The sequence below is a fragment of the Salmo salar genome, chromosome 25 (genome assembly GCF_965601325.2).
Source record: "Salmo salar chromosome 25, fSalSal1, whole genome shotgun sequence".
Classification (NCBI taxonomy): Eukaryota; Metazoa; Chordata; class Actinopteri; order Salmoniformes; family Salmonidae; genus Salmo; species Salmo salar.
Window position 1 is genome coordinate 24169509 of NC_138315.1, and position 144179 is coordinate 24313687.

Sequence of the window (144179 nt, forward strand, 5' to 3'; positions counted from 1 at the left end):
ATAGTTTTGATGTCTTCACTATTATTCTACAATGTAAAACAAATTGAAGAAATAAAGAAAAACCCTTGAATGAGTAGGTATGTCCAAACTTTTGACTGGTACTGTATATTTACATTGTGCATTCGCAAAGTATTCAGACCCCTTGACTTTTACCACATTTTGTTACATTACTGCCTTATTCTAAAATACACTTCCCTCATCACTCTACACACAATACCCCATAATGACAAAGCAAAAACTGTTTTTTAAAATTTTTTAGCAAATTATAAAAACTAAAAAAACTAATATCACAGCCTTGTGTCTTCTTGGGTATGACGCTACAAGCTTGGCACACCTGTATTTAGGGAATTTCTCCCATTATTCTCTGCAGATACTCTCAAGCTCTGTCAGGTTGGATTGGGAGCGTTGCTGCACAGCTATTTTCAGGTATCGCCAGAGATATTTGATCAGGTTCAAGTCCGGGCTCTGGCTGGGCCACTCAAGTACTTTCAGAGACTACTACGTTGCCTTGGCTGTGTGCTTAGGGTTGTGGTCCTGTTGGAAGGTGAACCTTCGCCCCAGTCTGAGGTCCTGAGCATTCTGGAGCAGGTTTTCATCAATGATCTCTCTGTACTTTGCTCCATTCCTCTTTCCCTCGATCCTGACTACCCACCCAGTTCCTGCCACTAAAAAACATCCCCACAGCATGATGCTGCCACCACCATGCTTCACCGTAGGGATGGTGCCAGGTTTCCTCCAGACGTGACACTTGGCATTCAGGCCAAAGAGTTCCCTCTTGGTTTCATCATACCAGAGAATCTTGTTTCTCATGGTCTGAGAGTCCTTTAGGTGCCTTTTGGCAAACTCCAAGTAGGCTGTCATGTACCTTTTATTGAGTCACATGTGCCTTTTTCAAATCGATTTCTCAGTTTGGCTGGGTGGACAGCTCTAGGAAGAGTCTTGGTGGTTCCAAACTTATTTCATTTAAGAATGATGGAGGCCATTGTGTTCTTGGGGACCTTCAATGCTGCAGAAATGTTTTGGTACCCTTTCCCAGATCTGTGCCTCAACATAATCCTGTCTCGGAGCTCTACGGACAATTCCTTCGACCTCATGGCTTGTTTTTTGCTCTGACATGCACTGTCAACTGTGGGACCTTATATAAATCATGTCCAATCAATTTAATTTACCACAGGTGGACTCCAATCAAGTTATATAAACATCTCAAGGATGATCAATGGAAACAGGATGCACCTGAGCTCAATTTCAAGTCTCATGGCAAAGGGTCTGAATACTTCTGTAAATAAGATATTTCTGTTTTTTTTATTTTTAAATCATATTTATTTTAAAAACCTGTTTTCGCTTGGTCATTATGGGGTATCGTGTGGAAATGTTTTTATTGAATCCATTTTAGAATAAGGCTGTAACGTAACAAAATGTGAAAAAGTCAAGGGGACTTATTACTAACCAAATGCATTGCATATATATATTCTATCCATTTATATCTATAAATACACTGCTCAAAAAAATAAAGGGAACACTTAAACAACACAATGTAACTCCAAGTCAATCACACTTCTGTGGAATCAAACTGTCCACTTAGGAAGCAACACTGATTGACAATACATTTCACATGCTGTTGTGCAAATGGAATAGACAACAGGTGGAAATTATAGGCAATTACCAAGACACCCCCTATAAAGGAGTGGTACGGCAGGTGGTGACCACAGACCACTTCTCAGTTCTTATGCTTCCTGGCTGATGTTTTGGTCACTTTTGAATGCTGGCGGTGCTTTCACTCTAGTGGTAGCATGAGACGGCGTCTACAACCCACACAAGTGGCTCAGGTAGTGCAGATCATCCAGGATGGCACATCAATGCGAGCTGTGGCAAGAAGGTTTGCTGTGTCTGTCAGCGTAGTATCCAGAGCATGGAGGCGCTACCAGGAGACTGGCCAGTACATCAGGAGACGTGGAGGAGGCCGTAGGCCCAGCAGCAGGACCGCTACCTCCGCCTTTGTGCAAGGAGGAGCAGGAGGAGCACTGCCAGAGCCCTGCAAAATGACCTCCAGCAGGCCACAAATGTGCATGTGTCTGCTCAAACGGTCAGAAACAGACTCCATGAGGGTGGTATGAGGGCCCGACGTCCACAGGTGGGGGTTGTGCTTACAGCCCAACACCGTGCAGGACGTTTGGCATTTGCCAGAGAACACCAAGATTGGCAAATTCGCCACTGGCGTCCTGTGCTCTTCACAGATGAAAGCAGGTTCACACTGAGCACGTGACATACGTGACAGAGTCTGGAGACGCCGTGGAGAACATTCTGCTGCCTGCAACATCCTCCAGCATGACCGGTTTGGTGGTGGGTCAGTCATGGTGTGGGGTGGCATTTCTTTGGGGGGCCGCACAGCCCTCCATGTGCTCGCTAGAGGTAGCCTGACTGCCATTAGGTACCGAGATGAGATCCCCAGACCCCTTGTGAGACCATATGCTGGTGCGGTTGGCCCTGGGTTCCTCCTAATGCAAGACAATGCTAGACCTCATGTGGCTGGAGTGTGTCAGCAGTTCCTGCAAGAGGAAGGCATTGATGCTATGGACTGGCCCGCCCGTTCCCCAGACCTGAATCCAATTGAGCACATCTGGGACATCATGTTTCGCTCCATCCACCAACGCCACGTTGCACCACAGACTGTCCAGGAGTTGGCGGATGCTTTAGTCCAGGTCTGGGAGGAGATCCCTCAGGAGACCATCCGCCACCTCATCAGGAGCATGCCCAGGCGTTGTAGGGAGGTCATACAGGCACGTGGAGGCCACACACACTACTGAGCCTCATTTTGACTTGTTTTAAGGACATTACATCAAAGTTGGATCAGCCTGTAGTGTGGTTTTCCACTTTAATTTTGAGTGTGACTCCAAATCCAGACTTCCATGGGTTGATAAATTGGATTTCCATTGATTATTTTTGTGTGATTTTGTTGTCAGCACATTCAACTATGTAAAGAAAAAAGTCTTTAATAAGATTATTTCATTCATTCAGATCTTGGATGTGTTATTTTAGTGTTCCCTTTATTTTTTTGAGCAGTATATATAGATAGCCAACAGATCAAACATTGTGTGGGACATTGTTCTTAGGCTTATCATTGTCTCTTTCAACAACAAATGGAGTACTCCTGGTGGATTTATTTGTATTATGGTGAGGTATTTAACTCACTCCGCCCCACAAGCAATGATCTATTGTTTACACCCGACTGAGTTCAGTTTAACTGCTTAGTAACGTGATTCCCTTATACCATTAGAAAGTGGGAGGATTTTGAGAGCTGATGAAAATTGCTTACTATTAAAGCAGTGGATCTTGACATGTGAGAGGATGAGGATAGGAAGAGGTGCTTACTTAGTGGACTTTTGCCAGCAACATAAATCACTAAGGACACTTATGCACAAAGGGAAACGTCTTGAGATAAAAAAATAAAAAAGTGAGATCTCTGAACCTAGTGCGAATTGTAATGTCTGGTGGCATTGTTTCATGCATTCCCTCAGCAGCTAAAAGCCCTGCCCTCCCTCCCCTCTCTTTTTCTCTCCTTCCTCCAGCTGCCCAGAGTCTACCAACTAGGGGACAGCTGAGTGGAGAGGGGTTATGGATAGAGAGAGAGAGGGACAGAGAAAGTCAGAGATCACAGCCCCCTCACTCCCTGTTCTTAGAAAACTGCATCTCTGTGTGGAATCACTGGAACCATGGGACCAAGCAGCATGGAGTACACTATTCTAGAATGTGATGCTCTGAGACTGCATGCCAGGCCAGGCAGGCCATCTCTTTGGATCTTCAGTTCTCCCTCTCTCTGAGTCTTGTATCACCTCGTTTGTGTTCTTGTCTAATTAGTTAGTGCCTTGTCCATTACTGATCATCTTGGCTCCCGTGTTAACATCTTGTTCTCTGAGATCCCTTCTTACCCCGGGCTATTTTGCTCCCTTCTTTTCTCTGAGAGAATAAGGAATTCCAGTGGCAAGAGCAATCAGTGACAAACATCAAAAGGATCCTCAGCAGAGTTCCGCTGCCTGTCAGAGTAAAATCATTTGTTCCCCCTTTCTTTACACTTTCTCCACGCGTCATCCCTTTTACAGCCCCCTCTCTCTGGCTCTCCTTCAACACACACTCTTTTTCCCCTCCCTCTTTTTCCTTCTCCCTTTATTTCTGTCTGTCTTTCTTTTTATCTTTCTCCACTGGTGCATTTTATGTGATTCCTGAAAAACCTTTCCTCAGAGCCCGCCTGCCACTGTCGATTTTGGACAACATGCCAGCTAACTTTAGAAACGGCTCTTTATGTGTTTTGTGTTTTCGGAGGATCCTTTTTCGTCTGGGTTTTCAGAGGTAGAATATTTGCCCTCGCCAACGTTGTAAAAAAAAAAAAAACTGTAAAAGCCTCACAAGATACATACCTATGGAGCCTGTTTAAGTAAATATGTTTTGTGAATGTATGAAAGAGAAGGGATCAAAGAGAAAAAGTTTGCCCAACATTATTTACTAGTAACTTATTATGTTGTTATATTTTTCTTTTTAACCACCACTCACCTTCATCTATGATAAAATTACCCTTCAAAACGTGAACTAAGTGAACATTAGGCATCGTTTACCGATAAGCATCAAATGCTGTAGCTAGATGATATTTTTCCAACAGCAAATGCATATTTTTTTTACATCAGCTAACACAAAAATTAGCTATAAACAGTAAAAAGTTTGTGGGTATAAATGACCAGGAAAAAATGATGTATGATATGAAACGTATGGGCAGTGTTAATAAGAGGGTAGAATCATAAAGATCCTATGCAATTCTATGGGTAGGATCCCCTCAACGTGTTGAACAGGTGAACTCTGCTCTCTTCACGGTGTAAACATGATGTAGGAAAAAAATATTACAAATATAATCTCCGACACGTCCAGTGTATTTTTGATCAAGATGAATTCTTTGACATGAGGATGGTTTTCATGGTGTCTAGAATTCATTAGGGTGTGTGCAGAAGAGTTTGAATAACGATTCTTTGCTTTCATGTGTCCCAGAGGGACGAGACCATGTGATTTCAAAGGAGACACGACACAGCACTTTGGTTGAAACAGAAAAAACTGAGATACTGTATTTGAAATGTACAAAAGCTATATACAACACACACACACACACACACACACACACACACACACACACACACACACACACACACACACACACACACACACACACACACACACCACACACACACACACACACACACACACACAGCATAGTAAAATGGATGGGCAGCATACCTGTACATACGTTAAGGCTACTTTAATTCCAGCAAGCAAACTAAAATAAAAACTGAGGAGGTTGCGGTGTTTCATTGTTCTTGATATGATTTGTAATCAAAGTAATTCATCCCTTATTTGATTCTCCATATAGTCCATGTCTAGCTCAGTGAGTAGGGAGGGGTAATGAATCCACAAATTAGTGTGTAATCATGTCCACCGAGTACACATGGAGTACTAGCATATTCCTTCAGAGATCTGATACGTCCTAGACAGGCACAGGGTTTGTGTGTACAGCCTGGTCTAATAGACTAGACGTAACATAGTAAATGTAAATCAGGGATACTCAAATTAGGATATGTTTAGTTTGGATTGGTTACATAAGAGAGAAGGTTACTTAAGGCAAAAATTGAAGTAGGGTGTTTGGTCAGGGTGGATGGGTAGGCATATAACACAAACGTTTAGAAACCTAAAGGTTGAGTGTTCGAATCTCACAACTTTAGCATTTTGGCAACTTTGCAACTACCTACTACTTTTAGCTACTTTGCAACTACTTAGCATGTTAGCTAAACCTTCCCCTAATCCTAATCCTTTAATCCAACTGCTAACCTTAACCCCTAGTCTAGCTAACATTGGCCACCCAGCTAATGTTAGCATTAGCCACCTTACCACCTAGCTAAGCCCAACAAATTGGAATTTGTAACATATCATATGTTTTGCAAATTAGTAACATATTGAACGAATTGCAATTCGTTAAATATTGTAAGAATTGCAATTCATAACATACCATCCGAAATGGATGATGGGCATCCACAAATTAATACATAACATACGAAACGTAACATATCATACTAATAGGAGTGTCCCGTATTTAAATGTACTATGCTACGTCTACCCCTGAGTCCAGGTTAGCGTGTCTCCACAGACTGATTTACACTGAGGCAGATCTCTGTCCTTTTTTTTATCATACAGTCAGTCTCACAAAGAGGAGGGTCCTTAGAGGGTTACTGTACAGCTTCTGGAGGGCACTTGGAAGATATTTTATACAGTATGACAAGTGGCCATCTCCTGCACACTAGGGGCTGGTTTCACATACACAGATTAAGTATAGTCCTGGACTAAAAATCACTTTCAATTGAGAATCTCCACTCAGCATGTTTTTTAGTCCTTCATTAGGCTTAATCTGGGTCCACGAAAACCGTCTCTAGCTTTGCATGGGATTCTGTTCCACTGCAAGCTCCTCTATACATGGATGGATGTTAACAATGTAGCATCACAATGTTCTATAGTTGCATCATATTATACTTAGCTTGCAATAATCAAGTCTCTTTAACATAATTTAAAGCACGTACCATACAGTATATCTATAAACATGATCAAAGGTCGTAATGAGAAAATTATTCTAATATTTCCATATGCCTTTTTACCTGGCAACATCGTTACATGTATGTATGTTTCATGAATTCACATATTCCTCAAACATGATCTATTTAGCAAGGCACTTCGTGAACTGCTTTCAGTGCACTGCTTTTTAAAGAGTAACAAACATCAACAAATACGGAGCAATGGACACATATTTGCTGATGTATTTTTATACCCTGGTCTATTCTTATTCGTAGATACAAAGTATGGCTTTTCAAAACAGTGATAATGCTCCTTATGTCTTTAAAATGTTCCTTATGTCTTTACTATACTTACTTTCTCAACACAAACACTACTTAAAATGTACTTGAGCAAATATGACATATTACTGGATAAGCAAAGTCTCTATACAGGCCAGCGGAGATCGACATGCTCCTGAAGAGTAACTATTTCCATAAGGTATTGTTACATATAATCAGTGCTTTTATAGTACATTTTTCATTGAAATGGTCTGAATACACAATGGGGCATCCCAATAATCTTTCTTTCCTTCCGAAGTGTGCACTCTTTCCCTACTCCCCACAAAATTAAAAGCATTGGATTGGTGGGGCATGGGCTAGGCTAGAGGGAGTTTCTGTACATTTTCTTTCAAATCCAAGAAGGGAAGTTAACAAGTGCACAGTTCGGGAGAAAGGAGAGATTATTGTGACACAGCCAAGGCCTTAGCTCATCATGTTGAGGAACTTGCTCTCCTCAGCCAGGGTGGTCAACATGGAGCTCATGTCTCCGATGGCCATATTACCGATTCCTGCTGGCACAGAGGCCAGGGTCACAGAGTTACGGGGGGTGGTAAGCCTCGAGGAATTCTGGGACAGGCTGGTGAGGAGTCCGGGGCTGAGGGTCCCTGACATCAGGCTGGAGTGGTCTCCATCATCCAACATGGCGTCAAAGTCGATCTGGGCATGCTCCACGCCAGAGATCGATCCAGAGGAGCCGGATGAGTCAACGGTGCTGGTGACCTGGTTGACCCCTGGAGATGCCATGGTAACAGTGGTGCCTCCCGGAGTCTGGCCCATGAAGGGGGACATGGGGGAGTTGAAGCTCACATTGTGGTTGTTATTGGGTTCAAACATCTGGATCTGGCCAGCATAAAACATTGAAGCATTGGAGTTTGAGTCTCTGTTATGTCCGCCGGTATGTGCTGCGGTGCCACCCGGCCTCTTTGGACTGGCCTCATTGGTGTTGTGATGTAAGTCAGACTGAGGGAAACGGTTCTGCTGCATCATACTTCTGGACCCTGAGTGTTGTCTACTGCTCATAGACTTGGGCTCCATGGGAGGCCTGGGCTGCATCCCAACTCTGTTCCCAGTATTGACGTCTTGCTGCTGAGAAGAAATACTGTAGTTCTGCTGGTCAACCTGAATCATGTGGGGGACATAGCTTTCAACCTGAGTCCTTGACCTGTAGATCTGAGTATCAGGATTGTTGTGTGTAGCCATCACCCTGCTGTTGGGCAGTGCCATGCCATTAAAGTTGGGTCGTAGGCTGCCATTCCCAGATCCAGAGTTAGGGACAGGGATGATTTCTTGGCCATATCCTTGCTGGGGACTCATCTGCTCAGGATAGTTCATGCTGCATGGCTGCCTTTGTTGCTGTTGGACAGAGTTGATCCACTGGGAGTTGCTTCTCTGGGTGTAGCCTTGTAGCGCCATATTCTGGTTCATGGGCATCACCTGCTGGTTACTGTTACTACCCATTCTACCCTGGAAATGCCCAAAGTTCTGTCTCTGCTGGACCATGGCCAGGTTGTTGTTTCTGAGGAGGTTCTGCTTGGTGAGTCTGGAGGTGGCTGTAGCATCCACAGTCCCTGAGCTGACCTCGTTCCACTGGACTGGCATGTTGTTCTTGTTGTTCATACTGTGAGAGGCTGGGTACTGCTGCTGCTGGGAGCCAGACCCAGGGCTCATCTCGTAGGGGGGTAGGGGAGCCTGGCCTGACCCAGACAGGGGCATGTTGGCATCCACCATTGCCATCCTCCTCTGCCCATAGAACTGCTGTTGGGAGGAGGTCATATTCCCCTGGACCTGAAATCCGCCTTGTGATTGGCTGTTGGCGTAGTCGGCGGGGCCTGCTGATTGGCCGGGGCCAGTGTTCTGAGACCTGAGGTACTGTATGACATCATCAGGCAGCACCATGTCCTCATCTCCTGCATGGTCCAGCCCGTCCACGGCCATGGTCTCCATCACCACGTTCTCTGAGATGCTGGGGGGCCGTGGGGCGAAGGGGTGGTGGTGCAGGCTTCCGTCGGATCGCGTGTAGCTCTGCATGGCCAGGCCCCGGCGGTCGGCAGAGGGAGGAGGCATCACACTGTTGGGGTTCATACTGTTCATGCTGTTGTAGCGTTGGACTCGTGGAAGGGACAGTGGGTCTAGGGTAGGTCTGCGGACGGGGTCGCTGGCTCGCCGGGGAAGGTTCCCAGGGACCTCGTGGGGCATCATGCTATAGCTACTGTAGCCGATGTCGCTGCAGCGTCTGGGAACTGCTGCGGTAGGTGGGTGGAACAGTTGACAGTGGGATAAGCTCTCTCTTTCTTGGGAGTGGTCACCATACAGGGCCATCCTGGTCCTGAGGCTCATACGCTCCATGTTGGGCAGAGGTGTAGGTGGAGCTCCCCCGATTGCAGCAGCATACTTGGCCTTGAGATGGTAGTGCTGGGCAGGGGTGAGGCTGAGCAAACTAGAGAGGTTTCCACCTCCACACTGGCTGGCCTCGCTGGATCTACGGGACAGGTCTGTGGAGATGGGGTCGTAGGAGTCGGCTGAGCTGATGTTGTTGTGGCGGTTGCTGAACTGCGAGGCTTCGGAGGAACGGCGGCTGGAGTAGCAGGGGGAGATGCCAGAGGAGCGCCGACTGATGTAGGCTGAGCTGGCAGTGCTGGTGTTGCTGTCCCGGCGGCCCTGTTCGTTTAGCTGGTTCAGCATGGTCACCTCACATGACGACAGGTCACCAAGACGCTGACCAGGGTAGGGCCCGGGTGGAGCGATCATATTAGAGTTTTCCAGAAGGGAACCTGAGGAACCAACAAAAGGAGCCACATTATAACATATACAGTGCCTTGCAAAAGTATTCATCCCCCTTGGCATTTTTCCTATTTTGTTGCATTACAACCTGTAATTTAAATCGATTTTTATTTGGATTTCATGTAATGGACATACACAAAATAGTCCAAATTGGTGAAGTGAAATGAAAAAAATGACTTGTTTCAAAAAATTCTAAAAAATAAAAAACTGAAAAGTGGTGCGTGCATATGTATTCACCCTCTTTGCTGTGAAGCCCCTCAATAAGAGCTGGTGCAACCAATTACCTTCATAAGTCACATAATTAGTTAAATGAAGTCCACCTGTGTGCAATCTAAGTGTCACATGATCTGTCACATGATCTCGGTATATATACACCTGTTCTGAAAGGCCCCAGAGTCTGCAACACCACTAAGCAAAGGGCACCACCAAGCAAGCGGCACCGTGAAGACCAAGAAGCTCTCCAAACAGGTCAGGGACAAAGTTGTGGAGAATTACAGATCAGGGTTGGGTTATAAAAAAAATATCCAAAACTTTGAACATCCCACAGAGCACCTTTAAATACAATATTAAAAAATGGAAAGAATATGGCACCACAACAAACCTGCCAAGATTGGGCCACCCACCAAAACTCACAGACCAGGCAAGGAGGGCATTAATCAGAGAGGCAACAAAGAGACCAAAGATAACCCTGAAGGAGCTACAAAGCTTCACAGCGGAGTTTGGAGTATCTGTCCATAGGACCACTTTAAGCCGTACATTCCACAGAGCTGGGCTTTATGGAAGAGTGGCCGGAAAAAAGCCATTGCTTAAAGAAAATAAATAAGCAATCACGTTTGGTGTTTGCCAAAAGGCATGTGGGAGACTCCCCAAACATATGGAAGAAGGTGCTCTGGTCAGATGAGACTAAAATGTAGCTTTTTGGCCATCAAGGAAAACGCTATGTCTGGCGCAAACCCAACACCTCTCATCACCCCGAGAACACCATCCCCACAGTGAAGCATGGTGGTGGCAGCATCATGCTGTGGGGATGTTTTTCATCGGCAGGGACTGGGAAACTGGTCAGAATTGAAGGAATGATGGATGGCGCTAAATATAGGGAAATTCTTGAGGGAAACCTGTTTCAGTCTTCCAGAATTTTTGAGACTGGGACGGAGGTTCACCTTCCAGCAGGACAATGACCCCAAGCATACTGCTAAAGCAACACTTGAGTGGTTAAGGGGAAACATTTAAATGTCTTGGAATGGCCTAGTCAAAGCCCAGACCTCAATCCAATTGAGAATCTGTGGTATGACTTAAAGATTGCTGTAAACCAGCGGAACGTATCCAACTTGAAGGAGCTGGAGAAGTTTTGCCTTGAATCATGGGCAAAATCCCAGTGGCTAGATGTGCCAAGCTTATAGAGACATACCCCAAGAGACTTGCAGCTGTAATTGCTGCAAAAGGTAGCTTCACAATAAACAATATTTTGCATCTTCAAAGTGGTAGGCATGTTGTGTTAGTCAAATGATACAAACCCCCCAAAAATCTATTTTAATTCCAGGTTGTAAGGCAACAAAATAGGAAAAATTCCAAGGGGGGGGAATACTTTCGCAAGCCACTGTAGGGCAAACCCCCTTTCTAGGTGTCTAAGGCTTCTTCACATATTCCTCTCAACTCAATCTCTCCTATTATGGATGTGCAATATTTTTTACACAATATTTTTTTTCTTCCTTATTATCATTTACTAATCCTTCAGCATTATTGCAGGTTCTTAAAAACAGTTGTTATCAAAAACTATATTGTTCCAGTATAGAACTTCACACTTACCAACAGCAGGAATGGGAGGCAGCTTGGTGTTTCGGACCTGAGGTGCCTGAGGACCAGAGTTGGCCCAGGGACAAGAGTCCCTCACATTCTTCAGCCTCTCCTTCTTGATGTTCTCCAGCTTGATGGTGACTCCTCCCCCTTTATGAAGCCCAAGACCCACCCCCACCGAGTTGCGGGGGGAGAGGGTGGAGGAGTCCACCATGGGAGGGTCATCCAGTGCACTCAGGTCCCCAAAGCTGCCCCCACTGTGCAGGGCCATCTCTACTCCACTGTCATTGTTGTGGGCACTGCCAAGTGGCGACGGCTCACTGCTACATGACGAGTGACCGCCCGGGCTGGATTGGTACGTCTGGAGAGGGGGACAGGATAGGTGGTTCAGGTTAGACACCAAATCAAGCCTATTAAGGGCTTTTCACATTACTCTAGTCGATTTGGTTCGGATTGGCATGATAGTGTGAAACGGGTATCACTGTCAGACAGGGCATTGTTATTATAAAAAATATGCTTCAAGATGAAATACTGGAATACAGTTGCAAAATTCTGATTAATAAATTAGGTAAACTTTGCAAAACCACAAATTAAATGAATTATTTAGCCTAGCCATAGTTTCATAATCTTATTTATCATAGAATTGTTCGATTTTTTTCTAAAGGAAACATGTCTAGTGGAGGGACGGGGGATACTGTGATTCTCATCATAGTCAAGTGTTGACAGTGGTTATTTCTGACACAAACTGAACTAGAAAGAGTCTTGATCACAGCTTGATTGCTGGAACTATTTGTTCGGCGCACATGCTGAACAGTCAACGGGAATGTTTGAATATTAATTTGATAATTACTTTTATCATGGCCTGATAGACATTACTGTCAGATCTCTAGGCCACAGAAGAATATAACTGAATAAAGTGTGTGTGTGTGTGTGTGTGTGTGTGTGTGTGTGTGTACAAAGGGGTCCTTAAAGTATATAAACCCTGGAATTCTGATGCCATGTATTGGCCAATGAGAGGGTTTGAAGCCACCTGTTGGCCATATTGGCACTCCCCAGGAGAGCAGTCCTCCCTAGGAATGAATGGAATTCCACAGTATTTCAATTAAATGTTTTATGGACAAATGTACATGAATTTAAGTATTGTTCTGTTGTAGTGGGGGCAGTAACACTAGTACTTTCAAAGAAATTCTACTTTAAGAAAAATGTTTTATATATTTTTCAATGTTTTATTTGTATGTTTAGCTCACATAACATAATTTAAAAGTAAGCATTAAGGTGTGTGCAATAGAATAAACGTGGATTTTTTTGTTGTTGACATTAAGAAACGCATTTCTATAGCTTCTAAAATATTTCTTACAACGTTGAGGGAGTGCCAAGATGGAGGCACAGTGGCTTCAAAACTATTTGGACCTCTTGACATTTTCCACATTTTGTTACGTTACAGCCTTATTCTAAAATTGATTAAATAGTTTTTTTCCCCTCAACAATCTAAACACAATACCCCATAATGACAAAGCAAAAACTGTTTTTTTAGAAATGTTTGCTAATTTATAATTGAAAAAAAAGAAATATCACATTTATATAAGTATTCAGACCCTTTACTCAATACTTTGTTGAAGCACCTTTGGCAGCGATTACAGCCTCGAGTCTTCTTGGGTATGACGCTACAAGCTTGGCAAACCTGTATTTGTGGAGTTTCTCCCTTTGTCCTCTGCAGATACTCTCAAGCTGTGTCAGGTTGGGATGCGGAGCGTTGCTGCACAGCTATTTTCAGGTATCGCCAGAGATTTTCGATAGGGTTCAAGTCTGGGCTCTGGCTGGGCCACTCAAGGACATTCAGAGACTTGTCCCGAAGCCACTCTTGCGTTGTCTTGGCTGTGTGCTTAGGGTTGTTGTCCTGTTGGAAGGTGAACCTTCGCCCCAGTCTGAGGTCCTGAGCACTCTGGAGCAGGTTTTCATTAAGGATATCTCTGTACTTTTCTCTGTTCATCTTTGCCTCGATTCTGACTAGTCTCCCAGTCCCTGCCGCTGAAAATATCCCCACAGCATGATACTGCCACCACCATGCTTCACCGTAGGGATGGTGCCAGGTTTCTTCAAGACAGGATACTTGGCATTCAGGACAAAGAGTTCAATCTTGGTTTCATCAGACCAGATAATCTTGTTTCTCATGGTCTGAGAGCCTTTAGGTACCTTTTGGCAAACTCCAAGTGGGCTGTCGTGTGCCTTTTACTGAGGAGTGTCTTCCATCTGACCACTCTACCATAAAGCCCTGATTGGTGGTGTGCTGCACAGATGGTTGTCCTTCTGGAAGGTTCTCCCATCTCCACAGAGGAACTCTAGAGCTCTGTCAGAGTGACCATCGGGTTCTTGGTCACATCCCTGACCAAAGCCCTTCTCCCCCAATTGCTCAGTTTGGCCGGGCGGCCAGCTCTAGGAAGAATCTTGGTGGTTCCAAACTTCTTCCATTTAAGAATTATGACGGCCACTGTGTTCTTCGGGACCTTCAATGCTGCAAACATTTTTTGGTACCCTTCCCCAGATCTGTGCCTTGACACAGTCCTGTCTTGGAGCTCTACGGACAATTCCTTCGGCTTGGTTTTCGCTTTGACAAGAAGACAGCATCGATTACTGCCTCGAGTCTTCTTGGGTATGACGCTACAAGCTTGCTGAGGATTTATATATTTTTTTTACCCATTTTAGAATAAGGCTGTAATGTAACAAATTGTGGAAAAAGTCAAGGGGTCTGAATACTTTCCAAAGGCACTGTATAACTCATTGGGTAGATTTCACAGTACATCACAACATCTAACTGTTGCTAGTGTACACTTTAAAACCAGAAGCTCTTGGAAAGTCCTCTGTTCTTCATACATGGAGGAACAGAGTAGTGAATTTCAAATATATTGACTGTTGACTCAGGCTTGACATGCAGTGTTAAAAAGCATTGAAAGAAATAGAAACAGTGGTGGTGCTCACCTCAGTGAAGCCTGTCCAATAGGGAAAGTGTTAAGGAAAGAGAAGCACATTCAAGCAGTGACCAGAGAGGTGAGTTAGGTTAAGAAGAGGATAGACCATCAGCAGTTGTATCACAGATCAGTTCATGTGAAAGGTGATGTGATAAATGGTGAAAGGCTTGCATTTGCGTCACAAGACTCAAATAACATAGAACATGTATGAATGATAATGTTAAGATTAGCATTTGTAGTATTAAGTCGTTAGTAGTAGATGATAGGATTTTGACAATAGTCAAAGTCAATGCTTTGTTAAAAGCATCTGTTATGACACAATAAAATGTCACATCCAGTCTTACTATTGAGTTCTCAGTCTTGATTGACTTGACCTGCAGGCAGTCCTCTGCTCCTCTAATGGTGCTGTTGGCCACCATTTTTCCATCCATCCCTCTACCACTCTGTTTGGCGTTTGCCTCGTTCTCTCCATTCCCCTTAGGAGGACCCCTGGGGGGCACATCGCCACGTTGTTTCTTCGTGACGTGGGCCTCAGGTCCGTGGACCGTCTTCACATGCTTCCTGAGAGAGCTGGGGTCTGTGTAGCGCTTAGTGCACCCAGGGATCTTACAGATGTAGGGTTTCTGGGAAGAATAATTTGACATAATATCTTATTATCTGATGTTAAAGTTGATTACTGTTTTCATCCATTGTCTTCTGAAAATACATTATGCAAAAACACAAATAAAACAGAGAATAAGTTGACTGCATATTGAACATAAAAATCCTTGAAAAGTGTAAACACAATGAACTTAAATGTGCATTAGTTGATTTAAATAATGGCAGTGGGTAAATACATAGATGTAGTTCACAGTATGTCTCTCATTTGATTGGCTATGGTTGGGTGTCTACAGAAGCCTTACCTCATTGGAGTGAGTTCTGTTCTGGTGCTTGGCTCTGTCTGAGGCGTTGGAGAAGGCTTTGTTGCAGCCCTCGTGTTCACAGACGTAAGGCTTCTCCCCTGTGTGAGACCTCAGATGGGTCTTCAGGTTCTCCAGGCGAGAGTAGGCCTTACAGCATCCTTCAAACTAGAGAGAGAGAGAGAGGAGGGATGGATGGAAAAATTGATTGATGGAAAGGGGGAGGGAGAGAGAAGAGAGAGACAGACAACGGTCTGCGTTAGCAATAGCCTCAGAGACTCTGACATGCATCACACAAAAGTATTTGCTCTTTGAGAAAATGACTATTAAAAGAGACTGACATATACCACAAAAATGATTTGCTCTTTGAGAAAAAATTACTATTAGAACTATTTAAGCAAAGCGCCAGACATCATGGAACACTTTGTTGAAACAAAGCAGCTGAGCAGTTCTGTGTTTAGCTTTGGTATGCTATGCATTGTTATGTGGTAGGATTTGGTATTCCTTCAGAGTGTGCTGTACTGTGCACTGTGGGTAATTGACAGAGAGTGTGAGATGGGATCAAACTAGATTAGCTCAAATGTGGACATAAAAGAGCTGAGATCTTCCCTTTCAAAAACACAAGACTTGGTAGGGAGGGAGATAGCTAGGGTGAATGAGATGCATGTGGGATTTAGCAACTAAACTATACAGTAGAGTAGATCTTAATAAGGACCCATGGACCCCTAGTCCTCTCTTTACACTTGAATAACAAACATCCTCCTCTCATGTCAATCAGCCTTGTGAAGTCTTCTCTTCTCAGAAGTTCTCTTTTAATGGACTCACAAGCCCTCATTATTGAGCTTTGAAGCTGAGGAAACTACACACAAAAATGTTATCATGAGTGAATCAGTGCAACAGATGAATCCCTTAGTAAAGACCCAGAAGACTGTTCTATGTGGAGTGGATGGATTTCTACTGGTGAGAAGCTAAAGTACCATTTTAAGGCTATGGTCTATAGTTATTAAAGTGCATAAAGCAGAATCATAACCAGAGGTAGGACTTATGTGTGTGATACAAGCAGAGATAGTTAAGTGAGTGGCTTATCCGTGACCTATTATAGAAGACTCTGGACTTATTGGGAGAATGTGTACATTCCCAGGTGCATGTTGGGAGTTGGAGTTCTTACCGTGCATTTGTGTGGCTTCTCTCCAGTGTGTCTCCTCATATGGACCACCAGCATGTACTGAGCCTTGAAGGGCTTCTGTTCCCGCGAGCACTCATCCCAGCGACACACAAATTCCTTCTTCTCCCCATGGATGTGGTCATTGTTGATATGCTGCAGAGAGAACAGGGGAACATGGGGTTACATGGGAATAAAACACTTGGAAGTAAAACAGAGCAGGCATATCCATGTATCTCAACCTGTCTGGGAGATAGACATGAACCTCATCTGTTTCACGATCTGATATTCTCAATCAACAAGTTGTCAGATTTGTTTATGTCTTTAAAAATGTCCCCTTCCTGCTCATTTGAGGTGGGATGGTGTGTGTGTCGTTGTTGTTGTGTGTGTGGAGGAGACGTTGAGTCAGCAAATAGCTTGTGAGAGCAGACCTCCCAACCATCCCTCTCGGAGTTCCCACCAGAGTGGAACAACCTTCTTCCCTTCCCCACGCCAGACCACGAGTGACAACACCATCCATCAAGGCTGACAGTAAGTTTCCATTCGTCACGTTGTAGACAAAGGGTTGTGATGTGTTATTGGTGGGACTGTTTTGTCAGGCCCTGCGTCTCACACACACACACACACACACACACACACACACACACACCACACACACACACACACACACACACACACACACACACACACACACACACACACACACACACACACACACACACACACACACACACACACCTAACCTTGTGGGGACACACAATTCAGTTCCATTCAAAATCCTATTTTAATCTAACACCTAACCCTGAACCTAACCCGTACTCTTACCCTAACCCAAAAACCTAAAACTAAACCTAGCCCCCAACCCTAACTCTAACGTAATTCTAACATTTGACCTTTTGGGGACTAACAAAATGTCCCCAGTTGGTCAAATCTTTGTTTGTTTACTATTCAAGAATAGTTAAACACACACGCACACACACACAATCCTGACTTGTCTTCCTGACACCTGAGATTTACACACATCTCCTTCTCTCTCTCGCTTTGATCAGGAAACCAATGGTGTGTAACATACCGTGTGTACACTACACTGAGATGTCCATGCTTGAATGGTTGATTTTATTTTCTACCTAGAGATGTCTGTCTGTCTGTCTGTCTGTCTGTCTGTCTGTCTGTCTGTCTGTCTGTCTGTCTGTCTGTCTGTCTGTCTGTCTGTCTGTACTATCTGTCTGTACTATCTGTCTGTACTATCTGTCTGTACTGTACAAACTGAACTAGAGTTGGTATTTTAAAATGTTAGTCGTCACAGACATGGTTGAAAGATCGTCAAAGGACCTTGGAGACATGCATCCATTTCTGCGTGAGCGTTTCAAAAACATGACAGTGATTGGACAGAAATGTCTAGAGTTACATTTCATTAAATTACAGAAAACGAACTGAGAATCAAACACAAAGTTTTTGTTTCAGACGAACTGCCTGTCTTTCATGTAAGTGTGTGTGGTCAGGAGGGCAGGAAGACTCATTCTGCTGTATTGTCTAGGCATGCAAGGCCACTTGGCAAGATTACCCTGCTTAGTGCCTATCCCTCCATTTCCACTGAGCCACACGCACGCACACACACACACAAACAACCACATGGAAAATATTCACACAGCCAGACAAACCACTTTGTTTCCTTGGGACCTTTACCCTCACTATACTCTACTAATGTGGCCACTTTGTCACAAGCCGGGGCCCTGGTCAAAAATAGTGCACTATATAGGGAATAGGGTGCCATTTGGGATGTAGCCATCCACCCACTGACTGGGTTAGTGGTTGACAGTCCTGATCCTGCCCAGTTCCTTTTCAGAGGAAAAGTGGATGAACAAGTGAAGTGTGTGGCCTGCAGCAGGCTTCCATTTTCAGCCATGTACTCTTCATACCATACTGAAACCATAATTTGGGGCTATTGGGGAAGGATTACTTTGGGTAAATAGAACTTAGAAGTTCTACGCCATAATTGAGTGTATTTTTTGTCAAGGTGAGTGATTTCACTTGTATGACTGGTGAGAACATTGTGTGAAACCTTGGAACTACAGTACAGGGGGTGTGTACTGTAGATGGAGGGATAAAGTCCTATCAAATACTTGGCAGCAGACTCTCAGTTATTACATCTACAGATGCCTACATCTACGTTGGTATGTAATTAGAAGTTACTGTAACAAGAGACTCATTCACACACATGGACATTTACTGTTCATTTTTCTATTTTCCTTCCTTGCTGCCTTTCCCTTATTCCAGTGAGTTGTGGTATGTGTTCTGCTTCACCATGTCCATCCACACCCCACACCACCAGGCCCTAGCTTTGTTCCCTAATCCCCTCAATCCCTGACAGAGATGCAGTGTAGGGGGAATGGATCCTGGAACTTACTGGGGCTGGTCTGGACATGCCCTCTGTCAGGACGACTGGGGCCGGGGGGCTGGGTGGCAGGACGAGGGGGAGAAGTGATAGGGTGGGGGAGGAGAGGGGAGCAAAGGGGGGAAAGAGGGGTTCTAAGGTGGCTCAACTCCTGGACTTTCTTTGTCAAGACAGACTGGAGGGTGGAAAGGGGTCGAGAAAGGGGCTCCAAGGTGAATCCACTCCTGACCCGTAACACTGGGAGTTAGAGACTTCAGAACATTCCAGACTCAGCTCAGAGACTCCCAGTCTGGGTACTGGACTGACAATCCCAGTTAATCATAGCCTATTCGAGTAGAGTAGAGAGCGCTGCATCAGGGGTTCCTTAGAGAGGAAAGGAATAGAACAGAGTTCCAGAGCTCTGAGTATGACGATGGATTTACTGCCATGCCTCTATGGTTCAGAGGTCAGAGGTGGCTGAGAGCCAGGGGTTGGAGGTCACATCTGCAGGGGCGTTAGAGTAGCTCCGTCTCCTCAGTCGGAATCAACAGGCCTCATTAACCCTGCGCGTGTCCGCCACAGGAAAGGATCAGTTACTATTGCCTTGACTGGTTAAATCTTAAACCTGACTGGACTGACGCTTTAATGAGGAGCAGAGGAGGCCATTTTGAACATTAAAAAAAGGGGGAAATGGGAGGGTGTCTTTCAGACTTCTTCCTGTGTCTGTGTGCCTCTCTCTTGCCTTACGTTTTTGTCTACTGAAAGTCACAGGCATACCCCCTGACTGTAGAGGCACCAGCAGGCCCCTACTCACAGATGTCCTAACTCTATGTGGTTACTAAAGATCACTTAATAATTACTCACATGAACGAGCTGGTCCTGGGTGTCGTACTCCTTGCTGCAGCCGACCCAGTGACAGTTGGTCTCGTAGACAGCCTCTGGCTCCTGCTTACACTCATCTTTGTCCAGCTCCTCACTCAGGTCCAGGACATGCTCCTGTGGACGAGAGGACTCAGTCAGAGAGGGGTTCATGACTGTCTTATGTGCATGCAAGCACACAGTTTGTGTGTGTGTTGACTGTGTATATAACCAACTATACTGTACTATTCTGCATTTGCTTATCTGCATCTTAATGATCTAAGATTGCTTTTGCACATCTCACTGTAAAGATAAGGGAAGCAAAAAATAGGTTGTGGGATCCCATACCTGAAAGCATGGTGATATGGGCCGGGGTCCTTCTGCTTCTGTCTTGACCTTGTGCCTCTTGGTGATCATGGGGTTGACTGTGCTGCTCACCGCCGGGTCCCCACCAGCATTCTGCAGGAGAGAGAAGGAGGTAGACGTTAGAGACACAGACTATACCAGCCTTCTGAAGGACATACTGTAGAGAGAGCAGTAGAGGTTAGATAGAGTGGTCCTTAATGGCTCAGTTGGTAAGAGTGTCAAGTTCAATTCACACAGGGATTATACACTAAATGTATGCACTCACTAGATAAAAGTGTCTGCTAAGTGGCTAAACAGAAGAAGGAGTCAGAGATGCAGTGCTCTGGAGTGTGTAGAGACAGAGGCAGAGTTAAGATAACTCAGAGCAAAGTCAGAGCGACATCACAGTATTGTTCTTGGCGCTGGCTGACTGGCTCTGTTCTATGGTAACGTGATGATGTGAGGGTTGGTTGGTTTCAGAGTCAACCAGAGCCAGCCAAGCACCAGGCTCAGGGCCCATAACTCGTATAGCGACCCGACACAGAGACTAAACAGTTTAGACTGCTTTATGAGAGTCAGCCAGGGGAAATATGAAAAGAGAGAAATTATTATCCACACTGCAACGCTCAGAGCTTTGATCCTCCAACCAACTCTCAACATAACAGACAGACAGGCCTTTTTACGCCTCAGTCACAGGCTCTGTGGAGGAGACGCTCAGTGTGAGTGTGTGTGTGTGTTTAAGCATCATAAAAAAGGATATGAAGTGAGGGTTGGGGGTCAGTGAGGAGGGGTCTCTCTAGTCTCCAAATCCCACCCAGCCACTACAGTACAGTACGGCGCTGACTGTGCTTCAGGGGCCCCATGTTCTCACTAACACTAACTTCAATGGCTGGAAACCAAGGGAAATGTGGTTCTGATCAATGTCAGTGAGGGGGGGGGGGGGGGGATTTAGCTCAGTGTGTGTGTGTGTGTGTGTGTGTGTGTGTGTGTGTGTGTGTGTGTGTACATTGGTATACTAAAATTGACATAGTGATGGAATTTATGGGTGTCTCTGTGTGTACATTGGTATGCTAAAATTGACATAGTGATGGAATTTATGGGTGTGTGTGTGAGGGGTTGACGGTAGATGAGGGGGAAGTTTACATTCATAGAGACCATGTATACAATAGGTTGATAAAGGAGACAGAGTAACAACGTCTATGAACTGAGACAGATAAAAACTGCTGCTAATGGGAGGGAGTCATCCTCCAGCTCGTAGCTGAGCGAACCCTAGCCAAAAACACTGGCAGTTTATGGCACTCTTGGGCTGGATTCATTTAGCATGCCAGAATTTTATCCAGAATTTACGTAGTATAATTTGGACAATATACAGTCTACATTCCATTCAGGTTAGAGATCTTTGGTTTCTGTGTTATAGCTGAATGGAATTCATCCGTATCCCTCTCTGTGTATTCACAACTCCATTCATAGAATTGCATATAAAACATGAATTATAGGATCTCTAGGACTACATCGTCATGCGCGTCACAATTAAACCAGTGTTTGTGAGATATCAGACATATAAGTGCAGATATCTGACGTAAGACAATGCTGCTCACCTGGTTGGACTCAGAGCTGGAGGTGTTGTGGGTGGTGTTGAGGGTGGAGGCTGCCAGGGCGTGGGCATGCTGGCGGGCAGCGAAGGAGGGCGAGGGCTGGATAAGGGGAGGAGTATGGCCGAACGCACTCAGGCCTCTCTGCTGGTTGAGCAGCTGCTGGTAGGCCATGGGGTTGATGGGGTGGGGAAAGGTGAACGACGGACTGAGAGATGAAAGGACAGGTCAGTTATTAGCGGATGCACCCCATTTTAAGTACAACAGCAAATAAAATAACTGTAATCACTTAGTTATAGAGATAAGACCACTTTTAAAACTGTGCAGCTATTCTATGATTGATTGGTGTATGTGGAGCCCTATGTGTAGATTGTTGAAAGTAATACATAAGTTCTAGAGGTGTATATGTGTAGAATAGTTGTTGTGTACTGTATATGTGTGCACTACATGTACACTATATACAAAAGTATGTGGGCACCCCTTCAAATTAGTGCATTCGTCTATTTCAGCCACATCCATTGCTGATAGGTGTATAAAACCGAGCACACAGCCATGCAATATCCATGAACAAACATTAGTTTGTAGAATGCCTTACTGAAGATCTCAGTGACTTTCAACGTGGCACCGTCATAGGATGCCACCTTTCCAACAACTCAGTTTGTCAAATTTCTGCCCTGCTAGAGCTGCCCTGATCAACTGTAAGTGCTGTTATTGTGAAGTGGAAACATCAGCTGTGAAGTGGTAGGCCACACAAGCTCACAGAACAGGACCGCCGGGGGCTGAAGTGCGTAAAAATCATCTGTCCTGTTGCAAGACTCACTTCTGAGTTGCAAACTGCCTCTGGAAGCCTTTCATCGGGAGCTTCATGAAATGGGTTTCCATGGCCAAGCAGCCGCACACAAGCCTAAGACCACCATGCTCGCCGCCATTGGACTCTGCAGCAGTGGAAACATGTTCTTTGGAGTGATGTATCACGCTTCACCATCTGGCAGTCCGATGGATGAATTTGGGTTTGGCAGATGCCAGGAGAATGCTACCTGCCCCAATGCATAGTGCCAACTGTAAAGTTTGGTGAAGGAGGAATAATGGTTGTGGCTGTGGTTCGGGCTAGGCCCCTTAGTTCCAGTGAAGGGAAATCTTAACACTACAGCATACAATGACATTCTAGACGATTCTGTTTCCAACTTTTGGGATGGATTGGAACACCGACCGAGAGCCAAGCCTAATTGCCCAACATCAGTGCCCAACCTTACTAATGCTCTTGTGGCTGAATGGAAGCAAGTCCCCGCAGCAATGTTCCAACATCTAGTGGAATGCCTTCCCAGAAGAGTGGAGGCTATTGTAGCGGCAAAGGGGGCACCAACTCCATATTAACGCCCATGATTTTGGAATGAGATGTTTGACGAGCAGGTGTCCACATACTTTTGGTCATGTAGTGTATCTTGTACCTGATGCCGCTGACTGACAGGTGTCCGTAGGAGCTGCTGGCTGCAGAGCTGGAGCGTGAGTTGTTAATGTAGGCCACGAGGGAGTTGGGCGAGGTACGGATCATGGTCTGCAGGTCGATGCTGGCGTCTGAGAGAGGGGAGATGGACAGGGCTCGCTTTCTGTTCAGCCTGGGGGTCAGTCTGGGGCTGGAGAACCGGGACACTGCAGATCAAGAGCACAATCATTCAATCAAACAAACATATTTATAAAGCCTTTTTAACATCAGCAGTGCTTTGCAGTACCCAGGCTAAACCCCAACGAGAAAGCCTATACACACACAACATGTTAGTGACCCTTTCTCCCTACACTGACTAAGTGTTACAACAATTGTGAGAAGAAAACCAAATGTCACTAGTAGTACACTCCCACAGCATACTAAAAAGTAAGAACACTAATGTCAGTCAGTCAGTAAACCCCCAAAGAGTTACAGTTTTAAGATGAAAGCAGAAGAAACCTGTTTATCCAGAGGTGTTCTAGTAGAGGTCATTCTAGTGCTAGTCTAGCCTAGACTAAGGTACAGTCCCCCTCAGTCTGTCTATGCTGTACCAAATGGCATCCCATCCATATTTAGTGCACTGCACTACTTTTGACCAAAAGTAGTGCACTACATAGCTAATAGGGTGCCATATAGGATGCAACCTATATCTCTCTCCATCATCTCTCTAACACCACCCCAACCCTCCTCCTCCCCTTAACGCTCACATCCTCTTATGCATAATGAATCCCTCCCAATCATTTGCTGTAATTACCGTGATAAGAATCTCACCCAGTCAGTTGTATTTCAGCATGTTAAATGGAGGCAATTTAAACACATTGATTTGAGAATACCATTAAAAGAATGAAGCATAGCTACAAAAGGTAAAGGTAAACCCAGAGAGTCATGCTGTTTTTGGAGCACGAATATTACAGTAAAAAAAACAAAAAAACATTACCTTTCTTTCCCATGAACTGTTGATTTGGTATCGTGTCAACTTTGACCCCTTTGGAACTAATTCCCTCAGGTTGTGTATTATAATCATGTAGACATCCTTAACCGAGTTCTGTGCATGTAATTCTACCTGAATTGAGCATGTAGTTCACTTTAACCTTCCTCTTTGGGACATGCAATGGAAAGTCCCTTTTACAGGCTTCATAAAACAGTTCCAGGTGGTCAAAGACATTTGGAAAGATGTCTTTCAGGGTTGTTCAAAAAGTTTATTGAATTTTTCTTTGGTGGCATTGGGTTTGACTCTGTTCCTGTGGCAATGGGTGACAGCTAGGGAGAGAAAGACAGAGGTGGTGGTAGGGAAGGTAAATGGAAAGTGGGATACTTTCCCATTCAGTTGTACAACTGAATGCCTTCAACTGAAATGTGTCTTCTGCATTTAACTCAACCCCTCTGAATCAGAGAGGTGCGGGAGGTTGCCTTAAATTGACATCCACGTCTTCGGCGCACGGGAAACAGTGGGTTAACAGCCTTGCTCAGGGGCAGAACGACAGACTTTCACCTTGTCAGCTCGGGGATTCTATCCAGCAACCTTTCGGTAGGGGGTAGTCGCTAGCAGAATACGGGGTAAGGGTAGGGGGTAGCGTTGGCCAGCTGTTGTGGGCCAACAGGTGCTGAGTATTAGCTCTGGTGTGATGTGGCGTGGCAGGACACATACCAGGGCAGAGTGGTGGGGGTAGTACTGGTCTGGGATGGGGGGTTATTAGGCCTAACAGGGGGCATCATCAGAGGCGCTGGCAACAGGAAGTTCTTAATAGCTCCCATCACACCTCCCCAAAACACACGGACAGACGCACACACCACCACCTGCCAACATGTCAAACACACCACTGTCAGCCTGCAGCCAATCCTCTAACCCTTTATTGGGTAAATTAGTGATCCTTTCTTCCAGGCCATATGGATCCAGAGACCACTATACTTATCCAAACCTACGGCCGTAAAAACGGTAGTCTTATACATGGTGTGTGTGTGGGTGGGTGTCGGGGCGTGCGCACGTGTGTGGGTGTGTGTAAAAAAGACTATTATGTTGCTGAGTTGTAAAACAAAAGGCTTATGTGCTTACTTAGAGAGCTGCAGGACTTCAGAGGGACTCTGGCTGCTCTATGAAAACTCAGCTGTAGAGATGTATGAAAAAGTTGGCAAAAACAACAATCGGTCCCTAGGAATGTTCTTCTATGAAGCTAAAAAAATAAATGTGTCAAGTATCATTAGGCATATTGCGAAAGGGGGGGGGGGGTTATCGGGGGAGTAGAGGGGAGGAGAGAGAGGGAGGTGGAGTGGGGAGAGGAGAGGGTTGCTACCCGGATACGACAGTGGTTTATAGTATACTCTTTAGAAAGGCTGGGGTGGATTCAGATTTGCATCGAGTGTAATGGCTCTTTCTCTCTAGCCTGAGACTGGGCTGGCCCATTGTGGAGCTGCCGTGTGTTTGTCTGTGTGTGGGTCTGTGTGTGTGGTGCAGCGGTCTTATTCATCTCTGCTCACCACAGAACAGAACTGAACCTCAGGGGCGATTTGCTTAATAATGTGCCACTTTATAAAGCAGGAAACTAAGCGAGGTACTGCTCACAGCCTGGCGAAACTGGTGCCTGCCTCACCCCCTGGGCACCCTTCCCAAAAGACAGCCTCATACCTCATACCCCAACCCCCAAAACCCACCATATCCCTAGCCCCAGACATGGTCTCAACCCCTTCACAAAAGACTGATTCACCCCCCCAAAACCCACCCCTATATCCCCAGACATACTGTAGTAATAACCCCCTAAACCCACCATCCCACACCCCAACCCTCAGACATTGTCTCAACCCCTTTCATACCTCAAACCCCAAAGTCCCCATCCGTACCCATCCCCAGAAAAACTGTAGGTTCTCCCTAATCAATTCACTACAACTTTTTGTATCCACTCAGGAGTCCCTAGTTAATGTGTTAGTCAACAGTGTGTGCATGAGAGCGCAGTGTTTGCTCTTCTAGCCTGGACCTGGCACACCAAGGATACACTCCCCCACTGGCCCCCCATGTTAGAGAGACAGCGCCTGAAGACAGCCGCAATTTATTAGGGCGGCAGGTAGCCTTGAGGTTAGAGCGTTGGGCCAGTAACCGAAAGGTTGCTGGTTTGAATACTGGAGCCGACAAGGTGAACAATATATCACTGTGCCCTTGAGCAAGGCACTTAACCCTAATTGTTTCAGGGGCGCTGTATAATGGTGACCCTGGCTGTGACCCCACTCCCTGCGGGTGTCTCAGGGGGAGTTGGTATATGCAGAAAAACACGTGCGTAACAGGACAAATATAAGCACCCCTGTGAGGTCATTGTTGTGTATGCGCTGCCTGAGGTCACTCAGGCAACACACACAGTGATAGAGTGCTTTATCGATGGTCGGGCTCTAATTTAGGGGTATGCCAGGTTCTGGCAGCAGGGAGGTGGCGTGGCGCTGGCCCGAGGGATATGTCCTGTTCTCTAGGTCTGGGACTCTGTCTCTGTGGGAGCAGAGTGGAGCACAGGGAGGGTTGGCTATAATTGGGGGATCTGGACTGATATATAGGTTCATAATTACAGGCACTTGAGTGCACATTAACAAAAAAAAACTAAAAGGGGGCTGAGCGATTATTTTAAGCATCTGCCTTGCTGTTTTGATGGAAATGGCTTTGTGGAAAATCTGAATACTGTAATTGAAGGGTAGTAATCCTTAATCCTTTACCCCCCCCCCCCCCCCCCCCGTCCCTCCCAGTACAGCCCCCAAACCAAAGCCCCCCGAATGAGAGTTGGCACAGGTTCCACACACAGCACACAAAGGTAGTCTCCCTTTGTTCAGTGCAACAGGCTTTAGAGGCCTGTAGTTAGTAGTTAGCCTGAGAGAATGATATTACAATGGGATGTAGGGTCTCTTTATCTGGGCTCTGTTTTCCCATCAGGAGAGCCAGTGGAGCCCTGTGGAGGGCCTGGCTTTGTTGGGTCATTTAGTTAGGAGTGTTGATTCACTACGTCCGCTGCTCTCTGGCTATGTCTGTCTGTCTCTCTCTCTGGTCTCTCTCTCTGGTCTCTCTCTCTGGTCTCTCTCTCTGGTCTCTCTCTCTGGTCTCTCTCCTCTCTCTGGTCTCTCTATCACTCGGTCTCTCTCTCTGGTCTCTCTATCACTCGGTCTCTCTCTCTAGTAGGGTTGCTGTACAGTGGATCCACTACCACCACTGCTCTAGCTCTCTCTCTTTCAGATGACCCCAGACTGAGGTAAAGCATGCAGGGTCAGGCGTTGGTCCTCCGAGGCAAGGGAGAGAGGCCCAGCGCGAGGCCCATTCTCCCCCCTAAACAACACCGCAGCCTGGGTACCAGCCAGCCAAGAGCCCCAGCCAAGTCCAGCCACCCCCGATCCCCTCTGCTCTCCTCCGAGTGGGGAGGAATGTTTATTTTTCCTGGTAAATCTCGCTAATACCATCACTGCACATTTTATTAGAGGGAGCTCACTGCGATGATTCCCCTATGAGCCCCCAGTGTCCTGCTAAAGCCAGCTGTGTGTTTTTGTGTATGTGCACACTTCTGCCGGGGGCTCATGTGTGTTCATACAGTAAGTGTTTGTGTATGTAGTCCGCAGGGACTGGACAAGACCCCCCTCATTCTCCGTCCCTCCCTCCCTCCTCCTCCCCAAACACTAAGATCTCTTTTTCCTCTGACTGCATGGCAGACATTTACTTTGGCAGCAGCTATTGTCATGGGACCTTTGAGTTTCTTTTCCCGGCAGCAGGGTCCTATGCTGTTAGTGCTCTACAACCCTCCCCCCTTGTTCAGCCTTGTTTGGCGCGTTCCTCAGTGAGCTTACTATTAAGACATGATGAAGTGTAATCTGTAGGATTTACAGTATTTAAGTTTACACTGAAAAGGGTGAAAATGCTGATCCAGCTAGAGCAGGGGTGGCTAATCCTTTTGTCTTGAGGGCCACATCGGTATTAAACAATTCAGAGGAGGGCTGTACAGATTCTTTTCCAGACCGATTTGTTCCATCTATCCATCGATCTATCTGAGATCTCTGGGTGAGACCACTCATAACATCACACGCCACACGCAATAGATTTACTAAGGGCTTTAGGGAACAAGGCCCAACTGGCCTCTGCCTGGTCTGGTGGAAACATTTGTGTCTGCTATTAGCGGGGGAAATTGGTCTATGTTGTTTTAGTGGATGAACGCGTCAGAGCACGCCACTGGCACGGAGGCACACTTGGCATTTCAGCACGGCCCACGATAACCAACCAACTGATGGACGGCAGGAGGATCTGTCAGTGTTTGTTTTGTAGGCCTGTCGGAGCAGACTGCATGTAGCCTACATGGCACCCATTCCTCAATCAGTCACACAGTGGGCGGAGGAGAGGAGCAGAGAGCTACTGGGGTGCGTCCCAAATGGCACTCTATTCCCAATACTGTATAGTGCAGTAATTTTGACCAGGGCCCATAATGTGTTCTTAGAGAAAGCATTACTACTTAGCTACCTACTCCCCTTCACGTTCTGCGGAGCATAAGGCCTCAACAAAGGGATCCAAAACTGAGAATGGGTTTGCACACAGTCAGATTAATGATCAGATTATTACGGTATACAATTGTCAACCTACTGTATACAGTACCACGCATGGGCACAGGGATACATGGTCTGTCCTGAGCAGCTAGTTCTGGGAAACTGGACAGCATCAGCGTGCCATGTTTAGTGTCATTTAGCTATGTTCTTGAGAAAAGACCCAGGTTATAGCTCTGCTTAATGGCAGTGGTAAAACTTACAGTAAATCCATACATTTAGCCCTATGGAACTATGAGAACACCTGACTGTCTTAAAACTTTACTGTACACCCGGCACTAGGGCTAGTCTGCAGAATTTTCCATTAACACATTTCTCCCTTTTATTAACGATCACCATTTTTTAAGTCCACTCTCTCATGTTTGCAGTACTAATAGGAATAATTGGGAAGGGAAAATAACCAGCCATACTATAACTTTGGGTTCACTGAGGACTCAGCTCTTGTGGTAGGTCCAATGAATTTATTAGAGCATAAATTGATTTTTAAATATGCATATGAATTTATTTTATTTTATCAGCGCTAGGCTTCCAAAACAAATGTAGCGGTCTCGATGCATATGTATCGCCCTCTCTGCCGTTAAATGAGGCTCTTTATTCAGCCAGGCCGTATGCTGAGACGCTGAGCCATTAGCTGGCTGGCTAGGTCAATACAGAGCCTGTGTGTGTCTGTGGAGCTGCTAGCCTCGCTAACCGCACTAACGGAGAGCTTCAAGCCAGAGTGTGCCCAGGACGCTGACCACATCAAACCCAGCCAGGTTTGAGAAGTAGAGAACACCAAATAAACCTGCCAGGGGGAGGTGTGGAGGTGAGGGGGGTGCGGGAAGGCGAGGAGAAGGCCCAGTTCTGTGCTGTGTGAGTCGGTGTCTGTGGGTGTTTGAGCAAACAGCCTCCCCAAACAACTGTGGGAAGCCAGCAGCAGTGGCGGTCACGCCGGGAGAGAGGAGTGGCAGGATGGATGGAGGAATGGAGGGACGGAGTAGTGAAGGAGGAAGACAACAACCTCTATGCCCAAATCTGCATGCCCTCCCCTCCTCCTCCCTCTCTTCATGTTTGATTTAGTGATTGAGGGGTAATTTAAACGGTTCATTTCAAGGTGGATCCTGCGTTGGCAGGGATCATGGCGGTAGCGTTTTCCTAGCATGCACATGAGGATTGGTGCTTTAGCGTCACGCAGGGTGGACGGAGTGCGTGACAGGAGGTGCAAACACCGTTAGATGGTAGATGGCTCGTTCTCGCTCTTTTCCCTTGGGTGGTTTGAGACCGGATAAAAGTGATATAGATACCAAACCGGGAGTCTGTGCCAGGCAGGCAGAGAATGTATGCGTTTGACGATCGAAAGGCATCGAAAGGCTAGCTTTCCACTCTGTAGCACTGTATTCCCCATTCATACAGCTAACTGGAAGGTTCCTGAGTTGATATAATCTCCAGGTCTTAGCAGCAATATTAGGCCTTACTTATCACTCTGTTCATAGGCCTGGGACTGTCTGCAAGGCTATGGTCCCTGACCATATGTCTGACCTCTCCTGTGAAAAGCAGGGTTGTTCACCACGTCTGTTCTGTCAGACTGTCACTAAATCTCCCCTGCCTGCCACTATCCTCTATCCCTGCCGTTAGATTGCAAGAGCAGAGCAGGGACCACAGATTTACAGTATACCTGCCATAACACTGACTGAGAAACAGAGAAGAGACAGATTCAGAAGCCCTGGCATCCGCTGCTGCCTGAAATATAGTACATCCAATGCCAAACATCTCTCTCTCTCGCTTTTTCTATGTCTCTCATCTCTGTCTCATCTCTCACACACTCACTCTCTCTCTCTCTCCATCTCATTCTCTCCTCTTTCTTCCTCTCTCTCTCTCTCTCTTTTCCTCTCCCTCTCTCAACATGGTTGCCCTTTTAAGGTTACCACTGTGGATTTGTAGGATGTTACTCATAACAGAGTAACACACCTGAAACACTATGCGACTAGCTGTGTAAATTAGAGGCCTGTGTTGGGAGAACAGTGGTGGGCCTTTCTGTGTTTATAGACACCCCCTGCTACGACTAAGAGTTTTTATAAGTCCAGGAATGCTCCTCTTGCTTTGATGTGGGGAAGTCTTACACACAGAAAGCCACAAGAAGAAGAAAGGGCATCTATGAAAAGCACATCACCACATACCTGGAGGTAAGCACAAAGGGTGATGAGGCTCTTAGTATTTAGTAGTGTGGCATAAGGACACTTCACAATGTACACTGAGTATACAAAACATTAAGAACACTTGCTCTTTCCATGACAAACTGACCAGGTGAAAGCTGTGATCCCTTATTGACCAGGTAAATCCACTTCAATCAGTGTAGATGAAGGGGGAAAAAAACTGGTTAGAGAAGGATTTTTAAGCCTTGAGACAATAGAGACATGGATTGTGGATGTGTGCCATTCAGATTTAAGTGCCTTTAAACTGGGTATGGTAGTAGGTGCCAGGTGCACCCATTTGTGTCAAGAACTGTGCAACTCAATATTAGGGGGTTGTGCAACTCAATATTAGGAAGTTGATCCTAATGTTTGGTACGCTCAGTGTATGATACAGCTAGCAGTGAGGTGGGAAAGTCCCACATATGATAGTCAGTGTGACCTGGGCTGCGTCAGGCCTAAGGTAGTTCACGGGTAGGAAACCCACAGGCACTTCATGTTTTGCTTTAGACCAGGTGATGAATTTAGCCAATTAAGTTGAGTGAGGTGATTGGTAGAATCAGGTGTGGTGTCTGGTTGGGAAAGAATCCTGCAGTGCAGTGGCTGTTGCACTCCAGGACCAGGGTTGCCAACCCCTGATCTAGGGAATCGGGTGTCATTTGGGGTACACCCCAGGAAGGTGTGTTTCAGGATTTCAGGGTCACTCACCGTCCACAGGGCTGTAGTCGGGCAGGTGTGCTGCTGCGGCTGCTGCTGCTGCGGCCGCCCCGGTCTGCATGATGAGGTCTCCGTAAGTGCTCCTGCCACTGGCCATGAGGTGGTAGTAATCTGTAGGGTTGGCACCTGGAGGTGGAGGGGGCAGGCTGAACAGACCATGTTCCTTCAGGTGCTCATGGGTCACTGTCGGACAGAGATGGAGAGAGGGGTGAGATGTGAGACACAGGTGAACTAATGAATAACTGACATGGGAACAGGGAAGACTGACACAGGAACAGACAGGGGGGGGGGGGGGTTCGAAATGAGAGGACGCAGAGACAGACACAGACCAAAAGAGTGAGTAGTAGAATTGACAGACGGAGAGACAGAGAGGAACAGACATGGTGCGTTGCTTCACAGGTTTGAAGATCTATGCTACAGAAGATGCCTGGAGGGCAAAAAGCTTTTGCTAAAAGATAGGCGAAGTCTTTGAGATTTGCTGGGGTGTGTGAATGACCCCGGGGAGTAAACGAAGAAGAGAAAGAAGAAGGGAATAGAACATTCCTGCTCTTCTCTTGTCTCGCACATAAATTCATTGAGACAGATTACATGCACGCGCACGCACGCACGCACGTGCGCACGCACGCACGCACGCCACACACACACACACACACACACACACACACACACACACACACACACGCACACGCACACACACACACACAAAATGGCATCCATAGTGGTAGAGAAGGGAAACCCTTGAGCATTTCGGAAATATTGATGTAGAACGTGTTAACACCTGCACCCTGTAAACCCACATTTAAAAGTGTCACAAGCTGTAAGAGTGAGATGTAGATTTGTTTTCTTTCCTTTTGCAGCGAGCCACTGAGGCCTATAGCCATAACTGTGGCCTCCTCCCCCTGTTTCCTGCTCTCCATTTGCCCCTGCGGATATATCAGGGGCTAACCTCTCTACAGATAGAGAAAGAGGAGTGGAAGAAAGGAGGGATGGAAGGGTGGAGGTTTAACTCCCTTAAAGGGCCTAATGCAGGGGTGTCAAACCAATTTTACCCCGGGGGTCCGCATTCAGTCATCAAAGAGGTCCGGAGGGCTGCACTGAAAATGTGCTATATTTCCTCACCGTAAAAATTAGCAAAAAATAGTCCTCTATCCATAGTTTTTACAATTTCCGATGCTCCCTGAATGTCTAGCTTTCATTTGGGTGATTATTAGCGAGATGGACACAGTCAAGAAAATGTATGAATGTAGGTCTATTATCATTTCTACACAGTTTCCATTTGGTTTTAGTCATTTTAAAGTATATATGTTTTACTCCAACCACCCCTGACCTAATGTCACTACTGTTAGTTAGATAAACTGGGGAGAAGAGAAAGAGAGGGGAAGGAGGGGTGGCCTAAACCATGGGCCACACCAAAATGGTCCTATCAGGACTAATTAGGGCTGGCTGCGGTCAAAAAAGAACAGGCGTCTGTTTGTGCTGGCTAGGAGGCCCACAGAGAAGCTTTAGTTTCTCCTCGCCTGCCGGATCACATAACCACTTCCAGTAGCTGCTTTGTGTGGACTGGACAGACAGACTGAGGATGATGGAGGGTCGTGGACTGGACAGACAGACAGACTGAGGATGGTGGAGGGTCGTGGACTGGACAGACAGACTGAGGATGGTGGAGGGTCGTGGACTGGACAGACAGACTGAGGATGGTGGAGGGTAGCGGACTGGACAGACAGACTGAGGATGGTGGAGGGTCGTGGACTGGACAGACAGACTGAGGATGGTGGAGGGTCGTGGACTGGACAGACAGACTGAGGATGGTGCAGGGTAGTGCATAGGACAGACATAAGGACAGGAGCATGGTAGTGGAGGGTAGAGGATAAAACCAGTAGTCGACCCGGTGAAACCAGCTCATAAAGCCAGGGAATTCAACAGACAGAAGGCAGAGCAAGGAGGCTCTATCTCATTTACATGGTTTGGGGTGACCCTACACTGCTGTATCAGACATATAGTAGACATTGACAACACTGACTATAAAGGGTGTGGATGTTTCCTATAATTGGAAGATCTGTCCTTTTCTTGATGTAACCAAGTTGATATGCTGATAAAATGGACTGATTCTATAGCTCTACAACAACATAAGAAAAATAATAATCTCTGGGACAATTAACAGTAGTGTCTAGGCATGAGGTTACTAAAACTCACTCAAAACAAGTTGTCTACAACTACTTTACAGGTATTCTATCTCTAGAATTATCTACAGTATTCTCTGATAGGCTCCACGCTTACACAACTTTATTTATGTTCACTCAAGCTTAATGCCATCCATTTTATGACATACTTCTTTGCCACTGCTGCCACTTTATCAGTGACAGAATCTCTTCCGCATTGCTTCTTCTCAAAGCCACAGAGCCATTAAAGTCAACAGGGGAGTACACTCAGTGATTTATCTTTGGGCCTCTAAGACAGCTCTATCTCAGCCTTTGTAGCCTCTCAGGCAGCTCTCTCTACTCTCTTCAACCTGTTGTTGTAACAGGGTCGTGAGGACAGGCCTGTCATCATATGAGCTCCATATTGGAGAGGGAAATGTGCTTTGTTAGTCTTTGCTAATTTCCATGGTTTCCGATACCCAAACATTTGTTCAAAAACGTATACACACATTCTAGCATGTGCATGTGTACACATACACTCTTTCTTTCTCTCTCTAGCTCTCTTACACTCACGGAAGCACTCACACATTCATGCACGCTCACGCATACAAACACACACACACACAGTGTACACTTAAGTGATAATGCCCGGGCATTATCACTTTTATACAACGGGTAACCAACATTTAATGATTTACAGTTTAAGTTGGAAGTTTACATACACCTTAGCCAAATACATTTAAACTCAGTTTTTCACAATTCCTGACATTTAATCCAAGTAAAATTTCCCTGTCTTAGGTCAGTTAGGATCATCACTTTATTTTAAGAATGTGAAATGTCAGAATAATAGTTGAGAGAATGATTTATTTAAGCTTTTATTTCTTTCATCACATTCCCAGTAGGTCAGAAGTTTACATACACTCAATTAGTATTTGATAGCATCGCCTTTAAATTGTTTAACTTGGGTCAAACGTTTCAGGTAGCCTTCCACAACCTTCCCACAATAAGTTGGGTGAATTTTGGCCCATTCCTCCTGACAGAGCTGGTGTAACTGAGTCAGGTTTGTAGGCCTCCTTGCTCGCACACGCTTTTTCAGATCTGCCCACAAATTTTCTATAGGATTCAGGTCAGGGCTTTGTAATGGCCACTCCAATACCTTGACTTGTTGCCCTTAAGCCATTTTGCCACAACTTTGGAAGTATGCTTGGGGTCATTGTCCATTTGGAAGACCCATTTGTGACCAAGCTTTAACTTCCTGACTGATGTCTTGAGATGTTGCTTCAATATATTCACATAATTGTCCTCCCTCATGATGCCATCTATTTTGTGAATTGCACCAGTCCCTCCTGCAGCAAAGCACCCCTGCAACATGGTAGAGCATGGTGGCTCAGTTGGTAGAGCATGGTGTTTGCAACGCCAGCATGGTGTGTGCAACGCCAGGGTTGTGGGTTCGATTCCCACGGGGGGACAGTACAAAAAAAAATATATATATATATAAATAAATAAATGCATGAAATGAAATGTATGCATTCACTACTGTAAGTCGCTCTGGATAGGAGCGTCTGCTAAATGACAAAAAATGTAAATGTAAAAAAAAAATGATGCTGCCACCCCCGTGCTTCACAGTTGGGATGGTGTTCTTCGGCTTGCAAGCATCCCCCTTTTTCCTCCAAACATAACAATGGTCATTATTGCCAAACAATTCTATTTTTGTTTCATCAGACCAGAGGACATTTCTCCAAAAAGTACGATCTTTGTCCCCATGTGCAGTTGCAAACTGTTGTCTTGCTTTTTTAAGTCGGTTTTGGAGCAGTGGCTTCTTCCTTGCTGAGTGGCGTTTCAGGTTATGTTAATATCGGTCTCGTTTTACTGTGGATATAGATACTTTGTACCCGTTTCCTCCAGCATATTCACAAGGTCCTTTGCTGTTGTTCTGGGATTGATTTGCACTTTTCGCACCAAAGTACGTTCATCTCTAGGAGACAGAACACGTCTCCTTCCTGAGCGGTATGACGGCTGTGTGGTCCCATGGTGTTTATACTTGCATACTATTGTTTGTACAGATGAACGTGGTACCTTCAGGTGTTTGAAAATTGTCCCAAGGATGAACCAGACTTGTGGAGGTCTACAATTTATTTTCTGAGGTCTTGGCTGATTTCTTTTGATTTTCCCATGATGTCAAGCAAAGAGGCACTGAGTTTGAAGGTAGGCCTTGAACTACATCCACAGGTACACCTCCAATTGACTCAAATTATGTCAATTAGCCTATCAGAAGCTTCTAAAGCCGTGACATCATTTTCTGGAATTTTCCAAGCTGTTTCAAGGCACAGTCAACTTAGTGTATGTAAACTTCTGACCCACTAGAATTGTGATACAGTGAATCATAAGTGAAATAATCTGTCTGAAAACAATTGTTGGAATAATTACTTGTGTCATGCACACAGTAGATGTCCTAACCGACTTGCCAAAACTATAGTTTGTTAACAAGAAATGTGTGGAGTGGTTGAAAAACTAGTTTTAATGACTCCAACCTAAGTGTATGTAAACTTCCGACTTCAACTGTATGTATTTTCATTAAAAACTTTACCTAAATGTATTCATATTATTTCATCCTTCCACAAAATATAGTCCCGACACAAATCTAGGGATGCTACCCAAGCCGGCTGGTCGTTTGTTCTATCGGTTTGGTTGCCGGTGACGTGACCCAGTCGTTGAGTCTTTTTGTTCTGCATCTATGGACGCAACCCTGACGTTTGTTCTAAATGCTCTATTGCTATACTGGCCGGCAACGTTCTTATCCCTTGCTTGCTAGCTAGCCAACTACGGATAATTTACAGTCACGTCAAACAGCACAGCCAGAATAACAACAAAGTAGCTGCATTTGCGTTTGTTTAAGCTGTTTTTAGTGATATTTATTTGGATACATCAATAATAATGAGCTAATGATACACTATTTCACCTGGCATTGATAATGTACTCTCTCGTCAGGACATTGTTGTTCAGAGGAGCTAGCCAGCAACACAGCTAACACAATCACTTCAAACTGAAGTTGGAAAGACTGTAAACTAGCTGCACTTCGTTTCGTTTGACCTGTTTTTACTTCGTTTCGTTTTAACCGGTTTTTAAATGTACATTTCTTTGTAAATATCCATAAAAATGATGCTGATTCATGATTTCGACTGGCTGAGAAAAGCTGCCTGCCTGTCTGTCTGTCTCATTCTGACTCCCAACACGTTCATTACTATGGGACAGCTGGAGATTGAATTTCAATACTGAAACAATGTTGCAAATATCAAAGGGAAAGACAGCAAGTTTTACCACAATTGAAAACCAATTGCTAGTCTAAAAGAAATGGGAGATAATGTCTAGATGCTTTTTACAGTGGAGATCAAGTTCATAAATTGTCTGGCTAGTGGATTGCGCAGTGAGATGGAACAGAGTAAATAGGCATTTCAACGTCATAGCTTTAGCCGGTGGTAACTTGTGGAATAGACACCGATTGGAATGCGGTTTTAACCAATGAGCGTCAAGGATTAGACCCACCCGTTGTATAAACCATACACATCCCATTACGTGAGAGGATGAAAGGAGAAAGTTTTAATGTAGCAGAGTGTATTAGGTGTTAGACAAATTTTCACAGTATGGTGTGTATAAACAACATAACAACATATACCCAGGTGTGCTTTGGGAGATGTGTTCCAGACATTCTCTCTCTGTGTTTATAGCGAGAACTATCCATTAAGTGTTATTTCCCTTAAACACAGCCTGATCCTCTCATCTCACCTCCTTAAAACTGAACCGAATGTCTGTAAATCTATCAACACACACCCTTACATAACAACTTTCAAACTATATTTCTGTCTTATTCTTAGCATTTGTATATATATATATCATGTACAATCTGACAGATATGGGCGTAGAAAATATGATGCACTTTTTCATATTTTGTATTTCTTTTAATGCTCTGTTACAGTAAGCTCCCCTATAATTTCCAGTAGTTTGTATGTGTGTCTCACCTTCTGCAGGGCTGAGTCCGCGGGCAGCAGAGATCATGGAGAGGGTGGGGCTGCTGTGCATGGAACGGAGGTAGTGCTCCATCTGGGGGTGGACGTAGGAGTGAGGTGGGCTGAAGGGGGAATCCCCCGTCCCTGCTGCGTGGGGGGACAGACGGATCAGAGAGATGCCGTCTGAGATGACCGGGCTGCCTGCTAGGCCATGATGTCTGGAAAGAGAGAGGGAAAATGAGTTAGTAACAGAAATCGAGTGAAAGAGACAACCATGCACAAGCATGAATACCTTGAAAGATTAATGCAAAACAGTGTTTTGTACAACAGGATTTTTGTGCATTGAGCAAGTTGAGACTGAGGGTCTCAGACTACACTCCTATGAAAAAGCCTACTGTTTGGGTGGGCACAGCCAAAGTGTCTCTCGTATTAGTACTTAGCCCTGTTACGAGTCAGCACATCCATCCGGATGTAAACTGTAAAAAACTGAGGCGTCTTGTCGGCCACCTTCAAGCTACCAGATTAATAGAACAAGATACTGTGACTAAAGTTGACTCATTGATAATATAGCCCACAGGTCACAGTCAGTGGGATATAAATGTGTCATCTGTTGGCAGGTAACTAGCAGGTCTGCTTGTAGAAACAGCCAGGAGGCTGCTGTAACTCTTGATAGCTACTCCCTGAAGCCAGAATAGAACACTGAATACCGTGCCGGCTGTCTGCTGGCCGCTGGCACAGTTCTTTTAACTGTTTTTGGCAAAGCTTGTTCTTTGAAGGGGCATGCTACTCCTTGTGTTAATATGGTTGTTGGGTCTAATTGAAACCTCTGTGTGTGGTGAGCCAGGCAGTGCAGCACCTGGAAACAGGATTTAAACAAAGCAGGCCAGTACCACGTCCTCACCTCTCCACTCTCTGTCTGCTGCTATAGAGGCCTACAGGCTTCTCCTATACTACAGGCTTCTCCTATACTACAGGCTGCTTCTCTTAACCAAGGAGTAGATGTGTCAGGAGGCGTTTTTAAAGGAAGCAGGCCAGTACCACGTCCTCACACTTCATTAGTCTCCAAATTACCACTGTAATGACTCACAGTATGCTGTCCATTGGGGAGGGGGGAGGAGAGGGTTGATGAAGTGGGGCGGGACATGGGGGTGGATAGGGGAGAGTGGGATGGGGAGGTGGGGGGGGGGGGGGGGGGGGGGGTTGTGGGGACGGTGGAGTTGGGGGCTCAGCGTACCAGACTTCAGTCTGTTCAACTGATGAGTTGCAGGCAGGCAACACACAAAAACAACTAAAATGCTCTTGCTTTGAAGAAAAAAGTATTTGAAGCTGATATAAGTTAGTATACACAAAGATGTTTTAACATCTATTAGTTATAATGATAAGAATTCATATTAGATACTACTTGGAACTTAGACTTACAACACACATTTCCGTAGTAAATGCTGATATGTGCCAGGAGTACATGAGGTAAAGAAAATAGTTGAAATACTGATATGGCTTCTTGCCGTAAAATCTGTGGATTTGGTTATACTGATCTCTCACTGAAATCCATAGGGATGAGAAGCTGGCAGAGGCTGGTTGTGGGTCTGAAAGGTGGGTCTGAGATGTTAGCGTTCTTGGCAAGGCCTGGGTTCACCTCAGTCTCTCATTTATACCCCTCTCTGTATGGGAGCCAACCTGCACCCAACCCAACCCAACCCAGTTCTTGCTGCTCCCTCCGTTTCCAGTAAACGCCTACAGACAACCAGCCTTGTCTGATGGCCAACTTTCTGCCGTCAACCCCTCCAATGGACGGCCCATAAAGAGGTCTCTGTTCTGTTCTGGGGGAGCTGAGAAGAAACAGACGCTCCATACACAAAAACACAAGCTGATTCCCTCCCCTTGGAGCTTCCACACGACGCGGGTCTAGAGGCCTGTGCAAGTTCCACAGATTAGCGTTCAGCTTCACTGACGCGCCGAGTTCCGTAAAACTGGCACCAGAGTGCTCTTATCTGTCTGAGTAATTTACTACGGACCGTGCTGGTTGGTCACCGTCCTTCATGTTTAGCCACAGTGTTCCCGGTTATCGCTGTGCTGTGGGGGGAGTGTCATTTGGAGGCAGCGGTGGGATCTGAGGTGTGACGACCCCAAAGAGCCTTTAGAGCCGGCTGAGGCTGCGATCTCAAATGGCACCCTATTCCTTATATAGTGCACTACTTTTGACCAAAGCCCTATGGACCCTGGTCAAAAGTATTGCACTAAATAGGGAATATGGTACAATTTTGGACGTTGACTGACTCACCTGTGGTCCCGACCTCAGCCACAGAGAATCAACACAGAGTACACAAGTGAACATTTTCAAATGTGCCATTTCTTAATAAACATTTAAAGCCAGATAAGAGGCCAATGTTGTGTTTATATATACAGTGGTATTGGACTCCTTTCAAGTATTTGGAATATAAGTCAATAAACTTAATTGAAACTGTGAAATTGAAATTGGCTAGTTTGTGGAGGCTGTGAATGCTCTCTCTTATGGGAGCCCCCTCCTAGATGGAATCTAAACAAGCTTGAAGTGCAAAAATGATGAACAACAACTAACCTGACTGGTGCAAAATGAATTGGTCGTGCCCTACCTCCCAGACTTGAATGATGTATTTGATCAGAGCTCAACTGGAGAAATGACATACAATTGACACATATACCTTTCTTAAATCCCTTGAATTCCTTTGTTTCAATGGTGAAGCATTTCTGAATGTATTTTTCGATGGGGTTCTTTGAGCTTCAAAATACCGCAGTAACACATTGCAGTTTTCACACATAATCATCATCGAAACCTTATTTGTCTGTCACGGTATGACACAGAACATGTTAAAAAACACCATTAATCACACACGTGCGTGTTTGAGTCTTTGATAATGAGGTGAAAATGTACTACCTTGGCCTGTCAGGAGACAACAAATAGGGACCTCTCTGACAGCTACTATTATTGAAGTCTTGTCGATCCGCCCTCTTTCTGACAAGATGTTACTTGAACTGTTTCTCCACAGACAGGTCTTAGTCACAGACGGAGTATGTAGTTCAACAACCCTGAACAAACGACCCTGGGAGAGCAGTCTACATTAGAACCTGTAATTTAAAGAGAATTCCATCATACACAGCGCCATGGGTGGCTACCAGACTAAACTGATGTAACTGAAGTGGTCCTTTGTAGCTCAGTTACGCCAGGATAGAGGGTTTGATTTCCGGGACCAGCCTGACGTAACATGTATGAAAGAATGACTGTGAAAGGCCCTGCATGGTCAATCTGATGTCTGCAGTGGCCATACAGCATTTACTGCGATACGGCCTCTGCAGAATTCAGGGCATTCATACTTCATGCGCTTCCTGTTGCACTGCAGAGCTGTTGCGAAGGAAGTTTTCAAGAAAGTGAATTTGTGTTTATACAGGACCTCCCGGCCCCACCTACTGTCAACCAGCTATACGAAGCCCTCCACATTGTTACAAAATTTGGGAGGTGCACGGTGATGCAGTACGGAGCTCAATTTGGCACGGAGCTCGGTTTGGCCTCTGCATGCCTCCGGAGGCTTCTCAATTGCATCACCCCCTCCATACGGAGCCTCCGACCACATTTTCAGATCAAGCATAAATTGGCTTTAAGTCGCTTTGGATAAAAGCATCTGCTAAATGGCATTAATAATTTATTTTATTATTATTATTTATATTATGAAGTCATTGGGAGAGTGGAAGACAGACAGTCGTCTCTTTACCTTTGTCTGTAGCTATGCACAGTGCATTTAGAAAGCATTCAGAATCACTTTTTCCATATTTTGACGTTACAGCCTTATTCTAAAATTTATTAAATCGTTTTTTCCCCCCTCATCAATCTACACAATACCACATAATGACAAAGCAAAAACAGGTTTTTAGGAATGTTACAAATGTATAAAAACAAACAACTGAAATATCACATTTACATAAGTATTCAGACGCTTTACTCAGTACTTTGTTGAAACATCTTTGGCAGCAATTAAAGCCGTGAGTCTTCTTGGGTATGATGCTACAAGCTTGGCACACCTGTATTTGGGGAGTTTCTCCCATTGTTCTCTGCAGATCCTCTCAAGCTCTGTCAGGTTGGATGGGGAGCGTCGCTGCACCGCTATTTTCAGGTCTCTCCAGAGATGTTCGATCGGGTTCAATTCCGGGCTCTGGCTGGGCCACCCAAGGACATTCAGAGACTTGTTTCGAAGCCACTCCTGCGTTTTCTTGGCTGTGTGCTTAGGGTTATTGTCTTGTTGGAAGGTGAACCTTCGCTCCAGTCTGAGGTCCTGAGCACTCTGGAGCAGATTTTCATCAAGGATCTCTCTGTACTTTGCTCCATTCATCTTTGCCTCGATCCTGACTAGTCTCTCAGTCCCTGCTGCTGAAAAACATCCTCACAGCATGATGCTGCCACAACCATGCTTCACCGTAGGGAAGGTATTGGCCAAGGGATGAGCAGTGCCTAGTTTCCTCCAGACATGACGATTGGTATTCTGGCTAAAGAGTTCAATCTTGGTTTCATCAGACCAGAGAATCTTGTTTCTCCTGGTCGGAGAGTCCTTTAGGTGCCTTTTAGAAACTCCAAGCGGGCTGTTATGTGCATTTTACTGAGGAGTGGCTTCCGTCTTTCCACTCTATAATAAATGTCTGATTTGTGGAATGCTGCAGGAAGGTTCTTCCATCTTCACAGAGGAACTCTGGAGCTTTGGGTTCTTGGTCACCTCCCTGATCGAGGCCCTTCTCCCCCGATTGCTCAGTTTGGCCAGCTCTAGGAAGAGTCTTGGTTCCAAACTTATTCTATTTAAGAATAATGAAGGCCATTGTGTTCTTGGGGACCTTCAATGCTGCAGAAATGTTTTCGTACCCTTCCCCAGATCTGTGTCTCGACATAATCCTATCTCTGAGCTCTATGGATAATTCCTTCGACCTCATGGCTTGGTTTTTGCTCTGACATGCACTGTCAATTGTGGGACCTTATATAGACAGGTGTGTGCCTTCCAAATAATGTCTAATCAATTGGATTTACCACAGGTGGACTCTAATCAAGTTGTAGAAACATCTCAAGGATGATCAATGGAAAGAGGATGCACCTGAGCTCAATTTCGAGTCCCATAGCAAAGGGTCTGAGTACTTATGTAAATAAGGTATCTGTTTCTATTTTTAATACATTTGCTAAAATAAAAAAAATAAAAACAGTTCTCGCTTTGTCATTATGGGGTATTGTGCATAGATTGATGAGTCCATTTTTTTTATTTCATCCATTTCAAAATAAGGATGTAACATAACAAAATGGGGAAAAGGTGAAGGGGTCTGGATACTTTCCGAATGCACTGTATATTGTAGGAGGAGTAGAAGGTGGAGAGTGAATACAAGCCACACAAACTACAGTACTGTACATTTCCACTTGAGGTAATTGTTGTTTGCTTCACTGTATGATTACCAGCTTATGTAGCTACTCTCTGCTATCCCATTGTTGGATTCCTAGTGTGAGAAAAAGTCCATTTGGACAAGGGATTGCTTGTTTGAGCTTCAAAAACATATGAGTAAGTGCATAACTGTGTGTATGCATGTGGAGTACAGAGGATAGGGGAGGGGGATGTTTCTGTGCGGTCCTTTTGGTGTGGGGCAGGGCAGTAAATGGACCTGTACCTACTGTATTCAACACCTCTTTTTAAGTGGCCTTAGTCTTTACTGCAACTCCAGGGTGGTGGAACAAGGAGTTAAGGAAGCCTTTCTCTGGACAGACAGACAGACAGACAAATAGCAGCCTTTACCTCTCCTCCCCAACACTGAAGGTTATGTGAATTCAGGCATCCTGTTTCAGTGGATCTCTCTCTCTACTTTCTTTGCCTGGCTGTCTGGAACCGCCAACAAGTTAGTATTTGCCTCTCTGGCATGTTTTTCCCTACTGGCTCAGCAGATGAATTACGACGTGACACACTCTCGTCTGTACTTCTGGGCAGCCACTCCCATTGAGATAAATCACTATGGCTGTGTGTCAAATGGCACCCTATTCCCTATATAGTGCACTACTTTTGACAAGGGCCCATAGGGCTCTGGTCAAAAGTAGTTCACTATAAAGGGGATCGGGTGCCATTTGGGATGCAAGCTGTGTTACCCCACAGGGGCTGGGGATGGGGCTGCAGTGAGCTCCTAGTTGTTTTTGGGACTCTTCATCAGGATGCTGAGGATTTGGACTCAAACTTTGAAGATATACTATTCTTTAACAAGAGGACTCTTTGTACAGCAGACAAAGGAATGAGGATGACCTAGAAACCTAGTGGGGACAGTAGCTAGTATGCAAAGACACACTTATCTTTTATTCTGATTCAACTTGGTGACTTCTGCAGTTCTTCAAACCAAATTATCTAAATTTGCCAGATAAATCTTGACATTTTCAAACCATTTGATTGATAGCTGCTTCTGTCCTTTCATGAATGCATTCCTCGCAATAATTCACAGGAACTTTTCTTTTAAATCCTCCCATTAGTACTGAGTGAAAGCTAGAACCAACATCCTAAAAAACTGAGTGTCAATGGACTGACATCCAATCAGCATGCTCAGGATCAACCCAATCTTCCAACGCTAACCAATCAGCATGCTCAAGATCGGCTTCCCTTCTAACGCACGCTCGGGAACTGTACTTTAAACTAGAAAAAAACAAATAGCTGATCTGGTAAATCCATTTAATCAACACATTCCAAGCCTAGACTGATTGCCTGGTAAGCTGGACCGCATGTGTTTACGTACAGGGGTGGTGCAGGCCGCAGCTCTCCAGCTCCACCTCACTAAACCTTGGGGCAGAATTCAGTTCAGTTCAATGCTGCAATTTGGATCCAACTCCCAAAAAGAATAAATAGCGGTCCTGCTGATCTGGAATGAGTGGGGATCTGTTTTCCGCTTCCTCTCGTTGTGTTGCTGTTTATGTTCTGGGAACGGAAGGCTGGATTTTGGATACTAATTACCCCCTCCAACATGTTGGCAGAGAGAAGAGGCTGGCTTCCCTCTTCATTGACTTGTGGGTTCACACAGAGGATGCCCATTTCCACAATACACTTTAGGCCTACACCGCACATTATAAGCACTGTCTCAAAGCAAAGCTCTGTACTGTTACACTGTCTCAGAGCAAGCTAGCACTGTACTGTACTGTTGAGGGATGAATGCATCTTTCCCAAAATGTCCCAATCTTTCTCCAAAGAACTTCGCCAAATTCCCCCAGTCCAGACCAGCGAAATGCTCCAGGCATTTTACTCTTATGTCTTTGGTGCATCTAGCCATATCCATGAGTAACCAAGAGACCTATCTAGCCAGGTACTGACTGATGCAGCATCCCTCCCTAGGAACTCTGGTTCTGGTTCTTGTTCCTCCTGTTCTTTCCATGATATAGACTGACTAGGTGAATCCAGGTGAAAACTATGATCCCTTATTGATGTCACTTGTTAAATCCTCTTCAATCAGTGTAGATGAAGGCTAGGAGACAGGTTGAAGAAGGATTTTTAATCCTTGAGACCTGGTTTGTGTATGTGTGCCATTCAGAGGGTGAATGGGCAAGACAAAATATTTAAGTACCTTTGATAGGGGTATGGTAGTAGGTGACAGGCACATTTCACGCTAAACAGTTTCCCGTGTGTATCAAGAATGGTCCGCCACCCAAAGGACATCCAGACAACTTGACACAACTGTGGGAAGCTTGAGTCAACATGGGCCAGCATCCCTGTGGAACTCTTGACACCTTGTGGAGTCCATGCCCCAACGAATTTAGGCTGTTCTGAGGGCAAATGGGGTTGCAACTCAATATTAGGAAGGTGCTCCTAATGCTTTGTTCACTCAGTGTATATGGAAACTAGTTATAAACAGAGAAGGAACTGTTCCATAGCTAGCTCTGTTCTGAGGCGCTGCCAGCCAGGCATGAAGGCAGCATCCATCCCTTCTACCAGAGTAGGAACAGTCCGATAGCTGTAAATATGACAGCTCTGACAAAATGACCCATGCCCTCATTATTTTCCAAGCAAACAGTGATGAAGGGTCTCAGTGCGGAGCCGTCTTGTTCAGGTAGACAGGAAGCAGAACCCCTGACATACTGCAGTGCGGGTAACAAAGCGACATACACCACCGACATATGACACCGCTACTTAATTTGCAGAGCAAGGTATATGTAATTAGGGTGATTTTGGCACAGGCGGAGGAACAGACAGCTAGATCAGGGGCTTGATGAATTAGGGGAGCACTGTCAAGATCAAATCACATTAATCATGGCAGTCGGAGTAAGGACTCTGTTTTCAACTCCACTCGTCCTCCTCCCTGGTTTGTCTAGTGATGAATAGCTTTTCCACTGCAGGAACAAAGTATGTATCACCATCACCATCAGATCTGGGAATGCAAATAGAAGTCCCACAAACCTATTGATTTGTTTCATCCACCTCTTAGTTTTTTTTAAGATAAGCGGAGAAAGGAGAGGAGAGCTTGCAATGTTAAGCAGACCAAACTTTTTTGGTCTTTTCTGGGACGGACAACAAATTAAAAGGTGTGGACTGGAAAGAAATGTGTCAGTTTGGGTGGAGTCTGAATGACAAAAATAAACCCAATTTGGCCAAAGTTCTGTCTATCTTTCTTTCTTGATAGCCTGCCTGCCTCAGTCTGTCTGTCTGCCTGTCTGTCTGACAGATCCCTCTCTGTGGATCTCCTCTAATGTGTTGAGGATGTCTCTCTGGCAATGGTCCCTAGCGTTTCAGCGCACCATGCCAGCGGGACTACAGAGCTTTCCAAGTCCCACACCATGAAACAAAAGGAAGGGAGATACGAACGGAAATGTTAACATTCTGTTGTATTGGTGCTAAACCGACTGGTTCTTTATTTTCTCCTTTCTCTCTCTCTCAGTATCATCTGTCTTTAATATGTACCTGGCATTCTCTCCCTCAGTATCATCTGTCTTTAATATGGACCTGGCTTTCTCTCTCTCCGTTTGGAAAGGTTTCTCTCTCTCTGACTCGGATGAAAGGAGGGAGAGATGGCGGGACCACCGAGGGTAAATCACTACAGGGTGATGACTGACCTGCTCATTCACATTCTTGTAAAGAACAGGACACACTCCAGAAAACATTCAAGTAGATTCTCATTTAATTAAAGATAAGGTTTAACAAACTGAAACAGAAGCCAGTGCCCAACAATTCAGCTAGATCAGGTATTCCCAAACTGGGGTATGCAATGCCGTCGGGGGTACGCCAAATACAGTTTTTTCTTCACATTTTCAAACAGTCCATTTAGCTGCTGCTCATGTTGGTATCTGTACTGATGGCGCAAAAGCCATGACCGAGTGGAGTGGTAATGCACGTGCAAGCAGTTGCTCCCGACACCACATGGGTACACTGCAACATCCACCGAGAGGCTCTTGCTGCCAAGGGAATGCCTGACGCTTGAAAGACGTTTTGGACACTACAGTGAAAATGGTTAACTTTGTTAAAGCAAGGCCCCTGAGCTCTAGTGTATTTTCTGAACTATGCAATGATATGGGCAGCGACCATGTAATGCTTTTACAACATACAGAAGTTTGCTGGTTATCAAGGGGCAAAGTATTGACACGTTTTTTGGAATTGAGAGACGAGCTTAAAGTTTTCTTTACTGACCATAATTTTCACTTGTCTGACCGCTTGCATGATGACGAGTTTCTCACACGACTGGCCTATCTGGGTGATGTTTTTTCTCACCTGAATGATCTGAATCTAGGTTTACAGGGACTCTCCGCAACTATATTCAATGTGCAGGACAAAATTGAAGTTATGATTAAGAAGTTGGAGCTCTTCTCTGTCTGCATTAACAAGGACAACACACAGGTCTTCCCATCATTGTATGATTTTTTGGGTGCAAATGAACTCAAGCTTACGGACAATGTTAAATGTGATATAGCGAAGTACCTGAGTGAGTTGGGTGTGCAATTACGCAGGTACTTTCCCGAAACGGATGACACAAACAACTGGATTCGTTATCCCTTCATGCCCTGCCTCCAGTCCACTTACCGATATCTGAATACGAGAGCCTCATCGAAATTGCAACAAGCGGTTCTGTGAAAATTGAAATTAATCAGAAGCCACTTCCTGATTTCTGGATTGGGCTGAGCTCAGAGTATCCTGCCTTGGCAAATCACGCTGTTAAGACACTGATGCCCTTTGCAACCACGTACCTATGTGAGAGTGGATTCTCGGCCCTCACTAGCAGGAAAACTAAATACAGGCACAGCCTGTGTGTGGAAAATGATTTAAGACTGAGACTCTCTCCAATACAACCCAACATTGCAGAGTTATGTGCATCCTTTCAAGCACACCCTTCTCATTAACCTGTGGTGAGTTAGTCAACATTTTCAATGAACAAAAGGTTTTATATGTAAGATGGTTAAATAAAGAGCAAAGTTATTGATTATTATTATATTATTATTTGTGCCCTGGTCCTATAAGAGCTCTTTGTCACTTCCCACGAGCCGGGTTGTGACAAAAACTCACACATTCTTATGTTTAATAAATGTATCGTATAGTGTGTGTGTGGCAGGCTTAGAATGATGGCAACAACAAAACAAAAAAACATTTGAGAGTGCGCTGACCCTGGTGCTAGAGGGGGTACGCAGCTGGAGGTTGAATGTATGAAGGGGTACGGGACTATAAAAAGTTTGGGGATCACTGAGCTAGATGCCTTGGCCATAAATACTCTCATTCTGCCCTCCTGTGCAACACAACTGGTGCAAATCTGAACTTAAATTCAAACCACTGCTTTATGAATTACTGAGCACATTAGTCTTACTTACCCATGCATGGCGTGGAGGGGGTGTGGCTCGTAATGGTACCTCCCCTCGTGGTGACGCATATCGATTGGGATCGGTGTGTGAAACGTGGGGAAGAGATGGTGAGGACCTGTAAGAAGAAAGAGAGGAGGGAGAGAGAGAGAGAGAGAGAGAGAGAGAGAGAGAGAGAGAGAGAGAGGAGACAGGGCAAGCAGGGAGAGAAGAAATCCACTTCAATAAAGACTTTCCACTGAAATATTTGAAAGGTTAAAAACCTAAAAGCTATAATGCAGCAAACATAACCACTTTAGAGGGCTGGCTAAGCAGTTTTGTGTCAAATATTGGCACTATCACACATGAAGAAGAATGACTAAATAAAGAGTGGTCCTGAGGAATCCTTCTACATCTCAAACATGAGAGATGACAAAGACCTTCTGCGATCCAGCCCTTTGAACTTGGCGGTGTGTGTGTGTGTGTGTGTGTGTGTGTGTGTGTGTGTGTGTGTGTGTGTGTGTGTGTGTGTGTGTGTGTGTGTGTGTGTGTGTGTGTGTAGAGGTGCCCATGTGAAGGAGTGCTACAGTCTGGACATAAACAAGGAACAACAGCATTGAGATGAAAACCTCCCTGCTATACTGGAGATGCTCACCTCACAGGCAGCAGCTACAAGCAGCAGCTAAACCATTATTACCCTACACACTAGTAGTGGTTCATGTAAGAGGAGAGAGAGCACTTACTTGCTGTTCTGTGCTGGAATGAGTCAAAAAAGAGAAGCAGCAGGCCTTTCACCAAGCTAGCTAGCTAAGGATGATGTACTCCTGCTCTATACTTCCACAGCATGGGGTGTAACTGTACCTTTTTACAGTTCCAATAATACCAGTAATTGAAACCTTAAATTACAATCAGTCTGGTCTGGATCGTTCGCCCCGGGTACTGTGTCCCTTAATAGCGCTCTATGTGTAAAAGGGATGAAACACACAGTTATTTCACGATGAGTGTGTTTATGTGAAAGACTAGAAAAATGCACAAATCAACAATTTCCTGCCATAAAAAGGTTCATAGCTCAGGGGACGTCTTGTTAAAAACAACAGACATTCATTAATTAGTGTGATGAATGCATCTGAGTCTGAGCCTGTTTAGACCCTCTTTAGCTCCCTCTCTCACTGTCTTTAGGAATACTTTCTAAGTTGTAACCAGTTCAGTTTCTCCTCTTTTAACATCCTCCCCTTTTGAATGTATGCTGAATAAAATCAAAGCGTGGATATTCAGCAGCACATGCCACCCCAACAATTGCCCTGATTCTACTCCACAAATGGGATTAAGTGAAAGCATATGTTTTTATAACTGAATCCAGGCTAGTGTGTGTGCATTGCAGTGAGGAGAAAGTGAAGAAGGAGAAAGAGGCAGCGGCCAGGCCGGCTCTCTTGGGTTGGCTGGTTGGTCTCTGGGATCTCTGTATTAAGATTCTTTGTGTAGCATCATGCGCTCCAGTGAGTCGGAGATGACCTGGGGAGTAGAGACCATAGGGGTCAGGGGTCAGAGGTTAGGTGGCACAGATCATTATCTCCTGTGTGGGATAGGGTGATGAAGGAGATAGGGGGATGTGAAAGCAGGCAATGAGGGTGTGTGTGTGTGATTTCAAGGGGAAGTTCTACCTGCAAGAGTCAGCATTCCTGGGTCATCACTAAAGCCACTAAAGCCCAGCAGAGCCCCCTGTCACTTTGATGGACAGGCACCACACTACAAAGCTTAGCCCACGAACAGAGCACAAACTGAGGCAAACGACAGAGATTGTTGTGGCCTCATGTCCCACCTGAGAGGAAAAGGACTAAAGCTATAAAGACTGAGGCTAAGCCCACTGCAGAGCTTTGCCTCTGAGCAGTGGTGTTTGAAGACAAGACAGGAAACTTTCTTCAACTTTCTTCTCTGAGCATGATGGCTCCTTCCTTGGCAGCCTCCTGTTTGATATGTACTTAGCTTCATTACTGCACAAAGACTCATGGAGGCTCCTGAAGCCATGGCTGAGAAAACATGCCACCGTAACTCGACTCTGTCTGCCTGGAGGCCAAACAGGAATGTTTTGAATGTATTTCTTTGGGAATTGCAAACACAAAGCAAGACATTACTGGTACTTAGTCGCAATTGAGCCTATTGTTCTCATGATTGCCTGTTGTACCGTACCCTAATTTGTGGGTTATTGTGACATACAAATGCATGGTTTCAGGTATGCACTGTCCCAACAACTGTGATTGTTGTTGACTTGCATGGAATTGTTTACAAGCGTTGTGTCATTAATGAAGAAGAGAAGGTATATGTTCTTTGTTTTCATCATTGACAGCTTGCCAAGTAGCACAACTGCAGTGTTCATCATGACATCAAGTCAGTGTAATTGAACATCCTCGCCCTCCACGTTACAGGACCTCAGTCTCTGTAACGTTCTACGCCGGGGTTTCCCAAACTCGGTCCTGGGGCCCCCCCTGGGTGCCCGTTTTGGCTTTTGCCCTAGCACTACACAAAAAACTACATTTGCACCCGGGGGGGGGGGGGGGGGCAGGACTTTGTTTGGGAAACCCTGTTCTACTTTGGACGTCTGCCAACGAGCCTCTCTCTTCCTTTTATATGAAAGAGAAGACACATTCAGACACAAGTCAACTTGTATGTTAGAAGCAACAAAAAGCCACCCTGTAAAAAATGAATGGGGGGATGATTGTGGGGAGAAGTTCCAGCATTTATCCAAACATGTCTCCTGGCTCCCAACAATTCTGGATGCGCGGCAGGGAGAGTGGGCTGTTGAAGAGGATGGAGTGATATGGAATGGGTCTGGGTCAAGGAGGTCAGTGGTACCCTGAGTCTACTGGAGTTGGCATACCCTAACTTGAAAACAAGAAAATAGGAACAACTTCCTCTTATTAGACAAAGTAAGGAGCCCCAGAGAGAGAGGATCTGTTCTGATCTAGGGGGATAGACTGAGTAGGCCTGTTCCATCACCCAGACAGCTGCATTGTTTCCTGGGCCACAGGGACAACAAGAGGCAGGTACAGGGGTTGGGTACATGGTACAGGGTAGGGTCCACAGGCACTGGACTGCCAGCTGTCCCCCTGGGTGAGCAGCAATGTAGGGACACACTGCCCCAGCCTCCCCTCACACACTTTTGCACCCTGATACTCTCCTCTGGCAGGACAATGCTGAAAGTGTCTAGAACACACCCTGTCACTTTGCTCTCTGTAGACTCTACAGTAGTGTAGACTTTACAAAACTGCATGTAATCATAGACATAGAACTACTTGAATGGATAGAAGGGATTCTATTTCCTCCTGAAGCTAGTAGAGTCCCTGGCCATCTTCCGAAAACACCTGAAAGCGTACCTCTTCAAAGAGTATCTAAAATAATCCCACAGCACCCCCCCTCAACCCTCACGTTACTATGAGGAAGGCCCAAAAAATGGTCAAAGACTCCAGTCACCCAAGTCATAGACTTTTCTCTGCTGCCGCACGGCAAGCGGTACCGGAGCGCCAAGTCTACGTCCAAAAAGCTCCTTAACAGCTTCTACTCCCAAGCCATAAGACTGCTGAACAATTAATCAAATGGCCACCCGGACTATTTACATTGACCCTCCCTTTGTTTTTACACTGCTGCTACTCGCTGTTTATTATCTATGCATAGTCACTTTACCCCTACCTACATGTACAAATGACCTCGACTAACCTGTACCCCAGCACATTGACTCGGTACCGGTACCTCTTGTATATATAACCTCATTATTGTTATTTTATTGTAACTTTTTTTTTTACTTTAGTTTATTTAGAAAATATTTTCTTAACTCTTATTTTTCTTAACTGCATTGTTGGTTAAGGGCTTGTAAGTAAGCGTTTCATGGTAAGGTAAAATGTTGTTGTTGTCTCACCTAGCGGTCCTAAGATGAATGCACTAACTGTGAGACGCTCTGGATAAGAGCGTCTGCTAAATGACTAAAATGTAAAATGTAAATCTGAGCGTCCAGTGCAGAAAGGTTTAGTTACAGCCAGGATGTTCTCATCAGATTCTAGTTAGTGTCCGTGAAGCAGCTCATTGTCACTTCAAGGCAGTTCCTTTCATCTCTGTGGATCGCTTAGTGGAGTTGATCCACCCTCCTCATGGGAACATGCTTCTTAAACTGTGCTAACTTTGTTTGTGTTCATTTACATATGTGTGCTCTCAACACCTGTAGATGTTCCATCATCATTACATTTGCCTAAATGTCTTTAAAAATATTATTGGATCCAATCCCCCATAATAATGTTCTCAGATGTGTCAAACATCCAGACAACAACCTTTATTCTTGTTGTGGTCGGGTGTGATCTCACCCTAAAGACAGAGACATGTGTTATTAACAACGGGCACTGGTGTGTGTTTTTGTCTGTGATGCTCAGAGCAAAGGGAAAACATTCACTTTTCATGTCCAGACACAGCCACCAGTAGCAAGGATCAGATCAGGGCTCTACATTGAAGTGAAGAGGGTCTGCATCCCAAATGGCACTCCATTCTCTATATGGTGCACGGTTTTTGACCTAGGACCCATAGGGCTTTATATAAGGAATAGGGTGCCATTTGGAACGCACAAGGGGCTCATCCTCTAAGGAAGTACTCAGTGATAATAATATCGAGAAAATGAGGGAGGAAGCTAGGGGAGAGGGGTTTGAGAGAGGGAGGGAGCTAGGGGAAGGAGGAGAGGAGGGGGCTAGGGGAGGAGGGAAAGAAGGAGAGGAGTAGGAGGGGGTTCCATTCAGACAGGAAATTCCAGCAGAATAAGTTGGCTGGGGTCCTAACTACACAGCACCATGCCAACTTCTACACACAACGAACGAACGGCCCCGTCCCGTCTTGGCCTGTGCTGCACTGCACCATGGGAAGCAAAGCAACAGTCTGACCGGCCTAAGGCTACCGGTGGCTAGAGGAAAGATTTCGGTAGCTAGCGTGCAATTTGTTAACGCCAAGCTGAGGAGAAATAGAGGGAGAGGGCCTTTTTTTTTGGGACGTCAATAGTACTGCACATCCATTCAACCACAACAGTTTAGCCCCATTTGAGAGGTTAAACTGTTCCTATTGTGTATTTAGACTGACCTATGACTATTATTACACACACACACAGCATGAACCAGCCAGGTTAATAAGCCTGTGTGGTTAGTCAGATCCTAGTCCAATTCAACACACACAACAGGTTAATAGGCCAATGTATTAAGACTGATCCAAGACCAGTTTAAAGTTCACAGCCCCAGGTTTAGTCTGCGGTGCTGACTCCTCCTGAGGCATGGGCTCGCCATGGCGACAGAAGGATTACGGGCTTACAGCAGAGCACGAAACAACCATACCACCTCTGAAAGGAAGTATTAAGTGTGTGTGCGTGCGAGAAAGAGAGACTGTGTGTGTGTGCTCTTCTCTTCACACCCCTCCCTCAGGGGCAGATGGTAAAATGATACATGTTTTATTGATAGGGGATTTGGGGTTAAAGGTAAGTAGATTAGGTCAGGGCTCCATAGCAACACGTGACATGAAGAACGGATGTCTATCAGAGAACCTGTGTTTATTTTCTTTGACTGATTTGAAGTTTGAAGTCAGTGACTGGCTGCTAAGAGGCAGAGGAAATTCACTTTAATATTCAAATAAACATACAGTATGGAAAAGTAACATTGTTTTCAGTTCCAGCTCTGTTGACTCAGGGAAGTGGTTGAGTTAAATTATTTATTTGAAGACGTTGACGTCTCAAACGGTACATTGTCCATTTGGTGACAGTTACAGCTTGGCTAGGGCATCCATATGCCGTGTTAAACAGTACGATTGAGGGGGCTGAAGGGAGACTATGTAGGGAGGATGGGAGAATGTTCTTTGAAAATGTTTTTTTTTTTATAGAGAGGACTCTTTATTCCACTTCAGATTCTTGGAAGGTGTTCATTAAATCATATCAGGCAGGGAAACTTTGTGTGAGAAGCACCATTTTAAATGTTAGACAATGTGTGTGTGTGTGTGTGTGTGTGTGTGTGTGTGTGTGTGTGTGTGTGTGTGTGTGTGTGTGTGTGTGTGTGTGTGTGTGTGTGTGTGTGTGTGTGTGTGTGTGTGTGTGTGTGTGTGTGTGTGTAAGAGAGAGAGAGAGAGTTTCGTACAGGAAACAAACTCAGGACACGGCTACACAACGCCCGATGAAGATCGGACACATCTGGGGGTGCCCATGGCAACTGGCCCTAAACACAGCCTTCATGATGGGCCTTAACAGCCAACACTCTCACAACACACACACACACACACACACACACACACACACACACACACACACACACACACACACACACACACACACACACACACACACACACACACACACACTCTCTCTCCCTTTCTCTCTCTCTCCAGCTGGCTTTCCCTGCCATCATCCGTCTCCGTCAAACAACAGGCCTAATCCAACCAATCACTCCTAAGAAACTCAGTTTCAGCCAACCCCAAATCTGACTGCTCTTTGACCACCAGTCAGTATGATGCATCACCTATACCTGAGCTGAGGTAGGGAGGGGCCACTGGTCCTCTGGTGCTCTTAATTGTCTTTAGGGCACTGTAATAAGACTAGGACCTCACCTCTCTTTCCCATATAGTACGTTATAACATTAGGGCCTGTATGTTATGGTAGTGTGGGGGAAAGAAGGGCAATGGCTGGAAGGGAAATGCAGATATCAGCGTTGGGCAGACGTGTCTTGGGGATCAGGGGCTAATGACCGCCATGCATCACCCAGCTGGGAGTGGACTACATTATGCTGGGCATTTAGAGAAAGGAGAGCTTGAGGGGGGCAGCCGTGTGGCCTGTGATGTTCAAATCAAATCGTCTTTGTCACATACGCCAAATACAACAGGTGTAGACCTTTCTGTGAAATGCTTACTTTACAAGCCCAGTAAAGAAAAATAAGAGTTAGGAAAATATTTACTAAATAAACTAAAGTTAAAAAAAGTAACAATAAAATATCAATAATGAGGGTATATATACAGGGGGTACTGGTACAGAGTCAATGTGTGGGGGTACAGGTTAGTCGAGGTAATTGAGGCAGTATGTACAAGTAGGTAGGGGTAAAGTCACTATGCATAGATAATAAACAGTGAATAGCAGCAGTGTAAAAAAAAGTGGGGGTGAATGCAAATAGTCCGGGTAGCCATTTGATTAGCTGTTCAGCAGTCTTATGGCTTGGGGGTAGAAGCTGTTAAGAAGTATTTTGAACCTAGATGCAGTGGTGTAAAGTACTTTAGTAAAAAGACTAAAGTATTACTTAAGTCATTTTTTGGAGTATCTGTACTTTATTATTTATATTTTTGACTACTTTTACTTTACCACATTCCAAAATAAAATAATGTACTTTCTACTCCATACATTTTCCCTGACACCCAAAAGTACTCGTTACATTATGAATGCTTAGCAGGAGAAGAAAATGGTCTAATTCACACACTGAGAGAGAAAATCCCTGGTCATCCCTACTGCATCTGATCTGGCTGGGTCACTAAACACAAATGCTTTGTTTGTAAATTATGTTGGAGTGTGCCCGTGGCTCTCCGTAATAAAAAGAAAAGAAAATCGTGCCGAATTCCAAATGATTTATACTTTTACTTTAAATACTTAAGTATATTTTAGCAATTACATTTACTTTTGATACTTAAGTAAATTTAAAACCAAATACTTTTTAAATTTTACTCAAGTAGGATTTTACTGGGTGACTTTCACTTTTACTTGAGCCATTTTAAGGTATCTTTACTTTACTTTTACTCAAGTATAACAACTGGGTACTTTTTCCACCACTGCCTAGATGTTAGCATTAGCGTGCAGTCTCTCTAAGACTGATGACTGGTATGTTAGCATACCGTTAGCATGCTGTAGCTTTGGGGACCAGAGAGGAGCGAGGGTCTCTGTAAGACTGATGGTCTGTCTGGTTAATCAGCTGCCTGACCAGACTCTGATGGATCACTGGATCAGCTGACCTAACCCTGGTTAACACACCCAGGTGTGGGTCTGGTTCACTAATTACCTTAGAGCACAGAGAACTAAGTCTATTGTCTCTACAGCAGAGATGGTGATAAAACGAGGTTGTCTGTTGAATTACGATTGTGTGAATAAAACTGTCCCTCGACACAATGCTATCTACAAGCTTACTTGTATTATTTCTTATTCTAACACAGTTGACATGATTTGCAATTTCTCTATTATTCTCTATTCTTACTGATTGCACATTGTCTTTTTTATTGTTGCTCTTCCTAATGCAACAACTAAGCAAAGTCTCACATCAAACCCAGTGCGGGAACCCCGGCCACAACAGCTAGCGTTATCTGACCCTTTGACCTCTGCATCACAGCTGATAGAAAAGCTGCCAGCGCATACAAAGAACGCCCTCACAACCCTAACGGCCCGATGACAGCATGGTCAGCACTGGTTCAGCACATCCCCCCCCCCTTTTTAACAGGAACAGGGAGAGGGGGGGGAGAAACAGAGGAAGTGTCCTCCATAGCCAGACAATGCGTGGGAGCATTGTCTGAGGGGGGTTGGGTGTTGTGGCTGGGGGTCACCCCGGGGTGATGGCCTCCTGGGTAGCCAGGGTTCTGGGCCCTAACTGGGGCCTGACAGGGGTGGGATGAGCCAAGAGGGGATGCGGGGAGTGTCTCAGAGAGAGACATATTCTGGACTCTATTAAACTGCCACTGATAACACTAGGCTGCTGACACAGAACAAAAACTTGACTCACCTTCTCACAGACAGTCTGGTCTCAGGATCATTCTCCTGGGATTTCTGGTCTGAAGGAAACTCTCTCACTCAGGGAACGAGTTTTAAAAACAGCAATGAGAAACAGCTGTGCAGGATCTGAGATGGTTGATGTGATTGGGTAAGGGTCAGAAATCCTCTGTCTGATTGGTTCGCAGGTGCTTTTTTAGGGGTCTGAGAATTCAGACAGGCTGTCCGGTCAGGCTCTGACTCTTCCTAAAACAGAACCATTTTGTTTGTGAATATACTACTGCTAGTCTAGTAGGGGATTTAACTCAGTGCCTTGCAACTACTCTTTGGTTTTTGTGTCAGCTAGCCGGGCAGGCTACGCTAACTGAAGGAATCAATGTCACATTTACATTAAAAACAACAAGCAAGGTCTTAAACCAGGAGAGTGTTGGCTACAGCTCCATCTCCCACACAGAGAAAGTGAGATGATCGCCAGCTTTAATTTTATAACATTTTTACAGCACAGACCCACGCAGCAAGTGTGAAAGCCACTGAACTTTGGGACGCATTTCCCTTACACCCCCCCCCCTTCTTTCTACCTTTCCCCTAAACCTTTCCCGCTCTTTCTTTCTCTGCCCCTCTCTCCCCCCTTTTCTCTTTCTCAGCCCCTTTCTCTGTCCGAGGGCCCAGTCAGAGATTAAGGCTCTTAATTGGAACATCCAGGTTGGTTTATAGTGAGGCAGTCAGGGGTGGGGGAAAAACCAAGGGAATGTCCAATAGCACAGCATGGGAGGGCCCGGTCTCAAAAGGGGACAGTGGGGTGGAAAGGAGGAGGGGGGAGGAGGAGAGGACCTTTTCTCCCTGGACAATAGGGGTGCATTTTTGGGTTGTTAAGTGGGTGTTCACTGGGGTGGTTAGGATATTACCAGGCTGGACTGTATAACTCTGGAGCATGAGGATGAACCATGGGTGTTTGTTTGGATGTTTGTAGGGCTGGGTTAGGCTAGGTATAGGAAGTGGGTGATGGTTAGGTACAGAGAGGGTGTTGGAGGTTTGGCGGGTGAGAGGGAGGAGGTGATGCGGCCGGGTAATCATTAAATCAAAATGGGAGCTAGTCGTCCTCTCACAACATCCTCGGCCCAGTAAGAGAAAAATAAACACACTGACTAGCTTCACGCTGGAGTAGAGGAGTGGAGTGGGATTGGGGGATGCAGGGATGGCGGGGAAGGGGGGCACAAAGCCAACAATGGCATGAATTAAAAGGCTAACCTCAGGAACGGCCAAGTAAACGTGGTCTTTTTCTTTCTGTCGTCTGTCATGGAGTGCTTGTATAAGTAGACCAACCCTTCAAGCAGAAGAGCTCTCCTTACCTCAACACTATCAAGCACTACAGAGAGAGAGAGAGCGGTGAGCTGAGAGCTCAATGCATCAACACACTGCCTACACTTCTCAGAGCACCCACAGCTCAGCATGGTACCCATATCAATAGTGACTAAATGTTTTGGAAACCGTACTGCTTTCCAGATGTAGAAAGGTATGTTTATGGACCCTTCATACAAGTTTCAGTGGATTTATCGTAAATGTTTTTGAAATGTTGAACTGTACCAAAATCGTTAGCATTTTACTGAGTTAGACTCAGATTACATCATCTTGATTACATTAATGTTTTTAATCCAATAAAAAGGTAATACATCTTGATTCCACCAATGGGAGATGCTTCTCTTCCCTTGAGCAAACTATTGCACTGAGAGGGCCTTGTGGAAAGAGATAAGCCATCTCGCCACAGTACAGAAGCCGGCATCTTTTGAGCTGGCTTCACGTACTAGGCGCAGCTGATATGTTTACTACACTGTAATGCAAGTATAAAAGTAAAATAAACAGGGGTATATAAGGAACACATGTCTCTTTCTTCAGCCCCTTCCTGGCTGGCAGAGAGGTCAAAATATTTAACAGCATATTTACGTGGTAGAAGAGAAGGGAGGTTAATCTGTCTTAGTCTATATGTCCATCTTAATTAGTCTTCATTTAGTTTGAGTGGGCAGGCAAATCAAGCACTGGAGAGTTCATACAACATTGCGAGTGACTTGAGTAAAGCGTAGTGAGAGTAAGCCCATTACAGAGACCGTAGACACACACACAGCTACTAGTACTGGGGGATATGGGTTGACGTGTAGGGTGGTATAGGGCCGAGGGTGAAGTCATGTAGAACTGGGGAGTCCATTTACAACTCAAGGAACATTTTTGTTTAAGATGTTACTTGTTAAGCACCATCCGTGTTTGTTGCAACACAGCTCCTCACTGAAAATAGAGGTGAAAAAAAGATCTGAGACAAAAGACAGAGAGAGAGAGGGAGGGAGAAAAAAGGAGGGAGAGAGAGAGAAAGAGTGGCTGGGACATTACTCAGCTACAACAACAACCTTCATGATAACTAATCATCTGTCACCAGGAGTCCAGTGACAATAGCTAGCTGCTACATTGTGTGATAAAATTAGCTGCTACTTCCCCAGTGTGTGTGACAGTCCCAGATGAGAGAGGTGAGGAGAGTTTTTTCACCTCAGAACTCGTCTGCTGGGATCTCCTTTATCTTCCCAAAAAGTTTGTGTGGGGCAAGAATAAATAGTAAAAAACAATTTGCCATATAGCTCTAATAAGATTCTATAAATATACATATCAAGGCCCCTCAGAAAGAAAGTCCATGTGTTGAAGTGTGTTTGGAGTCAAGCCCAGGAGTCATTTGTGAGTCCACTAAGTTTTCTTCACACAGTCCTATAAGCCTTCTCAAAATCATGGTAAATATTGTCAGAGGAGGGCATGGCGTACCTCTGTCTTCTCTCCGTCTGTCTCTCAGATTTCAGTCCTTGCTGAGCAAAGAAGTGTCATATTGATCTTAGTGTGGTCTGGGGGAGGCTGGTATGTGTGGTTTGGTGAGGGGGGAGGAACGGACGGGCCTTCCTGGGTAAACACCCTACATGGGTTTTAGACAGATACACACACACACACACACACACACACATGCATGTGTAGCACATGGGGATGTGTGAAACTTACTCCTCAGCCTGAAGTGTCCCCACCTTCTCTCCGGAATAGCTAGCTTTTCGCATGGCACGACTGGTAAGACACTTTGGCAGGGCGGTTACGTATGCTAGCAAAGCTAAAGGTACTGGGTATGAGCCTCGGTGTGAGCCGAATCAGGAGGAAGTGGAACTAGCTAAGCAAGCAGTGCCCTTTACACACGCACACAGCCCAGAGTGGGCTACCATCTGTTCACCCGCTACCATTCAGAGACTGAGTGTGAACAGTGGCAAAGACAACACCAGACAAACATTGCACTGTCTGGTGCTAGAAAGGGTGCTACTGAGTGTAACTCTCGGTTAACGGGAGTGTGCCGGTACTCATGCATTTCCATCACTTTTTGCCATCTCTTGCATTGATGATTCAGTATTACTCAGTGATAATGTGAATCACTTTTTGTTTGCTCCCCTGATCCAGTCATAGAAATAGAATCCCAGCCTTCTAAGAATCAGAAACATTCTAAATGTAGTTCTATTGATCCAGTCAGACCCAGGTCCAAGTCTGTCAATCTGAGGTCCTCAGGAAGAAGATACAAATCAGTCTAACAACTACAGAGGTCGTCAATCTGCTAATAGAAGTCAAACCTCCTCCCACTGTCACAATGAAAGATTCATGCTAAGTATCCAGAATGAAGGATTGATAATAGTCAATGATTTGTAAGGGGAGACGGTAAAGTAAAAGAGGAGCACTGAGCCTGCAGCTGACTCAAGTGTTTAAATGGTGAGGAGTGTGAGTGAATAGGCAGAGAGTGACAGTGAGAGGGGAGTGTTCAATAGGTGCTGTCACAGCTAACAGGAGGGTCATTATCCTGTAGAAAAGAGCCAGGCATCACACTAGACACATTAATATGGTAATTACACCGTTAATGACAGGTACAATTACTCTCTGGGAGAATGAGAGGTGAAAAGAGATGGCGGGAAGGCTGTGTGTGTGTGTGTGTGTGTGTGTGTGTGTGTGTGTGTGTGTGTGTGTGTGTGTGTGTGTGTGTGTGTGTGTGTGTGTGTGTGTGTGTGTGTGTGTGTGTGTGTGTGTCCTCACCTTGCACTATTCAGCCAGGCTTCGTAGTGACTAAACTGATGTTGACATGCAACCAATGGATTTTTGAATTCATATACTGTATATTTCTTTCTCAGCATCTGGAACAAATTAACTAGTATGTTTTTACTATATACTGTACAGATATACCATTACACTTCATAATTAGAATATTTCTAAACATATAAAAGTCAAAAATAAAAACCCTATCCTAGAGTAATTTGGATTACAGAAATGGTACATGGTTGCTTTGGAAAAAAGTTAATTCAAAATTGAATCTAAACTGTGATGACGCCAATACAATCAGGACTTTCTATATGGCTGTGGCTGCCTTGCATTGCTCCGGCACTTTGTAATACACCCCCCCCCCCCACACACACACACGAGGCCAATGCACACAAGCACGCTCACGCACACAACGTGGCTGTCACCGGTGATAGAGCAGCAGTGTAACTGAAGAGTATGTCATTAAGGCTTCAGCCCACATCTAAATCACTACCAGCCGGTGAGACCCTCTCCTCTACTACTGTTGTAATGAGACGTTTAGGGAACTTATCAAAGAGCACAGAGAGGTTTTATGTTTCCCATCAAGACTTAAAAGGACTCCTTAATGTTTATGTGGAGGTGAGGAGGAAAAGTGGAACTTAGTCAAGGCTGTTTGTGTGTATGTGGTGACAACATGGATGACAATTTTGGTGTGTTGGATTCTAGCTTGAAATATACTGTACTTATTCATGTTACCATACTAGAACTTATTGATGACTTTACATGTATAAGAAATGTATATGTTGGGGGGGGGGGGGGGGGTCAATTAAGGTTGAATAGGAACTCTGTGTATGGAAAGTTACTGAGAGACAAGCGGAAATACAAAAGTTAATATTCTGTTCAAACATGTTATGCTGAATATTGATATTTCTAAGGAAGTAGGCAAAGAGCAACCGTCTAGTTTTAGTTCCTGATAAGTAAAGCCAGTTGCTGTGGAACTAGGACCATGAAGCATGTGGAACCCACCCTGAAGAACCTCTGATTACAGTCCTCCCACACACACACACACACACACACACACACACACACACACACACACACACACACACACACACACACACACACACACACACACACACACACACACACACACACACACACACATGCCCATGAGGGTCCTAGACTTAGGCAGGGCCATGACAATACCAGTAAGTGGAACCCACTGTGTTTTGGCCTAGTGACAAAGAGGGAGTGTTTATCTTAGACATGCAAGGAGATGACTCCGCCTAGTCGGAAGGTATAAATATACGCTTGTGTGATTGTATGTTGTGTCTGCAGCTAAAGCACACAGTAGGTTGAATAAACTTGGTTTGAGTTTTCACTCTGTTTGTTCAGAACCTAACAGGTGTCAATGGTTTGAGCTCTAGTCTCTTAAGTAGAGGACACATAGGACTGGCGAACCACCCCAAAAAAATCACCTGACTGTTGCCTCATCTTTTTGGTTTGTCCCTAACTTAGAGCGATGTAATGTAAAGTACTATACATTCACATACTGCACTTGAGATCTAAATGTCAAGGAATGTGTCCATACATACAGTAAGGTAAACATCTGGACTCCTGACATAGGTTGGTTGGTTAGGATGGTTTCGACGGGGTTAAAACAGCACAGTGCTTGTTTTTCCAAGGCTCTGATAAAAAAAAAAATCCTTCCCACTCAAAGCAAAGAAAGCCCTCAATCTAAGAGCAGCACATTGAAGTTTAACAATCGCCGCTGCCGCCTTGATGATGAGATGATCCACATGTGCCACAGATGTCTCCTAAATAATCCAAGTATCTGTCGCAAATAGCACCCTATTCCCTATAAAGTGCACTACTTTGGACCATATAGGCAGAATAGGTTGCCATTTGGGACGCAACACTTGTCAAATTGTTCATGTGGGTTGTACTGAGTTCCATATGTTGCCCGTGTTATTTTTAATTCTCAAAACTTTAATAAGCCGACCACATGCTGCTCTCTCGACACGACAGAGAGGAGCTCTCGTGTGACCGTGAAGTCATCATAGCTGCTGGATGTGGGAAATTAATGACGACGTTGCAGAAATCCAGTGGTTGCTTTGATAGCCTTATATTTCATATTTTTCTCCAAGACGTATTATATTGCCAGAGCCACACACAGCTTAGCTCCACCACCACCACCACCACCTGACTAAAGAGCTGCTTTCTTTGTCTTACCTCAGCCTCTTTTCCCCTTACGCCACTAACTCCTGGGCATTTCCTGCATTTTACAGCCATAGCTAGGGTGAAGTGGGGTGGGATGGACAAAGGTAGGGCTTTGGCGTTCATTACATTTTGTTAGCCGGTTATTGTCATGCAAAAGACTAACAGTCTCACGGAAATTGACCATTAACTAACATAAACCCGTTTAGCATCCCCAGGCATACAAGCCTCTGATGCGCACCTTTGGAACATTTACATTAAAAAAAGTTTCATAAATCAATTTAATATAGGCCTACACCGTCACAATAAATCCATTGCCACAGGCTGTAGGCTTGTTCATTTAGCAGACAAGATATGCTTATAAGTCCCGTGCCATTATTTTATTTTATATGATTTTATAGTAAGAAGAATATAATTTAACTTGGATTTATAAAACAGAAAGGATATTTTTTGCGAGTATGTTGAGCTTTCTATTTGCTAGATTTAGAGTTATTTGGCAACTTTAGTTGTGAATGATACAAAACACACATAGGCTGCATGATGCGACTATAGGCTATTGATGATTTGTGAAAGTAGCAAAAAAAGCTTGTACTCTATTCCTGCACACACTGTTCTCTCATCAAGTGATCATGTTTTCACTATTTAAAATGTTAAAATCTCATCTTTACGAATATGTAAAATTTGTTTTGATATAGAATGGCCCATTATCAAATGAGCAAGAACAGGGGCAGGGGAGAAAGACATCATCCATATGCACTGGAATAGTGAATAGAGGCTACTTTCCACTGGTTCGTTTTTCAGACTACTCCGGTTATTTCACTCCACATCATCAACCACTGTTTGAGGAGCATGCAGCCTCTTGCTGCGCGGCAGGTGATACTCCGCCCAAACTCTGTATGCCATGGGCTCTCCAACCCCGTTCCTGCATTTACCCAGTGCTTCATTTGAGAAACCTAGAGAAATCTGTTTGGGAACATCGATAGTAACGTGTTTTCACAATGAAACATATTTCATTAAACTCATACGTGCTGGAGACAGGAATGGAGAAAGGAATGAAGGAGAGAGGAAGAGATGGAAACGCACGGTGGTGAGCTATTCTGAAGCTAAAGGTAATTTGTCAGCCTATTAATTATGAAAATATAAAAAATTCCCTTCTATTCAAAATCAAATACAAATGTACTATAATTCTAGGCTTAGCCGCCGTGCACAATCAAGGAACCAACAGCATCGATTGGGCCTATAGGTCCTCTCCCAGAATGGAAAGTTTGGAGCGTAGCATAGGGTAACCAGTCCACCCAGTATGCATAATAATACAGTCCACATTCAAAGGCGATTACCTGAATTTGTTTAATTATGGAGTGTGTACCAAAGACATCTTAAATAAATACAAATATTCTGCCGTGCGTAATATGCGGTAGGCTATGTATTGTATAATGCACAATCATTATTTTAATTCAGGGTTTTTTCAGGCTTGGGCTCATAGGCCTGTGCATAAACTCTAATATGCTTATGAGGTGTTTTGAATTAATCACCGTAGAAAGCGCTGTCCATTTCGTTGTGTTAAGGCTTTAAAACAACATCCACATCAACCATGTTTTCCACTCAGTTTCAACCTGTTGTTGAACTTCTTTCTTCAAACTGATCATCACAGTGAGGTGAGTTTTAAAAGCACATACTGTTTTGATGATAAGTGTTTGATGTGATTTTCAATCACATTTGCATTAACGTCAGAGTGGTTAGAGGGACAATAGAGCCCTGAGTACCAGGCCATTAGGAACCTGATTGTCGTTAGCGAGTTGGGTACTACCAGCACGTGTCCAGAGTATGATAAGGAGGAGATTACCGTGACTCAACAGTCATGTGGAATTTTACTGCGGTCATGACTCATGCCAGTGTGGCGGTAATCCGGTCACCGCAACAGCCTAGACAGGGGAGTGAGTGGGGAGTGAGTTGGGGAGTGAGTTGGAGAGTGAGTAGGGGAGTGAGTAGGGGAGTGAGTGGGGAGTGAGTAGGGGAGTGAGTAGGGGAGTGAGTTGGAGAGTGAGTAGGAGAGTGAGTAGGGGAGTGAGTAGGGGAGTGAGTTGGGGAGTGAGTTGGGCAGACAGAGCTTTATCCTGTTAAAATAGTTATATATGATCCTGATCAAAACATTGTGCATTTACTAGCCTAATTAAAGGTATGTGGTGGAGCAATGGTGTGTGCAGGTCCTACTTCACTGTCTTTTAGAGTCTCGAGGCTGCTCTATCACTGAGCCTGAACAGGATCATGTCTAGCAGCAACCTGTCAGACCTGCAGACTGCCACGTATCAGCTCCTATAGATACCAAGTGGTGCTAGTCCCCCTAACCATGGAGTAACTGAGCCCTTCCACCAGCCACCATAGCCCCACATCTCTACACCCGGCCCCCCATAACAGCCCCCGCCGTCTCAGGAGACTTTTCATGCACCGAGGCCTGAGATCACCTGAGGTTATATGTACTGTAATATGACATGGTAATGGATCCATTAACCGAGTGGAGGCAGAGAGAGGGGGAGACTAGCAGAAACAAGACTCCCCCCCCCGCCTCCCCGCCCTACAGAAAATACATTCGCTGCGCTTGAGGGGATAAACCTAAGTAATAAGTCACACAGAATTACTGATCTACAAATCACCTACAGTACTGCAGCATCCCCAATAACTACTAATTGTATCTGTTCAAGTCGAATGGATCTGCACAGTGCCTTGTTCAGGCCAATGCTTTTGAATGCTCTGCCTCACAACAGGAAAATGTCTGCCTGGCTGCATGTTGCAGTACATTTAAAACCCTGGCGGTGACAATTATCCTTAATAACACAGTCCTTAACAAACAAAAGGGCCTTGTTCAGTTCAAAGTGTGACCTCTCCACACCTGTGCTAAATATCGTGACAAACAAGCAGCTGGTTAATTTGGACTTTTTTCCATTGGTCTTGTAGGAGAGATCCTGGAGCCATTCGATTCAGACCAATTCCATTTCACAATGTTTATGAGGAAAAATATTTCACAATACGTTTTATGTAAAACTTTAGAATACAGAACATTCTCGACAAAGAGTTTCTTTTCTTTTCTTATACGAGCAGTATGCACACTGTTTTATAACTGGAATAATGGTACAGCTTGTGAATTTTTGTAGTAAGGCTTGATTTCTAGGCTACACTGTTATGGCTTTTCTCATTGTAGCTGAGTTGTGTCAATTGGAAATGCAAAAAGGTTTCGTATTCATGTTATTTTGTCAGTCAAACTAGGTTTTCTTAGGGAGTTGAGGGCAATTACACTGTCTCTATTGGTCTGACAAGCTGCCATGTCGAGTTGTCCTGAACATGAGCTAACTAAACAGACAGACAGGCACACAAGGCCCTATTTAAAGAATAATTTAAAGCCTTGTCTAGTGTTAGTCGATGCATGCACACCTGCAAAAACACTATTCACTGTGTCTCTTGACTTGCTAAAAGTTATATTGTCTGGCAAAACCATACAAGACTATTGAAGAAATCTGTGTTAGTGAACATATATTATACCTTTTTACATTTCGGCAAGCAGACAAGAACAAATGTCTTTGACACTTGTACATTCCTTGACACACTAAAATGTCAGATCTCCTGTGTAGTAAGTCATTTGTAGCTGCTGTAGGCCTACTAATGTAAATATATAAAAAATCTACCTCCAATTCCAATTGTCCTTGAGGCTTGAACTGAAATGGAATTGACCCCAAACCTGCACTGGACAGTCCAGTATGTGGTTATGGAGTGATTATCAGGCCATGGAGTAGTATTGGGAAAGCTCTGGCTCTATGTTCCTCCAGGCTGCATGCATGGGGCTTGCTTGGCTCTTGGCAACCCCTGACTGGTTCCCTCTCGGCCCTCCAGGCCCAGACGCCTGCCTCTCTCTACTAGGAGAGAGAGATTGGCCTGACTGGCCTAGAGGAAGGAAATATTACCTGGAGCATAACACTAAATGCAAGGGACCCCGACACCCTGCAAGTGCTAATGATCAGTGTTAATGATCAGGCAAAATGTTCATAACTGAGCAAATAATATGGGGGGGGGAGAGAGAGAGAGAGAGAGAGAGAGAGGAGAGAGAGAGAGAGAGAGAGAGAGAGAGAGAGAGAGAGAGAGGAGAGAGAGAGAGAGAGAGAGAACTAAACTGTGGCCTCAGAAAGAAAAAAGTCCCAGATACCTCTCAGCCTGTGAGCTCAGCTTCCTTCTGTCTGTGGATTAAGCAACTTCCTCAGTCATAATTAAAGGTTTATCCCCTCACAATGAAGAAATTAAACTGTAAAAACTCACTGGCTAAATTATTGTTATTCATGGGAGTTTAAAGAAGCGGACGCTTGAAATGTAAACATTCCCCCCCTCTTCAGTTAAGTACACTGTGTAGTGAATACAGCCGTGGGAATTTCAGAGCGAGCAGGAACTACAACTTTGATGAATAAGAAGGATTTACTGAGCTCTTTCTTAAGTATCCAAACCCTCTCAGAGCCAAAGCTAACACTTGGACAATGTACACATCCATAGGACATGAACTGTATATACTTTATACATGTACATTCCTGCAAATGTACATGTCTCAGACTGCTTCTACACTGTTATAGATTGAGTAAGTGAACTCTCATTGTTTGGGATTCCACGTGTTTGGAATCTGTATTTAGGAAATAACTGAATTAAATGTAAGATACTGTAGATGCAGCTGTGTGCAACATGGCAGTATGTGTCATTAAATTGAGAGTCAAGACCCTATTGGCCAGAATTGAAGTGGAAAGTTGGCTCTGGGTCTTATATTAATCCCAGTCTATAACCATGCCACAACATGTCAGAGACTACCGCCTTGTTTACCATGACAGTTTGATGCCATCATCACTATCATTGATAAGATAAGGACCTGTTCAGAGCCCCATGTTAAAGCAGAGGGATCGGGAGATTTGGAAGAGGTGGAGGCATGTGTCTGTGTGCGTGCGTGTGCATGCGTGTTTATGTGTGTGTGTTTGTGTGCGTGTGGAGGTGAGGTGAGGGCGCGGGGGGGGCATTTTAGGGTGAGAGAGAGAGAAAGAGCGAGAGAGAGACAAGTCTGTATCTGCTGCAGCCGTGGGATGACCCTGTTGATCCTTTGAAGCTTGGGCCAAGAATGCACACGCATATTTCCTACTGTGGGAAATTACCTAGGCCACAACACAGACTGCACAGACTATACTGCTAATACACAGGCTTTACATTGTAAGTCATAACGCGTTGGAAAAATAAATGTCATTTGACTGAGGTTAATAATGGGTCCAGTCTAACAACACTAACCTCTTGTTCACCTGAACTGGTCACAGTGTCAGAGTGGTAATAGGGAAGGCAACACTTCATTACTGTAATAAGTATACAGAGGGCATGACACTATCTATCATTGCCACTATGTACAGCGAATAAGGACAAGATGCATTTAAACGGAACAAAAACACAACATGCAACAATTTCAAAGATTTTACTGAGTTACAGTTCATTAAAGGAAATCAGTCAATTGAAATAAATTCCTTAGGCCCTAATCTATGGATTTCATATTACTGGGAATACAGATATGCATCTGTTGTTTACAGATACCTTAAAAAAAAGGTAGGGGCGTGGATCAGAAAACCAGTATCTGACGTGACCACCATTTGCCTCATGCAGCGTGACACATCTCCTTCGCATAGAGTTGATCAGGCGGTTGATTGTGGCCTGTGGAATGTTGTCCCACTCCTCTTGAATGGCTGTGCGAAGTTGCTGGATATTGGCAAGAACTGGAACACGCCGTCATACACATCGATTCGTCGATTCAGAGCATCCCAAACGTGCTCAATGGTTGACATGTCTGGTGAGTATGCAGGCCATGGAAGAACTGGGACATTTTCAGCTTCCACGAATTGTGTACAGATCCTCGTGATATGGGGCAGCGCATTATCATGCTGAAACATGAGGTGGTTACACGGGGTCTGAGGTTGTGAGGCCAGTTGGACGCATTGCCAAATTCTCTAAAATGATGTTGGAGGCGGCTTATGGTAGAGAAATTAACATTCAATTATCTGGTAACAGCTCTGGTGGACACTCCTGCAGTCAGCATGCCAATTGCACACTCCTTAAAAACGTGAGACATCTGTGGCATTGTGTGGTGTACACATTTTAGAGTGGCCTTTTATTGTTCCCAGCACAAGGTACACCTGTGTAATGATCATGCTGTTTAATCAGTTTCTTGATATGTCACACCTGTCAGGTGGATGGATTATCTTGGCAAAGGAGAAATGCTCACTAACAGGGATGTAAACAAATTTGTGCACAGAATTAGAGAGAAATAAGCTTTTTGTACGTATGGAAAATATCTGAGATCTTGTAATTCATCTCATGAAAAATGGGACCAACACTTTACATGTTGCATTTATATTTTTGTTCAGTGTAAATTCAATTTTAATGAAACATAGAAGGTATGAGGGAATCCTCAAAATCCCCATACTTCCTAACCAAAGAGCTCACATGAAGGGATTTCACTCACTCAATCACTTACTCCATTCCTACCCAGTTGTTATGAAAATTACTATTTATTTTTCCCAAATCCATCCTTCTTCTCATCCTCCAACACTTTTCCCAGAGCTGTCTGATGTATGAGATTACGAACTAGTTATCCATAGGGCTGGTAGCGGCTTGTTTACATGTTACTCAGGACCATGACAACCATACATTGAGGTCTCAAGGCTGTAGTATAATTACAGGGTGTACTGTATATACCGTAATTTAACTAGTGATAGAAAGGACTTTCTCAGAGTGGAGGAAACGTTGTTACTCCATTGCATAGTGCAGGGGATATGTGCAGAACTGAACTGATTCTGCCCTCATTTGCACTACTCACCAAACAAGAAAAATGGAGGAGACTTCAGCGCTACACAATGGAAAACATAAGGCATAGATTGGTTCTTGGATTGGCTGTTCCTTCCTTCCTGACCCTGTTCTAGGAGAACTGTATACTTGTCTCCAGCCAGGACAGAGTTTTGGTCTGGGATGCCTCTGTTTGTTTGTTATTCCTGGGTCTGCTGCATTTACTCAGGCTACCCTGTCTGCTTATTTTGCTGGTCACACAGTTTACTGTAGTCATGCCGTCTGCATGCCTGCCTGCATGCGTTCTGTCCTTGGAGGAAGGCCAGTAGCCCTGGTGTCAGGGCCGTGGGCCACACTGGGCTTGTCCCATATGGCACCCTATTCCCTGTGGGCCTTGTTCAAGAGTAGTGCACTACAGGGAATAGGGTGCCATTTGGGACGTACTGCTTTCTTGTTTCAGACAGGATTCACGCTGCTGCTGACTGCTGCACTGACCACACAATGTTTATTGAATTTCTTCTCCTACTCATCGTCAAGCTAAGCTGACCTGATGCTTATTTCGGACAAAAGCGACCCCAACAAATAATGAAAAAACATTAAACCATTTCTGTTTGTTTTTTAAACCAAAATAAACATGTTTTAAAACCCTTCCTTTTGTCTGTTTATTTGACTGGATTTTACTTAGACAAAGTCTGTCTGGCTTACAGGTGCAGGGGATTGAACATGTGATATGTGACTCTCTCTACTACTAAAAGCCATCCATAAGTAGACTAATTGCTAATGTTGTGGTATTACCAGCCGTTGTCAGCAGTGTAACCTTAGATCTGTAATTACCAGCAAAACCAACTCCTCCAGCTTGAGCAGAAATTCTAGTGTCGCTACAAGTCAATTTCCTGTGAGCTTAACAGAGCTGCAACAGCACAGTCACAAAGCGCTCTAATACTGGCGATGGCTATAGGCCAATAGCTCTTTTTAGGTGAAGTGTCAAATTAGCTAAGAACAGTAAAGAACTGTGATTTGATCAATTGTGGCAATAATATATCTCTGGTTGTTCACAATCAATATTGGAATTAACTTTCCCCGACAACAAAAGATGGACTCCTCTGGCCTCAGCCTGTCCTGCTGTAGCCTAGAAGACCAGCCATATGAATAGCCTGTAGCCCATTTACCCCAGCTATAGCAACAGACCTGTTTACATAAGCACCCCTGTCTGTGTTTACAGTTTTACACACATTTATGTTTAACTCCTCAGTGGTTTATTTTTGTTCACTTGAACTGTGAGCTTGAAGGGGTACATTAGTGGAAGAAAGCAGGCGTGGAAGGCTCTTAGTTCAGGTTGATAAGAGTTAGAGTTACATGGGGTGAGGGGTGGGGGTCTTTTTAGAGGTCTACGTTTGGCAAACATTCACATTTTCTTTATGTAGTGGAACTTGTTTTGTCCAGCTAGCTACTGTTATTATTTTGGATGTGTAAAACCCCCCCCATTTAGAGAAGGCAAAGGTCAGGGGTTGCCTAGGGGGGGGCACCGGGGGGGAAAGGGGAGAACCAGAACTCTACAGCCCATCCAGGGCTGACCGACAGATCCATATCAGGTACCCAAAACAGGAAATATACATCTCAGAGTCGGAGACCTGGATTAAACAGAGCATGTTAGGAACGGCGTGCTGTTAGAGAAAAAGAAGAAGGCGAGAGAGAGAAAGAAAGAGAGAGGAAGGGTGTCAGCAAATCCCCTAAAGTATCCATATATTGCTCTCAACTCCTAACATGTTGTCTTTGGACACTGTGTGTGTGCATGTGTGTGTGCGTGTGTGTGTGTGTGTGTGTGCGTGTGTGTGCGTGTGTGTGTGCGTGTGTGTGTGTGTGTGTGTGTGTGTGTGTGCGACATCTTGTAAGGAGAGATTTACGTGTGTTAGGCAGACGGTGCCCAAAGCACACAGTTTATTTTCTTCACTTTAACTAGAAGCTTTGAAGCAAAAGGCAGGAGGCAGATGAACGTTCCAAAGAAACAACCAATATCAGAGATGTATTTTTATTACAGAATGATTTATGCTTCATAACCACATTAGAGACATAACTCTGTCAAAGTATTCAGCTCTGTCAATCTATAGAAAAGAGACAGTACAGAGACTATACTGTTACTTTGATGTACTATACTGTGCTAATTTAATTAATTAAATCACACACACACACACTCATTGTGATCACAGTAGTGTTCTCAGCATCTTAAATATTAATCTGAACTCGGCATAGGAATGTATTTACTTTATGTAACAACTATCCAGAGAATCAACTGTAAAATGCAAAACCCAACCCGTGTCCAATTTCCGGCAAGAGAACAGAAGTGTATCGGACCCTGTGCTGAAGCCTATGTAGGCAACAACTTTTTCAGACTTGAACTTGCTCTAATGACTACCGACAGAGGCAGAGTAACTTCTGAAACTCCTCAGTATAACAATCTGTTTTCCAAGGAGCTCTGTTTTACACTGATGTAGACTTAGAGTCAAGGGAATGTATAAGTATAAAGAAATGTATTGAGCTGACTGCCCAGGACAGACTCTGTATGAACCTATTTTAAAACATATTAGATATGAAATATAACCTATTTACTGTAAAATAAGACACCATTTTAGGAGGATCTATACAGTTTGACGGAACATGACCATAAAAATAAAATGAACGTCTTTCCCGCTCTGTAATGATATCTGTCTCTGTGTTTTATAGAAGAGGAGCGCTCTGACAGGAAAGCAGAATTGGGCCGAACCAGTCAATAGCTTAGCCTTCCTGTAAGACCTGCCTGGTATAGTCTTCTCAGGTATCGGGTCTTAGCCAATGCAGTATTGATACAATGTCATGAAATAGATGACACTGAATAGAGTGGGTCCTTTCTTTCCCAACATGATAATATACTGGGGAAATTAAAGATAAATATATTATGGGATTTTCAAATGTGTGTGTCAAGTTGTTTTCGAAATAATAAGGTCAATGGAGGTGGCGTCTTGCACAAGACAGTAACCAGAACTATTTATCTCTTGCATTGTCTTGTTTACTCTTTTTAAAGACAAAGGGAACGAATACGAAGGCACTCATCCACGTTGTGCAGTTAGAGTAACGTTAGGAATATCTTAAAAAGTACAGAGAATATTCCACTCATCAGGATATTTATTATTTGATCAGTTTAAAACACCAGAGGAGGGACCATGGAGTTAGTTCAACATATAAGGAAGGGAGGAGGTAGAGGTCAGACAGCACTGGCTAACCGCTGAGTCACAGATCCTCTATTCTCTCCCTGCTTTTTCATGGGGCCACAGTACCACAGCAGCGTAAGGGCCTCAGGTAGCCTAGTGGTTAGAGCGTTGGGTCAGTAACCGAAAGGTAGCTGGATCAAATCCCCGAGCTGACAAGTTAGAAATCTGTCGCTCTGCCCCTGAGCATGGCACCGAAGATATGGATGTTGATTATTGCAGCCCCCTGCACCTCTCTGATTCAGACGGATTGGGATAAATGTGGAAGACACATTTCAGTTGTACAACTGACTAGGTATTCCCATTTAGTGGGAAAGAAAGAAAGAGCAGAAATCCCTTTCTCAGGAAGATTTGTGTCTGTCTGTCCCTTTGGAGTGATGCTGCCTGTGGACAACCAGGCGGGTAGCCTTTTTTTCTGGTCACATTTTTCTCTGCCAGCAGCCTAACCTCCGGAGCACCTTCTCCAGAGCAGAGCAGCCCAGGGACCATGAGAGAGGTCTATGGGAGAGACGCACCTTGCTCCCCCTCTCACGCACACCTCAAAAGCCTTATGCATGCTTCGGTTGGCTGGCGCCTAGCCGAACTCGAGAAAAAGGTGGCAATAGTACCGTTTGTCCATATTGAGATGACGTAGCCAGTATACACTTCCTCAAAATAGTCAGAATAAGTCTAAAATAATTTAAGAAATCTGTAAAATGTTTATGCTTTTGCTGAGGAGATTTTAGTTATGCAATTTTACATCTAACTAAGATGTTTGGTGCAGTATTTTTCAAGTGAACAAAATGTGCATGGAAATTAGTCATCTACCATTGAATAACAACAAACTTCATTGAAGAATCCCCACAGTTGAACAATGACCGACGAATGGGCATAGACTTCGGCTACTGAAATTCGGGTTGCGCCGAGAGAAAAATGTGTGTGCCCAAACAGCGGAAAAAACCCTTGCCGAAGACCAAAATGAACAAAAACCTCACAAAATGTTGTCCTAATATATTCACAAACTGTCCCGAACTGTTTCAGATTGGAAGCATGCGGATGCCTTAACCTCCCCATCACCCCTCGGAACCCATCTCACCCTGACCTTTACTCACTCACCATCTTTACGGACACCAGGGGCGTGATTAACACACTGCTCCATCCTTATCACTAGCTCACCACTCTCTTAACAAAACTAATGTTCCTTCATCCATCTTGTGTAGTCACTAGACCCAGAGTTTAGGCTAGTGGTTACACTCCACAGTCTACATTTGTACAGCCAGTGTACGTGGAGTGGGGGGAGGGACAAAACAGGGCACAATGGTGACTGTTGAACTCAATTCCAATCTGAGGGTTACATAAAGACAGTGTATAGTGTAAAAGTATGACAGAAAAATGTACCTCTGGTTTTCTGGGCTAACATCTTTTTTTAACGTAACATTGAAGACAATGCACCCTGCTTACTAGAGGACAATTAAAATAAAATGGCAAAACAGAAAGACTGTTCAAATACTCCTACTAACCGTACTATTTGTGATGTAAATTGAGTATGTAGTATGCTTATTGGACAAAGTATGCCAAAAGGTTCCCGGATGTCGTACTACATTTGTCAAAATACGAAGTATACAGGCAGTGGACATTATTTCTGTGCTTTTGGGGCCCTTAATGCATTTCTTTCGAAAATGGGCGTGGCTTCACAACATTTTCAGATTTGAAGAAAATGTCAGAAAATAATCAGCCAAGTCTGACGAGAGTGGATACAAATTCACTGCCTTAACTAATTATGACAAATGTTAAGAAAATATTGAGCAATGTAAAAAAATATATATGCCTTTTCAAATAACTTATGTTACACGTTCTGTTCGGTGACATTTTGTTAGCTACGCTAACCTTACCAACCACATAGCATATCATTACAGCAGTTGCTTGTATGTACTGGTATGTTAGCTAGCTACCTAACATTAGTTGGCAAATAATACATAAAACTTGCCAGCAGGGTCATCGCTAGGCCTATTATAGGGGGGAGTATGCCCAGACCCCCCCTAAAAGAAGCTTAGCCCCCCTATCCATGAATCTCTAGTGCCATCCCTGCTTGCCAGTATATTAACTAAATGGTATCTAACTAACTACCCAACGTTTATTGACTTCTTCACAGCATTCTTAGCTTAGCTAAAAGGTATAGTCGTTGAGCGTTCTTAATGGACATTGCTAATGAAGACATAAAATGTCTAGCTGGTAATTTGTTAGCTATGCTAACAAGCTAGCAAGAAGTTGCATAGCAACAGCAGCCAACTTCCGGTAGACAGGCAAAGCGCTAGTACACTCAACTGAAGGGATACCGTTCATTTACAGTATACTAAAATGAACTAATAGTATATACACTCCTTAAATATGTAGTATACAGTATGATAGTATGGGTATTCGAACACAGCTTGTGTCTATCTATGCCTACACATCCCTCTTCCCGTGCTGGTGTGAAAGAGAATCTGCTAAAGCCAGGCAAGGTTTGCTTTAGCTTTGAATGTTTTACTGTCCCGGTATGAAGTACCTGATCTGTGCACATGTTCCTACAACTGGCGAACCACAACCTGAGAGACAGACCAATAACTCCTACAGGCTAGGGGTCGTGTTGCAGCCTTACAGCTCGCACACACACACACACACACACACACACACACACACACACACACACAAAGAGCCTGCCCTGCCAGACAGATGCGGGCTGTCACAGAGAACGTGGGTGCCCATTTAAAATCATTAACAAGGCCCGGCTAAAGAAACAGCCTGATGCATATCAAGGAACAGGCGGATTCATGCCAAGCCAACATCATCCCCTCCCCTTCTAGTCAGGGCCCCTTGCACTAAGAGCTATAGGGGCTACACATTCTTCCATTCTGGTTTAAGAGTCATGAACTCCAATTTAAAAGGGACATTTCACTGCTGCTCTTTCAAGGTATATGTCCATTCATATGTTACTAACATATATTTGTGTTAGAAAAATCTAGAATTTCCTCACTACATCCAAATACAAGCATTTCTGCGTCACACCGGTATAAAACGGGCCATGTGAATTTCCTGGTTAAAAGCAAACCACAATATCCATCATTCATAGCGATTTCAGGACGTAGTACCGCCCTTGTCGAGGTGGATCCAGCTGAGAATGGGTGTCAACAGGTTGCTAAAATTACTCACTGGATCAGCCACTCGTTCATAGAACATCAGCTTGCGAACAACTATTTATTTATAATTTTGTGGTGTCGACAACAACTGTAACGTTTAGTCATGGTGTGGTGCTCATTACATGGATGTGCAAACTACAAGCAAGCACAGGCTGCTGGGGTAACATTTCATTGGTTACCTTGCTAAGAAGTCGAGCAGAGATAACGTAGCTAGTGAACTACATTTGTTTATCTAAACGAAGCAAGTTAGTTTTCTTAAAATGCTGGCAAGACATTCCAAAGCAAATCAATGTAATTTTACAGTTGCTATCTGGCAATATGATTTGTAACTTCGCAAGAAAACGTTAGCTAATGTTAGCTACAGCCTACCGGACTGTATCTAACCCATAGCCAGCTAACTAACTACCGCAGAGGCTAACGTGACTGGCCTATGTGTCCATTTACAGAGTCCGATCCCATCAACATCTGTAGCGTCATCAACACCAGGAACTAGTATACAGTGCATTTGGAAAGTATTCAGACCCCTTCCATTTTTCCACATTTTGTTACGTTATGGACTTATTTTAAAATTGAATAAATATTAAATTAAATAAAAAATATCTCATCAATCTACACACAATAACCCATGAGTTCAAAGGAATTGTCCGTAGAGCTCCGAGACAGGATTGTGTCGAGGCACAAATCTGGGGAAGGGTACCAAAATATTTCTGCAGCATTGAAGGTCCCCAAGAACACAGTCGACTCCATCATTCTTAAATGGAAGAAGTTTGGAACCACCAAGACTCTTCCTAGAGCTGGCCGCCTGGCCAAACTGAGTAATCGTGGGAGAAGAGCCTTGGTCAGGGAGGTGACCAAGAACCCGATGGTCCCTCTGACAGAGCTGTAGAGTTTCTCTGTGGAGATGGGAGAACCTTCCAGAAGGACAACCATCTCTGCAGGACTCCACCAATCAGGTGGAGTGGCCAGACAGAAGCCACTCCTCAGTAAAAGGCACGACAGCCCGCTTGGAGTTTGTCAAAAAGGTACCTAAAGGACTCTCACACCATGAGAAACAAGATTCTCTGGTCTGATGAAACGAATATTGAACGCTTTGGCCTGAATACCAAGCGTCACGTCTGGAAGAAACCTGGCACCATCCCTACGGTGAAGCATGGTGGTGGCAGCATCATGCTGTGGTGGCAGCATCATGTTGAGGGAAAGATGAACAGAGCAAAGTACAGAGATATTCTTGATGAAAACCTGCTCCAGAGCACTCAGGACCTCAGACTGGGGCGAAGGCTCACCTTCCAACAGGACAATGACCCTAAACATACAGCCAAGCCAATGCAGGAGTGGCTTCAGGACAAGTCTCTGAATGTCCTTGAGTGGCCCAGCCAAAGCCCGGACTTGAACCCGATCGAACATCTCTGGAGAGACCTGAAAATAGCTGTGCAGCGTCACTCTCCATCCAACCTCACAGAGCTTGAGGCGATCTGCAGAGAAGAATGGGAGAAACTCCCCAAATACAGGTATGCCAAGCTTGTAGTGACATATCCAAGAAGAAATGAGGCTGTAATCGCTGTCAAAGGTGCATCAACAAAGTACTGAGTAAAGGGTCTGAATACTTATGTAAATGTTATCATTTTTATTTTATTTTTACTAATTTGCAAACATTTAAAAAAAAACTGTTTTTTGCTCTGTCATTATGTGGTATTGATGAGAGAAAAAAACGATTTAATCAATTTTAGAATAATGGTGTAATGCATTTAAAAAAAGAAAATAAGTCAAGGGGTCTGATTACTTTCCAAATGCTACTGTAAATCTTTCCATGACTCCACGATGAGCAAATAAATATGCTGGCCTGTGTCATGTTGTTCTAGTTGGCGTGTTATTAGTAGGCTACAACTTCTACTGTAGTTTTCTTTGTTTATGCAAAACTTGAAGTCTAAATTGGAGTAAAGCAGAGTTATTAGTAAGAATGGGATGGTGTGGATGAATGATTGGTGTCTGCTGGCAGTGGATATTGTGTGGAAGGTTAGTCAGCATGATGTATTGACACAAGGGGATATAGTACCTTGTTTGAGTGTGTAATGGGAAAGGGGGATACCTAGTTAGTTGTACAACTTAATGCCTTTAACTGAAATGTGTCTTGCGCATTTAACCCAACCCCTCTGAATCAGAGAGGAGCGGGGGGCTGCCTCAATCGACATCCAAGTCAACAGCGCCCGGGCAACAATGAGTTAGCTGCCTTGCTCAGTGGCAGAATAGCAGATTTTTACCTTGTCAGCTTGGGGATTCGATCCAGCAACCTTTCGGTTACTGGCCCAACGCTCTAACCACTAGGCTACCATTTTACAACAACAAAATGACTACAGATTAATCCTGCTGCTGCTGACCTTGACACCAGCTTTAGTAGTAGAGATCCTATAGACCCATTGGATGAAAGATTTCAGCTGTGAACAACCTCAAGATTATCTGACTCGGAAGAGGAAAAGACTGCACGGGGCTGGCAAGAGTAAAAGTGTATAGTCTATGAGTCCAAGGTCATAAAGTTATGTCAGACAAGGTGCCATTGCCTAACATAAGACAATGTTCACCAGCTGAAGAACTTTCAGGACTCTGCCTGGAATATTCAGCCAACACAACATCCATATTAGACTGATGTTGTCATTTAATATAGAATGCCTACTATACTCACAACTGCATTATGGTATAGATATTGCTAGCTCTTTTACATATGTATATAATGGAGTTTGATAAAATGTTTATTTAATATTTTGGTATATGTGTACTGACAAGTGACTAAGTGATTCCAGCTGCGTCAGAAACCAATAAAGTGCTGACTTCTACTTCTGGATCAATTCATTGTGATATTCATGATTTTTTGGGGGAAGTAACTAGCTACAATCTTACTGATAAAACAAATGATGCAGGGAGTTGGTGTATCATTTCAACTTTAATTTGTTGGTAAGTAAACATGTTTGAATAAATCAGTAGATTAGTCTGTCAATGTAGCAAATAAGTAGACATGGATTGTATTCAAGACAAATTTAATTTGCTCTGGAGAGCGAGGTGAGTTTACACAGCAGTACACAGAAACATTATGGCAATGTATGACATATACTGTATGCAGTAAAGACAAATATTCTACTAACGCCTATAACAAATACTACAGGTATACAAAGGGAATATTTGTATATGGTGTGTTTGGTGGGTGCAGTGAGATGTTCGGAGTCACTTTGATACAATGGGAGATTGTTGTTATGGACCTTTCACATCTCCTTGAATCATCCACTTATTTGTATCCGACATACTGTCCATCGTGTGAAGGATAAATTGTTTGAATGGCCCAGACAACACACGCAGGCAAGGGAATTTGGTGTCCTGTGCCTAGCTTCTCCCCACATAGAACAAACTATACATATAATCCCATGGCCACTAAGCGGTATTGTCTGAAAAATAATTACAAAAACACTATTATGGGCAATTGTTGTGTACTGTCTGTATTCGTACTGCAGCACAATAAAGAATAGGAGCACTCCCTTTAAGAGTGTGCTCCTTATCTCAGCTCGTTACCTGTATAAAAGACACCTGGGAGCCAGAAATCTTTCTGATTGAGAGGGGGTCAAATACTTATTTCCCTCATTAAAATGCAAATCAATTTATAACATTTTTGACATGCGTTTTTCTGGATTTTTTTGTTGTTATTCTGTCTCTCACTGTTCAAATAAACCTACCAATAAAATTATAGACTGATCATTTCTTTGTCAGTGGGCAAATGTACAAAATCAGCAGGGGATCAAATACTTTTCCCCCTCACTGTAGCTACAACACACAGGTATAGTTATTCAAAGACTAATACGAGTCATAAAGCCAAAGTAATTTCATTACTCTTCGTCATCATCATCAAAACATTTATCCAGTTTTAATCCTGATAAGATACATTGAGGCTAGCTAGCTAACGTTAACTAACTACCTATAACATTAGGCTACAGTACATTTTTGGGTAAAGCAAACAAAGCTAGCTCAACATGGCTAGATTGTCTTGTAATGTTACTAGTAAGCCCTGTTATGGTTGAATCGATCACAAAATTATACTTTACTGAACAGCACTGCCTTGTGTGAAAAGAGATCTTATATTGCTAGCTAGGTACCAACTGCAAAACAACTTACTCGTTTGTCTTTTGCCTTCCTGGTCTAGCTGGTCTAGGCTGCTGCCACCAGTTGATCTTAGAGGATCTTAGAGGTCTACAGCACACTCCTATCCATGTGTGCAACGAAACCGATATGGTCTGTCACATACACACAATCCATCAGAGTCTGACCGTGGTTCCCCATCGCTGCTTGCTGGTCTCGCAATTCATGTACTCGTCTCAACTCCTCTTATGTAAAAGAACATCGAAAACTGTTTCATCGTCCAGCTTTTCTTGGAAAGAGGAATCAGAAGCAGCCATTGTAATTATTTAGCCATCTTGGATAGACAGTGCATGGTAACATAGCTCCCATGAACCTGTAGAAACTGGTACCAAACCCATTTTTGAAAAGCCTGCCTTCGAGGGTGGGAACACAATTGGATAAGGAAGTAGGGCTCCTGTCAGGCTGTAGTCTTTACAAAGCTCGGGAAAACGAGTCAACCTAGATATCCTGCAATGATGTGGCAGCTAGGAACATCGTTCCTATCTATTGAACAAGGACAATCATATCTACTCGCTGCTAGCGTGATCGTCGTGCAATCGGCAAAACACAAAGGCCACAATAATTACTACAAAACATGACAAAACCCATTTTTTGTTCAGATAGCAGGCTCAATCAACCAATGACATCATTGGTTGAACTCTCCCGGGCAAAAATTCTAAAATACCGCTATGGTGCATAATTACGTCTGAAACACCTCATCACTCATAATTATGTAGGAAACTGGAAAAACACCCCAAATAATGTTCAGCGGTGAAGTATCCCTTGAACTAGGCAAGGCATGTCTCCATGAAACTGAAATGGAGTCTTCTTTGTAAGACACTGATGTTCAACCTGCCAACGTGTCCAGGGCAGGCCAGCGAAGGGAAACGATGTACCGTAGTTGGAACTCTGTTCATTTGTAATGACTTGGATGTTTTACCATTGAAGCTAATGCAGACATTAGGGCGCTTTTCTTAGACCTTTCACCAAGTGGTCTGATGATCCTTCAGTTAGTTACCCTTTGACTTAACAGTAGTTTCAATAGAGTTGAGTGAATGAGGCCATTGATATTGGCTACTTTGAGAAATGTACTAAGAATAATACACTATCATATTGATTTATTCACATTATGCCCTATATCAGGGCTCTTCAACCCTGTTCCTGGTGAGTAACTTCACTCCAACCCTAATCTAGCACACCTGATTCTAATAATTAGCTGGTTGATAAACTGAATCAGGTTAGTTACAACTGGGGTTGGAGTGAAAAGATACAGGAAGGTAGCTCTCCAGGAACAGATTTGGTCAAATATTCATACTAATTGCAGGACCAGTGAAAAGACTGATCAAAAGGACAAAAACAAATGAGAAACATAAGAGTATAACTATGTAACAAAGTCAGTATGGGTGTAAATGTTCTACTTTCGCTGTTGCCAATGTGTGAATAAAGAATGCATGATGATTATAGTTTGGCGATGGCAGGCCACCAAGCCATTCATTAAACAGTAAAAACGTATGACTGATAAGTTCTATTAACATTTCAGTGGTGGGCCCTCGCTAGATGTCTTTGTCCATCTCAGAAGGAAGGACTTCAGAGTCCAGTTGAACCGCTCCGCCATGCAGTCGTTTATAATTCATAATGTTAAACCTCTGGAGGCAAGAACAAGGTCCTCAGTCCTCGTTATGGGGAGATTTCATCACATATACTCACTGATGAAAACACGAGGTCTCATATTTAATACATGAGAGGTCTCTCTCCCTGTCTCTCTCTCTCTCCCTTAATCTGTATCTCTCTCTTCCTCCCTCCCTCTCTAACACTTTCTGTTTCTCTCACTCTTTCTCGCACACTCTCTTTTTTTTCCTCAGACCGGATGGAAACTCACTACAGTTATCATCACATAAGAGTTGCCTGCCAGCTACTTTCCATAAAAATAAACTATACCAGCTTTATATTACTTACAATATAATTTGCAACTATCACAATTATTTGGTCTATGTAGGTTTGAATAATTGCAATAGGGTACCCTGTATAGGATACAGTACAATAAATGTAATTAATATGTTTGGAAACAATCTTCTACGATTTCTTTGAAGAGGTGCCATTGAGGGCAGAGAGAAGCGTCCTATTTTTCTTAAATCTATTTCTCTAAACAATTAATGCTCATATGGCTTTGCTTATGGCAGGTCACCAAGCTTATCATTAAATATAACTTACCAATGCCACAATATCAGATACAGCTCATTAGCATATCAAAAGGTACTTCCCGATCCTCGCCGGTGTCAGAGGACTCTGATGCACTGTGCCGTCCACTGTTACCACAGACTGCTTTAGTAATTTATAACGTTTATACTCACGAGGTAAGAACAAGGTCTTTCGCCCTCATTATAGTGTTATTTTTCATCACCCAGTTTCTGACATCCTTGAAACATGCAGTCCCTGTCCATATCTCTTTTTTTTTACGTGCCACTGAGTGGGTCAATAAGAATGCTGAGCACTGAGCCAGTCGTTGGACACTAACTCATCTTCATTCCAAGATGGCATAGCAGTCAGACGTCCTTTGTCCTCTTGTCGTGTCCCGTGTATATATATATATAATATATATATATATATATATATATATATATATATATATATATATATATTTACATATTTTCTTCGCATATCTTTTTATATTTTTTTTTCTAAAAACTCAAACCTCAAAACACTCTCCTGCAACCCGCCTCACCAATTTAAAAAAAAAAAAGATTTACCTCAAATCTGAACTCCACAACAGAAGCTAGCCAGAGGTTAGCCAGAGGTTGGCCAGTTCACTGGCTAACATTGGAGTTCAGCTAGCCACGTTTAGCGGACATCAGCTATCCCTTAGCTCGAAAAGCCATCGGCAGTTTTGTACAGCGCGACTCAGACCAGAGCATACCGGACCTATTTTCTCTCCATATCCCCGGATTTCTACCGCAGGCTCTGGACATTTACACCTGGATCTTGCAGCTAGCTAGCTGCTACCCGAGTGACTATTGGCTAATGTTGGTCCCGGAGCCAACATCAATTATTCCGGAGCTAGCCAGCTGAAGAGTTCCATCAGCCACTCATGGGCTACAATCACCTATCCGGACCCGTTTTACTGCCGATGCGGAGCCCCATCGGGCCTTCACGACTGGACTACCAATGTTATCTGCCCGAGGGAGTTATCCAACTGGCCCCTCCGTATCTACGTAACCTGAACGCCCATCTGCGGCCCGCTAATCGTTAGCTGTCTTATCGGCTGCTATCTGAATAGGTCTATCGGACAATTTTCTTGGGCCACTATAACTATTTTGCCAATTGGACTGGTCCCCCCTACCACACGGAACCCCACTAATCTACAGACGGAAACGCACGAGGTGGCTAAAAACAGACCTCCCTCCATCTTCTGCCAGCTTGCTACCTATGGCCCGGCTAGCTGTCTGAATCTCACTGGACCCTTATGATCACTCGGCTAAGCATGCCTCTCCTTAATGTCAATATGCCTTGTCCATTGCTGTTCTGGTTAGTGTTTATTGGCTTATTTCACTGTAGAGCCTCTAGCCCTGCTGATTATACCTTATCCAACCTTTCAGTTCCACCACCCACACATGCTTTGACATCTTCTGGTTTCAATGATGTTTCTAGAGACAATATCTCTCTCATCATCACTCAATGCCTAGGTTTACCTCCACTGTATTCACATCCTACCATACCTTTGTTTGTACATTATACCTTGAAGCTATTTTATCGCCCCCAGAAACCTTCTCCTTTTACTCTCTATTCCAGACTTCATAGACAACCAATTCTCATAGCTTTTAGCCGTATCCTTATCCTACCCCTCCTCTGTTCCTCTGGTGATGTAGAGGTGAATCCAGGCCCTGCAGTGCCTAGCTCCACTCCTATTCCCCAGGCGCTCTCTTTTGATGACTTCTGTAACCGTAACAGCCTTGGTTTCATGCATGTTAACATTAGAAGCCTCCTCCCTAAGTTTGTTTTATTCACTGCTTTAGCACACTCTGCCAACCTGGATGTCCTAGCCGTGTCTGAATCCTGGCTTAGGAAGTCCACCAAAAACTCTGAAATCTTCAACCCTAACTACAACATTTTCAGACAAGATAGAACGGCGAAAGAGGGCAGTGTTGCAATCTACTGCAGAGATAGCCTGCAGAGTTCTGTCCTACTATCCAGGTCTGTACACAAACAATTTGAACGTCTACTTTTAAAAATATATCTCTAAAAACAAGTCTCTCACCGTTGCCGCCTGCTATAGACCACCCTCTGCCCCCAGCTGTGCTCTGGACACCATATGTGAACTGATTGCCCCCCATCTATCTTCAGAGCTCGTGCTGCTAGGTGACCTAAACTGGGACATGCTTAACACCCCAGCCATCCTACAATCTAAGCTTGATGCCCTCAATCTCACACAAATTATCAATGAACCTACCAGGTACCACCCCAAAGCCGTAAACACGGGCACCCTCATAGATATCATCCTAACCAACTTGCCCTCTAAATACACTTCTGCTGTTTTCAACCAAGATCTCAGCGATCACTGCCTCATTGCCTGCATCCGTAATGGGTCAGCGGTCGAACGACCTCCACTTATCACTGTCAAACGTTCCCTGAAACATTTCAGTGAGCAAGTCTTTCTCATCGACCTGGCCCGGGTATCCTGGAAGGATATTGACCTCCTCCCGTCAGTAGAGGATGCCTGGTTATTTTTTTTAAATGCCTTCCTCACCATCTTAAATAAGCATGCCCCATTCAAAAAATGTAGAACCAGGAACAGATATAGACCTTGGTTCTCTCCAGACCTGACTGCCCTTAACCAACACAAAAACATCCTGTGGCATTCTGCATTAGCATCGAACAGCCCCCGTGATATGCAACTTTTCAGGGACGTTAGAAACCAATATACACAGGCAGTTAGAAAAGCCAAGGCTAGCTTTTTCAAGCAGAAATTTGCTTCCTGCAACACAAACTCAAAAAACTTCTGGGACACTGTAAAGTCCATGGAGAATAAGAACACCACCTCCCAGCTGCCCACTGCACTGAGGATAGGAAACTCTGTCACCTCCGATAAATCCACAAAAATTTAGAATTTCAATAAGCATTTTTCTACGGCTGGCCATGCTTTCCACCTGGCTACCCCTACCGCGGTCAACAGCACTGCACCCCCCACAGCAACTTGCCCAAGCCTTCCCCATTTCTCTTTCTCCAAAATCCAGTCAGCTGATGTTCTGAAAAGCTGAAAAATCTGGACCCCTACAAATCAGCCGGGCTAGACAATCTGGACCCTTTCTTTCTAAAATTACCTGCCGAAATTGTTGCAACCCCTATTACTAGCCTGTTCAACCTCTCTTTCGTGTCGTCTGAGATTCCAAAAGATTGGAAAGCAGCTGCTGTCATCCCCCTCTTCAAAGGAGGGGGCACTCTTGACCCAAACTGCTACAGACCTATATCTATCCTACCCTGCCTTTCTAAGGTCTTCAAAAGCCAAGTCAACAAACAGATTACCGACCATTTCGAATCCTACCGCACCTTCTCCGCTATGCAATCTGGTTTCAGAGCTGGTCATGGGTGCACCTCAGCCACGCTCAAGGTCCTAAACGATATCGTAACCGCCATCGATAAGAAACAATACTGTGCTGCCATATTCATTGACCTGGCCAAGGCTTTCAACTCTGTCAATCACCACATCCTCATCGGCAGACTCAATAGCCTTGGTTTCTCAAATGATTGCCTCGCCTGGTTCACCAACTACTTCTCTGATCGAGTTCAATGTGTCAAATCGGATGGCCTGTTGTCCGAGCCTCTGGTAGTCTCTTTGGGGGTGCCACAGGGTTCAATTCTTGGGCCAACTCTTTTCTCTGTATACATCAATGATGTCGCTCTTGCTGCTGGTGAGTCTCTGATCCACCTCTACGCAGATGACACCATTCTGTATACTTCTGGCCCTTCTTTGACAACTGTGTTAACAACCCTCCAGACGAGCTTCAATGCCATATAACTCTCCTTCCGTGGCCTCCAACTGCTCTTAAATACAAGTAAAAACGAAATGCATGCTCTTCAACCGATCGCTGCCCGCACCTGCCCGCCCATCCAGCATCACTACTCTGGACGGTTCTGACTTAGAATATGTGGACAACTACAAATACCTAGGTGTCTGGTTAGACTGTAAGCTCTCCTTCCAGACTCACATCAAACATCTCCAATCCAAAGTTAAATCTAGAATTGGCTTCCTATTTCGCAACAAAGCATCCTTCACTCATGCTGCCAAACATACCCTCGTAAAACTGACCATCCTACCGATCCTTGACTTCGGCGATGTCATTTACAAAATAGCCTCCAATACCCTACTCAATAAACTGGATGCAGTCTATCACAGTGCCACCCGTTTTGTCACCAAAGCCCCATATACTACCCATCACTGCGACCTGTATGCTCTCGTTGGCTGGACCTCGCTTCATACTCGTCGCCAAACCCACTGGCTCCAGGTCATCTACAAGACCCTGCTAGGTAAAGTCCCCCCTTATCTCCGCTCGCTGGTCACCATAGCAGCACCCACCTGTAGCACGTGCTCCAGCAGGTATATCTCTCTGGTCACCCCCAAAGCCAATTCCTCGTTTGGCCGTCTCTCCTTCCAGTTCTCTGCTGCCAATGACTGGAACGAACTACAAGAATCTCTGAAACTGGAAACACTTATGTCCCTCACTACCTTTAAGCACCAGCTGTCAGAGCAGCTCACAGATCACTGCACCTGTACATAGCCCATCTATAATTTAGCCCATACAACTACCTCTTCCCCTACTGTATTTATTTATTTATCTCCTTTGCACCCCATTATTTCTACTTTGCACTTTCTTCCACTACAAATCTACCATTCCAGTGTTTTACTTGCTATATTGTATTTACTTTGCCACCATGGCCTTTTTTGCCTTTACCTCCCTTATCTCACCTCATTTGCTCACATTGTATATAGACTTATTTTTCTACTGTATTATTGACTGTATGTTTGTTTTACTCCATGTGTAACTCTGTGTTGTTGTATGTGTCGAACTGCTTTGCTTTATCTTGGCCAGGTCGCAATTGTAAATGAGAACTTGTTCTCAACTTGCCTACCTGGTTAAATAAAGGTGAAATAAATAAATAAATAAATAAATAAAAAATAAGACACTATGTAAAGCATACACCAACATGGACCACCAAAAGAAAAACAATACCTAAAGGCAAGATTTTATCTTCTGCACAATCAATTTCAGTCATTGAAAATATTTTCAGAATGAAAATATTGGAAGAATACTTCTGGAGATACCATATGACAGGGGGACACCTATAATGTATTTGATTTGGGTATCAAATATGCCAACTTCTGACTGGGAGCACTGCTATAGTGTACAGACAGAGACTGGAGGTATATTTGAAGGTGTTAGCTCTTAGTCACAGTGCTGTAAAGTAAGTAAAAATACTTTGAAGTACCACTTAAGTTGTTTTTGGGGGCATCTATACTTTAATATATATCATTGACAAGTTTACTTTTAGTCCACTACATTCCTAAAGAAAATATGTTATATTTATGATACCATACATTTTCCCTGACACCCAAAAGTACTCGTTTTCGAATGCTCAGGCAGGACAGCAATATGGTCCAATTCACGCATCTATCAATATAACGCGTTGTCATCCCTACTGAATCTGATCTGGCAGAATCACTAAAAACAAATAATGCGTTCGTAAATGATGTCTGAGTGTTCCCCCTGTCTGTTTTTTCCCAAATATACCTCAAGTATGAACATGTAGTACTTTTTCCACCACTGTATTTAAGTACTTTTAAAACCAGACACTTTTTAGACTTTTACTCAGGTAGTATTTTACTGCGTGACTTTGACTTGATTAATTTTCTATTAAGGCATCTACTTTTACTCAAGTATGACAATTGAGTACTTTTTCCACCACTGCTTAGTCATTCATACCTCTGGTCACAGTAGTGGGAGATGGTTTCTTTGGCAGGTCTGAGAAGCTGCTTCCATCCAGACCTGATCCCTTATGCTCCTTTTTCTCAGTGGCTGTCGGAGCAGAGGTCTCCATGGTGGACAGCAGGGAGGCAGAGTCAACCTAGGGAAACAGAGAGGGAGAAGGAGAGATTAAAGCAAAACATGTGGAAAGCGAATAAAAAGGTTGTTGACACAATTCCTTTTATACTAGGATATTTTGGAATGAGGAGGTTGTTTTGGTCACAACACATACACACACGCAGAAAAACAACACATTCACTGGTTGTATTATCCTATGTGAGTTCCCCCAGCTGTGCCCGAGTTGCCAACAGAGGGAGCTCTACAGATTTTACACTCTGTATTACAGTCCAAAAATGTGTATAAAATACAAAATGAATAAAATGCTTGCGTTTAAAAAAAGGAAAACAAAGAATATATATATATATATAAAACTATTCAGTTCAATGACATGAAGCAGACTTCTCTGAGGTAAAGCATAGCGTTGCTGGTTACCGGGCACTGTCTGGGAACAACGACACAAGAGAGATTAGTCTAGCTACCATATTACATCATCTAGCGTGTCTCTTCCTAGTCTTCTCTCTTGCACAGTTAAACTAAATGTAGTTATTTAACTTTTCAGCAGAGAATAAAAACAAAACATTTTGACTGTATGTCATAAGAAGTATCGCTCAGGATATAGTGGTCAAATAATACATTAACGTACTGTAACTAGTAACTACCATGTTTATACATAGTTTTAAGAGGTCACTCAATATGAAAACGTACACTTAAATACAGCGCCTTCAGAAAGTATTCACACCCCTTTACTTTTTCCAAATGTTCTTGTGCTACAAAGTGGGATTCAAATAGATTTAATTGTCATTTTTTGTCAGCGATTTACACAAAATACTCTGTAAAATGTAAAAGTGGAAGAAAAATCATAAAAATGAAACAATTCATTAATATAACTTCGATAAGTATTCAACCCCTGAGTCAATACATGTTAGAATCACCTTTGGCAGCAATTACATCTGTGAGTCTTTCTGGGTAAGTCTCTAAGAGCTTTGCACACCTGGATTATGCAACATTTGCCCATTATTCTTTTCAAAATTCTTCAAGCTCTGTCAAATTGGTTGTTGATCATTGCAATATAACAATTTTCAGGTCTTGCCATAGATTTTAAAGCTGATTTATGTCAAAACTGTAACTTGGCCACTCATGAACATTCACTGTCTTCTTGGTAAGCAACTCCAGTGTAGATTTGGCCTGTTTTAGTTATTGTCCTGCTGAAAGGTGAATTCTTGTCCCAGTGTCTGGTGGAAAGCAGACTGAAACAGGTTTTCCTCTAGGATTTTGCCTGTGATTCGCGCCATGCTGTTTATTTTTTATCCTGAAAAACTCCCCAGTCCTTAACTATTACAAGTATACCCATAACATGATGCAGCCACCACTATGCTTGAAAATATGGAGAATGGTACTCAGTAATGTGTTGTATTGGATTTGCCTCAAACATAACACTTTGTATACAGGACAAAAAGTTAATTGCTTTGCCAAATGTTTTGCAGTACTACTTTAGTGCCTTGTTGCAAACAGGATGCATGTTTTGGAATATTTTTTATTCTGTACAGGCTGCCTTCTTTTCAGTCTATCAATTAGGTTAGTATTGTCGAGTAACTACAATGTTGTTGATGCATCCTGAGTTCTCTCCTATCACAGCCATTAAACGTCACCATTGGCCTCGTGGTGAAGTCCTTGAGCGGTTCCCTTCCTCTCCGGCAACTGAATTAGGAAGGACTCCTGTATCTTTCTAGTGACTGGGTGTATTGATACACCCCCCAAAGTGTAATTAATAACTTCACCATCGTCAAAGGGATATTCAGTGTCTGATTTCTTTTTACCCATCTACCCAATAGGTGCCCTTCTTTGCAAGGCATTGGAAAACCATCCTTTGTGGTTGAATCTGTGTTTAAAATTCACTGCTCGACTGAGGGACCTTACAGATAATTGTATGTGTGGGGTACAGAGATGAGGTAGTCATTCAAAAATCATGGTAAACACTATTATGGCACACAGAGTGAGTCAATGCAACTTACTATTTGACTTGTATTTATTTATTTATAATTTAAAACTTTTTTAGTACTTTTTACCCCTTTTTCTCCCCAATCGGTAGCTACAGTCTTGTCTCCTCGCTGGAACTCCCGTATGGACTCAGGAGAGGCGAAGGTCGAGAGCCATGCGTCCTCCGAAACACGACCCCGCCAAGCTGTACTGCTTCTTGACACACTGCTCGGTTAACCCGGAAGCCAGCCGCACCAATGTGTCGGAGGAAACACTGTACAGCTGGCGACCGAAGTCAGCGTTCATGCGCCCGGTAGCCACAAGGAGTCGCTAGAGCGCGATGGGACAAGGACATCCCAGCTGGCCAAACCCTTCCCCTAACCGGGACGATGCTGGGCCAATTGTGCGCCACCTCATGGGTCTCCCGGATCTGTAATGATGCCTCTAGCACTGCGATGCAGTGCCTTAGACCGGTGCGCCACTCAGGAGGCCCCATTATGTGACTTGTTAAGTAAATCTTTACTCCTGAATTTATTTAGGCCTGCCATAACAAAGGGGTTGAATACTTATTGACTCAAGTCGAAAAACATAATTCCACTTTGACATTAAATAAGCATCTCCAATCCAAAATTAAATCTAGAATCGGCTTCCTATGTCGCAACAAAGCATCCTTCACTCATGCTGCCAAACATATCCTTGTAAAACTAACTATCCTACCGATCCTTGACTTCGGCGATGTCATTTACAAAATAGCCTCCAACACTCTACTCAGCAAATTGGATGCAGTCTATCACAGTGCCATCCGTTTTGTCACCAAAGCCCCATATACTACCCACCACTGCAACCTGTATGCTCTCGTTGGCTGGTCCTCGCTACATATTCATCGCCAAACCCACTGGCTCCAGGTCATCTATAAGTCTTTGCTAGGTACAGCTCCACCTTATCTCAGCTCACTGGTCACCATAGCAACACCCACCCGTAGCACGCGCTGCAGCAGGTATATTTCACTGGTCATCCCCAAAGCCAACACTTCCTTTGGCCACCTTTCCTTCCAGTCCTCTGCTACCAATGACTGGAACGAATTGCAAAAATCACTGAAGTTGAAGACATATCTTCCTCACTAACTTTAAGCATCAGCTGTCAGAGCAGCTTACCGATCGCTGCAGCTGTACTCAGCCCATCTGTAAATAGCCCATCCAACCAACTACCTACCTCATCCCATATTTGTTTTTGTTTTTCTGCTCTTTTGCACACGAGTATTTCTACTTGCACATCCTCATCTGTACATCTATCACGCCAGTGTTAATTGCTAAATTGTAATTACTTTTCCACTATGGCCTATTTATTGCCTTACCTCCATACTTCATTTGCACACACTGTATACAGATTTTTCTATTGTGTTATTGACTGTACGTTTGTTTATCCCATGTGTAACTCTCTGTTGTTGTTTTTGTCGCACTGCTTTGCTTTATCTTGGCCAGGTCGCAGTTGTAAATGAGAACTTGTTCTCAACTGGCCTACCTGGTTAAATAAAGGTGAAATAAATAAAAAAATAAAAATGTATAGGTCACATACAAATGGTTAGCAGATGTTATTGCGAGTGTAGCAAAAATGCTTGTGCATCTAGTTCCGACAGTGCAGCAACACTAACAATTCCACAACAAATAACTAATACACACAAATCTAGGTAAAGGAATGGAATAAGAATATAAAAATATATGGATGAACAATGTCAGAGCGGTATAGGCCAAGATGCAATAGATAATATAGAATACAGTATATACAGTTGAAGTTTACATACGTCTTAGCCAAATACATTTAAACTCAGTTTTTCACAATTTCTGACATTTAATCCTAGTAAAAATTCCCTGTCTTAGGTCAGTTAGGATCACCACTTTATTTTAAGAATGTGAAATGTCAGAATAATAGTAGAGAGAATGATTAATTTCAGGTTTTATTTCTTTCATCACATTCCCAGTGGGTCAGAAGTTTACATACACTCAATTAGTATTTGGTAGCATTGCCTTTAAATTGTTTAACTTGGGTCAAACATTTCGGGTAGCCTTCCACAAGCTTCCCCCAATAAGTTGGGTGAATTTTGGTCCATTCCCCCTGACAGAGCTGGTGTAACGGAGTCAGGTTTGTAGGCCTCCTTGCCCGCACACGCTGTTTCTGTCACGTGCTGACCACCACGCACCAGGCCTCCAGTGCGTCAGCCCAGTCTAGTATGTCCTGTTCCCGCTCCTCGCATTAGCCTTGGGGTGCGTGTCTCCAGTCTGGTACCTCCACTACCAGCCCCACGCACCAGGCCTCCAGTGCGTCAGCCCAGTCCAGCTCGTCCTGCTCCTGCTTCTCGCACTAGCCCTGTGGTGCGTGTCCCTAGTCTGGCGCTTCCTAAGCCAGCCCCATGCATCAGGCCTTCAGTGCGCAGTCCCCGTCCAGAGTGTCCGGCGACAGTGCCTCGTCCAGAGTGTCCGGCGACAGTGCCTCGTCCAGAGTGTCCAGCGACAGTGCCTCGTCCAGAGCTTCCGGCGACAGTTCCCCCGGAACCGAGAGAGACGGCCCACAGTCCGGAACCGAGAGAGTCGCCCTACAGTCCGGAATCGGCGCAGCCAGAGTCGCCCTCCAGTCCGGAGCCCCCAGAGTCGCCCTCCAGTCCGGAGCCCCCAGAGTCGCGCATCAGCCCGAGGTCTCCAGCGATGCACATCAGTCCGAGGTCTTCAGCGACGCGCCATAGCCCAGAGACTTCGGGAGGGTAAAGTTTAATACGTATTTAGCGGGGGAGGACAGGTTAGGTTGGGGAGTAAGGCCAGAGCCTGAGCCACCTCCGTAGGAGGAGGTTGGGGTGGGGGGGGGGGGGGGTGTAGCACAAGAACCATTGGTGATGGTGGCCACCCTCCCTTTTGTTTGGGATTTTTTTTTTTTTGGGGGGGGGGGGGGTTATTTTTTTATTTTATTTTTAAATCTGTCTGTGAACAATTGTTGGAAAAATTACTTTTGCCATGCACGAAGTAGATGTCCTAACAGACTTCTCACAACTATAGTTTCTTAACAAGACATTTGTGGAGTGGTTTTAATGACTCCAACCTAAGTCTGTGAACTTCCGACTTCAACTGTACATATGAGATGAGTAATGCAAGATATGTTAACCTTATTAAAGTGGCATTATTAAAGTGGCCAATGATTTCAAGTCTGTATGTAGGCAACAGCCTCTGGGGTATTATGTGTAGGCCAGTGATATATTTAATCTATTTTAAATTCAGGCTGTAACACAACAAAATGTGGAATAAGTCAAGAGGTGTGAGTACAGTACTTTCTGAAGGCACTGTAGATACAGGTTTTTCAGTGTAATACGTTCCTAATGTCCTCCATAGTAAAAATGTGACAAGAACAGACGCTCAGCAGTCTGTCCTGAGCCACTATGACACCACTACGTCAACACATTTACATGTTTGTTTGAACGGCAGAAGACTTGGCAGCAAGCCATTTGTTTGAGTTTGTGGAACCTACACGATTATCCTCGGGTAAGTGCAAACAAGTAGCGGTCTAAAGCTAAGAGGGGAGGTCATTCCACACCCTCACTAGGCACTAGCTTGTGGTCATGGTTATCCACACTGGTTTTACTCTTTAGTGAGAGAACATGAGGGTTTCCTTATTGACAGTGTCTAAACAAACCTAATTGATTTAATTCATGATTTCCCAACAACAGATAACTTGTGCTACCTAATTCACGGGTGGGATATTGACAATTCTGTAGTTCTTTAGGACTATTCTTCAATGTAGTAAAACACACTTAAAACAGCTCTGCTGTGGTGTCAAAGTGAAGTGACACAGTTTCCACACACTTATTAACGGACGTGGGCACTTGGCAGTCAGAACTTTAAATGAATGCAACATAGACTATGTTTTACACTGTTTAATTTACACTGTCATATACTAAAAATGTTTAAATGACTTGATAGGTTCAGAGCTTAAGAAAACCAAGAGCACTTGAGTTATGGCATACACAGTATTTTGACATTTTAGAGACCAAATAGGAACTTCTCAACTGATGATGTCTTTCGAAGAATTATTCTATATGCTTTGGTAATACATTGATTAAATATGTATTTTCTGTTCCTCTACCGTTATACACAAGTCACTGTGAGCAGTACTTACAGAACTCTATCAAGTAATAGAATGTGTGCTAATGTATGAAGTGTTCTTTTTGGTATCATGTGGTCCTCCAACATGTTACGTTCTATTGGAGGAAGGGTGGACCACTGGCTATTGGTATGACCCTTCAAAGGTGCCAGTCGCCCATCCCGCTGCCTGTCCCTGTGCCAAGGTAAGCCGATTAAGAGGTGGGCAGCTAACAGGTTTAGAAAGCATCTGTTTATTTATTGTCATGCCAAAAGCAAATAAAAGTTGTCTTCCTTCCAGCCATCTTGTCACTAAGGCTGACAACTCAACCCTAAGACATTTCCTTTTCCGATCACAATCCAAAGTAGTAAGAAGTGTTATATTTAGGAATTTGGAACAAAGATGTTTGTTTTACAATCAAAGACAATGAAAGGCTCTTGGATGAGCCCCAGAGCACATACTAAACCCTCAACGTCAGTGTCTAACTATGTTCCGTGGAATGACCCCTAAAGAGGAGAGTTTCTTCTTGATAGCATCACAGGAAGGCCAGAAAATCATCAACGAGCTCACCCCGCTACCATCTTGAAGGCGGAGACCCTGCACCTTTACCCTGCACCTTAGTGACTGCTACATTGTTAGTTCTGATATTTCTTAATTAATACATTTTTAGTCTTGAGATTTGTGTGTTATGTTTGGTATTACTGCCCAGCTGGAGCTAGAAACATTTTGCTGCACCTGCGATAACATCTGCAATAACATTTTATTTGATTCATGTTTTATAGGAACATCTGGCTGGCAACCCATTAATCGCAGTTGTTTTCTGCTTTTAAATCAAGTCGAGTATTGGTTTTTCAATTACCCTTCCCTATCACTATCACAAATACAAATTCAGCTCAGAGATGTGAATTTAACAGACTAAAGCTTGTTCTGTTAAGTCCATTATAAAAAATGTAGGGCTTGGATCTTAGGGTACTGTAGGCTTGGGTTATAGAGCTAGAAAGTGTGTTGCTGGGACAGAAACAAAGTGGCCCCAACTTCACCCCCATCCCATCCCCCCACAGCCCCACCATGCAGGTCTCACTAGCTGCCCTATCCTTCCCTCCCCTCCATCAGTCCCTGAAGACGGGGCCTATCTGCCCCTGTCAGGGTGTCAGGCTCTGACAGGACAGGTGTCAGGAACTGAACAGACAGATGGAGGACGAGGAGAACAAACAACAAGAGGCCGTTTCTTCTTCTTCTTTTCCCGTTCTTCTGGTTGGCTGGTCAGCCTAGTGCAGCGTGCCAATAGAATCACTGCACCCCGGCCCTCTCCACCCCACGGTACTAGAGGCAGAAGACTCTACGGTGCTGGGTGGTGGGGATAATCCCCTTTAACAGACCCCCAGCCCCCCTCCTTGAATTTGTCCCTCTGCTGCCCCATTCCCAATACCACACCTCTCAGTGAGCGAGCCTGAGCCTGGCCAAGGCTGGGTCCTGGGATAGTAAAAAGCAGCTTCTTCCATCCATACTCTACTGTGCACTAACTACAATGAGAGAAGGCTTTTCGTGTTGTCATTCCCCGCCTCTGCTCAAGGTCCTCTAGTCCTGTTTTTATCATACTGCATTACACAAGTTTATTTTTCAAAAGCCATAAACAAGTTGTATACATGTTACTTCATGCACATTGTCATTATAGTGTTTCTGAGTGAGAAAATCAACAGGAAACAAAGGCATGTGTAACAGCCCATTTGAGAGAAAAGCATGAGGACGGGAGCAACCATCGCAAACAAGTGAGAGGAGACCCAGATATTGTACTTCTGCCCCATTATGAACCCTTCCTTGCCCTGAACAGTGGTTGTGACACTATGTCCCAAATGGCACCCTATTCTCTATGTAGTGCACAACTTAGGGAATAGGATGTAATTTAGGACTAAGCCTGATACTGCTAGCCTTTACTTAGCTAGATGGATCACCAGGACGTGTCACTTAACCACAACAAAGCCTTAAAACAGCACAGAGATGTAGCGGACAACTACGCTCTCTCTGCTCTTTCACACACACACTCTCGCTCTCTCTCCCTTCCTTAAGTCTCTCGATCCCTTGATCTCTACACTCTTATTTTCAATTATTCTCCCTCTCTTTCTCTCCCCATTGCTTTTGTTCGGAGACCTGTGTTTTTCTTAGCGCCTCTTTCAATTTCAAGTGTCTCCCTCTCTTCCACTTCCGTTTAACATCTCTTCTTTCACCAACACTGAAAGGAATGCAAACAGACATCAAAGATAGCTCTCTTATTTGAAGATTCTCAGACACCTCTCTGCACTCCTTTTCCTATCTCATGATGATGATGCTGGTAAGATTCTCTCTCTCTCGCCCTCTCCCTCTCTCTCTCTCTCTCTGCAACCTGCCATTACAAAAACTCTCCCCTGTCCTGGCCTTAACAGAGTACAGTGAATGAACATAGTCATTCAGCTAACCCAAAATCCAACCCATTTCCTCCTCAAAAAAACGGAAGGCCACCGGCTAATTCAGACAAAATACAGCTGTTTTATTTTCCATTGCATGGCCAGACCTAACCTAACTGCCTTGGCCAGACCGATGCTGACTTCCTTCTGACTTTGTGACATACAGCACCATCAAAACACCTATAATTTAATCCTCTTTTCACTTACCAACAGTTTCCCCTCCAAGGTCGCAACTGTACATTTACTCTGGCTAACCTTAGCAATGATTTTACCGCGACAACATAATGGTTTAGGCATCTCCCCTTTAGACCCACACAATGTTGAACATGAAATCGGCCTATCCTATTTACTATTGTTCTACCTAGATGTTGCACTTGTGCCCAGTGTACTCTGCATGCCCTCTGGACCCTGAGGACATGTAGCGTTACAGGACATTACTCACTAAAACCCACAGAGTACTTATCTATCAGCAGGACAAACAGCTCAGATTGCTCTCTCTCTCTCTCTCTCTCTCTCTCTCTCTCTCTCTCTCTCTCTCTCTCTCAACATCTGGGGTCAAGCCACTCACACAGTGTGTTATTCTCAGTACTAACCTCTTCAATCGTAATAATTCAATCCCACTGCATGTGGTGGTTTGGTCATCTGGAGGCCTCACACAGTGAGTTATTCTCAGTATAATCTACCTCTTCAATCGTAATAATTCAATCCCACTGCTACAGTGGTTTGGCTAGTGATGAGCCCCTGTATCATTTATGTGAGTTTCATCTCATTCTACACTCAAGATAGCATGTGTAATGCACATTTTCTCTCCCTCTCTCTCTCATATATTGTACAAAAATAAGTGTGTTGTCTTACTATAACATGTGATTTGATTTATTTTAATTCAAACAGTTTCAAAATCTGAGTTGATTTAGTCTATGTTCCAAGCCTTTCCAGGAGCCATGTTTCACATTAGGCCTATTAGGTTGATGGCACACGAAGATGTCTCTGTTAAACAAGACAAGCTGGGGTTAAGACAAAGGCACATTCTAGATGGGTGAATCACTGTCTTCAGAAAAACATACACTCCTGCAAACCTTTGAAGCCCTGGTTTAAAAAGGGCACTTGTATAAATATGGTGAAAAAAGACCTGGGAGCCTTCATTAGTCATGTGCTTGACTCAGATCCAGGAAGGAATATCTGTTGTATGATATGTCATATAGATAGGCATCCTCCTGGTCAATGAATCGGGAAAGGAAACTATTACCTTAACATGTTCACAAACGAAGATTGAGTGAACCAACAGTAGATTGAGAAATTTCAGCACAAACGCTAGAGGAAGGCCAGACTAACAGTTGAAGAGAAACAGTGAAAAGTAGTATGGATTCAGTGTGGATTCCCAGGCTAGGAAAATACTACTACTACTGCCGTAACATGTTCACATAGGAAGCCTGAGAGAACCGGCAGTTGACTATATACCCTATTCATACCCTATTTATGTAGTGTACTACATAAGAAATAGGATGCTATTTTGGATTTTGCCTATGAAAAAACACATTTTGTACACACATACAGTCAATGACTGGGGTCCACTAGATCCTGTGTCCTGTTTTTAGTAACTGGGAAGCAATCAGTCAGTCAGAGGCCATGTTTCTCCAGTGAGCCCCATAATGAAAAGATCTACACAGAAAGAAAAGTCATGTGGATGAGCTGTTCCCTGTTACCCACCCTCCTCACCACCACTCCCTGCTAGTAAATGTAATATCCTGTGGTTAATCTCTTTGTCTCCTGACCAATAGAAAACAGATGTGGAGACTCACACACAGCCTACACACAATCACCCAAGGAATTTCCTAACTGTTGGTTATTTAACTTCTGCTTGATGTTCGCTAACAGTGATCATTTCAATTTATCTCTATGTAATTACCTTGGGGTTTGTGTGTTGGGGAGGTTTTTGTTATGTAATGCTCTGGCCATGCAGTAACAAGCACATTTGGGCACTTTATCAAGTTGTTTCATGTATGGTCATCTGCTCAGGACAGGAGGTCCCTTTGTCTTCCCTTCCAGAGGACAAATCAAAGATGCTCATATAATTCTATGGGCGAAACCCCCAGCTCAGATCAGCTGTCGTTTGTGCCACATTGCAGAGTTGTCTTCTTTCTCCCAGTAGCATTTGGGGCCTGGTCATTTATCCTAAATGTGTTGTTAGCACTCACTCTCAACAGTTACAGCTGTCAATACCCTCACTAGGCCCCTTAGTCCATGGTGGGTGGTGTGGGCGGTATGGTGTGTAGCGTATGTGTGCATCCCTTTGAATCAAAGTTGGCAAAAATCTAAAGTTGCCATTTGTCGTTTGTGAGTTTGTCTATCTAATGGTGACGTCCACATTGTTATTACAAGAGATTATCATTCCAGTATAAGTGCTTTTGAAACTAGACTGTATCTCTGTAGTGAGTGTGTGTTTGTGTGTGTGGTGTGAGTCGTCAGTGTATCAGCTGTTTCTCAGATCGGATGCCTTGGTGACAAGAAGGGGACAGCCCTTGCTGCTGTCTGTGTGTGTGGGGGGTCAGAGCTCTGTACCACCAGCTGCCCAAGCACACCAAGAAGTGAGAAGAGATTACTTTACTTTTTCAGTTGTCAGAATGTGTCCATCTTTTACAAGCGATGATTCAAAAGCATTGAGACCTCACGACTTTGAGGTATAAAGATCAGCCACCCACACGAGATGGCAGTAGTAGGCAGTTTAACACCGCAAGTGACTTTATTACATTTTACAATCTCTGCAATTTAAGGAACTTCCACACTTCTCCATACTGACAAAGGGGAGCTATGTGTAGAAGAGGACAGACCAATCACCTCTTTTTGTCACATGCTTCGAAGGCAACAGGTGTAGACACAGTGAAATTATTACTTACTGGTCCATTTCCAGTCATTCAGAGTTAAAGATGACATGTTTATTTTATTTTTATGTTAATAGTGCAACAGTGAATAACAAATAGAGATAACAAGTAAATAATAACATGGCTATATACAGGGAGTACTTGTACCGAGTCGATGTGCAGGGGTACGAGGTAATTGAGGTAGCTGTGTACTGTACATATAGGTAGGGGTAAAGTGACTAAGCAACAGGATAGATAAGAGACAGTAGCAGAAGCATATGTGCAAAAAAGTTAGTGAGCTAGTGCAAAAATGGGTCAATGCAGTAGTCCGGGTAGCCATTTGATTTGCTATTTAGCAGTCTTGTTTAGAAGTCTTATGGCTTGGGGAAGTCTTATGGCCTGTTGGTTCCAGACTTGGTACATTGGTACCACTTGCTGTGCAGTAGCAGAGAGATCAGTCTGTGGCTTGGGTGGCTGTAGTCTGACAATTTTTTGGGCCTTCCTCTGACACCGCCTGGTATAGAGTTCCTGGATGGCAGGGAGCTCAGCCCCAGTGAAGTACTGGGACATACGCACTACTCTTGTAGCGCCTTGCGGTCGGATGGCAAGCAGTTGCCATACCAAGCGCTGATGCAGCCAGTCAAGATGCTCTCAATGGTACAGCTGTAGAACTTTGAGGATTTGAGGGCCCATGCCAAATCTTTTCAGCCTCCTGAGGAGGAAGAGGTGCTGTCATGCCCTCTTCACAACTGTGTTGGTGTGTTTGGACCATGATAGGTCCTTAGTGATGTTGACATGAGGAACTTGAAACTCTCGACCTGTTCCACTACAGCCACATCGATGTGAATGGGGGCATGCTCAGCCCTCCATTTCCTGTAATCCACGATCAGCTCCTTTGTATTACTGATGTTGAAGGACAGGTTGTTGTCCTGGCTCTCTGACCTCTTCCCTTTAGGCTGTCTCATCATCGTCGGTGATCAGGCCTACCACCGTCGTGTTGTCGGCAAACTTAATGATGGTGTTGGAGTCATGCGCGGCCATGCTGTTGTACAGGAGAGGACTAAACACGGACCCCTGAGGGGCCCATGTGTTCAGGGTCAGTGCGGCAGATGTGTTGTTGCCTACCCTCACCACCTGGGGGCAGCCCGTCAGGAATCCAGGATCCAGTTGCAGAGGGAGGTGTTCAGTCCCAAGGAGCTTCAAGGGCACTATGGTGTGGAACACTGAGATGTAGTCAATTAATAGCTTTCTCACGTATTTGTTCCTTTTGTCATTTAGACAAGTTACCTTGGCATTCTTGGGCACAGGGACTATGGTGGTCTGTTTAAAACATGTAGGTATTACAGACTGGGTCAGGGAGAGGTTGAAAATGTCAGTGAAGACACTTGCCAACTGGTCAGCGCATGCGTCCTGGTAATCCATCTGGCCCTGTGGCCTTGTTAATGTTAATCTGTTTCAAGGTCCTATTCACATAGGGTACAGAGAGTGTAATCACACAGTCGTCCGGAACAACTGATGCTCTCACGCATGGTTCAGTGTTTCTTGCCTCGAAGCATGCATAGAAGGCATTTAGCTCATCTGGTAGGCTCATGGCACTGGACAGCTCGTGGCTGGGTTTCCCTTTGTAATACGTGATAGTTTTCAAACCCTGACACATCCAACGAGCATCAGAACCGGTGTAGTAGGATTCGATCTTAGTCCTGTATTGATGCATTGCTTATTTGATGGTTTGTCGGGATTTCTTCTAAGCGTCCGTGTTAGTGTCCCGTTCATTGAAAGTGGCAGCTTTAGCCTTTAACTCAGTGTGGATGTTGTCTGTAATTCTGGTTGGGATATGTACGTACGGTTACTGTGGGGATGACGTCGTTGGTGCACTTATTAAGGAAGCTGGTGACCGATGTGGTAAACTCTTCAATGCTGTCGGATTAATCTCAGAACCTATTCCAGTCTGTGCCAGAGAAACAGTCTTGTAGCTTAGCGTCCGCTTCATCGGAGCACTTCCGTATTGAGCGTGTCACTGGTACTTCCTGTTTGAGTTTTTGCTTGTAAGCAGGAATCAGGAGGACAGAGTTATGGTCAGATTTGTCAAATGGAGCGCGAAGGAGAGCTTTGTATGTGTCTCTGTGTGTGGAGTAAAGGAGATCTAGAGTTCTTTTTGCCTCTAGTTGCACAGGGGACATGCTGGTAGAAATGAGGTAAAACAGATTTCTGTTTTCCTGCATTAAAATCACCAGCCACTAGGAGCGCTGCCTCTGGGTGAGCATTTTTTTGTTTGCTTATGGCCCTATACAGCCCTATGAGTGCGGCCTACAGCTTATCATAAGGTATTTTAACTCAGTCGAGCAGAACCACAAGACTTTTATGCCATAACTGCCTGCTGATGCAACCCTGACCAGCACACATCGTGCAACGGCATTGTATTTGACAGTCTTATATGTTTCCAGTTACATTCAAAGAGAAAACGAAGACAAAGGCAGCATGTACACATACAATCATCATCCCATCCTGTTCTCTCTCTCTGTAATGAGAGGATTCCAAGACAAGAGTAACCTCAACCTGGACTGAATCCAGAACCAGTCTTGTTCTGAGTCAGAGAGAGGCCGATGCAATGGCGGCTGGCAGACAGCAAGTGGACATGTGTTTGGGAGGGAGGAGGGGTAGAAGAAGGGGAGAGATTGCTAAAGACTACCACATGGTTTCTTAGCAAGCAGCTCAATGCTTTCAATGCTTTCAGCTCGTCTCCCAGTCTATTACAGAGGAGTCTGTGGCCTGGCTGAGAGTCAAGGAGTTAATATTTATCATTATATGAAACGTAATAAGAAGAGCCTAGCCAGCCAACCGCCCAGCCCCTCAGCCCCTATGGGCAAGTCAACAAGTCAACTTTGCTTTGTAGCTATGGGAGGCCTTCGGATAAATCACAACTTACAACTGACTCTTCTCGCCTTTCTCAAAACCCCAATGTTGGAAGCACAAACAGAGCATGCATGCACAGCACACACACACACTGTTGAATGTGCTGCGTGTGCTGCCAGTGCCTCTTGCTGCATCAGATTAAAGCCGACGGCAAACATTCAAGACAATGCTGCATTGTCTGGGAGTCCATGTCAGTCTTAAGAACAACCAACACAATGAATCTGTTCATTCATTGGCAATGGAGAGGAAGATAGGAGAAGACACAGTGGTGTTAATAATGCTACTCTGCCTGGGCTGCTGCCAGCTACAGTGGAAGAAGGTTTCCCTGATGTAACAGGAGATCAAGTTTTATTCTAGCTAACCCGCTATAGGAGGTAATTAGCAGCAGGATCAAGGCAACCCCCTCAGATGAGCCACGATGAGCTCAGGTCTCTCCAAGAACTAAGAGGAACCAGGCACAGGCGCATGGTTCAGCTACATTTTGGTGCCAGTGCACCAGAAAAGCTTGACTAGTAGTGTATTGGTAACATGGGATGTAATACCAATGCAACCAGTCATTTTTTTAAGCCATGCAGCGGGTTGAGCAAAGTAGGCCTGTCCAGTTGTGGTTTTTTCTGTGCTAGTGCATAGCTCTGCAGCTTAAACCCAATGGTTTATTTTAGGGTGAAGTAATTAAATAAATGTTGTGTCACCCCCTCCACAAACTGGACAACTTCCTTTGACCTGCAGAATCACTGCTAAAAGCCTGTGTTTGGAGAACTCTGGCAGGAGGCTGGGTACCATGTCAAGATGTTCTGGTGTTGACACATACATAACACAGTGTAAATAGTATACATTATTTAATCTGTTGAAGTTTCATTCCGTCCTCCCTCAGAGAACAGCTTGGACATGTAAAGGTAGGCTGAGACTACAGAGTCATGGAGTCCAGAGGCCCCAAAGTGGCACACTATTCCCTATGTAGTGCACTTCTTTTGACCAGGATTCTGGTCACAACTAATGCACTATAAAGGGAATAGGGGGCCATTCTGGACACTCCCTTAAAGTCCAAAAGGCCCCAAAATATCCCCACTTTAGTGCCTGTCATTGTGATTGACTGGGACAATTTGGTGAAATAAATGGGTAGGCCTAGAGGAAATAGATCATTAGGCCTTGTTGCGTGACTAACAGAAACCTGGAAATAGTGTTTCCTCGAGAAAACCAGGTCTTTCATAATTGTAGCCTAGCTTCTTTCCTTTTGATGAGGGGGACTCACTGTGCCTGCCGCCTCCCATGATTGATGACATCAATCGTGATGGAAGGAGGTTGTCAGTGATTTTACCTTACAGTACTTAAATGGCTAGTTAAAACCACATCGGGCTCGCTCCTTTACTTCTACAATGACATATGTCTTTTACAAAGAACTAGACCATACCGGTTTCCCATTTTCTTTTGATAACAGAAGTCAATTCTCTCAACCCAATGAGACCTCACTTTCCATGTGACTGTGTGTCTCATTCATGGCTGGCACTATGAGATGGAGAAGGGGACGAGGTCGGATCTAAGTGCTCACTCCTAGCCAACCCTGAAGGAGATGTAGAGGGGGATGAGGGGACAAGGCCAGGCAGGGCAGGCTGAACTGCACTCTCTCTCCCAGACCGGATATCATGTGATCCTATTTAACCCCAGACACTTGAGAGAGAATGAGCCGGATGCCTCGAGGGTGTGGGACAACAGCCACTAAAAAGCCTTGATTGTGTCCTCTTGCCATCCAAGCCAACGCAGAGAGGAACTCAAACAGGGACCCTGAAAATAAATGAATGTAGCTACTCTGCCGGCTGCTGGCACTTTAGTCGTCTCTGTGTTTCTCCCCCACTTCCCACTTTGCCCCCCCATCTCAAGTACAGGCTCGTTGTAAGAAGAGCAAGGCGCGGCCGACTAGACTAACTCATCACATAGCTGTCTTTTTACAGCTCCCTAAATGGCCATTAATTTCCCACCAATTGAGCTCCAGACATGAGTGTACTTCAGCCACCTTCCACAGCTCCCCCCGGGCTGGGCTGAAGGAAGGCTGCAAGGTCCTGCTAGACACCCAGTATTGTCCCACAGGCTCAAAGTGGTGTCTCTGATAAGTCTACAATGATAAAGCACTCGTTGTACACAATGTCAGGGATATACTTCATGTAGATAAAAGGGAAATAGTGTTGACCTCAATAACGTGTTCCAAAACATACAGCAGGCCTAACAAGTTGGGATGTTGGCATGTTCATTTTCCTTAACAATAATAGAAAGATGAAAATACATTTTAAATGCACTGTAGGGCACTTTGGATACAATTCAACCATCAACGTTTTCACTGTATCGAAACTGTGTGGTTTAAAATCATAATGGCCTAATATAACCATGTATTTTGGCAACCATCACAAGCACATAATTGTGGGAAAGCAGCCTTCTGGAAAACATGTAATCTATGGAGAGATGAACCAGCTGTAGTTCTCTTACAAGCACAACAACAATTATTTCCTAAGCACAACAATTTTCTAAACTTAATAACTGAAATACTGACCCTTCTCTTGATTAAAGTGCAGTTAAAGACATGCTCCGGTACATGGCGACTACTAAGTATATTTTTTACCTCCCGCTTTGGGCTGGATGTGTCAATGTGTAGTTCATACATGCATAATCTATGAGCAGATTTACCTCAATTAGCACAAAATCCCTAGTTTGAAAGCAATTGTTTTTCTGAAACCTATGCTGTGCAATTCTCCCTACATTTTCCCCCACGTGGGTCAGCCCCCTAGCAATTCGAGTTCCACCAACGAGCTTCAGCCCCTTGCTATATGAGTAACAGCTAGTATCTACTGGCTACCCAAAAACTGGATGTTCCGGTTTTCAGGGGAAATAGAAAGAGAGCCTTCCGCTTTTGGACATTAACAAGGCAATTTAATCTGTATTAGTTATTAATCTGTAATAGTTGTGACTGAAAATAATATATCATCTGTACCGGACATTTAAAACTGTAAAAATATATATATATAATCAATGCAAATGTGTAAATAAAATCCAATGCTTGTAAAAATGTATTTGTAACAACAGACAGACAGAGAGAAATGACGTGGTGCGCATATCTGCACATACAGTATGTGACGTAGTATGCAATTTTCAGGGACCACTTTTGGCTTGTGAGTGCTACTTTCAGAAACTGGCTAAAAAGTATACAAAAGTACCAGAGAATCCCTTTAAGTTTAAGGGGGACTGCAATCTAGGAATACCATGCAGTGGTAAATGAAATGGCTTTATTAGTACAGTACAGTGTCTTAGCTCACTGAGGTGAGAGATGAGGTGAGAGAGTGAGGGAGAAAGAAGAAGACCCCTGTTATTTTCTAAACTTTTGAGATCTCTCCATAGGGGGGGGTTGTTATTTTCCTCTTCTCCCTTCTGCACGCTAGACTTCATCGGTATTTGTCTTTAAAAAAGCCTCCCCCTCCCATCCTTTCCAGTATTCGGTTCATTACATTTTCCGCAGACTTCCAGAGAAGAAAAGGAGAAGATCAATAAAGTGGGTCTAGCTGTGGAGAGACGTGTGAAAGAGAGAAACGGGGAACGGGGAAACAGAAAAGAGAGGCTGGATCTGGCTCAGGAGATGAAAGTGACATCGCCACCATGGGTTTCAGAGCCCAGAGAAGGGAGCCCCAGGCAGGGTCTGAATAAGCTGAATAGCCCCATCATTTCTTTACATCCTTTCACTCTCTCTGGGTCTGACTGCTGGAACTCTTCATTCAGCACAATGGCAAATGCACTAAACCTTTTTTCTTATGCTAATGATCCCTCCAACTGCATGGGCATCATCATATTAAATTAAAAATACACTCATGGTGCATGCACAGAGATACACACCATGCGCAACGTAGAAATACACACCACCAAAAATGCTTTTGGAAAAAGTCAGATTTTTCCTGAAACATTGGTCTTCTCTTACTTTTTTCTTACTCTTAATAATTTCTGTAATTTCACTGTTTTCTTTTCACTTCATTCTCTAGAGAAAATCCTATTGTTCCTTTGTAAAAACCCTGCAGTTTTAACATAAAATAACTTTAACATGACTTTCATCAGATTTAACAGAGTTGATGAAAGTCACTGATTAAGGAATTTATTTGACCTTTAAGCTCTATCCTATGAAATGACACACAACCCTAAAACCAGTGGTTCTATAACTGATCTGAGACCAAAGCAAGGAAGAAAATGGTGCTCATATTATTAGTTCAGGCGTGAGCCTAGGGATTATTAGCACACACACTAGATGGGTAAAAGCCAAGCGCAAATATAGGTGTTTTACCCAGCACAAAAGCATCAAGTGTTTGTTGATTACTCAGGCTACAGTGCAAACAAGCTAACTGAGAATCTTTCAACAATAAGTAGGCTACACAACTCCTACTGACCAGGGAGATCCAAGAAGGTGGCCTTAATTCTACAGCATGCCAGGCACTTGAAGCATTTATTTTTTTAATCTTTATTTGCAAGTGTTTAAATGAGAGGGATCTTGAAATAGTCTGTACACAGAGTGAAGTGAGAGCACTCCTGAGCACCTACCTATCACTTTCTTCGACACTATCCACTTGTAGCCACTACCTTAAATTGGAATGTAGCCTCTGCAATATTCGTCTATCAGAATGCACAAATAATGATGATCGACAATACAACAATATTTGAAAACACAAACCTTCTAGAGGTTATAGCCTCTCACAATGAGTCCTTCAATCTCAACCATAAAAAATATACACAAAATGTAATGCAAAATAAAAGTTATTGTTTACACTGAACTTTGAACAAACTTTTTGGATCATAGTTAAAGATGGTGAGTGATCACAATAGTTCTACTCTGAGGCATTTGGAAGTCAGTAGGACTGGCGCTGCAGCTTTCTGATCACATCTCTTCACATTTGGATCAAGTTGCAGGACAGAATTTTTTAGATTCTTATGTAAAATAATTTCAAAGTGCAAATGAGATGTGGAGTTACCCCAAACCCCTTCCGTCCTTGACACGCAATATTAAACTGTGACTGCAGGATAGTGGTTTAAGTTTAAACACATATTACATTCAACATCAAGAGTTCTCAAATAAGAAGATAAGAACAATTGGAATTGTAAAATGTATCCAAATAAATGTGCTGTTGTGAAAGCTGTCATCTAGGCTACACCACAACAAAAACTTTTCTTACCTTGAATGATATATTTAGACCCCGTACTCTGGTTCACTTTGTCCGTTGATTCTCCGCAAAGAATCCGGGAACTATAGTACTGAAACTCTACTTTTTCAATTAAAACCGCTTGGACAGGATATGTCCCTTTGAAAAAAATCCATTGAGGTGCACTTCAAGAAAAGTTTGAAATTCTACTAGAAATTACGGGCACTGCATCCCTCGGATAACTAATTTAATTCGGAGGAGCGCATTTATACTCGCATCTAACTTTTACAATCCATCATCTTCAAGCAGTAAAGTTATCTCACTCCCTTTTGCGCTTTTTCATATGAAAGCGCATTGCGTGTTTTCGCTGAAAGACTCGATTTTAATCGACAGTTGTTCTAGACATGCGGTGGGAGATCTTCAGGCTGATCTGTTTTCAATCCGATCCCCTCTTTCTCTCCCCTCTACTCTCACCCCCCACCTCCTCCCTGCTCCCTGGTGAGTTGGGCCATTTGCTGCTCCAGATGGGCCGGGCTAACTCAATCCAACAGTTGGGTTTCGGGAAAAGTTAGATAAAGTTTAATTATTGTTCGATTTCACGGACAGAACGTTTTTTGGGAGGACAGTTTTTGTCATAGACACTTGCGTTAATCAATTTAGAATACGATATCATTGCAATTTATTAGTATATCACCCACCGAACCCCTCCCCATGAATAATTATTTGGCCTTCACATATTTTTGGTAATTGATATATCTTTCCCCATCACCAGTTGTCTTGGCCTGGAATTATAGCAGCAGCAACACTGATAAAAACATCTATTTGGAAACAAGCCTTCCATGTACCCTACACATTAGGCACTTTCCGCAATTATCAATGGGCTTGACACTTTTTTTATAACTTTCTGATAAATTTGTCTGAGCAAAATGGTGTTGTATGGATAATAGGCAGGGTTGGGTAGATTACTTTCTAAATGTAATCTATTACTAGTTACCTGTCCAAAATTGTAATCGGTAACATACTTTTTGGATTACCCAAACTCAGTAACGTAATCAGATTACATTCAGTTACTTTTAGATTACTTCCTTCCTTAAGAGGCATTAGAAGAAGACAAAAAATGTATGTTACCAATTGAACGACATCTATTGCAGGATAAATCAATGTTAAAGTTTACATAGCAGGCCATATATGGATGTTAAATTTGACTTTATGGGTTGGCTATGTAGGCTTATTCTAACCAATCGCTTTCTACTACATATAATAATACAATTAAATTATATCTTTACATTAAAAACCAAAGTCTATCAGAATTCCAGTCATTCCAATCAATGTTATAGCCCTTGATATCCAGAATAGGACTTGGAGATATGGAAGTATAGATTAGCTACCTTTTATTTACCTGAGCATAACCCCAAACGAAGGACTTATTAGCCAGCCCTACTCTGTTGTTTATGATTTTGTTGTCATGGAGGACTGATTAGGCTCATTGATACGAATTGAAAAATAAATGCTGCCCTTATGGAATGGCATGCCTTGAGCACTACTGAAAAGTGCTATTCACATGTGAAAATGAATTCCATATGCTTCATTTGCTATAGGTCTATTGTTTACCTTTTTGTTGGTGACACTTTGATATCTTGATAATATGCAGCTGTTTAAAGGGCAAATCCACAGATGAAACAATAACAAAATTGTCGGCCCACCTCTGTTTTGGTAAAAAGATGAGGGATGGGCCTGGAGAAATGTAACCACTCTCAGATGAATAGACTATGGATTCAAGGACTGACCATCCATGATATCAAAATTATTGTTTAAACCATGTTATGAGGCTATACAGTGTTTACATTTACAATGTTTACAAACATTGGAGAAAAACAAGTGTATATTTTGGGTTCTCATGTAGTATGACAGTTGAACTAAGCTCATGAGGCATTTATAAGTTATATTCTTCAAGAATCAATGGATATATCATTTATTAGTCAAAAAATGGATGTAACAACTACAGATTGCCACTCTAAGTCTATCAGAAGTGTGTGAGTTTGAGCATGTGTCCATTAGGCATATGGAATTTTTTTTATCAGCATAAATTAGATTGAGCAATAAAAGCCCCACTTTTATTCCATAGGCTGGGATCCGCACTATGCAGCTGTTGCAAGAATGCATTTTTCACTGGCTGTCCACTGGTTTCAAAAACAATGACTGATAGTCAGTTTAAACTTCTTGAATTCAACCATTATTGGGTTCAAATACACATTTACATTTGTGAACAGCCATCCACAGAAACCACAATCCGTAAAGTGCACATTTTCTAAATGAGAGAGCAGCAGTGTGATTCACGTTAATGCTCTATGTAGATATCAATAATAAGGGATATCAGTATTGCCGAAGACCACACCACTGCTGTCATCCTTACCTCCAAGCAGTGGTGGAAAAAGTACCCAATTTTCATACTTGTGTAAAAGTAAAGACACTTCAAAAGAAAATAACTCAAGTAAAAGTAAAAGTCACCCAGTAAAATACTACTTGAGCAAAAGTCAAAAAGTATTTGATTTTAAATGTACTTAAGTATCAAAATGTAAAATATTAAGCAAACCAGAGGACACAATTTTCTTGTTTTTAAAAATTTACGGATAGCCAGGGTCAACACTCAGACATAATTTACAAACGAAGCATTTGTGTTTAGTGAGTCTAAGCAGTAGGGATGAGCAGGGATGTTCTCTTGATAAGCTTGTGAATTAGACAATTTTCCTGTCCTACTAAGCATTCAAATTGTAACGAGTACTTTTGGGTGTCAGGGAAAATGTAAGGAGTAAAAAGTACATTTTTTTCTTTAGGAATGTATTGGAGTAAAAGTAAAAGTTGTCAAAAATATAATTAGTAAAGTAAAGTACAGATACATATCCCCAAAAACTACTTAAGTACTACTTAAAAGTATTTTTACTTAAGTACTTTACACCACTGCCTCCAAGCGTTTATTCAAGTTAGATCATCTTTGGATGCCGACATACCTTGGACTGTAGCCTACAAAAGCCTATTCCTGCGCTTTTCCCTCGATCGATCAAACACATTTGGTGTGTCATCACTCTCTCAGGTGGAACAAACTTAATCTTGCACCTTTTTTATGCTGATTTGAATGTCATTGAGAAAACAGAGAAGTGTCAAAGATGTTTTTAGTTTTCTAGACTATTTGTCAGATTAAGTCTCATAATTCTCATAAAAATAACAGAATGGTCATGTCAGCCTTTCCCTATTATCAGACAACTAACTACTCAAAAGCTTGGCACATCTTGGAGTCTGGATTTGACCCCTGCTCAGCAATTCAGCAGATATTGAGCAAAAGTAAACAGCTCCTTCTTGTGGACAACTAGAATGCAACAGTTGGATTCAATAAAGGTATATTTAGGGCTTATGTGTGTAGGCTATGTGTGTGTGTGTGAGAGAGAGAGAGATAAAGAAAGAGAGAAGAGAAAACAAGGGAGAGAGAGTAATAGCGCTTCGTGAGTGTCAGGCCTGGCTGGTTAGGGCCCTGTGGTGTGTCCACCTATTGTTACTCTCTGTCTTCGGGCACAGCATGCCTGGATGCCACCTCTCAAAACCAGGCTTTGCACATGAGCCCACTCTGTGCCCCCGCTTGTTTGTATAAAACAGGGTGAACACCAGCATCAAGCAGCTTGCCTTTCTCCTGTGCCAGCGGGTCCTACAGCCCGGAATTTTAATGAGTATGTTGGGTTTCTGATCTCAGGAACTAAACAGCAGAGGCAAGGAAGAAAGGCTTTATAGAGCTTCATAGACCATTCATAAAGTATTTATAAGCACTGCAGATGCTTCATAAAGTCTTTATAAGAACTGCCTAGGTGCTTAGCAAATGAGTGGCATTGGCAAACTAACAGCAGTTATGATAGTGAATGAAATCACTTGTTGCTGACGATGTAGTCACATGATCTCATGCATTCTTTCAGCATAACACAACCCTCATCTCAAGGTGCAGATCTAACCAGAACATAATCAATCAAAAGTGTTTGTGGTCATGTATGTTTTGGACTGTGAACTAACTATTCATTGTTTTTCATATTTATTGCATTAGGCACAAATGTGTACACACTTTGACATAGTCTTTCCTCATTTAATGAAATCTAAAACAATAAATTGCAACATATTTATTGTTCTATTCTGTTGAGCTATTTAATTACGGAGCAGAAGGGATGCTTCTGGCTGCTATAGACAACATTTATTATACTACAAAAGTTGCGTATAAATGACGTTTCATGTATTTTGTTGCATTGTTCACAGTATGATTCTTTGTGTTTTCAACTGAGAACCGACAAGATGTGTCTGATTCTTTGAGAGAAGGCATATGTTTGTTATATCACATCCCTGTCCTGTACACACGCACGCACACACACACACACACACACACACACACACACACACACACACACACACACACACACACACACACACACACACACACACACACACACACACCACACACACACACACACACACACACACACAAAGTTGTCTCTGACAACATTCAGAAGCAGCATTAGTAAACCAGTGATCAAATTGTAAACCAACACCATAGTCTTACGTGGTGTACTGTATGTGGAATATTTACACTGGGTGAAATTGTTCTGTAGGCATAAACAGAGAATTTTGGAAAATGATGGAAAAAGTACATTCTTATGAAAACACTGCCATCTAGTGTTGTAAAGTAGTATCACAGTGTGTTTGTCCTTATTACCAGGGTATAGGTCTGTTTAAAACAAGTATTGTTTTATTTTTTATTTCACCTTTATTTAACCAGGTAAGCTACAACTGCGACCTGGCCAAGATAAAGCAAAGCAGTGCAACACAAAAAACAACACAGAGTTACACATGGAATAAACAAACATACAGTCAATAGTACAATAGAAAAAGACTATACACAGTGTGTGCAAATTAGGGAGGATAACAGAGGCCATAGGATAAATAGGCCATAGTGGCGAAATAATTACAATATAGCAATTAAACACTGGAGTGATAGATGTGCAGAAGATGAGTGTACAAGTAGAGATACTAGGTTGCAAAGGACCAAAATAAATAAAATAGATAACAGTATGGGGATGAGGTAGTTGGATGGGCTTACAGATGGGCTATGTACAGGTGCAGTGATCTATGAGCTGCTCTGACAGCTGGTGCTTAAAGCTAGTGAGGGAGATATGAGTATCCAGCTTCAGTGATTTTTGCAGTTCGTTCCAGTCATTGGCAGCAGAGAACTGGAAGGAAAGGCGGCCGAAGAAGGAATTGGCTTTGGGGGTGAAATATACCTGCTGGAGCACGTGCTACGGGTGGGTGCTGCTATGGTGAACAGTGAGCTGAGATAAGGCGGGGCTTTACCTAGCAAAGACTTATAGATGACCTGGAGCCAGTGGGTTTGGTGACGAATATGAAGCGAGGGCCAGCCAATGAGAGCATACAGGTCGCAATGGTGGGTAGTATATGGGGCTTTGGTGACAAAATGGATGGCACTGTGATAGACTGCATCCAATTTGCTGAGTAGAGTGTTGGAGGCTATTTTGTAAATGACATTGCCGAAGTCAAGGATCGGTAGCATAGTCAGTTTTACGAGGGTATGTTTGGCAGCATGAGTGAATGATGCTTTGTTGCGAAATAGGAAACTGATTCTAGATTTAATTTTGGATTGGAGATGCTTAATGTGAGTCTGGAAGGAGAGTTTACAGTCTAACCAGGTACCTAGATATTTGTAGTTGTCCACATACTCTAAGTCAGAACCGTCCAGAGTGGTGATGCTGGGCGGGCAGGTGTTTGCCTGATGACTCAATTTCCGCTACCTTATCGATCTCTCCAGAAGAAATGCTAGTGGGCATGATGTTTGGCCAGAGCGATGTGGATATGTAGTCAGGTTATAGGCCTGTGCCAAGCAGCTGACCATTGGCGTCGTTACGGGTGGGCTTCCAGGGCTTCAGCTCCAAATGTTTTTGGTCCACCACCAACCCATTCGATGGATCAAGAGTTAATCTGTAAAGAAAAATGCTCACTGGTGTGCTTAAGGACCATGCGGACAACTCAGAATTGGCGGGCAGGCTGTTTGACTCTGCACCAGGGGAGAACTGCCCCCTTTTATTGAGGTCATGGTAGTTCAAGGTCGACAACGGTTCTGCAGGCATTGTTTGTAGAAATCAGGATCCTCATTATATCCTCTTTGATCCTCTTTGAACCGATTATTTTAAAATCACACACAAAATAAGTTAGAAGGATAATTAAGTTGCTAATGGCAGCCTGCTGTACCCTGGTCGGTTTCTAACTTGAGTTACTCAATGAGAGGGGGCAACACTGAGCTAGGGGGCAGCACTGAGCTGCACATGATATGAGCTGCACATGATCCAACACTTCTCACTCTGCCCCTACTCGGATGGTATTGCGCCGTCCCAACCTTCGCTCTCTCTCTCCCGCTACTCTCTCCTCTTCCATCCTATCATCTCTTCCCTCTGCTCAAACCTTCTCCAACCTATCTCCTGATTCTGCCTCCTCAACCCTCCTCTCCTCCCTCTCTGCATCCTTTGATTTTCTCTGTCCCCTATCCTCCAGGCCGGCTCGGTCCTCCCCTTCTGCTCCGTGGCTCGACGACTCACTGCGAGCTCACAGAACAGGGCTCCGGGCAGCCGAGCGGAAATGGAGGAAAACTCGCCTCCCTGCGGACCTGGCATCCTTTCACTCCCTCCTCTCTACATTTTCCTCCTCTGTCTCTGCTGCTAATGCCACTTTCTACCACTCATAAGACTTCTAAATAGCTGCCAAAACTATGTGCCTTGACTTCCTTTTGTACTAACTCTTTTGACTCATCACATATGCTGCTCCTACAGATTATTATCTATCCTGGCCTAGTCAGTAACTATATGTACATATCTACCTAAATTAACTCGTACCCCTACACTAGGTACTGGTACTTTGATTAATTTGAATTATTAGGATCCCCATTAACTGGCACATAACGAAAAAGACATTATATACAAAAGACTTTACAATTTACATATATTTAAAAACATGCACATGCAGTGTGTGTGTGTGTGTGTGTGTGTGTGTGTGTGTGTGTGTGTGTGTGTGTGTGTGTGTGTGTGTGTGTGTGTGTGTGTGTGTGTGTGTGTGTGTGTGTGTGTGTGTGTGTGTGTGTGAGCATCTATCAGTTACACATACATGTCAGTACATACACACAACAAGTAGGTCACATGGGGGAGAGGTGTTGTGCCGTGAGTTGTTGCTTTATTTTTTTTGGAAACCAGGTTTTCTGTTCACTTGCACTATATAAGATGGAAGAGAGTTAATACTGTACTTTTCCTTGAATTTGTTCTGGACCTGGGGACTGTGAACATACCTCTGCTGGCATGTCTGGTGGGGTAAGACAAAGGGCTGTGAGACACGGGCTTAATCCTAGACATATAAAAAGTAGGGTAAATACGGAGGGTACGGGGTAACAAAATACAAACAGCAGTGGTGCTAATGACTCTAGAGATGGGGAACTGGCCAATGAAATGGGGGAAAGTTTACGGGACCCGGCAGGTCCCGGGTGGAGAGCCACACCCTCTGCCCGAGCTGAAAGCGTGGAGCAGGGGTCCGGTGGTGATCCGCATGTTGCCTATACCTGGACGTGGTCTTCAACAGAGCGGCCTGGGCTCTCTTCCAGGTCCGGTGACAGCGGCAGATGAACAGCTGGGCAGAGGGATTGCAGACTTCCTCCTCTTGCTCTGGGAAGAGCGGAGGCTGTTATCCCAAGGAACACTCGAAGGGTGAGAGACCAGTGGCAGAACAAGGAAGGGTGTTGCGAGCGTACTCAACCCATACCGGTTGCTGACTCCAGGTGGTTGGGTTGGCGGAGACTTGGCAGTGCAGAGTCGACTCTAAGTCCTGGTTGGCTCGCTCCGACTGGCTGTTGGACTGGGGGTGGAATCCGGAGGACAGGCTGGCCGACGACCCAACGAGCGTGCAGAATGCCTTCCAGAACCAGGACGAGAACTGCGGACCCCGGTCGGAGACCATGTCTCCCGAGAGTCCGTGGATCTGGAAGACGTGCTGCACCATGAGCTGGGCCGTCTCTTTGGCAGAGGGTAGTTTGGGGAGAGGAATGAAGTGGGTGGCTTTGGAAAACTGGTTGACCACAGTCAGGATGGCATTGTTGCCCTCAGACGGGGGGAGACCCGTGACGAAATCCAGGGATATATGGGACCAGGGATGGTGAGGGACAGGCAGTGGCTGGAGAAGACCAGCCGGAGCTTGCTGAGGAGTCTTGTTCTGTACCAGACCATGCAGGCAACGCGGCAACATCTGGAACCATAGAAAGCCACCAAAAGCGTTGTTGCACGAAGGCCAGGGTCCGACGAGAGCCCGGGTGACAAGCAAGCCTGGAGGAAGGGTTCCACTCCAGGACCGTGGAGTGGAGAGCGTCAGGCACAAACATCCAGTTATCTGCACCCTGGACGTAGACTGAGGCCAATCCACCACCACTCTCACATTCTCGGGATCCATCTGGACACTCCCAGCAGAGATAATGTAGCCCAGAAAGGGAATGGTGGAGCGATGGAACTTGCACTTTTCCAGCTTAAACAACTGGTTCTCCAGAAGGTGCTGGAGAACATGTCGGACATGGAGCATGTGCTCTTGGGGTGAGCGGGAGAAGACGAGGATGTCATCAATGTAGACAAAGACGAACCCGTTCAGCATGTCGCGGAGAACATTCATCAGAGCCTGGAACACAGCAGGGGCGTTGGTTAGGCCAAAGCGTATAACCAGATATTCGTAGTGGCCGCTGGCCGTGTTGAAGGCGGTCTTCCACTCGTCCCCCTCTCGTATTCGCACCAGGTGGTAGGCGTTTCGTAGATCCAGCTTGGAGAAAACAGTGGCCCCCTGGAGCTTCTCGAAGGCCAAGGAAATGAGTGGTAGCGGATAACGGTTCTTCATAGTAATGTCATTGACTCCCCGGTAGTCAATGAATGGGCGCAGGGTCTTGTCCTTTTTCTCCACGAAGAAGAAACCTGCACCAGCAGGAGAGGAAGAGGGACGGATAAATCCTGTAGCTAGGGAGTCCCCAATGTAGGTCTCCATAGCCTTGTTCTCTGGTCCCGACAGAGAGTACAGACGTACCCGGGGTGGCGTGGTGCTAGGGAGAAGGTCAGTCCCGCAGTCATAGGGGTAGCGTGGCAGAAGGGAAGTGGCCCGGGACTTGCTGAACACCTCCTGGTTCCACGCACTCTCCGCTGACAATGTGTGGAAATCCACCGCATAGTCGGCCACTCTGCGGGCGTCCTGCCGGAGCTGGATTAAATTCCTGGCAGCTTCTCTCCCGGAGAACGGGGCATCAAAAACCTTCCTCACCTCTCCCACAAACCCCTCCAGACTCACGCACATGGCCGGCTGTTGTTCCCATATGGCAGTAGCCCAGGTGAGAGCCCTCCCAGACATCAGCAAGATGAGGTAGGCTATCTTGGAGCGATCCGTGGGGAAGGAGGAGGGCTGAAGCTCAAAAATGAGGGCACACTGAGCTTAAAACGCCCGACAGGTGCTCAGCTCTCCAATAAAGCGTTCCGGGGGAGGTAAACGGGGCTCCCGGGAAGGTGGAGTGACCAGTGGGCGGCGCTGCTAACCACCAAGTTATTGAGAGGCAGTGGGGTTACCACCGTGGCAGGATGCCCCTCAGACAACATGTGCAATAGCTCCAACAGCATGTCCAACGCCCGGTCATGCCGCTCAGCCAACGTTTGGACCCCCTCCATAACACCACGAAGCAATTCCTCGTGCCTACCAATGGAGGCTCCTTGGGAGGAAATGGCGTTGCGCAGCTGGACCGGGTCTGCTGGGTCACTCATGGCCAGTTCCAACTATCAGATATGAAGGTAAGACCCAGAAGCAGACAATGTCGAATTTACAATGGTTTAATAATCCAACAGGGGCAGGCAATAGACAGCTCAAGGCAGGCAGGGGTCAGTAAACCAGAGGTGGGGCAACAGTACCGGACGGAAGGCAGGTTCAGGGTCAGCAGAGGTCAATAATCCAGAGGTGGGGCAGAGGTACAGGTCGGCAGGCAGGCTCAGGGGCAGGCAGAGTGGTCAGGCAAGCGGGCTCAGTCAGGACAGGCAAAGATCAAAAACAGGAGAAAAAGAGAGACTGGGAAAAGCAGGAGCTGAGACAAAAATGCTGGTTGACTTTACTAACAAGACGAACTGGCAACAGACCAACAGAGAACACAGGTATAAATACACAGGTGATAATGGGGAAGTTGGGTGACACCTGGAGGGGGGGTGGAAGCAATCACAAAGACACGTGAAACAGATCAGGGTGTGACAAAAATAATCAGCCTCAGTGACAATTATTCAAATAATTCAATGGATGTTTTGTGCACAAAGGTGATGACTAAAGTGTCTTATTAGGAATTAAAAAATCTGACTTCTCTATGTGGCCGTGTATGGAAATTGTCTTTCTGGGCCGGGCTTCAATTAAACTGCAGTATCGAATCAAAAGAAGCAATCGAAACCGTGCTTCTAGACCGAACCCTGGCCCCTTGATCGAGAACCAGGTTTCCCTAAATGGGAAGCCTGGGGAAGTCCATGGCACAAAATCTGTAAAACATTTTTGGGAACCTGGTGTAAATAAGTGACGCCTCGCAACACATCAAACCAATCAAATGCCTTGCTTAGGCGGAGGTGCTGGGATGGCCATAAAATCGTTGATCAAAAATACACTGAGTGTACAAAACATGCTCTTTCCATGACATAGACTGACCAGGTGAATCAAGGTGAAAGCTATGATCACTTATTGATGTCACTTGTTAAATCTACTTCAATCAGTGTGGATGAAGGGGAGGAGACAGATTAATTAATGATTTTTAAGCCTTGAGACAATTGAGACATGGATTGTGTGTGTGACTTTCAGAGGGTAAATGGCCAAGAAAAAATATGTAAGTGCCTTTGAACGGGGTATGGTAGTAGGTGCCAGGTGCACTGGTTTGTGTTTCAAGAACTGCAAAGATGCTGGGTTTTTCCACCCTCAATAGTTTTCCGTGTATATCAAGAGTGGTCTACCACCCAAAGGACATCCAGCCAACTTGACACAACTGTGGGCAGCATTGGAGTCAACATGGGCCAGCATCCGACGAATTGAGGCTGTTCTGGGGGCAAAACGTTCTGTTCTGAGGGCAACTTATTGTTAGGAGTTGTAATGCCTTCATTGATTCGTATACAGCACACTTCTGGCAAAACAGAATTCAAATTTTCTTCCTTTTTCTGCAATGTTGCAAATTAGCTAGCATACGGAACAACTTTCTACAAAATATTCAATATTCAATATTTATGGTCAAGTTGAAAAGCAGTGGTTTGTGTCTCTCAAACTGACCTGAAGAGGGTCACACAATCAAGCGTGCGCACACACAAGTTAATTAGATATTTCTGTATTTCCCTTTCAATACATTTTTAAAATTCTAAAAACATGTTTTCACTTTGTCATTATGGGGTATTATTTGCAGATGGGTGAAAAAGAACAAAAATATTGAATCTATTTTGAAGGGGTATGAATACTTTCTGAAGGCACTATATATAGTAAAACATGTACACACACACACACACACACACACACACACACACACACACACACACACACACACACACACACACACACACACACACACACACACACACACACACACACACACACACACACAGTTTACTATCAGTATCAATGCCAGCTATCACATAACTGTTCTGTTCCCCCACAACTTCAGGCTTGACCATTCTTAAAACAATGTATCATAAGCATATGCCTCTGTCACCTCACCTGTGCACCCACAGTTGTAGTAGACTTTGTCGTTCATGATGTTTTTCAGTCTCTTGGGCAGGATGCAGTCAGTAGCTATGTTTCCATTAACTTGTCCAGTGATTTTTTGTCGACAAGTTTGCATAGAAAATAATAAAAAGTTTAGACCTTTCTGGCTCACTAGTCACTACACTTCAGTAGGAAACACACATAAATGTTGCAGTTACTTTCAAACATTTATTGGGGGAGAACTACCGCAATGTAGGCTACAGCTATTTTGCCATTGTTTAACTCACCGTTACTTCCTGGTTTTATCAGCTGTTTTCCAGCACTTGGTCAAATGGTGTTCTTGGCCAGAGGTGCACAGTTATTGTTTGGTGTGACGGCCTTGAGGGAGACCATTTGACCTGCTATTCAATTATGCCTTGATTAGGTTTATAATTGTGTTGGTTTTTGGTAAATATGAATACTGAAGGCTTAAATATTTACTGTGTATGGAAATTCCTGTTTATGATGAGGTGTTAATCAATCATAGCCTTAGCCTACCTAATGAAGTTAAAAGAACAGTGCACACCTAATATGGTTGCTAAACAAGCATGCTGTGAGGTGTGCCATGTTGCATTTGTATTTAGCTGTTTAATTATCTTAAAAAGGTCATTCAGCTAACAGTTGTTTGTTATGTCAGTTACCTTTTTGGTGTTGTGTAGGCCTTCATATATTTGTTTATTTTTATCCTTTACTCACTCTAACCTACACATTGACATCCTGCGCTCATATGTACAGTGCATTTGGAAAGGGGGATATCTAGTCAGTTGTACAACTGAATGCATTCAACTAAAATGTGTCAGAGAGGTGTGGGGTGCTGCCTTAAATCGACATCCACATCTAACCCAGGGAACAGTGGGTTAACTGCCTTGCTCAGGGGTAGAATGACAGATGTTTACCATATCAGCTTGGGGATTCGATCCAGCAACCTTTTGGTTATTGAACCCTGCTACCGACCAGGCAATTCAGACCTCTTGACTTTTTACACAATTTGTTACATTTCAGCCTTATTCCAAAATTGATTAAATTGTATTTTTGCCTCTTTGATCTACACACTACCCCATAATGACAATGCCAAACCTGTTTTTTAGAAGTTTTCTCAATTTAGAAGAAAACCCCCCTCCTGGAAATATCACATTTACATAAGTATTCAGACCCTTTACTCAGCACTTTGTTGAATCACCTTTGGCAGCGATTACAGCCTCGAATCTTCTTGAGTATGATGCTACAAGCTTGGCACACCTGTATTTGAGGTCCTGAGTGATCTGGAGCAGGTTTTAACCAAGAATCTCTTTGTATGCCTCTCGAGTGGCACAGTGGTCTAAGGCACTGCATCGCAGGCTCTGTCGCAGGCGGCCGTGACTGGGAGACCCATGGGGCGACACACAATTGGCCCAGAATCGTCCAGGTTAGGGCAGGGTTTGGCGGGTAGGTATGTCCTTGTCCCATCATGCTCTAGCGACTCCTGTGGCGAGCTGGGCACATGCACGCTGACACGGTCGCCAGGTGTACGGTGTTTCCTCCAACACATTGGTGTGGCTGGCTTGGGGTTAAGCGGGCATTGTGTCAAGAAACAGTGCGGCTTGGTTGGGTTGTGTTTTGGAGGACGCACGGCTTACGACATTCGCCTCTCCCGAGTCCGTACGGGAGTTGCAGCGATGAGACAAGACTGTAACTACCAATTGGATACAACAAAATTGGGGAGAAAAAAAGGGTAAAATAATTTGACATTTTTTTTAAATAATGAGGATCTCTCTGTACTTTGCTCTGTTCATCTTTCCCTCGATCCTGACTAGTCTCCCAGTCCCTGCCGCTGAAAAAGGGATGATGCCAGGTTTCCTCCAGACGTGACGCTTGGCATTCAGGCCAAAGAGTTTCATCTTGGTTTCATCAGACCAGAGAATCGTGTGCCTTTTACTGAGGAGTGGCTTCTGTATGGCCACTCTACCATAAAGGCCTGATTGGTGAAGTGCTGCAAATAGGGTTGTCCTTCTGTAAGGTTCTCCCATCTCTACAGAGGAACTCTGGAGCTCTGTCAGAATGACCATCGGGTGCTTGGTCACCTCCCTGACCAAGTGGGCCTATCACGTGAAAAGTTAGTTACGCAAAGTGGAAAAAAGATGCAAGCTGTTGTTCAGTCCCTGGCTGCACTTTATACAGGAAACCAAGGGAAGAAGGCACCAAATTCTCACTTCACGTAAATACGATGTACAAACTCCTGCAGCCAACCTTACATTGCTGTGTGTAGCAAGCACTTCAGCGATGATGCATGTGAACGAGATATGCAATCTGAAATACTAAAAGATACAGCTGTTGCTACTGTATTTCCATGGACTTGATCTGACGCAATGCCAAAATACAAAGGTGCATTTGAGAAGAGAAAGAGACAAAGCAAGTGTGCGGTGGTATGTAGCCTAGGCTGATCCTTCGAATTGTGTTATTACCATTGCACCATATCATAGGCCTAGCTGCTCTACAGGTTAGCAAGAGGGGTTAAGGAGACAATAGACATTGTTTTACCTTACATTGCAGAATAGAATATCACAAAAACAATGTGTTAAATAAATATAGGCTACAGTATATAGTGTTTGGGCTAATGTGAAAACATAAACCCACTAACGGTCCTGCTTATGGAGGTTTATGATAAGCGATCATTCAATAAAGTAAAATTTAGCTACTTACTCGTTGCATAACTGCCCATTTAGCCCAGCTGGCACTCGCACTTGACCCTGATTGCTCCCATGGGTCGCTCTGGATGAGAGCGTCTGCTAAATTACTAAAATGTAATGTAAATGTTGAGCGGCTTCAATGCAGGTGGATTGTAAGTAAATAATAGTAATAAAAAAAAACATTCATCTGTCGGCATTGGAGTGCAATTACCACAACTGCACCACCAGTCTGTGTTGATCCTGGGGATGGGTTGGGGCTCCGGCCCAGCTGCTGCTGCAGCCTCAGTTCAACTTGCCTCAATTCTTCATCACAATAAACTACTCTGGCTCAAAATAAGGTTAGACATTGACGCCCCTCCAGTAGGCTACTTTTCCTCTTCATTCGTGATACATTCCTCGTCAGACATGTTTTTGGTTGTTTTTTTGTAAGAGAACTACGCTTAACAAAAATGTAAACGCATCATGCAAAATGGTAGGGGCATGGATCAGAAAATCAGTCAGTATCTGGTGTGACCACCATTTGCCACATCCAGTGCGACACATCTCCTTTGCATGGAGTTGATTAGGCTGTTGATTGTGGCCTGTGGAATGTTGTCCCACTCCTCTTCAATGGTTGTGCGAAGTTGCTGGATCTTGGCGGGAACTGGAACACGCTGTCGTACATGTCCATCCATAGCTTCCCAAACATGCTCAATGGGTGACATGTCTGGTGAGTATGCAGGCCATGGAAGAACTGGGACATTTTCAGCTTCCAGGAATTGTGTACAGATCCTTGCGACATGACGCCGTGCATTATCATACTGAAACATGAGGTGATGGCAGCGGATGAATGGTATGAAAATGAATCCCTGACATTATGCTCCATATACGGGCATATTGTGACATTTCTACATAACAGGGTTTTCCCCAACTAGGGCACACACACACATGCACAGTTGTTACCCATTGCAAATATTTTAGGTGGAAAAGTACACATTTCCTGACTCAAAACCGATAGTACTTTTGACAAGAATAGTTAATTCAACCTTGCGATTTCAATAAAACAATGAATTTGTCCACAGTTTGCGGATCTGTCAATCATACTATCACTGACAACGGACCAGAGCAAGGCCTGCATCCAGCAACATCACAAGTCACGTGACCCGTTTTTGCAGCTGTCTTAGTTCTGCACTCCAGAGAGAGAGAGAGAGAGAGGGAGGGCAAACTCAACTGAACTAGTTTCAATGTATGGAATCACTTGGGATTTTGGGTAAACTTCTCCTTTCTGCCTGTCTGCCTTCCTGTCACCTCCCTTGGCTAAGGGTCCTCTACCTTACATGAAGCCTTCATATAAACGATGTATAGCCTAACAAAATATTTTATTCCTAAATAATTCTTAAGCAAATATAGACGGTTATTAATGGTTTCAACAGTCAAAACAAAACAGAAATGTTAATTAACATGTGAATCATTTACTAGACCATCCCACTGGGCACAGACGTCAATTCAACATCTATGGTTCAACATAATTTAATTGAAATGTGTCACAGATTTCGTCGTGGTGTTGAAGAGAAGACCAAAATGCAGCGGGTATGTGGATACTCATTCTTTTAATGGGAAAAAACGAACAGCATCCACAGGAAAAACAAAACAATAAACAGTACTCACGACTAGACAGTGTAGCAGGCTCAATCAACGCAGTGCTCACAAACAATTCCCCAAAAACACACAGACAAACACACCCAACTAATATAGGACTCCCAATCAAAGGCAACACCACACACCTGCCTTCAATTGGAAGTCCACCCCAATTAACTATACATAGAACAACCAAACCTAGACAGAACATACAAAACACAACTCCTTCTGCCACGCCCTGACCAAAACTTATACACCTACTCCACCTGCTGGTCAGGACGTGACATTACCCCCCCTAAAGGTGCAGACCCCGAATGCACCTTCAAAAGAAAAACACAGAACACCCAAAACAAACCGAAAAATCCCCCTAACTACAGGGAGGGAAGGGAGGGTGGCTGCCGTCAACGACGGCACTGTGCTACACCCCCCCTCCCCAACCCACCTATGTTGGAGGCGGCTCAGGTGCGGGACGTGGACCCCGCTCCACCCTCGTCGTTGCCCACTTCGGTAGCGCCCCTGGCTGCTCCGGAAGACTAGTAGGCGCACCTGACTTCGCCCAACTGGCGGGCGACTCTGGCTGATCCTGGCCGACGGGCCACTCTGGCTGATCCTGGCCGACGGGCCACTCTGGCTGATCCTGGCCGAAGGGCCACTCTGGCTGATCCTGGCCGACGGGCCACTCTGGCTGATCCTGGCCGACGGGCCACTCTGGCTGATCCTGGCCGACGGGCCACTCTGGCTGATCCTGGCCGTCGGGCCGCTCTGGCTGCTCCGGGCCACTCTGGCTGCTCCGGGCAGTCGGGCCACTCTGGCTGATCCTGGCTGCTCCGGGCCACTCTGGCTGATCCTGGCTGCTCCGGGCCACTCTGGCTGATCCTGGCCGACGGGCCACTCTGGCTGATCCTGGCCGACGGGCCACTCTGGCTGATCCTGGCCGACGGGCCACTCTGACTGATCCTGGCCGACGGGCCACTCTGGCTGATCCTGGCCGTCGGGCCACTCTGGCTGCTCCGGGCCACTCTGGCTGCTCCGGGCAGTCGGGCCCCTCTGGCAGCTCCGGGCAGTCGGGCCCTCTGGCAGCTCCGGGCAGTCGCCCCCCTCTGGCAGCTCCGGGCAGTCGGGCCCCTCTGGCAGCTCCGGGCAGTCGGGACCACTCTGGCAGCTCCGGGCAGTCGGACCACTCTGGCAGCTCCGGGCAGTCGCCCCCCTCTGGCAGCTCCGGGCAGTCGGGCCCCTCTGGCAGCTCCGGGCAGTCGGGCCCCTCTGGCAGCTCCGGGCAGTCGGGCCCCTCTGGCAGCTCCGGGCAGTCGGGCCCTCTGGCAGCTCCGGGCAGTCGGGCCCTCTGGCAGCTCCGGGCAGTCGGGCCCCTCTGGCAGCTCCGGGCAGTCGGGCCCCTCTGGCAGCTCCGGGCAGTCGGGCCCCTCTGGCAGCTCCGGGCAGTCGGGCCCCTCTGGCAGCTCCGGGCAGTCGGACCACTCTGGCTGCTCCGGGCAGTCGAACCACTCTGGCAGCTCTGGCGACTCTTGACTGACAGACAGCTCTGGCGACTCTTGACTGACGGGCAGTTCTGGCGACTCTTGACTGACGGGCAGCTCTGGCGACTCTTGACTGACGGGCAGCTCTGGCGACTCTTGACTGACGGGCAGCTCTGGCGACTCTTGACTGACGGGCAGCTCTGGCAACTCTTGACTGACGGGCAGCTCTGGCGACTCTTGACTGAAGGGCAGCTCTGGCGACTCTTGACTGACGGGCAGCTCTGGCGACTCTTGACTGACGGACAGCTCTGGCGACTCTTGACTGGCAGGGCTGGACTGACGCACTAGAAGCCTTGTGCGTGGAGCTGGTACTGGACGTGCCAGCCCGGAGACACGCACCTCAAGGCTAGTGCGTGTAACGCGAAACACCGGATCGTAGAGGCGCACTGGCGGTCTAAAGCGCAGGGTTGGCATCACCCCTGCTGGCTCGATGCCCACTTTCCCCTGGCACATGCGGGGTGCTGGTACTGAGCATACTGGCCTGAAAATACCAGGCCTTATCAGAGCACCTACCCCAAAGCACGGGACCTGTCCAGTCTGTTTACCTCTAAAAAGGGTACGGGGCGCTGGCCTGGGTCTCCAGTCTTGCCCCGTCAAACAGCCCTTGTGTCCCGCCCTAAAAAATTATTGGGGGTGCCTCTCGGGCTTCCTTACCAGTCGTTTTCCCCAGTCCTCGCCAGAATTCTTCCGCTGCTTGGTCCTGGTTTGGTGGGGAATTCTGTCACGGATTTCGTCGTGGTGTTGAAGAGAAGACCAAAATGCAGTGGGTATGTGGACACTCATTCTTTTAATGGGAAAAAACGAACAGCATCCACAGGAAAAACAAAACAATAAACAGTACTCACGACTAGACAGTGTAGCAGGCTCAATCAACGCAGTGCTCACAAACAATTCCCCACAAACACACAGACAAACACACCCAACTAATATAGGACTCCCAATCAAAGGCAACACCACACACCTGCCTTCAATTGGAAGTCCACCCCAATTAACTATACATAGAACAACCAAACCTAGACAGAACATACAAAACACAACTCCTTCTGCCACGCCCTGACCAAAACTTATACACCTACTCCACCTGCTGGTCAGGACGTGACAAAATGACATGGAAACAACAATGATTCAACCAGTGTGAGCCCAGTGGGAGGGCTCTGAGAATACGGTGACTCACTCTAGCGGGCAGAATTTTTTAGGTTTGATAACCTGCAGACTTTAAGTGAGATCTGAATCATAAATGTCTAGATTATGACTACGCTTTGGGATTCCAGTTTAGTCCTCCGGTTGAGTAGGAGCTACAGAATGCCCCAATAAACTAAGTGGAACAGGCCATGTTATCAGGGTTTGTGTCCATTTCCTGGATCTTTGCTGTAAGTGGTAAATCACAACGTTTGTTGTGGGAAGAGTTTATATTGTTTGCACATGCCACCACTTCAAACCTCTGGGCGGGAGGGAAGACAGGGAAGGGGGAAGGGTTTTGTCCCCTCAAATGACTCACTAACCACTAAATGTCTCTCCCCCTTCTCTTCCCGCTTCAGGTCCATAGACTAGTCCTGTGAACATTGAAGACCCAGCCGGCCGGCCACAGGCTGCCAACACTGCAGGTTCAGTACAGTAACAGTAGCAGTCAACCTGCAGCTGTGCCCTAGAGTAGTCATGGCATGAAATAAGCTGGGCAAGGTAAGGGAGAGGAGAGAACTTCCCTTGCTCTCCCTCTTTCATGGCGGTTCTGAGACTCAGTGTAAGTCTTTGCGTACCTTTATTCCTCCCTACTCTACTTTCGACTCTCTTTCTCTTTGACTCACATCCCATTCGTCTTTTATTGCCCTCTGGTATCGTGCAAAGAATTTTCTATGGACCGTGTAACATACATCCTCCCCACTAATGAAAAACTGGGTCTCTCTGAGAGGTAGAAGTCTACAGAACTCTGTGAAGTCTGGCAATGACCCAGTAAAGTGTACCCTGTGTTCCCGTAAAGCATGGCATCAGCAGGGGTTGGCGTTTGAAACCACGGTTTTAGAGCAGTGATGGTAATGATGTTTTATTGCATTGTTGCTAAGTTTAGATTTCCACTGATTCACTGTTAGAGGTCAACAAGTGTGGGGTGTTGATAGCACTGGTAACAAACACCAGGGGGCAGCAATGAGCTGTTTGATGTTACAGTTTTTTCCAACTGCTTACACAAGTTTTCAAAACTAATTCCCAAAACTGCACACACAAAATGCAAAATGCCTCACATCGCCTTCAAAATGTAACACTGCATTCAAAATGCCATAAACACATGTCAGAATGAAGCATTTGCATCAAATGGCAAACAATGCTTTCATAATAGTACATTTTTGGATATACCATGTAAACACTGTTCTAAATCTAAAGCTCTTTCATAGGCTTATATCTACATTTCAATACAATGTTCTACAGTGAAAGTAATCTGCTGAGAGGGGTAACAAGTACACTGTAAACACCAATGCAATGTAGAAACAGAAAATATTTATTAGGCCAAACATTACTGTTGTATACAGTAGCATACAACAAAACCATAAACATATGTAAACCAAAAGTATATTCTTTAGAATACAGTAATGAACACAATTGTGTGTGTGGGGTCCCGGGGGGGGGGGGGGGGGGGGGGGGCAGTCCAGGAATTGGTAGGGGGCAGCCACCAGTGCTAAGCTACGCTTCATCTCTTCTCCGGGCTGAGTCTGGCCACAATACTTCGTCCACATCACAAGATACGTTTTCTCTTGCCAAACATCGAGGGAAGTATCTCCTAGCATGGCGTATCCAACCTTGGACAGAGGCAACCTCTATGTCCCCTCCATTGCCTGGAGAAGCGGCATGCGGGCATAGGGTTGGCGTACACTTTCCAGCGCCAGGCTGAGAAGAATTCCTCTATGGGATTTAGAAAAGGTGAATGGGGTAGGTACAAAACTACAAATTGTGGATGGGTGGCAAATCAGTTTTGGACCAGAACAGCCCGGTGAAAACTAACATTGTCCCATAAAACCACAAATCTAGCAGGCTCCTGATCTGGATCAGGGACAAGCATTGTGTAAATTGCACCCAGAAAAGTGAGCATATGGCCGGTGTTGTATGGACCCAGTGTGGCATTGTGATGGAGGACCCCGTTTTGAGTGATGGCAGCACACATAGTTATATTACCCCCACGCTGTCCAGGGACATTGGTAATTGCCCTCTGTCCTGTTACATTTCTTCCGCGGCGCCTGGTTTTGGTGAGGTTGAAGCCAACCTCATCCACATAAATAAATTCATGGCGAATTACATGGGCATCCAGCTCCAATACTCTCTGTAACAGACAAAAGGATATACAGATGAGTAAATATGGTATGTCTGAAGTACTGGAAGTAGTGTTGCATACATACCTCTACAAAGTCATGTCGCATATTCTTGACTCTGTCAGAGTTTCTCTCAAATGGCACCTTGTAAAGTTGCTTCATCGTCACTCGGTGCCGTTGGAGGATGCGTTGTATGGTCGACAGGCTTACAGCATTGATGTTGTTAAATATGGTGTCATTATTCAAGATATGCTCTCTTATCTCTTGAATCCTAATTGCATTGTTGGCCAAAACCATATTTATAATTGCAGTCTCTTGTACATCTGTAAACAAGCGTCCTCGTCCTCCATGATGTCTTTGCCTTTCCACTCTGTACAGAATTCAAACACAGTATGTGTTCAGCATAGGAACTGTAAACAATGTACAAAAAAAGGTAGTACAGCATGATAACCAACCTCATTCATTCAATGCAGTGCAGTAAATGGATGGCTTAGGGTTACAAATGTTTATGCAATACTATGCAGTCATACGTATTTTACAGTACATTACTGTAATGCTAAAATAGTCATTAGATAGTTGCATACCTGTTCTCATTTCTGAAGGTTCGAATTATGGAAGCCACTGTAAATCGACTCAAGTTGGGCTGGACTCTCAGTCCAGCCTCTCTCATGGTCAAACCTTGTTGCCCTAATCTCATCAGAGATGGCTCTCCTTCCTTCTGTTCTTTGCCCTCGTCCTCTTCTTCCTCTTCCTCCTACTCCTCCTCTTCCAACTCTTCGTCTTTGAATTTGTCCTCGTTGTTGTTCCCTGCCTCTCCCTCCTACTCCTCTTGCTCTCTGTCCATTGTTGGCATCCATTGTTCAAAACAGGTAATCTGACCTTTGACCTATTTATAGGCCTATACTACAGTAAAGCAATGATTGGTTAGTGATCAGTTAAGAAATTAGTGTTTGTGTGACCTGGTGAATAAGTGTAGCATTTTGATTGGTTGTGTTTGGAAAAGGAAAGATCCTGAGTGATCAGTGGTCACCGGACTCAGGTGACCGCTGAGTCCGGTGCTGAGCAGGCAGACTCTCTCACTGGCATGATGTCAGACCCCAGCTCATGACTGAAGGCAGGGAGTTCTTCACTCAAAGAGAAATTACCGTGCACCTTGATCGCAGCATTTTCGGAAACGAAACTACAACTGAACAAATTGCCTGGTGACCCCTTGGCCTGTACCTCCTCCTTGCTCACCCATTGACAGGTGTGTGAGTTACAACCAGTCCTCCCTGCCCTCACGTTACACCCCCTACCTCCTCTTTCTCCTCCTCACTTTGTATGAGAAACCTTTTCCTCTGGCATGAGAGAGAGTGTGTATGTGTGTGTGTGTGTGTGTGTGTCACGCTCCTAACCTTTGACTCTATCTCGCCTCAGGCACAACATAGAAAGCCCCAAACTACACCATGTTTCATGATTAACTGTAATACCTACCGTACCTGTTCCTCAGTATTGGCATAGGGATCCTTTAGAGTGGCATTCTCTCTTCTCTCAATGCAGCTTTTTATAGGTTTGAAACCAGTTAGAAAAAGGGCACAGTTTAAGAAAATGGAAAGAGAGACTGTCTGAGAGAGAGAGAGAATCAGGTTACAACAGCCTATACCACTCTGTCAAAATAAAAAGACTCAAACGCCATGATTGTGTAATAAACCATGAAAAGTAGAGCACCTAACCTGAAATCTGGTGTTTGGAGGGTGTTTGAATGTAAACCCAATGGAAATGTTATGATACACAGAAAGGGTTTTAAAGCAGAATAGAAGTACTCTGAAACACCCAAAAGTGGTTCTTCAATCTGAATTGTTTTAAGAGTGTTATGAAAACACTTTTTGGGGGGTTCAAGTACATGTAAACCAAAAACAACAACAACAGAAAATTCACTCACAACCACACAGCCACACTGTAAAAAAAAATTCTGGGGTGAATAAAAAAATGAAAATAAAACATAGACTTAATAAAAAGTTTTGTAAATTGTTTCAATAATTTGTCAATTTTATTTGACCCAAAAATGTAATAATAAATCAAATTGAATATGTTGCTCAAAATGTAAGTATATTTTACGAGGATAACCATAGATAGAGAAAATTGAGTGGTTGAACTCAAGTCTGGTTTTTATCTCCTTGCACTTCCTATCTTGAATGGCTCTGTTTTTAGAGTACTGTGGGTAATTCAACATTTTTTGAATTTATGATTATTTTACACAATGAAAACCGTGAGACAAAATTATGTTCAATGATGAAACGACCCATTCCCACGTCACCAACAATTAAAGGTAGACACAGAGTTATGACGTAGGTGCAGAAAGTAAACAGCATATAGGGTCAATTTCCACAACAGCTAAGAGTGTTGAAGTGCAAGGCTCAACTTCTCCTCTGTTTTGGTACTCTAGCTACCACGATGTGAACAGCGTGAAGCGAATCCCTACAAATGCGCAGGTAGTCTGTGTGACTGTGTGAGAGTGTAGTCTTGCATCTTGCTCATCTCAATATCTGTGATGTTGTTTGTGGCAACGCCATTTCGCTGAGTTTACCTTTAATGTTACAGGTAAATACACTACCCTGCAATACCTGCTGTAAAACTGTTAGTTACTGTTGGGGGATTGAGTACTGTGCTCAACAATGCCTGTCAAAATGGGTTAAACTGGCAAATGATCAGATACATACATCCATGTTAAACATTAAAATAGACCAGAAGAAGTGATCTAATTCTGCACTAGACACAATTTGAAACACCATTATAGTGTTTAGAAGCTATAGCGAGGAAACAACATCAAAAGAGAAGGGATCTAATTCTGCACTACACAGGACTCAAAACACCAAAATAGTGTTTAAAACCTTTTCCGTAGTGCTCTCAGTCCCTGGCAAGGTGTTGCACAACACTTGATTAAGTGTTATTACAACACACTATGTAATGTTTCAAAACATATCAGGATGATGTGTTTCAATACTTCAGAGAAGTTAAGGTTTGGTCTCCTTCACGTTGATGGCAGCTCAGTTACCAGTAGTTTTGGTGTTACAAAGCACTTCATTTTAACAGTGTACATCCCATTCCTCCTGCATCCTCCTGCATCCTGCTCACATCTACTAATGGGGGCCTGTTCGGCCCGCCTTTTCCTGTCTGTTGTCCACGATCAGCTCCTTTGTCTTGCTCACATTGAGGGAGAGGTTGTTATCCTGGCACCACACTGCCAGGTCTCTGGCTGTCTCATCGTTGTCGGTGATCAGGCCTACCACTGTTGTGTCATCAGCAAACTTAACGATGGTGTTGGAGTCATGTTTGGCCACGCAGTCATGGTTGAACAGGGAGTACAGGAGGGGACTAAGCACACACCCCTGAGGGGCCCCAGTGTTTAGGATCAGCGTGTAGACATGCTGTTGCCTACCCTTACTACCCGGCCTGTAAGGAAGTCCAGGATCCAGTTGCAGAGGGAGGTGTTTAGTCCCAGGGTCCTTAGCTTAGTGATGAGCTTCGTGGGCACTATGTTGTTGAACGCTGAGCTGTAGTCAATGAACAGCATTTTCTCATAGGTGTTCCTTTTGTCCAGGTAGGAAAGGGCAGTGTGGAGTGCGATTGCATCATCTGTGGATCTGTTGGGGCGGTATGCGAATTGGAGTGGGTCTAGGGTATCCGGGAGGATGCTGTTGATGTATATCTGACATGGTACAGGTGTTTTCTTTTTGGTAAGCCCATAAATAGGTGTGTGAAGTGTAAACTTTTGTTTTAAAATAGATTTGTTTAAGACAACTAAGAAACACTCTGTGTGACCCTGACTTAGCCCACTGCAGTAAAAGGTTAAAACAGTTACAGAGTTGAATGGCAGTGATAGTGGAAAACTGGATCAAGAACATTGTAGTTACTCCACAATACTAACTCAATGTCACAGTGAAAAGAAGGAAGCCTGTACAGAATACAAATATTCCAAAAGGTACTTTGATGTCGCATTACACCAGATTTTGGAAAGGCTGTCATCTATCTTCTCAGACAAGTGAGGTTGGATGAAAGAGAATCAGCCACTATGCTGTTGACAGTCTCAGCTTCCAGTGTTGGGGAATCTACTCTGAAAATATAGTTTACCAAGCTACCAATTACTTCATACTGGAAGAAGTTAAGCTACACTAAAGTTACCCTTAAGAAAAATATAGTTTACAAAACTAAAGTACTTTAAAAAAGTAGTTCACTTCATCCAAACTACTAAAATTATCATATGTAAATCTGAAATATCATATACCTCAAATTGCAAAAACAGATCACTAAAGCACTAAAGTAAAACTGCCAATTTCTTTTTAAAGAAATTAACTTTATGTCCTGAATACAAAATGGTATGTTTGGGGCAAATCCAACACAACAAATCACTGCGCACCACTCTTCATATTTTCAAGCATGGTGGTGGCTGCATCATGTTATGGGTATGCTTGTCATCAGCAAGAGCTAGGGAGTTTTTTGGGGATCAAAAGAAATGGAATAGCTAAGCACAGGCAAAATCCTAGAGGAAAACCTGGTTTAGTCTGCTTTCCAACAGACACATGGAGACAAATTCACCTTTCAGCAGGACAATAACCTAACACAAGACCAAATATACGATGGAGTTGCTTAACAAGATAACATTGGGCCTCCCGAGTGGCGCAGCAGTCTAAGGCACTGCATCGCGGTGCTTGAGCCATCCCTACAGACCCGGGTTTGATCCCAGGCTGTGTCACAGCGATGGGACAAGACTGTAACTACCAATTGGATATCAAGAAAAAGTTGTAAAAAAGACAACATTGAATGTTCCTGAGTGGCCTAGTTACAGTTTTGTGTGTGGATGGGTGACAAAAATTCAAAATTATCTGTAAAATGTGTAGAATGGCATGATTAGATGTAAAACTGCAATTCTTTCTCTCTGCCCACTTGCAATATTTGTAGAATTGCAGGAAATTTGCTTTAGAAATGAAAAATTCTCTCAGCCACATTTAAAAATGTGTAGAACAGCACGAGATTATATATAAAATTGATAATTTTTCTCTCTGCCCCATGGCAATATGTGTAGAACTCCCCAGATAATGTAGCATATGAACAGGTCATAAGCCAGGCTTTCCCCAAACTCGGGACCCCAAGAGGTGTACGTTTAGTTTAACCTAGCACTACACAGCTGATTCAAATAATCATCAAGCTTTGATCACTTGAATCAGCTGTGTAGTGTTAAGGCAAAAACCAAAACATGCACCCCTTGGGGTACGAGGGTTAGGGTTAGGGTTAGAAAAGCTGTCAAATATAGAATTACAGGAAATTCGCTTTAAAACAGCAATATTTTCTCTCAGCCTCATGGCAAAATGTCTAAAATAGCATGAGATTAGCTATAAAACTGCTAATTGTTCTCTTTGCCGCAGGGCAAAATGTGTACAATTATAGGAAGTCAGCTGTTTCCCCTTGCACAGACTATACGGGGGCTCCGCGAAACTACTGTATGCCACTGACGTTCTCCCTATATCCTTAGTGGTCACATGAACAAAGAGTCGAACACGCACGCACACACGCTGTCATGATCGTCGTAATGATTGGACCAAGGCGCAGTGTGAGTAGCGTTCCACATCTTTATTATAACGTGAAACTTAAGCAAAATAGAAAAAAACAATAAATGATCAAACGAAACGTGAAGACAGTGAAGTGCAAATAGGCACCTACACAAAAACAAAATCCCACAAACACAGGTGGGAAAAATAACTACTTAAATATGATCCCCAATTAGAGACAACGATTACCAGCTGCCTCTAATTGGGAATCATACAAAACACCAACATAGAAAAAGAAACTAGAACACAACATAGAAATAAACAACATAGAACACCCCCAGTCACGCCCTGACCTACTATACCATAGAGAACCAAGGGCTCTCTATGGTCAGGGCGTGACACACGCCCCCCCCCCCCCCCCCCCCCCCACCCACACACACACACACACACACACACACACACACACACACACACACACACACACACACACACACACACACGAGACAAGGAGATAGATAGACAAACATCTTTATCTACGGCTGTTTGAAAAGGACATCAAGATCACTTTTCAGAATTCTAATTTTACAGTGACTATGGGCAGACTTTCCCGATATTACCTACCACAGAAAAATACCCTTTAGGCTGAATTAGTGCATGTATCCTGTTGTTTTCAAACTGGATATCTGTTTGAAATTATCTTCTTTAAACCACTTAAACACATTAAGACAATTAATGTAAACAGCTGACTACCTCAGGGCATGGGCTTCTCATAAAGTCACAAAAGTAAATTTACCTTTTGAATGTCATTTACTGTAAATCCCCAAATAATATTCTGTATTTGTTGTGCAAGGAGCAAAAAGTCTAGAATCTAGACATCTACTTGGATAACAAACTTTGGATATTTTTTTATAGTATTTCCAAACCAAATGTTTCTCTCTCAATGACATGCATTGGCTCACACTAGAGTTGTTACTTTGTTGTCCTTCTTGAAAAGTCTGAATATTAGTTTGTTGTATTTCAAAACCATAAAAGTTTCTCACTTTAGCTCACACCATAATTTCACTGGGTCACTGTTTACATGTATTGATCCCCCATTCATTGTCCTATGCCATTTGGTCCCCCAAGTTTCTGAGTAAATTGTTGGACATAAAACACTAAAAACTCCAAGTCATTTTAATTTTGGAAATCTCTTCCAAAGTACTCCCACGCATAATAGAGAGATATATGTGATCGTATACAAATGTAAGCAAGGTTTGAAATAATTATGTTTTAGTCAAATATGCAGTACCAGTCAAAAGTTTGGCATTCTGTCAACCAGCTTCACCTGGAATGCTTTTCCAACAGTCTTGAAGGATGTCCCACATATGTTGAGCACTTGTTGGCTGCTTTTGCTTCACTCTGCGGTCCAACTCATCCCAAACCGTCTCATTTGGGTTGAGGTCGGGTGATTGTGGACGCCAGGTCATCTGATGCAGTACCCCATCACTCTCCTTCTTTGTTAAATAGCCCTTACACAGCCTGGAGGTGTGTTGGATCATTGTCCTTTGAAAAACAAAGGATAGTCCCACTAAGTGCAAATCAGATGGGATGGTGTATTGCTGCAGAATGCTGTGGTAGCCATGCTGGTTAAGTGTGTCTTGAATTCTAAATATATCACCAACACTGTCACCAGCAAAGCATCCCCACACCATCACACCTCCTCCTCCACTTTCCACCTCTACTTTGCATCTCACAAAGACAAAGTGGTTAGAACCAAAAATCTCAAATTTGGACTCATCAGACCAAATTACAGATTTCTACCAGTCTAATGTCCATTGCTTGTGTTTCTTGCCCCAAGCATGTCTCTTATTATTGGTGTCCTTTAGTAGTGGTTTCTATGCAGCAATTCGACCATGAAGGCCTGATTCAAGCAGTCTCCTCTGAACAGTTGATGTTGAGATGTGTCTGTTACTCTGTAAAGCATTTATTTGGGCTGCAATCTGAGGTGCAGTTAACTCGAATAAACTTATCCTGTGCAGCAGAGGTAACTCTGGGTCTTCCATTCCTTTGGTGGTCTTCATGAGAGCTAGTTTCATCATAGTGCTTGATGGTTTTTCTGGATTGAGTGACCTTCATGTCTTTAAGTAATAATGGACTGTCATTTATCTTTGCTTATTTGAGCTGTTCTTGCCATAATATGGACTTGGTCTTTTACCAAATAGGGCTATCTTCTGTATACCACCCCTACCTTGTCACAATACAACTGATTGTCTCAAATGCATTAAGAAGGAAATACATTCCACAAATTAACTTTTAACAAGGCACACCTGTTAGTTGAAATGCATTCCAGGTGACTTCCTCATGAAGTTGGTTGAGAGAATGCCAAGAGTGTGCAAAGCTGTCATGAAGGAAAAGGGCAGCTACTTTGAAGAATCTAAAATCTAAAATATATTTTGATTTGTTTTACACTTTTTTGGTTACTACATGATTCCATATGTGTTATTTGATGTCCTCACTATTATTCTACAATGTAGAAAATAGTAAAAATAAAGAAAAACCCTTGAATGAGCAGGTGTGTCCAAACTTTTGACTGGTACTGTATTTGTTTAGGCTTCTTGCTGTCCATTTTTAGTCAACAAATTATTTGGAATTATGTTCCGGCAACCAGACCATCCGTTAAAAAAAAAAAAAACAGCCTATGGCTGAATCTAGTTGATGATCTCTCTCTCTCTCATGCCTTCAGTAGGGCCGTGCAGGAGGTGCGGTTATGTCATGAGGTTACGTGATGGACCATATTTTGGGCCCTGCAGCTGTGAGCCTGTGTCTGCAGAAATGTGAGTTGATGAGCATGTGTTGGAGCCACACTCCTAGCTGCTGATGCCGAGATAAAGAGCAGCGACTTTGTGCGTCACTCTCTTGTCATGGAGCTTTGAATACTATCTGCTGTCTTTCAAGCAGACCCAAACACTGGGGAGAGCTAGAGGAACCCCTGGGAGGGCTCCATCTAGATAGCCAGCTCAGGCACATACTGATACTCATCTCTAGCTGGTCTTTGTGTATGTAGGGAGAGGAGAGGAAACTCTTCCCTTGCTCTACCTCTTTCATGATGGTTCTGAGACTCAGTGTAAGTCTTTGCATACCTTTATCCCTCCCAACTATCCTTTGTACACAGTCTCTCTCGCTCTCGCTCTCTCTCTCTCTCTCTCTCTCTCTCTCTCTCTCTCGCTCTCTTTCTCTGTGTGTCTTTGGGTGAGGCTCCAGAGTTGAAAGCAATGCCTGGAGGAGATTTAGATTCAGACACTCCCCTGTCTGTGCTGCTGGCTCTCTCTTTACTATTCTGCCAAAGTTAAGAAGTGCAATACATTTTTATTTAATGATCATTGATATCTTCCTTTTTTCAGTTGGTCATTGTTTTCTCTGTCTGTAGATACCTGCATACATGGCTGACTCTGAGTCAGTTGAAAACAACACTATGCGGACATTGGAGATCAAGGCATTTCCCCTTTGACATGCCTGGCTCTCCCCCTCACTCTCTCTCCTACGCCTTTCATTACATTAGCCTGCGATATTACACAGCAGGCGGGATAGCCTACCTGTCTGTTTTTCCTATATGACCAAACGTCTTGAAAGCCTTCGTCTGAGACAGATGAGGAAATGAGACTGACTAGGTCTCTCGTAATTTCTTCTTCAGAGAGCCCCGGTGTATAAGGTGAGCATCCTGTTATATTCATTCTCTCAGATATGATCCAGTTGTGATATCTTAGAACCCACCTACCACCTCCCTTAGCTTAAGACCCCTCAGTCAGTTAGTGCCAATAAAGGGTAGACTTGATAATACAGGGGGTCATATATGCCACATCTGAGAGCCATGAGTCCTCATGGGAGTATGTCACACACACACACACTGACACACATACACGTGCCCATGCACACACGTGCGTACATGTACACACCTACACACACACACGCACACATACCCCGGTTCAGATCTGAAAGCTGTGATTCCTCATGGGGGTGTCTGAACAGAGAGAATGTCAGAGGTCAGCGAGTCCCTCATCTTCTTCTCTCTGTCTTTTGTTGTGATCTCTTCCAACAGCTTTAGTGATTAACCAAAGGTACTTTGATGTCGCGTTACACAAGATTTTGGAAAGGCTGTCATCTATCTTCTCAGACAAGTGAGGTTGGATGAAAGAGAATCAGCCACTATGCTGTTGACAGTCTCAGCTTCCAGTGTTGGGGAATCTACTCTGAAAATATAGTTTACCAAGCTACCAATTACTTCATACTGGAAGAAGTTAAGCTACACTAAAGTTACCCTTAAGAAAAATATAGTTTACTAAACTAAAGTACTTTAAAAAAGTAGTTCACTTCATCCAAACTACTAAAATTATCATATGTAAATCTGAAATATCATAGACCTCAAATTGCAAAAACAGATCACTTTTAGCTAATTAAACAAAAAAACTAATGTTTCAAGTGAAATTAGGCAGGACTGATGTGCAAAAATGTTTGGGTGAAGTTAGTTAGCTACACCACTACACAGCCTGGCCATATTTTACGTATTTCTGAGCACCTCCAAGACGTATGGTACCTACTAATGGTCTAGCTACTTCAGACATAAATGAAAGTAGGGAGGTTGGTCTGGGAGGATGGTTGGGTGTAATGCCAGCCCGTCTAGCAATACAAAGGTTGCAGGTTACATGTTCGAGTCACGTCGTGTCACGTTCATTGTTTCTCAAACTCCTTGTCATATATCAGCCAAGGCGCAGCGTGCCGGTAATTCCACATTCTTTATTGGAGAAAACCGAACAAAACAATAAACAGGTAAACAGACAGAAACGTGATGCAACTGTGGCGCACACAAAACACTCATAGAAATTATAATTACCCACAAACACAGGTGGGGAAAAGGCTGCCTAAGTATGATTCCCAATCAGAGACAATGATAGACAGCTGCCTCTGATTAGGAACCATACTCGGCCAAACAAAGAAATACACAACATAGAATGCCACCCCACATCACACCCTGACCTAACCAAAATAGAGGAAAAAAAACGTCTCTCTCAGGTCAGGGCGTGACACGTCGAGGACAATGGTAGCATTTTACCTAACCCTTCCCCTAACCCTTATTCTAAACTTAACCCAAAATCACCTAACCTGCTACGTAAATTCACCTAACCTTTGTTGTTTTAGTTCCTTTAACCTTTCATGTAAATGATCCTAAACTTTGTCGTTAGTTCACCTTACCATCAATGTCAATTTTCCTTGTAATTCTCTTTTGTTGTTACAACGCAACAAGCAACCTGGTCTCAGAGTAAGATGTATAATACTATACGTCCTCCAAGCAGTATGATAAGTTACTTTATCCAATTCACATGCTATTGCATGACCGGGTAAGAAGTAAGATATTATACGACCTCTATTCCATTCATAATGTAACCTAACATAAGATATCATACAGATTTACATATAGAATACTACGAATTGCCCAGAAACTACATTGCGCTACATGGCAAAAAACTACTCAAAACACTACCTAGATTTATTTTAGTTACAGTGCCTTCGGAAAGTATTCAGACCCCTTGAGTTTTTCCACATTTTGTTATGTTACAGCCTTATTTTAAAATGTATTAAATTGTTTTTTCCCCTCATCAATCTACACACAGTACCCCATAATGACAAAGCAAAAACAGGTGTTTATAAATTTTGGCAAATTTATTACAAATAAAAAACTGAAATATTACATTTACATAAGTATTCAGAACCTTTACTCAATACTTTGTTGAAGCACATTTGGCAGCGCTTACAGCATCGAATCTTCTTGGGTATGATGCTACAAACTTGGCAAACCTTTATTTGGGGAGTTTCTCCCTTTCTTCTCTGCAGATCCTCTCAAGCTCTGTCAGGTTGGATGGGGATTGTTGCTGCACAGCTATTTTCAGGTCTCTCCAGAGATTTTCAATCTGGTTCAAGTCCGGGCTCTGGCTGGCCCACTCAAAGACATTCAGAGAATTGTCCCAAAGCCACTCCTGAGTTATCTTGGCTGTGTGCTTACATGCTGACCAGATCGGAGGCGTTGCGTGTGTGAGTGTAGCAAAATAAATATAAACATACATGTTATCCTCATTGGTTTTTAGAAGCATATACCCACGTGGGTGACTGAAAGACGAACTGAGGTCCACACTCCAGTCAGTTGTGGTAATATAACTAAACGTTAGTTGCCAACTGCCATATCAAGTCCAAAGAAGAAGAAGAAGCCTGAAGTAAGGAGGAGAGATTACTAGAAACGAACTCGTTTGACCGTTTTATCTGTGGATTAATTGTCGGAGTAGAGAACCTTGTGCATTTCAGGTAAAATAACAACCCATTGTTTATATCCCATGACAAATTAGCTAGCAACAGCAAGCTAGCTATCTAAATTGCCATAAATGTTTAATACTTTTCGACTTGTCCCCAAATTAGAGTTTGTTTTATTACTTTAACCTGCGTGTCCTGATTGCGTCTGATGTGGGTGGACAAAATCAACTTGCGCGCGATGGCACATGTTGACACACGTGGGTGTGCGATCTGATCAGCATGAACATTCGCCCCAGTCTGAGGTCCTGAGTGCTCTGGAGAAAGTTTTCATCAAGGATCTCTCTGTACTTTGTTCCGTTCATGTTCGTTTTGATCCTGACTAGTCTCCCAGGCCCTGCCACTGAAAAACATCCCCACGGCATGATGCTGCCACAACCATTTTTCACCATACAGATGGCGCCAGGTTTCCTCTAGATGTGACACTTGGCATTCAGGCCAAAGAGTTCAATCTTGGTTTCATCAGACCAGAGAATCTTGTTTCTCATGGTCTGATAGTTTTGGCAAACTTCAAGCAGGCTGTCATGTGCCTTTTACTGAGGAGTGGCTTCCATCTGGCCACTCTACCATATTGGTGGAGTGCTGCAGAGATGGTTGTGCAGAGATGGTTGTCCTTCTGGAAGGTTCTCCAATCTCCACAGAGGAACTCTGGAGCTCTGCCAGAGTGACCATCGGGTTCTTGGTCACCTCCCTGGCTTCCATCTGGCCACTCTACCATATTGGTGGAGTGCTGCAGAGATGGTTGTGCAGAGATGGTTGTCCTTCTGGAAGGTTCTCCAATCTCCACAGAGGAACTCTGGAGCTCTGCCAGTGACCATCGGGTTCTTGGTCACCTCCCTGACCAAGGCTCTTCTCCCTTGATTGCTCAGTTTGGCCAGGCGGCCAGCTCTAGGAAGAGTCTTGGTGGTTCCAAACTTCTTCCATTTAAGAATGATGGAGGCCTCTGTGTTCTTGGGGACCTTCAATGCTGCAGAAAGTTTTCGGTACCCTTCCCCATATTTGTTCCTCCACACAATCCTGTCTCGGGGCTCTACGGACATTTTCTTCGACCTCATGGTTTGGTTTTTGCTCTGACATGCACTGTCAACTATGGGACCTTATATAGACAGGTGTGTGCCTTTCCAAATCATTTCCAATCAATTGAATTTACCACAGGTGGACTCCAATAAAGTTGTAGAAAAATCTCAAGGATGATCAATGGAAACAGGATGCACCTGAGCTCAATTTCAAATCTCATAGCAAGGGGTCTGACTACTTTTTAAAAATATATTCGCAAAATTTTCAAAAAACCTGTTTCCACTTTGTCATTTTGGGGTATTGTGTGTAGATTGATGAGGGAGAAATGAGTTAATCCATTTTAGAATAAGGCTGTAACATAACAAAATGTGGAAAAAGTCAATAATTTCAGAATAATTTCTGATTGCACAGTATGTTGAAAGCACAGGGCACATTTGTAAAAGAGACCTAAGTCTCAATATGTCTTCCCTGTCAAAATAAAGGTTCAATTAAATAACACATTTAATCACTTAGTGGCTAGTGGCTTTACCAACTCTGTGGATTGTCTGCCTTGAGATTGAAAGGTTGGGAGTTTGATTCCCGGCCGAGTCATACCAAAGACTCTGAAAATGGGACCCGAAGCGTCCTGTTCACGGGGTGTACTTGTACATCAAGCTGCCTCACGCTACAGAAACAGGAGATAGGCTTCTGCTCTCATGAGCCATTCTGTCTCGTGCAAGGCTACTTACTTTACTTAATAGCAGTTTTATAGAGAATATATTTAAAAAATATATTACTGAACATAAATATAAACGCATCATGCAACAATTTCAATGATTTTACTGAGTTACAGTTCATATAAGTATATCAGTCAACTAAATAAATAAATGAGGCTCTAATCTATGGATTTCACATGACTGGGCAGTGGTGCAGCCATGGTTGGACCTGGGAGGGCATACAGTAGGCCCACCCACTGGGGAGCCAGGCCCAGCCAATCAGAATATGTTTTTCCCCAGAAAAGGGCTTTATTACAGACAGAAGTACTCCTCAGTTTCATTAGCTGTCCAGGTGGCTGGTCTCAGATGATTCCGCAGGCGAAGAAGCCGGATGTGGAGGCCCTGGGCTGGAGTGGTTACACAGGGTCTGTAGTTGTGAGGCCGGTTGGACATTCTGCCAAATTCTCTAAAATGGCTTTAGAGGCAGCTTGTGATAGAGATATTGACATTCAGTTATCTGGCAACAGCTCTGGTGGACGTTCCTACAGTCAGCATGCCAGTTGCATGCTTTCTCAAAACTTGAGACATGTGACATTGTGTTGGGTGACAAAACAGCACATTTTAGAGTGACCTTTAATTGTCCCCAGCATAAGGTGCACATGTGTAATGATCATGCTGTTTAATCAGCATCTTGATATGCCGCACCTGTCAGGTGGATAGATTATCTTGGCAAAGGAGAAATGCTCACTAACAGGGATGTAAACACATTTGTGCACAAAATTGGAGAGAAATAATAATTTTGTGCATATGGAACATTTCTGGGATCTTTTACTTTAGCTGATGAAACATGGGACCAACACTTTGCGTTTACTTGTAGCGGTTATATTTTTGTTCAGTATAAATTGCACTCTATTCCCTGCAGTGTACTATATTTGACCACAGCCCTATGGACCTTGGAATGGAAGATTTATACTGTTGACCAAGCTACCCAGATACAGTAGCTGGCCTACCTTCTATTATGACTACGAGCTTAATTAATGACAGTAAATCCCATTATAGCGGTACCAGAGTCTAGACAGACTGCATGATCTCCCTACTCTTCACAGCCTCCAAGCTGTGACTCCATGATGACAAATAACCTCCTTAGTGTCTGATAGCAACATC

General features: G+C 44.1%; 1 protein-coding gene across 1 annotated transcript; it reads right to left on the reverse strand.

The window, feature by feature from the left end:
- Window positions 1-5222: 5222 nt before the first annotated feature.
- LOC106586430 (zinc finger protein GLI2) lies at window positions 5223-108962 on the reverse strand. The gene is made up of 14 exons (XM_014173702.3): window positions 108518-108962; window positions 88910-89051; window positions 48553-48658; window positions 37755-37960; window positions 31592-31783; window positions 23134-23335; window positions 21692-21893; window positions 20097-20207; window positions 19755-19886; window positions 16523-16672; window positions 15358-15522; window positions 14800-15078; window positions 11502-11850; window positions 5223-9685 (listed from the first exon to the last, which is right to left on the reverse strand). The coding sequence occupies exons 2-14, from the start codon at window positions 89022-89024 to the stop codon at window positions 7338-7340; spliced, it is 4557 nt and encodes a 1518-aa protein (XP_014029177.3). The 5' UTR covers window positions 89025-89051; window positions 108518-108962; the 3' UTR covers window positions 5223-7337.
- Between the last annotated feature and the right edge of the window lie 35217 nt (window positions 108963-144179).

Coding starts and splice junctions, on each gene's coding strand:
- LOC106586430 (XM_014173702.3), bottom strand. CDS start 89,024: ATGGAGACCTCTGCTCCGACAGCCACTGAGAAAAAGGAGCATAAGGGA. Junction 48,659..88,909: donor TCCCACTACTGTGACCAGAG/GTATGAATGACT, acceptor TTCTTCTTACAG/GTCCTCACCATCTCTTCCCC. Junction 20,208..21,691: donor CCAGCTCTGAGTCCAACCAG/GTGAGCAGCATT, acceptor TCTCTCCTGCAG/AATGCTGGTGGGGACCCGGC.